At 41.7% G+C, this 144179-nt stretch overlaps 6 protein-coding genes across 7 annotated transcripts; all 6 read right to left on the reverse strand.

Moving 5' to 3' along the window:
- Window positions 1-28582: 28582 nt before the first annotated feature.
- On the reverse strand, window positions 28583-33718 carry LOC134601771 (interleukin-1 beta-like). Its single transcript, XM_063446272.1, has 7 exons — window positions 33619-33718; window positions 33468-33522; window positions 32784-32829; window positions 31723-31945; window positions 30873-31052; window positions 29921-30054; window positions 28583-29335 (listed from the first exon to the last, which is right to left on the reverse strand). Exons 1-7 carry the CDS (start codon window positions 33716-33718, stop codon window positions 29132-29134), a joined length of 942 nt encoding a protein of 313 aa, XP_063302342.1. The 3' UTR covers window positions 28583-29131.
- Window positions 33719-41121: 7403 nt separating this feature from the next.
- On the reverse strand, window positions 41122-43838 carry LOC134601772 (interleukin-1 beta-like). The gene is made up of 4 exons (XM_063446273.1): window positions 43691-43838; window positions 42816-42995; window positions 42028-42161; window positions 41122-41528 (listed from the first exon to the last, which is right to left on the reverse strand). The coding sequence occupies exons 1-4, from the start codon at window positions 43836-43838 to the stop codon at window positions 41325-41327; spliced, it is 666 nt and encodes a 221-aa protein (XP_063302343.1). The 3' UTR covers window positions 41122-41324.
- Window positions 43839-63327: 19489 nt separating this feature from the next.
- LOC134601773 (interleukin-1 beta-like) lies at window positions 63328-70491 on the reverse strand. Its single transcript, XM_063446274.1, has 8 exons — window positions 70479-70491; window positions 68442-68555; window positions 68291-68345; window positions 68085-68130; window positions 67264-67486; window positions 65856-66035; window positions 64047-64180; window positions 63328-63534 (listed from the first exon to the last, which is right to left on the reverse strand). Exons 1-8 carry the CDS (start codon window positions 70489-70491, stop codon window positions 63328-63330), a joined length of 972 nt encoding a protein of 323 aa, XP_063302344.1.
- A 5369-nt stretch (window positions 70492-75860) lies between these two features.
- LOC134601774 (interleukin-1 beta-like) lies at window positions 75861-90447 on the reverse strand. The gene is made up of 5 exons (XM_063446275.1): window positions 90362-90447; window positions 86794-87023; window positions 83823-83993; window positions 78792-78928; window positions 75861-76064 (listed from the first exon to the last, which is right to left on the reverse strand). The coding sequence occupies exons 1-5, from the start codon at window positions 90445-90447 to the stop codon at window positions 75861-75863; spliced, it is 828 nt and encodes a 275-aa protein (XP_063302345.1).
- Window positions 90448-91935: 1488 nt separating this feature from the next.
- On the reverse strand, window positions 91936-106673 carry LOC134601118 (interleukin-1 receptor antagonist protein-like). Of its 2 annotated transcripts, none has more exons than XM_063445552.1 (7): window positions 106628-106673; window positions 104056-104105; window positions 103866-103911; window positions 103143-103212; window positions 102448-102597; window positions 92924-93060; window positions 91936-92259 (listed from the first exon to the last, which is right to left on the reverse strand). In XM_063445552.1, exons 2-7 carry the CDS (start codon window positions 104082-104084, stop codon window positions 92056-92058), a joined length of 636 nt encoding a protein of 211 aa, XP_063301622.1. In that variant the 5' UTR covers window positions 104085-104105; window positions 106628-106673; the 3' UTR covers window positions 91936-92055. The 2 variants fall into 2 exon arrangements, with proteins under 2 accessions (XP_063301622.1, XP_063301621.1); XM_063445551.1 differs by lacking the exon at window positions 106628-106673 and adding an exon at window positions 106539-106603.
- Window positions 106674-116780: 10107 nt separating this feature from the next.
- Window positions 116781-121557, reverse strand: LOC134601776 (interleukin-1 beta-like). The gene is made up of 7 exons (XM_063446276.1): window positions 121543-121557; window positions 121392-121446; window positions 121157-121202; window positions 120616-120814; window positions 119283-119462; window positions 118666-118802; window positions 116781-116984 (listed from the first exon to the last, which is right to left on the reverse strand). The coding sequence occupies exons 2-7, from the start codon at window positions 121442-121444 to the stop codon at window positions 116781-116783; spliced, it is 819 nt and encodes a 272-aa protein (XP_063302346.1). The 5' UTR covers window positions 121445-121446; window positions 121543-121557.
- Window positions 121558-144179: the final 22622 nt, after the last annotated feature.

The following is a 144179-nucleotide window of genomic DNA, read 5'->3' on the forward strand; positions in this document are numbered from 1 at the left end:
TTCTAGGTTGGATAAAGTGGTATAGCTGATGGATGAGTAGTTTGGTTCGTTTTAGAGGTTTGTAGAGAAAGTATATAGTGATCATGATTTTTAGCGATATCCAATATTTTTAAGGTGGTCTCAAACAAACATAAAATGCTATATAAAATTTGTGGGAATATCGAATAGTCGTGTACAGTAAATCAGAGAGGGCTCAGAATATCGAACCATCGATCAGTAACCTGGATGAAGTAGGGGGTCTATCTGTTTTATTAAATACGCGGTAATATGCTTTTAATGGGGTAGGACGTTAGGAAAGGTGTGTGATTGGGATAAGTGGTTGTGGCTGTATTTACCTTATCCTGGGACCGACCTGGCTCCTAAGCTTGAGCCGCGCGTGGCTGGATCACTCCTGCCTCCACACGAGCCGCATGCGGCTTGATCTCCTCTTCTGACTTAGCCGCGTGCACTGACAGCAGTGATCGGTCACGTGGCCCGCCTGGCACTAGGAGCACGGCTCGAGTCACAAGCTCGCTCTTAAAGGGGCAGTGGGAGCCAAAAGTTGATTCAGGCTCCCATTGGCCCACGTCATTCCAGCACCCCCACACACGAACATTTTGGGGGCACAATAGCTTGCATTTAAAAAAAAAGTAAATCTTTTTTGACTGTAATATAATAGCAGTCAGTTTCCTTCACACGTGTGCTTTTCAGGGCCTGCCAGGGAACAGTGTCACACCAGTGCAACTCATATCTGGTGTAACAGTAGTGTACATTAAAAAAAAAAAAAAAAACTAGAAATTTGACTGTGAAATAATAGCAGTCAGTTTCCTTCACACGTGTTGTCACCTTTCGGGGACCCTTGTTGTTGTACGTGGCTGGGTGGAGGAAGAGACCTTCAATGACATCAGTGAGGACAAGGAACGGGACATGGCTAGCTTGGTATCCAACCTTGTGCAAATGGGGAGTTTGCGGTTGTGCAAATGGACTGTTTGCGGTTGTTTGCGGTGCGTTAAACGGGGAGTTTGGTCTGTCACTGTGAAGCGGGCGTAACCCTTACACTACCTGATCGATACAACATCATACCTGATGTTTTAAAGCACGTTATTCCAAACAATTTATGAATGTTAGGTGATTTATGCCCTTTATGGATTAAAACCAGACTCTGCATCGACTATGTAATTTTCCATGGATACCCCTCCGGCATGCCACAGTCCAGGTGTTAATCCCCTTGAAACAACTTTTCCATCACTATTGTGGCCAGAAAGAGTCCCTGTGGGTTTTAAAATTCGCCTGCCTATTGAAGTCTATGGCGGTTCGCCAGGTTCGCCCGTTCGCGAACATTTGCGGAAGTTCGCGTTCGCCATTCGCAAAGGGAAAATTTTATGTTCGCGACATCACTATTAAGCACTGTTTCTGGTTCTACAAATCACCATGTGAATCCACGGTCAAAGCTGGCAGCCATATAAATATGCAGCAAGTGATGCACTGCAGCCAGGCCCGGACTGGCCATCGGGCATACTGGGCCAATGCCTGGTGGGCCGCGATGGCCATGGGCTGAGACTGACAAGGGAGATCAAGAGATTTTCTATGCCGACCCATACAGAGCCCGTGCTGTTGGAGCACCGGCCCTGCTGTGAGTGCCTTCATGGGCCGGTGGGAAGATCAAAGATCTCCCTCACCGGCCCACAGGCACTTTACAGGACAGCCGGCACTGGAGGAGGGGAGAGCGCGGAGGACTCAGGAGCAATTAGCTCACAGCTCTGCCAGGTTCCTGTGGCAAGGTCGGCAGTAGTGTATCCTGGTTTTGTGCTGCTCTAGGCAGGACGAAACTCAGGCGGCCCCCTCCCCTCCCCTCCTCCCACCCAACCCTTCCCCCCGCCCCACCTTCTAAATACACACACACACACATTCACTGACAGATACGCATACACTAACATAAACAAACACTCACTAACAGACACTCACTAACAGACACACACATTAACAGACACACGCACTAACAGACACACACACACTCACACACTAACAGATGCACACACACTCACACACTAACAGACACACACACACACACACACATTACCAGACAAACACATTAACAGACACACACACACACACACACTAACAGACACACACACACACACACACTAACAGACACACACACTAACAGACACACACTCACACACACTAACACTCACACTCACACAGACTAACACTCACACTCACACACACACTAACACTCACACACACACTCACACACACTAACAGACACACACACTCACACACACTAACAGACACACACACACACTAACAGACACACACACACTCACTCACATTAACACTTTTTTACTTTACCCCCCCCTTACCTTTGGGAATGCTGGGGGGGTCATCTTTCTCCCAGGTGGTCCAGTGGCTGCTGGGCGGTTGCAGGGCGCTGGCGGGCGGCTGGCGAGGGAGCACTTCCTCTGCGCACTCTGCTCAGCTCCCTTGGCGCGCGAGGGAGCTGAGCAGACAGCTCAGAGGAAGTGCTCCCTCGCCAGCTGCCCTCCAGCGACCCCCGACCGCCCAGCAGCCCGCCGGCATGTCTGTTAGCCGCAAGGCTAACAAGACATTTGCCCTGGGTGTTTGGGGGCGTCTTTTTTTGCTGCCCCCTGGAAAATGGCGCCCAAGGCAAATGCCTTGTTTGCCTCGCGGCTAAAACGTCCCTGAAGGTCGGAGCATTAGCATGGCAACACTCCGATCTCGCGAGAGTGAACTCCAGGGCTGGCAGCAAAGTCCCATGCAAAGGTAAGAAGGAAGGGGGGATATAAGCTACATATTTTTTTTTAAATAAAAACATATATATTTATATTACTCTAATCTTCCCCCCACTGCAAACACACACATTCACTCTAACTGCACCCCCCACACACACTCTAACTACACCTCCCCACACACACTCTAACTGCAACCCCTCACAAACACACACTGCACCATAAACACACGCATTCACTCTAACTGCACCCCCCACACACACACTCTAATTGAACCTCCCCCACACACAGACTCTAACTGCAACCCCTCACAAACACACACACTGCACCCCAAACACACACACTCTAACTGCACCCCACACACACTCTAACTGCACCCCACACACACTCTAACTGCACCCTCACACACTCTAACTGCACCCCTCACACACTCTAACTGCACCCCTCACACACACACATTGCACCCCAAACACACATTCTAACTGCACCCCCCCACACACACACTGTAACTGCACCCAAACACACACTGCACCCCAAACACACACACACTCAAACTGCACCCCTCACACACACATACTTTACCCCAAACACACACTCTGCTCAGCAAACACACACACTCTAACTGCACCCCTCATACACACACTGCTCCCCAAACACACATACACACTAACTGCACCCCTCACACACACACACTGCACCCCTCACATACTCACTGACCCCAAACACACACACTCTAACTGCACCCTTCACACACACACACACACTACATTCCGTAACTACCACTCTTTACAACCCCTACACACATTAAATCACCTACACATACATATACTATAGCCCCGATGCACACACTCGCTACATCCCCTATACACACTATGCACCCTATACACTCTATTTTTTCACTCTCTACAGCACCTAGCCACACATATTACAACACAACTAAAACCAACCTATTTACACAAAACACCACACACACAATCGGCTCACTCTACACACACGCAATCCCACAAGCAGGCTCCAAACACATGAACAATACCCTTTCCTGTCCCTTTTGTCCTCTGGTATCCCACTTATGGAGACACCAGAGACAAGTCACAAACAAACACAACACAAGCATGTTAACAGATTACGTCCTGACGAAGCCGTCCGAGAACGGCGAAACGCGTAGACAGACACGTGATTACGTAAAGGAGGAGGCAGAGCCTAAACGCGAGCCGGGATCACGGAAGAAGTAATCAGTATACACTTACCTGCTGACCCGGACTTTGTCGATAAGAGCTCCATCCAACTCCCTCTATACAGGAGACATCACCCAGTGTGGGACAATCTTGATGTGAGTAAACATCACCACCGTTTCTAGTAAGCAGTAATTTGTTTGCACTGCTATTTAGTAGCATTTTATCTATCAGTTTTTTTTAACATTGTATACAATAAATTGTTACTTTTATATCAAGTACACATGTATATGAATCCATGCAGATCTGTACTATGATCTCTCTTTTTTTTATCTTTCTTTTTTCTACATACTTTATATGACTTTGAGCCCTATCCAGCAGAGTATAAGTATAACCTTTTTTGTTTACATATGGTGAAAGGAGCTTATCTACTTTATATCGCTCCACTTCTTAACATTATACTTCAATATTCTACATTTGGTGAAGGGAACACCTTTGGAAGTGTGATAGCTGTTTTGATAAATTACTCATAACTGTATGTTCAAATAGCTCTATTCTTCTTGCCCCTATAGAGCTTTAGCATATTTAGTGCTCCGGTAATAGTGATTCATTATGTTAATACATTTACTTGCACTGCTCAGAACAAATACAGGGCCTTTTTCACGTGCGAGAGCTCTTCACCAAGGCTAAACGCGCATGGTCTACCCCGGAAGAGCATTGAACCAACATGCTCACTTTGAGAGGGCGCATGCTTGTTATTGGTGATGACAAAACCCCCCTCTTTGGCCGCGCCCCCTTCTCAATGGGCCGCTGTTTTCAAAACTCCCCAGTCCTGCCCTGACTGCAGCCATATGGATGCACATGGTGTCAACCCGACACAAAGAGACGCACAGATAAACATCATCATGTACACAACTGCAATGCATTTGGCAGTAGGATTTGTCTTTAAATTCCAGCCTTGAAGATGTTAGCGTTCAGCTCTTGTAGACATTTGTTCCGCTAAGAGTGATGCCAGTTCTATGAATCCAGTTAGCCTGGTTTAGTCCAAAATATTCTTGATATAACTGATCTCTTCTTGCCCAGCTCCTTGCTTTGGATACTTCAAGGGTTATTCACTAAAGTTAGAAGTCAAAGTGAATTTTAAAACTAAGGTCAATATAGCCAAGTTATGCTTCCGGTTCGACTGATTTGGCCTAAAATTTTATATTCGCTTTGAATTCACTTCAGATTTTCACATATGTAAGTAATTATTTAAATTAAACAAAAGGGGGTGTGCCTGGGACAATGTCTTATTAACCATAGTTACCAGAAGATTACAGCTTAATGTACTGGTTCTTGTGTCTGTAGCATGTCCCTGCAGGTTTTTCAGTGGAAACTCTTCCTTCACAAATTGCTGCCTAGTTCCACCTTGTTACTGTGTAAATTTGGAATCCACACCAGATTCTTTTTTTATAATTTTTTTTACAGTTGTGCAATAGTACACATTCACCATTTCAATTCCATTACCAAACTTCCCTTAATATCTCAAGGAAGTTGGTCTGAAACATTGATAATATGCAAATGCAAATCTCCATAAAATAAATCTGCCAGAGGCTCAAGGAAGCAAGGTGATTGGTTATAGTTAGGACCCGGGGGTCTGCCTTGACGTTGGCAGGTGGGCTCATCCTCTCATGGCCATTGGAGGTAACTAAAAAACCTCCATTTGTTTAAAAATACATAGGGATTAAGTAGAGAGCGCAGGTAACTTGTTTTTCTTTGGTTTTTACTATATATTGGGGCTGATGTGTACTGTAGTCATTTGCAGCTGCCCAGTGATGGGAGTGAGCGCAGGACTTATCTTTCTGCATTTGTATCCATTTTTTGTATCACTCAGCCTTGTTACAATGCAGCCGCCCATCCCACGTGTTCCCTATTAATGGTTAATAATGTATAGGGGTGTATATAAAAAATACCCCTTTCTGTCTCAGTAGAGATTTTTGCCAGAGACTCAAGGAAGCAAGGTGAATGGTTAGTTAGGACCCGGGGGTCTGCCTTGACGTTGGCAGGTGGGCTCATCCTCTCATGGCCATTGGAGGTAACTAAAAAAAAGCTCAATTTGTTTAAAAATACATAGGGATTAAGGAGAGAGCGCAGGTAACTTGTTTTTCTTTGGTTTTTACTATATTACATAGATAGATGCCCTCAAAGGCATGTTGAGAGACAGTCTAACCAATTTAGGAATTATAGAATCTTTAGTTTGTATCTGAATCACCATATAAGCCACATGCCAACACTGGGAGATTGCAACATTGCACATAGTTATTTTATATACTATGTTTCAAAGGCTCGACTTGCTAATAAACATTTCCAATGTTGGAAGCCTCTGGCATAACTAGATATTCACACCAATTCTAGTATTAGATAGTATTTAATGCTTTTTATTCTTGGAAAGAATTCCTTTTCAATTACACTGTTGTATAAACAAAGAAGGACAATACCATAAAATATTTCATACAAATATATACATACAGCTACATAGAATTATGATGCGATTTAGGTAACCTACATTATATACTTTACCCAGATGGCATCAGAATATAACATAACATAACAAACATTTAACAATACTTGGAGGTAACAGGAAGTAGTAGCAATGGGCGGATTATCTAGGGCGATCTTTAAACTTAGATATCATATTGTCAGAATGATGAGTATACTTTCTATCCTTATTTAAGTATAGAGCTCCTCTTTCCATTTCAAACTAAATTTATTATATAGGAACCGTGTCCTATATATTTTACACATCTGGTATCAGGATGATTAACATTAAACAATATTTAAATACGACAAGAAAGAAGAGAAATAGTTAAATCAACTGAAACAGTCTTTGATTTTGGATATCCAATTATCAAAGTGATGAATATGTTTTCTGTCATTGTTAGAGTAAGCAACTCCTCTTTGCATTTCGAGCTGGTATAATAATTGGGTTATAAACTGTCTACTGTCAGGTGTATGAGTTTGTTTCCAGGTTCTTGATATTAATATCTTCGCCGCTATAAAAGAGTGGATAGTTAATATTAGCTGATCTTTTAGGAGTCTATCCTATCTAAGGTGAAGTAAGCCCGTATGTGGGTATTTTTTAACTTTAATATTAAAAAACTCTAAGAAGGAGTAAATTGAATCCCATAAGTTAGAATTTTTTGGGCAACTCCACCATACATGTAGCATATCCCCTTCATGCTTGTGGCATCTCCAACATAGAGAAGAATTAGATGTGGATATTTTAGCTAATCTCGTTGGTACTAAGTACCACCTGTGATAAACTTTAAAAAAGGTTTCTATTAAGTTTAGACAATGTATATGTTTTCTCAGTATTTTCATGGGTGTACACCAGTCCTTATCAGTCAATACTATGTTGAGATCTTTTCCCCATTGTTTTTTAGCCGTCGGGTAAATGTCTGAATAAACTTGTCTGATCAGATCTGTAGCCAAGGAGCATATCGATTTTGTTGTTTCTTTCTCAAAAATCTTATATACCAAGTTATTTAAACCGCTATCTCTTTTTAATAGAGATTCATTTATAAATCCTCTAGCTCTAAAATAGGAGAACATCTCTGTATCAGGAAGGTTTAAGTTAAATTTAAGATCCTTAAATAGCAGCAGCTTTTTATTTTGACATAAATCTCTCTTTCAGATCTCCATTTAGAGAGATTCATATCGGGGATAATCCTTTCAATAACTCTTATATTTGCTCCTTCAATTATCTTTGTTGATATCTTGAGTAATTTTTTTAATTCGTTGCCATTCTCCGATCAGATGAGATACGATCATAGAGTTGGCCTGCATTAAATGTGTATTATAATTAGTTCTATCATCCCAAATCATAAGCGAAAGATCTTTCTCTTTTATCCTTATTGATTCTATCTGATACCAGGGTTGTTTCCTTGAATCAGAGCTGTAAAACTTATGTATATGGGAGATTATGTTAGCGCTATATATATCTTTAATTAGTGGAAAGGCCATTCCTCACTGATTAGTTTTTTTTGTTAAAATTTGAGATTTTATTCTTGGTGTTTTCCCTTTCCAGATAAAATTAGAAAAAGAATGTTGGAGCATGTCCAACCATGGTTTTGGAACTTTCAGTGGGATCATATTGAACAAATAAGTCCATTTGGGAATAACATATGCTTTTACTGTGTTGACTCTTCCCCACCATGAAATTTCCAAAGGGCGCCATTCCCTTAAAATCTTATTAGTATGTTTAAGTAGTTTTAGAAAATTAATTTCTAATATATTCTGAGGGTTCGCCGTAACCATAATTCCCAAATATTGGAACTCTTTTTTAGTCCAATGAAAATTATATTTCTCTTGGAGAGAGGTTAAAATACGAAAATGTATGTTAATTGTTAGAGCTATTGTTTTATGGAGATTTATCTTATAATTGGACACATCCTCATAATTCTTAATCTCTTTCATTAAATTAAAGAGAGATATCTTCGGGTCTGTTGTTGAAATCAATACATCGTCTGCGTATAAGCATATCTTTGCTACTACGTCTTCAATTAACACGCCTCTTATTCCCTGATTTTCTCTGATAGATATAGCTAGCGGTTTGATTGAGAGAATGTACAACAGGGGTGATAATGGGCATCCCTGTCTCGTTCCGTTGTTGATATCGAACCATTCAGAGCATATATCATATCCTATTATTCTCGCAGATGGACCTTTGTATAGAGCCTTGATCGCAAGTGCAATCCATCCCTCGAGACCGAATGCACTCAGAACACCATTCATGTATCCCCATCCGACCCTGTCGAAAGCCTTCTCTGCATCAATCGACAGGGTCAGAAGGGGCGTGCCCGTTAAATGGGTATATTCAAATAAATCGATAATTCTGTGAGAATTATCGCTCGCGTGGCGACCTCTGACAAACCCTATTTGATCTATGTGTATTAATTCAGGAAGTATTAAATTGATTCTATTGGCTAGTATTGCAGCATATCATTTAATATCTATGTTTATTAACCCGTTAACGCCGTTACGGCGTTCCATGCCGTCTCCATTATAATGGGCTTTAAAGCCGTTGCGGCGGCATGGAACGCCGTAACGGCTTTGAGCCCCAGGAGGTAAGTTATACTTACCTCCGCCGCGATCCTCTTCTGGGGGGCTGCCTGACAGCCCAGGCAGCCCTCCCACGGCAAATGAGGCCCCCGGGGGCCATGTGATCGCTCTCAAAGAGCGATCACATGGCACCCTATAGCTGGCTATGGATCGGCCAGCAGGGGGACTGTCTAAAATATCAGACAGTCAACCTGCTGGTGGGAAAGTAAAAAATAATAAATTAAACATTTTTAAAAATAAATTGAAAATATTTTTATATATATATATATAATATGTATATATATTATATATATAATATATATACATATTATATATATGTAACGTCATACAAAGTGTATTTTAATACTAATATAAGTATATATATTAGCATTAAAATACACTTAGAATGATGTTACATATATATAATATGTATATATATTATATATATAATAGATGTACATATATATATTATATATATACGTATAATTAAAATAATAAATAAATAAAATAATAAAATAAATAAATAAAATATTGAAACAAAATTTAATATAAATTATATATTCATATGTAATTTCATTCTAACTGTATTTTGTTATTAATATATATATATTGGTAACAAAATACACTTAGAATGACATTCTATATATATCTATCTATATATAAAATACAAATAACCACAAATATATATATATAGATAAATACATATAATTACATAAAAGATTACATTAGTATACACGTAGAATTTAAATACATATATATGTATATATATTACAATTCTGCATGTATATTTAAGTAATCGTTTAACATAATTATGTGATTTGATTAATTAAAATTTGATTGACATGCCTGACAACACAGGGAGAAAGTGCAGAGAATTTAATTCGCAAGCACTATATTTGACCCTGTAATTCTCCACGACACCATAAAACCTGTACATAGGGGGTACTGTTTTACTCAGGAGACTTCGCTGAACTCAAATATTAGTGTTTCAAACTGGTAAATTGTATTACAACGATGATATTTTAAGTAAAAGTGACGTTTTTTGCATTTTTTACAAACGAACTGCACTTTCATGGACTATATTATTGTTGTAATATGTTTTACTGTTTTAAAACACTAATATTTGTGTTTAGTCAAGTCTCCCGAGAATAACAGTACCCCCCATGTACAGGTTTTATGGTGTTTTGGAAAGTTAGAGAGTCACATATAAGGCTTGCGTTTCATTTTTTTCACATTGAAATTTGCCAGATTGGTTATGTTGCCTTTGAGAGCGTATGGTAGCCCAGGAATGAGAATTACCCCCATGATGGCATACCATTTGCAAAAGTAGACAACCCGAGGTATTGCAAGTGGGGTATGTCCAGTCTTTCTTAGTAGCCACTTAGTCACAAACACTGGCCAAATATTCGTTTTTTGCTTTTTTCACACAAAAACAAATATGAACGCTAACTTTGGCCAGTGTTTGTGACTAAGTGGCTACTAAAAAAGACTAAACATACCCCACTTTCAATACCTTGGCTTGTCTACTTTTTCAAATGGTATGCCATTATGGGGGTAATTCTCATTCCTGGGCTACCACACCATCTCAAAGGTAACGTTACTAATCTGGCAAATTTCAATTTGAAAATGGAAAGTTCTATATTTGACCCTGTAACTTTCCAAAACAACATAAAACCTGTTAATGGGGGGTACTGTTGTACTCATGAGACATCGCTGATTACAAATATGTGCATTTTGTTGCAGTAAAAGCTAACAGTATTATGACATTTACAGCTAAAATGTGAGGTGGAACTACACATTTTTTAAAAATAAATACATTTCTCACAGTTTTTTTTATTTTATTCATAATAAATTATATTCCATATATGAATAGTTAACGGTAAATTAAAGCCCTGTTTCTCCTGAACAAAATGATATATAATAAGTGTGGGTGCATATAATATGAAAGAGGGGAACTACGGGTGAACAGACATATAGCGCAAATTCCAGTTTTTGGAACGTGCACTATTGACTCCGTCCTGAAGGGGTTAAAGAGATAGGCCTATAGTTTGTTATTTCTGTTGCTGCTTTATTAGGTTTCAAAATAGGTTTTATATAGGCTCTCAATAATTCCCGAGTTATTTTGCCAGAAGAGGCAGCCTCATTGAACATTGCAGTCATGTTGGGAACTATAGTTTCTTTGAATAATTTGAAAAATAAATTTGAGAATCCATCCGGGCCCGGAGCTTTTGATAATTGTAAATTATTTATGGCTTCTTCTACTTCTATCTGTGTTATTTTTTGGTTTAATTTTTCTTTTTGAATCAAAGTAATTTTAGGAATTTTTATTTTATTTAAATTTTCTATTGCTTGCTCTGTAGGTATATATTGCAGGTTATATAATTTGTCATAATATTTCCTAAATGAGTCACCTATATCTTCTGGGGACAGCAGAACTTTTCCATCATCGATAATTTTATAGATCTTATTTTCCATTTTGGTTTTTTTAAGTCGATCTGTCAGTAATTTGTTTATTTTGTTACTTCGATAATAAAATTTAGTTTTAAGTCGTTTCAAATTAAATTCTATTCTTTCAAGAATCTTTTGATTTATCATGTTTTTATATTTTTTTATCTGAATATATATATATATATTATGTATGTATGTATGTATATATATATATACAAAAATTGATGGGAGTTGCACTCCAGCTATCCAAACGTGTCTGCCCGGTGCTCGGCTACACAAATGTATACTGTATAGAAAAAAAGCCAGCACTCAAGGACTTTTGCAGTAAATAAAAAGTAAAAACCTTTTATTCCAAAATGTCTGTAGGTCGACGTTTCAGTCCACCGTTGTGGACTTTCATCAGGACACAAAATACACAGTTACAACATTCAGTTTAAATAGGAAATACTTAACTTACCTAACCTCCACCACCTGTGTGTTAGCGTGGTCTGCTCCCCTCTGCGCAAGTGTAACTATCGGTACTTCCCCTTCCGGTGTGTCTATGTTGACCCCATCACCAAGGCAACCTGTCAACTAATCGCTGAACGGCGATCTATGTTAACTAAATAACGTGGAGTGAAAAAATAAAACTCAAATACACAGTGAAATCAATAAAGTGGACCAAATAAACGTGCATTCACTAGGCACTCGCTGTGTGGAAGATTGCACCAGGGTACATCAGATCCCCAAACCGAAGCTCTGTACAGAGCACTTCCGGGTATGCGCAATGCCGTGCCCGTCACCATAGTAACAAAGATACAAATAAAACTTAACAGTCAGTGTGTGCTAATTATTCAATGGTCATATTAAAAATACATGACCATACTTAATATAGTCTGTGCTCCGTGTATACTAATATATAATTAGTGATATCTCATGTGAACGCAAGTCAATAGTTCAGTCATCAGATACTTTTAAAGAGACCCTACTTAATTTAGTGCCAAGTCACATGATCTAAATGTATACCTCAGTCGTCTATACTTCAGATTTGAAACCCGGTGCTACATGCAATGCTCGGGAACATCGATGGGCGCAGCAATGGCGCCAATGTATGCAAATGCATACACTGCGTGCAGAATTATTAGGCAAATGAGTATTTTGACCACATCATCCTCTTTATGCATGTGGTCTTACTCCAAGCTGTATAGGCTCGAAAGCCTACTACCAATTAAGCATATTAGGTGATGTGCATCTCTGTAATGAGAAGGGGTGTGGTCTAATGACATCAACACCCTATATCAGGTGTGCATAATTATTAGGCAACCTCCTTTCCTTTGGCAAAATGGGTAAAAAGAAGGACTTGACAGGCTCAGAAAAGTTAAAAATAGTGAGATATCTTGCAGAGGGATGCAGCACTCTTAAAATTGCAAAGCTTCTGAAGCGTGATCATCGAACAATCAAGCGTTTCATACAAAATAGTCAACAGGGTCGCAAGAGGCATGTGGAGAAACCAAGGCGCAAAATAACTGCCCATGAACTGAGAAAAGTCAAGCGTGCAGCTGCCAAGATGCCACTTGCCACCAGTTTGGCCATATTTCAGAGCTGCAACATCACTGGAGTGCCCGAAAGCACAAGGTGTGCAATACTCAGAGACATGGCCAAGGTAAGAAAGGCTGAAAGACGACCACCACTGAACAAGACACACAAGCTGAAACGTCAAGACTGGGCCAAGAAATATCTCAACACTGATTTTTCTAAGGTTTTATGGACTGATGAAATGAGAGTGAGTCTTGATGGGCCAGATGGATGGATTGGTAAAGGGCAGAGAGCTCCAGTCCGACTCAGACGCCAGCAATGTGGAGGTGGAGTACTGGTTTGGGCTGGTATCATCAAAGATGAGCTTGTGGGGCCTTTTCGGGTTGAGAATGGAGTCAAGCTCAACTCCCAGTTTCTGGAAGACACCTTCTTCAAGCAGTGGTACAGGAAGAAGTCTGCATCCTTCAAGAAAAACATGATTTTCATGCAGGACAATGCTCCATCACACGCGTCCAAGTACTCCACAGCGTGGCTGTCAAGAAAGGGTATAAAAGAAGAAAATCTAATGACATGGCCTCCTTGTTCACCTGATCTGAACCCCATTGAGAACCTGTGGTCCATCATCAAATGTGAGATTTACAAGGAGGGAAAACAGTACACCTCTCTGAACAGTGTCTGGGAGGCTGTGGTTGCTGCTGTACGCAATGTTGATGGTGAACAGATCAAAACACTGACAGAATCCATGGATGGCAGGCTTTTGAGTGTCCTTGCAAAGAAAGGTGGCTATATTGGTCACTGATTTGTTTTTGTTATGTTTTTGAATGTCAGAAATGTATATTTGTGAATGTTGAGATGTTATATTGGTTTCACTGGTAAAAATAAATAATTGAAATGGGTATATATTTGTTTTTTGTTAAGTTGCCTAATAATTATGCACAGTAATAGTCACCTGCACACACAGATATCCCCCTAAAATAGCTAAAACTAAAAACTACTTCCAAAAATATTCAGCTTTGATATTAATGAGTTTTTTGGGTTCATTGAGAACATGGTTGTTGTTCAATAATAAAATGAATCCTCAAAAATACAACTTGCCTAATAATTCTGCACTCCCTGTATATGCATATATTTGAAAAAGAGTATATTCTCCATCCATATAAAGAACAGATAGTACAGTACGTACGTTTCATTGACGATATCTTAATCCTCTGGAAGGGGTCTATTATGGAAGCTGAGCAGTTGGTGAAGGACATCAATGATTTGCCTTGTCCAATTAAAATCACGGCTAACATAAATGATAAAATTGTACAGTACTTGGATTTGGAGATTTTTATCGAGAAGGACAGGATTGAATATCAACTATACTCGAAGCCCACGGATAGAAACACCACACTCCATTTTTCAAGTGCGCATCCTGCACACAGCAAAAGATCACTACCATACACCCAGTTTCTCCGGGTTTTTCAGAATAATTCTCTGACCGAACGAGTCGAGAAACAAGTTGAAACTATGTATAATAAGTTTCTCATGAGGAGATACAATCGGTACACAATTGATACAGCGCTAAGTAAAGCACGTTTGGAAGTCGACAATACCACGGGTACACAGGCATCACCAAAAGAACCCAGATTGAATTTTCCAAGGAAATTCAATTCGGCCAGCACCAAGTTAGCTCAAGCTGTGAAGAGAAATTGGAATACCCTGACAGGAGATCCAACTTTACCTACAATCTTTACTCAAAAACCAATGCTTTGTTATAAGAGGGGGAGGAATTTGCGAGACTTGTTAGTCCGCACTGATCCGGAACAGAGTTATCTGCGTGATCAGAAGAAATTCCTTAACCCGGGATGCTTCCGTTGCCTAGCATGTGTCACGTGCGGGCACTTGATTCCCACAAAATCATTTATTCACCCACATTCCCAGAAGAAATACCTGATTCGACAACGCATCTCGTGTAAAACCGATCATGTTATTTACAAACTGTCATGCCCCTGTGGATTGAACTATGTGGGGAAAACGGACACACAACTTTGCGAAAGAATAAGTGGACACCGTTCGAGTATACGTACAGCAATCAGAGATGGCCATACCGATAAACCAGTGGCACGTCACTTCCTCGAACAGAAACATCCGTTGACAACACTCAAGTGTATCGCCATTGACCATATTCCAGCATCCAGGAGGGGAGGAAATCGATCCATAGCATTATTACGTAAAGAGGTCTTCTGGATTCGAGAACTCAATACATTGGCACCTTTGGGTCTCAATGAAAAACTATCTTATATATCCTTCCTTTGATTGGATAAGCTTCCTTTAGTTATTTTAACTTTAACTATTAATCTCTTTGCACCCTATTTGGTTATGGAAATTTTGCGATGAGGCCAGATTGATTATTACATAATTTTTCCAACTAGATCTCAAAAATTTTGTTTAGAGGTTGTTGGTTTCCTTACAATATAATCTATAATTGAAATGAAATTGGTAGAAATAATCTTAAACTAGGCTCTCGAGCTCCATACGGGAGTGCAGAGGTTAATTATTTTATATACCGAGTGTGTGTTACACTCTCAACTTAAGTCTTAGTTTTATTTCTTTATTAATAATTTTTTTATATATACACGTCATTCTGCAACCCTAGAATAGCGTATTGTTCCCATCCTACAGTGGTTTATATATGACACAGATCACATAGAGTTATTTCTAGTTCCAGCATTGTCACTTTAGAATAGACCACTAGTGTATTAACTATATTAGCACATGGCACTTTAAGTGGAGATTATTATTCACATTATTTGCACATTCTCACCACATTTTAAGTTTGTCTCTCTTTCCCACAAGGATGATACACTATATTAAATATTCATGTATGTTTATACTCAGTATAGACGACTGAGGTATACATTTAGATCATGTGACTTGGCACTAAATTAAGTAGGGTCTCTTTAAAAGTATCTGATGACTGAACTATTGACTTGCGTTCACATGAGATATCACTAATTATATATTAGTATACACGGAGCACAGACTATATTAAGTATGGTCATGTATTTTTAATATGACCATTGAATAATTAGCACACACTGACTGTTAAGTTTTATTTGTATCTTTGTTACTATGGTGACGGGCACGGCATTGCGCATACCCGGAAGTGCTCTGTACAGAGCTTCGGTTTGGGGATCTGATGTACCCTGGTGCAATCTTCCACACAGCGAGTGCCTAGTGAATGCACGTTTATTTGGTCCACTTTATTGATTTCACTGTGTATTTGAGTTTTATTTTTTCACTCCACGTTATTTAGTTAACATAGATCGCCGTTCAGCGATTAGTTGACAGGTTGCCTTGGTGATGGGGTCAACATAGACACACCGGAAGGGGAAGTACCGATAGTTACACTTGCGCAGAGGGGAGCAGACCACGCTAACACACAGGTGGTGGAGGTTAGGTAAGTTAAAGCGGCACTGTCATGCCGAATCCCGTTTTTTTTTTAACCCCCCTCCCGCCTCCACTACATCCAATTGCCCCCCTAGTCACCCCCAAATGCCCCTAAGCCCCCCAGATTACCTATTTTTAAATCTGTATCTTCTGCCCCGATCTTTATTCAGGGCGCCGCCATCTTTGAGTGGGTAGGTGAAGTCCCTATGGGACACGTCATCTACCCACACTACACAGACTGTGAGATTCCCGCACATGCCCAGTGAAACACCTGGACATGCGAACGGGAATTTCACCTATTCATTCATTCATCAGACAGACGAATGAATGAATAGAAAAAATCAGACGAACAAACTGACACTGAGTATCAGTGTTCGTTTGTTCGATCAGTTTATTACAAGGAGGGAGCTACCGACGTGCAGCTCCCTCCTTGTAATATGTAAAGACAGAAGCGGTGGGGAGCTGTGCTCCCCACCACTTCATAAGCCCCCCAGGTCCCCCCCTCACTCTATGGGGGTCAATATGATAATAATAGCACAAGGGAGATTAAAATCTCCCCAATGCCCCTACTCGCTATACCGCGAGTAGGGGCATGTCCACTAAACAGTGAGCAGCCTGTGGCTGCTCACTGTAAAAACATAAATGGTAATAAGGGGGGGGGGGACCTACTGTCCTCCCCCCTGGCCCCCACCCCTGCGCGGTGGGTGGGGGCACTAATAAAATAATAAGGGAGGGGGACCTACTGTCCTCCCCCCCGGCCCCCACCCCTGCGCGGTGGGTGGGGGCCCTAATAAAATAATAAGGGGGGGACCTACTGTCCTCCCCCCTGGCCCCCACCCCTGCGCGGTGGGTGGGGGCCCTAATAAAACAGTAAGGGGGGGGGACCTACTGTCCTCCCCCCTGGCCCCCACCCCTGAGCGGTGGTTGGGGGCCCTAAATGAACCCCCCCCCATCAAGGTGACTAGGGGTCCCAAGCCCCTAGTCACCCCCCCCCCACCCCAAAACATTCTAACCCCTACCTACCCCCCTCACCCTAAAAATAGTGAGGGGGGAATAAAATAACTAACCTGTAAAAAAAATAATTAAACTTACCATTTGACGTCTTCTTTTTTCTAAATTCTTCTTTCTTCAGCCCCCAAAAAGGCCAAATAAAAATCCATCATACCCGTCGCACTTTAAAAAAAAAAAAAAAAAAAACGAGCGCAAAAAAAAAAATTAATCCATGTTCACCCATGGAGGGCACGCCGCGTACTGAGCTCCGCAGGGCGGGTCAAGGCTTATATAGCCTTGCCCCGCCCTGCAATTAGGCTTAGAACACACTGATTGGTTGGTTTAAGCCAATCAGAGTGCTCTGTGTCATTTTACAAGCGTGGGAAAATTCCAAAGAACTTTCCCACGCTTGTAAAATGACACAGAGCACTGTGATAGGATGGTTTTCAAGCCATCCAATCACAGTGCTCTGTGTAATTTTACAAGCTTGGGAAAGTTCTTTGGAATTTTCCCACGCTTGTAAAATGACACAGAGCACTGTGATTGGATGGCTTGAAATCCATCCTATCACAGTGCTCTGTGTCATTTTACAAGCGTGGGAAAGTTCTTTGGAATTTTCCCACGCTTTAAAATGACACAGAGCACTGTGATTGGATGGCTTGAAATCCATCCCATCACAGTGCTCTGTGTCATTTTACAAGCGTGGGAAAGTTCTTTGGAATTTTCCCACGCTTGTAAAATGACACAGAGCACTGTGATTGGATGGCTTGAAAACCATCCAATCACAGTGATCTGTCATTTTACACAGCGTGGGAAAGTTCTTTTGAATTTTCCCACGCTGTGTAAAATGACACAGAGCACTCTGATTGGCTTAAACCAACCAATCAGTGTGTTCTAAGCCTAATTGCAGGGCGGGGCAAGTCTATATAAGCCTTGATCCGCCCTGCGGAGCTCAGTACGCGGCGTGCCCTCCATGGGTGAACATGGATTAATTTTTTTTTGCGCTCGTTTTTTTTTTGTTTTTTTTTTAAAGTGCGACGGGTATGATGGATTTTTATTTGGCTTTTTGGGGGGCTGAAGAAAGAAGAAGTTAGAAAAAAGAAGACGTCAAAAAGTTTAATTTTTTTTTTTACAGGTTAGTTATTTTATTCCCCCCTCACTATTTTTAGGGTGAGGGGGGTAGGTAGGGGATAGAATGTTTTGGGTGGGGGGGGTGACTAGGGGCTTGGGACCCCTAGTCACCTTGATGGGGGGGGGGGGTTCATTTAGGGCCCCCACCCACCGCTCAGGGGTGGGGGCCAGGGGGGGGAGGACAGTAGGTCCCCCCCCTTATTATTTTATTAAGGCCCCCACCCACAGCGCAGGGGTGGGGGCCAGGGGGGGAGGACAGTAGGCCCCCCCCCCTTATTATTTTATTAGGGCCCCCACCCACCGCGCAGGGGTGGGGGCCAGGGGGGGAGGACAGTAGGTCCCCCCCCCCTATTATTTTATTAGGGCCCCCACCCACCGCGCAGGGGTGGGGGCCAGGGGGGGAGGACAGTAGGTCCCCCCCCTTATTATTTTATTAGGGCCCCCACCCACAGCGCAGGGGTGGGGGCCAGGGGGGGAGGACAGTAGGTCCCCCCCCCCTATTATTTTATTAGGGCCCCCACCCACAGCGCAGGGGTGGGGGCCAGGGGGGGAGGACAGTAGGTCCCCCCCATTATTATTTTACTAGGGCCCCCACCCACCGCGCAGGGGTGGGGGCCAGGGGGGGAGGACAGTAGGTCCCCCCCCTTATTATTTTATTAGGGCCCCCACCCACCGCGCAGGGGTGGGGGCCAGGGGGGGAGGACAGTAGGTCCCCCCCCCTTATTATTTTATTAGGGCCCCCACCCACAGCGCAGGGGTGGGGGCCAGGGGGGGAGGACAGTAGGTCCCCCCCCTTATTATTTTATTAGGGCCCCCACGCACAGCGCAGGGGTGGGGGCCAGGGGGGAGGACAGTAGGTTCCCCCCCCCTTATTATTTTATTAGGGCCCCCACCCACAGCGCAGGGGTGGGGGCCAGGGGGGGAGGACAGTAGGTCCCCCCCTTATTATTTTATTAGGGCCCCCACCCACAGCGCAGGGGTGGGGGCCAGGGGGGGAGGACAGTAGGTCCCCCCCTTATTATTTTATTAGGGCCCCCACCCACCGCGCAGGGGTGGGGGCCAGGGGGGAGGACAGTAGGTCCCCCCCATCTTTAACCCCCGCGCGCGGGTGGGGTTGTTATTAGGCTGCTCACTGCTGACTAGACATGCCCCTACTCGCGGTAGATCAAGTAGGGGCATATTATTTACTAATACTAAGTAATCTTTACTTAGTATTAGTACATTTGGCTTCAAGACCAATTCAGGTCTTTCAGCCTTTTAGTAGATAGCTCCCTAATACCGTGGGAATTAGGGAGTTATCTACTAAGCGGCTGCAAGATGCAGCCACAGCAATGAATAGGATAGGAGTTTCATTCATTAGAATGAAATTCCGATACGAACAAAGTACCGAATTGCATCCTAACACCAATGGAGAAACTCTTCTCATTCTGTTAGGATGCAATTCGGCAGTTTTGCCGGCGTTCTGTCTAAGTGACAGGACTTTCGGCAATACTGACAGGAAGCATTGTGGGAACTGGGAGGAAAGCTAGGGATCATGGGAAAATTGCTCTGACCAGCGGAAATGAAGCACACTTTGCTCCTCCGCTGGTCAGAGCTGGTCAAGCGGAGGAATCCTCCATAAGACAGAGTCCCTACTTTGTCTTATGATTTTAAAGAAAACTAAAGAAGAATGGAAGAAAAGAAGAACAGATCCCGAGAGAGGGGGAGAAGAGGAAGAGATTGAGGAAAGGTAAGTTCGGCATGACAGTGCCGCTTTAAGTATTTCCTATTTAAACTGAATGTTGTAACTGTGTATTTTGTGTCCTGATGAAAGTCCACAACGGTGGACTGAAACGTCGACCTACAGACATTTCGGAATAAAAGGTTTTTACTTTTTATTTACTGCAAAAGTCCTTGAGTGCTGGCTTTTTTTCTATACAGTATATATATATATATATATATATATATATATATATGTACACATACTTGAGACTTGAGAAAACTCCCATAGAGGACTGAAACATCGACACATTTTCTGGTGTATGATTGCAAAATAAAGCTTCAAAATGTATCTACAAAGTCCTGTGAGTGCACCTTCCTTACCTATACCTATATTTTGGCACCCAGGTAAGGACAAGACTGGTAGAGTGCTGGATCTACGTGTATTTATATATGTATATATAAAAGTAAAAAACAAATGTATTTACTAGCGAGTTCACTACAACATTGCAGAGATAAAATGCTACTTTCTGTAACATTTTTGGAGAAACTTTTATAATTATTTAACAATTGGAAAAATATTTTAATATTATTTTTTTTGTTTTTACGTATTAATATTTGTTTTTATATATGATATTTTGTAGATGTTTTAATACTTAAAAACAAATGTTTTAGAAGTTTATCCAATATAATCATATGATTTGACAAGTTTATCTAAAAATATTAAATTGCGGTTTAAGTAAGATGCCCGTAAATACTCTTTTGGTTACATTTACTACTTTACTTACTTCCAAATGCAGCTGAGCTTCACCTTCTACAAGGGTGCATGATAGGTAGAGGTTTTTCCCCGCTAGACCCAAAGTTACTGCTTGTTGCTGTGAGCTCAAACTCTGAGTAGCGTAAAAAGACATGGTAATCTTCTCTGTAAAGAAAAGAAAAAAATGTTAATATAACAACCCATAATCAATTGCTTTTCAGAAATTATGATAATAATTAATAATAATAATAATAATAATAAACACTGCATTTAAAGAGGATCTGCATGATCACCAAACAGGTTATTCACTAAACTGAGAATTGGGCAATTTAAGTGATTTTTAATTTACACACAATAAAATCAATTATTTAAGTCAGCTGTGTTTCCAGTTCAGCTACTTTGGCCTTAAATATGAAATTCACTTTGGAATCCTGACAGTACTCACTTTTGACAACTGTCTGAGCATCACATGAGACATAATCAGCTACAGTACCAGATGCTGGCCTCTGGCCTATGGTCTCACAATGAAAGCAGTTTCTGTGTTATGGGATTTCTGTCTAAATGCAGGGTATTGAACAAGTTTTGCTTTTTTATTTCTTTTTAAAGTTTTTTTAGTTTTTTTATATTTATTTGCTATAATAAAAAGTCTGATAATCTTGTTGGTTCTGGCAGCCATCATTAATTTTATTGGAGTCATAAAAGTGGTGCATCCTCAGAGTTCTATATCCTAGAGCAGAGTTGGAAACCTTCTGCACTTCAGATGTTGTGGACTATATCTCCCATAATGCTCTTACAGCCATAATGTTGGCAGGGGAAATGTAATCCACAACATCCGGAGTGCTGAAGGTTGTCTACCCCTGCCCTAGAGAGTTACTTGGCATGTAAGGGAACACTACTTTATTTCAATGATGTGGTCTGGGTGCCATATGCCCCCTGTTTTAACCCTCCAGCTTAAACATTGCTGATCTGCCTTAGGAGCATGAATTCTAGCCTAGCAATCTCTGAAACATGTACCGCTGACTTACCTTCTCTCCGGGTGTTTAAACCCTGAAGCGAAACAGCTACAAGTTTGGCGTTCCCAGGGAATTGCTGCAAAGCCATGCTCTTATTGTGAGAATCTCTGATACTGTATTGACTTGTTTTAATGTACTTGTACTTGGGGAAGGAAGCGAAAGTGAATTCTGTGTTTTCAAATGGAATTTCTTCTAAAAATAAAAACATGCAATCTGTTAGAATTTAATTTTAGATTGAGGAACTTATTTTACTTCCAAAAAATCTACACCAGTCTTCTTTCTGACTGCGTATTCCTATTTTAAATAAAATTCCAGTGTTTTTGTCTATATGCTAACTGACATTAGGTCAGTGTATCAACTACATTATTAGTTGTCAAAATTCCCTGGGTGGGTTAATGTCACTTTGCCAACTTCCATCTGGCACTGAGCACTCAAATGATCATTACTAATGGGCATTCACTGCTGCCAATAATATTTCAGCTATTTATAACTAACCAATCTGCCACTAAAATAACAAAAACAATATTATATTGTATATGTTTATTTCTATTTACAAGCAAACAAGATCATATTATATAATTTACATTTTAACAGTCATAGTATTCAGTAATTGCTATTGATATGTAATACATCTTGTCTCCAGCTTGTGTAGCAGTTAAGTCATAGTATCTCCATCTGTTTGTAGAATACAGCACACGCTACACATGTGTAGTCGTGGTACCTGGAAAATAATTCTGGGGACTAGAAAATAAGCATTTGCCATGGAAACCAATTAAATATTCAATTTGATTGTTCCATTTCTGGCATTTTGTACAAAAATTGTTCTTCATTCATAACCCTCAGTGCTGATAAATTGAATGTAATAAACTCTTCTTAACCACTTTGCTGCTTAGCTTGCACAAAAATGTAATTTAGCAGATTGATTAAATCTGTGTCTTTGAATCCCGTGTTGCAAATTAACCCTTTTTTCAGCTTTTCAACAGCCACCACGAGTACCACGGTTTTCCTGAAAGAGTACCCAGAATCCACCTCTGTGGCCATCTCCAGATGTATTCCAGAACTGCACACACAGGACCTTCTGTGACAGGAGATGCAGTGGGAATTGTGAACCCCTTTCTGTGAAAAGACAATAGGCCACATTAACTATGTTTTAAAATAATATTCCAAATACAAGACAGTCAAACACCACATGGCAGATTTAGAGGATTAATCACTAAATAGTAAAAAACAAAACCAACAACTGAGAAACAGATTGGAAAGTTTAAACCAACATTACTGCAGTTTTACTAATTTTCCAACCTGACGATTTTAATGTCATCTACACAATGTTTAGGGAATACATGGACAGGGAGTGAAATACCTCACACTAATCATTGGGCATAAACATTATATCAATACAACATATAAATATATAAGAGTGTTTTACATTATTTAAATGTGGCAATGTAAGGTGACATCACTCTGGACCCAGCATTACTAAACATTGCGTGATGGAGCAGTGAGGAATGGAAATTACAGGAGCCACTAGACCTCAGGGAGAAGATCCCCACTGGACCCCAGGGAGAAGATGCACACCAGCTCTCCCAAATGTAGGGAGGATGGATGGGCCTAAAAAAACTAGATAATACCACAATGATTTCGTGAGTGTGTGTGCAAGAATGTGTAAATGTGTGAGTGTGTCTGTCAATTTGTCAGTGTCTGTCAGTGTGTTTCAAATCAGTGAGAGTGTGTGCCTGTCATTCAGAATATATGTTAGTGTGTCTGTCAGTGAGTGTGTCTGTCAGTGAGTGTGGGTTTGTGTCTCTCAATGAGTATGCTTCAAATCAGTGAAACTGTGTATTGGTCATTGAGAGTGTGTGTCAGTGAGTGTGTCTGTCAGTGAGTGTATTTCAAATCAGTGAGAGTGTGGTTTTGTTTTTGTCAGTGAGTGTGTCTGTCAGTGAGTGAGTGTGTCTGTGTGTGTGTCTGTCTGTCTGTCAATGAGTGTGTTTCAAATCAGTGAAATTGTGTATCGTTCATGAGAGTGTATGTCTGTATGTGTGTATATGGTGTTGCCATAGAAACATGCATGTCTGAACTGGACATTTGCAAAAGGGGAGGGGTTGTAAGCTAACCACGCCTACATGGTGACACAAAAAAAATAATTCTACATCCAGGTGTCTAGGATCTGGGAAGGCTCAATGTTTCCATTTTCCACTATTCGTTGGGGAGTAAAAATGTAGCTGTGGTGCTTGGGAATTCACCACTGGTGAGTATGCCATGGACTCGCTATACTTGCAATGGCAAGAAACTAGAAGGCCTATGATTTAAAATGGTAAGCGCTGTTTCTGGTTCTACCAACCCCCAAGTGTATCTATAGTCAAAGCTGATAGCCATATAAATATGCAGCATGGAATTGAAGAGTGATGCCAGTTCTTTGTATCCCTTCCCACTGGTTTAGTTTAAACTATTCTTTATATAGCTGATCTCTTCTTGCCCAGCTCCTTGCTTTGGATACTTCAAGAGTTATTCACTAAAGTTAGAAGTCAAAGTGAATTTCAAAATTAAGTTATGCTTCCAGTTAGGCTGCTTTGGCTTAAAATTTTATATTCACTTTGAATTCACTTAAAATTTTCACTTTTGTAAATAATCCTTTACATAATAATAATGAAAAGAAAAACTTTCTGTGTTCATCAAGCCATTTTTAACATGCATTGTAACAGGTATAGATCTAGTATTATGATTTGGGAAACACGTCACAAGTCACGAAAAGCTGTTTTGGAGGTATATACCTTTCAAGTAATCCACCAAGTGTAAGTCATTTCTCTGAATCTGAATTTTAGGCAAAATCTACCCTGAGAAGTATCACAATTAAGTATATAGCAGGGGTATGCAACCTTTGGCACTCGAGATGTTGTGGACTACTTCTCCCATAATGCTCTCATGGCCATAATGTTGGCAAAGCATCAGGGGAGATGTCCACAATATCTGTAATGTTGTAGGCTCCCTACCCATGGTGTAGAGTTACAGTCAAATCATCCCCTACCATGACCCTGTGAGACATCCTGCAGTAAATGTTGGTCCCAGTTGGGGTGTTACTAGATGCAAACATGTACATGACAGACCCGATAGTACATTTCACAAAACTTAAAGGTTATTTTAATTGACTTGTTGCAATACTACGGAAAACTTAATTTTTGTGGGCCATTCCATTCTTTTTGGTGACTTAAAATTAAATCTAAGTAGAATTGTAGGTTTTTTTTCACCCATATAATAATTCACTATTTGTTGTTGTTAGCCCTTGTATTTTATTGAACAAAACCTGAACCCAAATCATTTAGCCAATACCATTTTCTGTCTACATGAGCTGTGTAATAGGTGTCCTGGGGTCAAATGCAGTGCATTTCCCATGCATACATATGGGTTGTAGGAGATTGCTGAAGACATTATTATTATTAATGGAGGACGTTTACAATAAATGAGATATTTACACAGTGACACAGGAAAAATAGGTAGATGAGGGCCCTGCTCAAACGAGCTTGCAGTCTAGAGGAGGTGGGGTACAAATACACAACAGGGCAACAAGGATGACAGACACCAAACAAGGTGGAAAAGTAGCATAACTGGAGGAGAGAGTGGAGTGTGGCTCTTTAGGAGAGCAAGAGACAGATATGGATAGGTATAGATAAGTTACTCTGGGAGTCCATAAGCATTTCTGAACGGATGCGTTTTGAGGGACTTTTTAAACAGTTGAAGACTAGGGGAGAGTCTGATGGGGGCAGGCATGCTGTTCCAAAGGAAGGGAGCAACCTGAAGCGCGAGTTAGCAGTAAAGGTGCGAGCAGCGGACAGGAGAAGGTCACCAGAAGAGCAGAGAGATCGAGAAGGGGCATATCTATGAATCAGTGAAGAAATGTAAGTGTAACGTATTCCGCACATAAAAATGTGATTAATGGCATTTACTGTTCTGACAGGAAAAGTTGTGCCGAACAAAATTACTGTCCTGAAAGGAAAAGTTGTGCCGAGCAGCAATCAATCCAAAGGAGGGTTTGTGCTGAGCAGCAATCATGCAAATAGGAACCTGGTAACTGCCTTTAGGGTCAAAGGCCGGTTACAACAAATCTGATGCACAGGCGGGGTATTTAGGCCCAGTTCTCCTCTTGCTCAATGCCCTGTCGTGGTTTCCCTGGTGGTTGTCCGAGAGCGCGTTATTGATTCTGTTTTTTCTGGTTATTTGACTTCCCTGTTTTCTGGCATCCCTGGCCCCTGGCTTTTCCTTATCGTTGTGTCTCTTTCTGTGTCCCTTGACCTCGGCTATTCCTGACTAATCTTTGGTACGTTAGTACAGCCTTTCTAAGGTCCGGTATACGTTACCTATCAGTCCTCTGTGCTACACAATTCTATGTGCTGGATCATTCTGTAATCCTGACAGTAAGAGGGGCTAGAGTTGGTTAGAGCTTTATAGGTAAGGGTTTGTATTTTGAATTAACACCTATAGGATACAGGAAGCCAGTGTAAGGATCGACAGAGGGGCGAGGAATGGGAGGAGCGGTGGGTGAGAAAGATCACCATTCATTACTGATTCATTACTGATTGTAGCGGGGCAGTTCGGCTTCTGGGGAGACCAACTAGGAGAGAATTACAGTAATCTATGCGAGAGATTACGAGAGCATAAACAAGCTCCTCGGCAGAATCTTGCGTGAGAAAGGGGCGGAAGATGGCAATGTTTTTAAGGTGGAATCGACAGGTTTTAGCAACATTCTGGATATGAGGTGCAAAGGTGAGGCCAGGATCAAAGATAACACCAAGACAGCGAGCTTGCAAGGACAGACTAATGCAAGTACCATCAACTTGCAGGGAAAGCGAAGGAGGAGGATCAGCATTATGAGGGGAGAAAAAAAGAAGATTGAAGAGATTGCGTTTCAGAAAGCGATAGGACATCAAATCGGAGATTGAAGAAAGGCAAGCAGTGACACGTTGTAGGACCACGGGGGAGAGATCAGAGGTGTCGTCGGCATACAGATCTGGGTGTCATTGGCATACAGATGGTAGCAGAATCCAAAAGAGACGAGACAGGGCGAGAGGAGGAGGTGTCATTGTAAAAGGAGACACTGAATGAACATTGGGAGAGATAGGAGGAGAACCACGAGAGGACAGTGTCACAGAGACTGAGGGATTGAAGAGTGTGGAGAAGAAGGACATGATCAACAGTGTCAAAGGCGCCAGAGAGTTCAAGAAGAATTAGTTTGGAGTAGTGGCCTTTGGATTTAGGTCATTTGTAATTTTATTATGAGCAGTCTCAGTAGAGTGTAGGGGGTGAAAGCCAGATTAAAGAGGATCGAGGAGGGAGTTGGAATTCAGGAAGTGAGTCATACAAGTAAAGACAAGTCTTTCTAGAAGCTTTGAGGAAAAAGAAGAAGGGATATTGGATGATAGGTAGAATGGGAAGACGAGTCTAGGGATGGCTTTTTTAGGATGGGTACAATAGTAGCATGCTTAAGGGGAGCAGTGACAACACCAGATGAAAGAGTAGTTTAGGATGTGTGTTAAGACATCAGCAGGCATGCTGAAATCTCTGAAGGAGGAGAGGATGGCTGCAGAGGAGCAGTCCCAGCACTAGATAGGAGGCAAGTAATCTTTATTTCACTTAATTTTTTTGAAAATCAAAGTGCGTGGACAGAAGGAAAACAATTGTTATGTTCAGTACTATAGTTTCCCTTTAAGCTGACTGGTGGGGAGATCAGTAACTTGGTTAGGGTCTTCTGCAGTCCAGTCAGTCACCTAAGCTTGTTAGCAGAGCTGCAGGAACAGTTTTAGAGAGTGTATAACCCACTGCTGTCCTAGCTCCTCCAGTGTCTGTGTGTGAGGCTGGACTTAATGGGAAAGTGATCACTTCCCATCTGCCCGCTAACAGCCTCTCACACGGGGAATTACTTGTAGGAAGAGAATTAAAGTGTTGAGTGATGCACACTGTATACCAGTTATTGTAGCCCTAATATCATTCATAGAAGGCTGTTTGGACTACAAAATAAATAGGACAGTGACAAACATTTCAAATTCCTCATGTCACAAACACCCTTTTCAATAACACTAAACTATGATGCGGACGTTAGCTTCTTATTTGTCCAGCTTCATATTTGAAGACTGCAGATCGCTTTCTATTCTCAGAGCGTCATATTAAGATCGGCTTCTTGTTCATACAGCTTCTTTTTCCATCAAAGTAATTACTTACAAATCATTCAGTAAACTCCAGTTTGAGCCAAATGACATTGATCTTAAAATCTTGCACCAAACTAGGCACCCTAATGTCTATGCATTCTGAATAAGTAACCAAGCCTTTTCTTTATGAAAACCAAATTGTCTCACACACAAAGTAACACCTGACATATAAATCCGGCCCTGAAAGAACCATACACGGTACAATAAGTTGTTAATTCGGCATGGGAAGGGGGCAGTGTTATTCATTCAGGTGGCAGTATCCCAAAACACAGTTTTGCTCACCTTTAATAAACAAATATGCAGACATGATAAATAGGAATATTCATTTATTCCGCAGTGCAATACCATTCACATTCTTTAAAAAAAAATGCAAATGTCAAACAAAACATAGAAATTACAGAATTTGATGTTTGCATTTTAATTCAATTAAATAATTTTAAATATTATATACAATTAGCAGTGAATAAATATATACTGTATAAAACATACAATGACAAAATGTAAAATAAATTAATGCTCATTTTCAACTGAAACAAATAAGCAACCCCAATCGGTGCTACTTGTATGATCTCTCACAGAGAAACGTAAACTTTATAAAAGTTAAAACATAAAAACTAAATGCTGTTTGCATTTTTACAAGTGTCTGGTATGTATGTAGAGCTTCAATATTTTGATATGAACATTGTGCTATAATTGATTTATGTTACAAATATTTTTTCTTTTGTTTTGCATGTGAAAAGGTTGCAACCCATGCCCACATTGCATTGCAATCAATCCCAGAATGCATTACATACTGATTCTTTAGAACTATGCATGTGACTGGAATATGACAGCACAATGTGTGCATAAAGATTGTTTCTATACCAGACGCTTATAGTTATTTCTGCCTTGTACTCAGTACATACATGCAGGATACTGGGTTGGATAACAGATTATGCTATACATATATAGCAATATATAAGTATATATTCTAGGAAAGGACTAAGAATTCTCTGATATATCTTTGATCAGCTTCAGGCTTCATCTGGACCAATTCGTTTTCAGCTTGAGAAGTGCTGATATACCAGCCAGGGCAAGCCGCAGACTCAAAGGTAAATCTAGACCCAAAAGCAGACTTCTGAAAAATAAATCTTAACAAGTCCTCATTTTTCACTTCTTTAATGTCCTTGACCTCCTGAGTAAAAAATAAGAAAGGTTGGAATTATTAATATTGTGCAATACTGGCTTGTCACTAGATGGCTGAACAGCTGAGCTGCACTTGTCCTATATATGTGTAGCCTACAAAATAATATATATACACATTTTATCTCTGCAATGTCGTAGTAAACTTGCTAGTAAATATATTCGTTATTTCAATATATATACACACACACACACACACACACACACGAGTCCATACTTATGCTAGCTCTCAAGGTCTGTAAAAAAAATTAAATCTTCTTTATACATAAATCCAAAAAAACAACAGTTAACGTTTCAGTTCATCTATGTGAACTTTTCTCAGGATATGGATGAATAAAGAAGATTTAATTTTCTAATGTTTTTGGAAAGCTTTTACAATTATTCATATTTAGAAAAAAAAATTATATTATTAATATCCATGTTTTGATATATTATATATTTTTGATATTGTAATATTTTGAAAATAAAAATCATATTAGAAGTTTATCCAAAAATATTAAGTTGTGGCCTAGGTAAGATACCCGTCAATGCTGGGAAATGAAAATGCTCTTTTGGTTACATTTACCACTTTACTTACTTCCAAATGCAGCTGAGCTTCGCCTTCTACAAGGGTGCATGATAGGTAGAGGTTCTTCCCCGCTAGACCCAAAGTTACTGCTTGTTGGTGTGAGCTCAAACTCTGAGTAGCGTAAAAAGACATGGTAATCTTCTCTGTAAAGAAAAGAAAAAAAATGTTAATATAACAACCCATAATCATTTGCTGCAGAAATTTTGATAATAATAATGAATAAGGATTCGCTACAAATAATAAACACTGCATTTAAAGGGGATCTGCATGATCAACAAACTGGTTATTCACTAAACTGAGAATTGTCAGCAATGCCAAGTGAATTTTAAATCATACACAATGAAAACAATTCTCCAAGTCAGCTGTGTTTCCAGTTCAGCTACTTTGGCCTTAAATTTGAAATTCACTTTGGATTCCTGACAGTACTAACTTTACTGAATAACCCTGTGATAGTGATAGGTGAGCTTTGGCAACTGTCTGGGCATCATAGGAGACATAGTCTATATCGGCTACAGTACCAAATGTTGGCCCCTGGCCTATGGTCTGACACTGAAAGCAGTTTCTGGGTTATGGGATTTCTGACAAAATGCAGGGCATTAAACAAGTTTTGTTCTACGACCAGAAGGAAGAGACTCTGGTTCGGGAAGTTGGAGCTGCTACAGATATAAAAAGCAAGCGCCAGAAATCTCTCTTTTTCTTAATTTAAGTTTTGTTTTATGTTCAATTGCTATAATAGGTCAGACAATGACAATCTTGTTGGTTCTGGCAGCCATATTTAATTTTATTGGGGTCAGAAAAGTGGTGCATCCTCAAGAGTTCTATACCATAGAATGTGTATTGTCTTTTAAGAGTAATTTCTCACAGCCATCATTGGTTTGATTGACTGTTGATTTCCTAATGAATCATTATAAGCAGAGATTTATGCCTATCACTCTCTGACAACACTATAACGCTGACTTACCTTCTCTCTGGGTGTTTAAACCCTGAAGCGAAACAGCTACAAGTTTGGCGTTCCCAGGGAATTGCTGCAAAGCCATGCACTTATTGTGAGAATCTCTGATATTGCATTCACTTGCTTTAATGTACTTGTAATTGGGGAAGGAAGCGGAAGTGAATTCTGTCTTCTCATATGAAATTTCTTCTAAAAAAAAAAAAAAAGTCAATCTGTTAGAATTTAATTTGACATTGAGGGTCTTATTTTTTTACTTTCGAAAACTCTACAGAACTGGTTGCTGTGTGTTCCTACTTTAAATAAAATTCCAATGTTTTTGGTCAACATATTAAGCCATACTGACACTAAATCCATCTGGCACTGAGCACTCAGATGATCATTAACAAAAGACATTCACTGCTGCCAAAATTATTTCAGCTATTTAACTCTATAGTTTTATAATTAACCGATCTGCCACTAAATAAGAAATACAATATTATATTTTATATGTCTATTTCTATTTACAAGCAAACAAGATTATTTTATAACATACATTTGCATTTTAACAGTCTCGTAGTAATTGCTATTGATATGTAATACATCTTGTCTCCAACTTGTGTAGCAGTTAAGTCATAGTATCTCCATCTGTTTGTAGAATACAGCACACGCTACACATGTCTAGTTGTGGTACCTGGCTAATCATTCTGGGGATATATTTGTGACAAGAAGCATTTGCCAACCAATTAAATATTCCATCTGATTGCTCCACTTCTGGCATTTTGTTAAAAAAAAAAAAAAAAAAAAAAATGCTCTTCATTTATAACCCTCAGTGCTGATAAATTGAATGTAATAAACTCTTGTTAACCACTTTGCTCCTTACCTTGCACAAAAATGTCATTTATCAGATTTAGTAAATCTGTGTCTTTGAACCCCGTGTTGCAAATTAACCCTTTTTTCAGCTTTTCAACAGCCACCACGAGTACCACGGTTTTCCTGAAAGAATACCCAGAATCCACCTCTGTGGCCATCTCCAGATGTATTCCAGAACTGCACACACAGGACCTTCTGTGACAGGAGATGCAGTGGGAATTGTGAACCCCTTTCTGTGAAAAGACAATAGGCCACATTAACTATGTTTTAAAATAATATTCCAAATACAAGACAGTCAAACACCACATGGCAGATTTAGGGGTTTAATCACTAACCAGTAAAAAAAAAAACCTGAGAAACAGATTGGAAAGTTTAAACCAACATTACTGCAGTTTTACTATTTTTCCAACCTGGCGATTTTAGTGTCATCTACACAATGTTTAGGGAATACATGGACAGGGAGTGATATACCTCACACTAATCATTGGGTATAAACATGTATATTAATACTACATTTCTATCAATTTATAGGAGTTCTCTCTTTTCATCATCATGTCACGTTACACTTCCCCTTGTTCATAGGTGTGCGCAGGGGGTGTGCCAAGAGTGCCTAGGTAATGCAAGACTAACTGCCCTCTACCCCCTTTCTGGGTACATTTGTGTGGGTTGGGATTAGCATATTATGTTTTTCAATAAAACCTCTGTCTACACCTATTTTTTATTAGAACAAAAATGCACATTTTATAATTCTTCATAATTCTTTTAGTTAAATTTTTATTTTGTAAGCCAAGTTTAGATAGTAGTATTTCCTGGGTGGACACGTTATTGTAAGGAACATAAACCTGTGCAAATTTGTATTTTTGCTGGTTAATGTGAATATATTACTTTTTTAATATCAAAAGTTTTGTTCAATTTTTAAACGCAAGATCAAAAAAATTGATTATGAAAAAAAATATAGCCATACAAGAAGAAGAGGACTTGTTTAATCAAGTTTCCATAATTGGACTGTGTATTAATTATAATATGTTATGTTTTATATTTAAATTAAATATAAATTGTGGTGGAATTTACCTTGTATCCATTGGAAAGAACTCCATAAAAATCTCCCTCATATTCACTAAAAAAAAAATAAAGAAACACATGTGTTTAGTTTCTCTTTTCAGGGGCAAACTTAGAAATACTAAAAATACAATAATGGAAATGAAAATGCTAATGCAATGCAAATATAATCTACTATACATATACATATACATATACATATCCATATCCATATCCATATCCATATCTCCACGGTCCCAGCTCTTAAGTTCCCAGGTCTTGTGTTTGCCCCGGTGCGACCTCCAGCCACAATATAAATCTCAGCTCGTTACCGGTATAAAAGACACCTGGGAGCCAGAAATCTTGCTGATTGATAGGGGATCAAATACTTATTTCACTCCTTGACATGCAAATCAGTTTATAACTTATTTGACATGCGTTCTTGTTGTTTTTTTTTTTTTTATTCTGTCTCTCACTGTTAAAATACACCTACCATTAAAATTATAGACTGATCATTTCTTTGTCAGAAACATTCAAAATCAGCAGAGGATCAAATATTTTTTTCCCCTCACTGTATATATATATATATATATATATATATATATATATATATATATATATATACATACATATATAAATATACAATCTACAATACATATATAAATAGAAAAGCTCCTGAGAGTTAACATGTAATTCTGCTAAATTAAGCCACATTACCTGTTATTGTCCATTAGATAGGATTCCATGTCTGGTACTTGTGCCATTGTCATTTCTGTTTAGACATAAAATAAAGAAATCAATGATTTAGCTAAAAGAAGGATTTATCCATCTGATGTAGATATGAGACAGCAGGCAGGATGATAAATACCTGATATTGATCTGTCCTGAGACTGAGATCTTGTTGTTTCCCAGATAGATGATATTCTTTGGTATAATCTGCTTCGTCCTCTGTTGCTTTTATAAGACATTGCAGACACGCCCTCTGTATGATTGTGCAAGAAAGGTTTTACCACAGTTTCCTGCCATTGTCACTAGATATACATTGCAGGATGTGGGAAAGTATGTTTCACCATTTATAACATGACGTGCTTCGATTTTTTTCCAAATATAATATTTTGGATATTCCTTGGCAGTAATTTTGTAGTAAAACTTTACTTAGAATTTATTCAATTCAAGTGAACTCTTCACCATCATAACTAATTTTAGATAGTATTATTTAAATAAATTACAGTCTAAAAAACATGCTTAAATATTGACTATGTATCTGTAAGATGGTTAGGATTATTTGAAATTAAAGGAAACCTCCAATCACCATGACTGCAACAGAGCACTTTAGTGATTTTCATCAGTCGCAGAACTACCACGGTTGCAGGAGTCGCAACTGCGGCTCGTCACTCCAGGGGGCCCAGCCGCTCTGTCAACCCCTGTGACCATGGGCCACAGCCACACCGGCCTGGGGTCTGCAGTCGCCTGGAGCTTGGGAGGAGGGGAGTACACAGCACTCCCCTCCTGCCGGTCACTGTATGTAGCGTGGCCAAACAGGAGCGCAGTCTGACAGAACGTACTCACTGAGACAGCAATTCCTGGCAGACTGGGTACCCCATGCGACGAGCAGGTAAGGGGAGGGGGGGAGAGTCATGGAAGGGCTGGGGAGGAGGGGGGCATCGTGGAGGGGCTACAGAGGTGGGAGAGCATCATGGATGGGGATGCTGATTTTGCTCAAATTCACAATGGAGATCCTAAGTACTTGCACTTTATTGGGATACAAAAAGTGGAAGAAGTTTGGAGGGGGGGGGGGTGAGGGGGGAGAAACCATGTTGAAAAACTAAATAAACGTGAGATGCGATGGATCTTTGAAAGGGACACTTTGACCCCCTTCTGGTTTAAATATAGATGTTGAGGTTTGTGGTTATATATAACCTTTACTTGTACCACGTTTCATGTCCCTAATATCCCTTTTTTAATATAAGAAATTTTAATATAAGAAATTCTAATATACAAATTTTTTTAATATTTAATTGAAAAAAAAAACCTCTTTGGCCCCGCCCCCTTCTCAATGGGCCGCTGTTTTCAAAACTCCCCAGTCCTGCCCTGACTGCAGCCATATTGATGCATATGGTGTCAACCCGACACAAAGAGACGCACAGATAAACATCATCATGTACACAACTGCAATGCATTTGGCAGTAGGATTTGTCTTTAAATTCCAGCCTTGAAGATGTTAGCGTTCAGCTCTTGTAGACATTTGTTCCGCTAAGAGTGATGCCAGTTCTATGAATCCAGTTAGCCTGGTTTAGTCCAAAATATTCTTGATATAACTGATCTCTTCTTGCCCAGCTCCTTGCTTTGGATACTTCAAGGGTTATTCACTAAAGTTAGAAGTCAATGTGAATTTTAAAACTAAGGTCAATATAGCCAAGTTATGTTCCGGTTCGACTGCTTTGGCCTAAAATTTTATATTTGCTTTGAATTCACTTCAGATTTTCACATATGTAAGTAATTATTTAAATTAAACAAAATGGGGTGTGCCTGGGACAATGTCCTATTAACCATAGTTACCAGAAGATTACAGCTTAATGTACTGGTTCTTGTGTCTGTAGCATGTCCCTGCAGGTTTTTCAGTGGAAACTCTTCCTTCACAAATTGCTGCCTAGTTCCACCTTGTTACTGTGTAAATTTGGAATCCACACCAGATTCTTTTTTTATAATTTTTTTTTACAGTTGTGCAATAGTACATATTCACCATTTCAATTCCATTACCAAACTTTCCTTAATATCTCAAGGAAGTTGGTCTGAAACATTGAGTATATGCACATGCACATCTCCATAAAATAAATCTGCCAGAGGCTCAAGGAAGCAAGGTGAATGGTTAGAGTTAGGACCCACCTAGGGGGGGGGTGTGGGGGGGGGGGGTCTGCCTTGACGTTGGCAGGTGGGCTCATCCTCTCATGGCCATTGGAGGTAACAAAAAACTCAATTTGTTTAAAAATACATAGGGATTAAGGAGAGAGCGCAGGTAACTTGTTTTTCTTTGGTTTTTACTATATATTGGGGCTGATGTGTACTGTAGTCATTTGCAGCCGCCCAGTGATGGGAGTGAGCGCAGGACTTATCTTTCTGCATTTGTATCCATTTTTTGTATCACTCAGCCTTGTTACAATGCAGCTGCCCATCCCATGTGTTCCCTATTAAGGGTTAATAATGTATAGGGGTGTATATAAAAAATACCCCTTTCTGTCTCAGTAGAGATTTTTGCCAGAGGCTCAAGGAAGCAAGGTGAATGGTTAGAGTTAGGACCCGCCTAGGGGGGGGGCTGCCTTGACGTTGGCAGGTGGGCTTATCCTCTCATGGCCTTTGGAGGTAACTAAAAAACCTCCATTTGTTTAAAAATACATAGGGATTAAGGAGAGAGCGCAGCTAACTTGTTTTTCTTTGGTTTTTACTATATTACATAGATAGATGCCCTCAAAGGCATGTTGAGAGACACAGTCTAACCAACTTAGGAATTATAGTATCTTTATGTTTGTATCTGAATCACCATATAAGCCACATGCCAACACTGGGAGATTGCAACATTGCACATAGTTATTTTATATACTATGTTTCAAAGGCTCGACTTGCTAATAAACATTTCCAATGTCGGAAGCCTCTGGCATAACTAGATATTCACACCAATTCTAGTATTAGATATACTTACATATTCACCAAGTGAAATCGCTTGCAAACGATATCCTTTATGGAGAACTCTAAGACTACTTATTTAGATCACATTTGCCCTAATGATATTCAGTTACAATCAATATGTTACCAACGACACTCAGATAACAGCAGTAACCACCATTACCAAATTAAACTGCCCCCCTTTGGTTTGATTTTCGAAATCTCTATTTAGGCAACATTCCATTTGTACTTATAAGTATACCCATCTTGCATCTATCTAATAATGTACTTATTCAAACATATACCGGTATTTATTTAACAATATTGTGTGTAGGCGATATTCCCTGTTGAGCATTCCGAGGTCATTTATTTTATATAGGTTTACCCTAGTAATATCTAGATTTATTTATCGTATCTACAATGACACTCAGGAGATAGCGCTATCTATATTTAGCAATCCTAAAAGCCTTTTTTGTTTGTTTTAAAACCAGCATTTAGGTGAGATTTCACCTGTACTATTTACACACACTTTTCTAGGTGTAATTATTATTGTGTACACATTGTTTACAACTAGTTGGGGCACTAGTTTCCCTCGTTTGTCTCGTTCTGGCTCACATACACCTGACTGAAAGGAACACATCTTTTACATGAAGTTAATTAGGAATAGGAAGGAGTCAGTGTTATTCATTCAGGTGGAAGTATCCTAAATTTCTGCTCAGTTTTGCTTACCCTTTAATAAACAAATATGTAGACATCATAAAGATGGAGAAAACAGGTAGCAAGATCAGACTAGATCACCGTGCCTCGACGGGAGAGCATAAGTCTGGACTCGCTATCCTGTGTACCGCAAGGAGACTCCAGGGGTTTCCAGGGGCTTTACCCCTAAATAGGTCAAAACAAACAAAAGAAAGAGATGCTAGGGGGTCTCAATATAGAACAAAACCTGAGACCCCGAGCATCACCTGGATATAGAAATAGCCATATATAGAACGATAGTGGATAGCTCAATAACCCCCCAAAAAGAAAAGGGGGGGGGGGGGGCTAGGAATAAATAAAGTATATACAAAATACCAAATCCCTTCTCTACCACAATACTTGGTATAGGGAACAACTATATTGCTAAATGAGCTTGGAGGGATCCAGGATGTAGATAGTACAAAAAAAGTTTTATTAAGAATGGCTTCATCCAAGGTATACTTCCCCATAGTGTCCCTATAACCACACAACCCTCTGCTAGATGCAGGGTTGGAACCTTCAGAGTATCTACCAAAATAGCAGGCAGATGTGTATAGGTCCCAAACCTACCCACCTGTGGAGTCCTAATATAGATGCTGCAGATAGGGGCTAGAGATCCTGGGTAATATATATATATATATATATATATATATATATATATATATATATATAAAAATACAACAGTTCTCAGCACTCACGCTAAAGGTATAAAGTTGTGCCTTAAAAGGCCTGCCGGGTGCCAGACTTCCAGGGAGTTAAATTGTAGATAAATGAAGTAAAGCAAGCTGCACTCACGGACTTATGAATTCAAATGGTGTTTATTCTATCGAAGGTAGAAAAAAAGAAGATCGACGTTTCGGTCCACACAGGGACCTTCCTCAAGATCAAGTGATACAAACATTACATAGAAAACATCTCAAATATATAGGACATTACATTAATTAGAACAACTTACCCCAGGTGATGTGCTTACTCGCCGGCGTTCACCGCTGAACACCGCGCATGCGCGCACTGCCTTGTGACCCTACGTTAACCCCCGGTCCATGCGTAATAACGCAACGTGTACATCGCTGTCATAGCAACGTGTGTAGACGTTGCCATGGAACCGCTGTGGAAGCACAAATGAACAATAACAGTGCCTGATCGTGAAAAAACTAGAAGTGAGATGAGAAATGGATTAATTTACATTCAATTAACTCTTAAAAAATGAAAAATTGAAAGAATGAAGGAAATGTCAACAATTAGTTAAAGGCAGATATTAAATCCTAGGATCCATTAGGGTTGGTAAATAGCAAATTAGAGTCTATTAAGGTTTTTAATTTATGACGTGGGGAATGTGTCTTCTGGTGCTAACATAGCATATAGAAGTGTTGGATTATCTTAATCCTATCACACTTTAGCTTGGAGATTTACTCCTTTAACTTCAAATTCTGCCGTATTGAAAAAAGATTCCAATGCGCCTGAAAAACAAAAAGTCCCCTGATTTAGCTATATTACATTATTCTATGGTCCTAGGGCGCCTAATTAAACTACAATGGAACCCAAATTCCCTTTTTCCTACTTAGGGTAATATTTTGTGTGGTACTAAATTAGTATATATTGGTTTACATATTAGCCCCCAAAGTTATATTGAAATTATTGCCATGGAAAACCTGTGTTTCTATAGTTCCCATAGCATAAGGGTATCCATAAAGTTTAAAACTAATTAACATTTTCAAATATTATTACAAAAAAACTTATTTACATAATATACATTCCTGTTGCAAGCAATAAATCAAATAAATGAATGATACGATATAATTTCATTAAGGCCTCTTGGTGAGACAGTGTCCAGTCTGAAGATCCAAAACGTTTCCCTATTAAGGAGTAGCATCCCTCTGTCCCCACCCCTCCGGGGTTCAGGGATATGATCAATGGCCGTGAACTTTAATGAGGAGAGGGGGTGCTGAAGCTCCAAAAAATGTCTTGCGACTGGTTTATCGCTTTTTCCATCCCTGTAGGCTGTCCGAATATTGGAACGGTGTCCCCGTATACGGTCACATAGCTGTGTTTCGGTTTTGCCTATGTAAGATAGGCCACATGGGCATAGAATTTTATAAATCACGAACATCGTTTTGCATGTAATTGTGAATTTAATGAGGAACTCTTCATTAGTGTGTGGATGGTGGAAAGAGCGTGTGGGAACCATATGGCTGCAGGTAACGCAGCCCAAGCACCTTACGCTGCCTCGTTTCTGTATCTTCTCCATCTTCATATAGCTTTGTGTGGGGTCCGATTTTACCAGCATGTCTCGCAGGTTTCTATTACGTTTGTAACATATTAGTGGTTGTTGTTTAAAGATTCCAGGGAGTGTATTATCTTGTGCCAGCATATTCCAGTTCTTCTTAATGATGTTTGATAGACTCGGTGCCTTGCTGTTATAAGTCATTGGACATAGTATTCGACTTTGAGATATCGCCCCCTTTCTTGGAGTATGTTCTCTGGCTTGTTGTAGCGCTATTTCTAAGTCCATTTTTTTATATCCCCTGGATAGGAATTTGTTCTTCATTTCCGCTAATTGTTCTTCCCTTTTTGCACAGGTAGAATTATTGCGTATCGTTCTTAGAAATTGTGCTTTGGGTAATGATGCCTTTAAATGTTCCGGGTGAGCGCTCCGTGCATGGAGGAGTGTGTTGCGATCCGTTTGCTTGGTATATAGTGAAAATTGAAGTTCATTTCCATCTGACCATATTTGTAGATCAAGGAAATGTACCCTCTCAGTACTAATTTCTGATGTAAATCGAATGGGTGTATCCAATTTATTTAAATTATCCACCATCTGTTGCGCTTCCTGAGCTGTACCTGTCCAAATTATTAATAGGTCGTCGATAAATCTGAAAAAGTTCATGATTTTATCACCGTAGACTGGAAGTATGTAGGTCGTTTCAAAAATATACATATATACATTTGCGTACATGGGGGCCATTGGTTAACGTAGGGTCACAAGGCAGTGCGCGCATGCGCGGTGTTCAGCGGTGAACGCCGGCGAGTAAGCACATCACCTGGGGTAAGTTGTTCTAATTAATGTAATGTCCTATATATTTGAGATGTTTTCTATGTAATGTTTGTATCACTTGATCTTGAGGAAGGTCCCTGTGTGGACCGAAACGTCGTTCTTCTTTTTTTCTACCTTCGATGGAATAAACACCATTTGAATTCATAAGTCCGTGAGTGCAGCTTGCTTTACTTCATTTATATATATATATATATGTACACCAGGAGTCCTGATAATACAGGTAGGGAACTAGATAGAAAACAGGGAGAGAGAGGTATAAGTGAAATGAGGGGTCAGTTACAAATGTACTGACAATAACTTTATAAAGCCTCTCTCCCTGTAAAACTAACTAGACAGATAGAGTATAGGAAAGGGAAAATCAATAGTATAAAATTAGAGCATCTTCAAAGTGCTCCACACCCATAGTGTCAAGTGTCCATGTAAGGACAAAGAAATAGAAACACCGACGCGCATTTCGGTGCTTAAGTCTTAAAGATGATCATAAAGATGGATACTCATTTAATCCGTAGTACAATAACATTCACATTTATTAAAAAATTAAAATGTCAAATGTCACACACAAATTACAAAATGCCATTAAATCATTTCAAATATTATTTACAATCAGCAGTGTATAAATATATTCTGTATAAAACATACAAAGGCAAAAGGTAAAATAAATTAATGCTAATTTTCAACTGTAGGAAGAAAGCAATCCCAATCGGTGCTATTTGTATAATCTCTCACAGAGAAACCTAAACTTTATAAAAGTTAAACCATAAAAACTAAATGCCGTTTACTTTGTCTGGTATGTATGTAGATCATGTTAGTTTGGATATGGACATTGTGTGAAGATCTATTTTTGTTAAGAACTGATAAAGTATTTTTTTGCATTTGAGAAGTTTATAACCCACACCCACACTGCATTGCAGGCAATCCCAGAATGCATTACTGAACGGTTCTTTACAGCTATGCATGTGATTGGAACATGACAGCACAATGTGTGCTTAAAGTTTTGTTTCTATACCAGATGCTTATATTAAACAGCACAGTTATTTCTGCCTTGTACTCAGTACATACATGCAGGATACTGGGTTGGATAACAGATTATGCTATACATATATAGCAATATATAAGTATATATTCTAGGAAAGGACTAAGAATTCTCTGATATATTTTTGATCAGCTTCAGGCTTCATCTGGACCAATTCATTTTCAGCTTGAGAAGTGCTGATATACCAGCCAGGGCAAGACGCAGACTCAAAGGTAAATCTAGACCCAAATGCAGACTTCTTGAAAATAAATCTTAACAAATCCTCATTTTTCACTTCTTTAATGTTCTTGACCTCCTGAGTAAAAAAAAAATAAGAAAGGTTGGAATTATTAATATAGTGCAATACCGGCTTGTCACTAGATGGCTGAACAGCTGAGCTGCTGCATCATATTTGTAGTCTACAACGTAAATGAACAAAATAAATATATATATATATATATATATATATATTATATTAAAATAACAAATGTATTTACTAGTGAGTTGACTACAACATTGCAGAGATAAAATGCTACTGTATATAACATTTTTGGTGAAACGTTTACAATTATTTAATATTTAGAAAAATAATTTTATATATATATATATATATATATATATATATATATATATATATATATATATATATATATATATATATGATGTTTTAGAAATGTATCCAAGAATATCATGATATTATAAATTGTATCATTTTAAAAGCTTATTTAAAAATCTAAAATTGTGGCTTAATTAAGATGCCCGTCAATGCTGGCAAATGCAAATGCTCTTTTGGTTACATTTACTACTTTACTTACTTCCAAATGCAGCTGAGCTTCGCCTTCTACAAGGGTGCATGATAGGTAGAGGTTCTTCCCCGCTAGACCCAAAGTTACTGCTTGTAGGTGTGAGCTCAAACTCTGAGTAGCGTAAAAAGACATGGTAATCTTCTCTGTAAAGAAAAGAAAAAAAATGTTAATATAACAACCCATAATCAATTGCTGCAGAAATGATGATAATAATGAATAAGGATTCGCTACAAATAATAAACACTGCATTTAAAGGGGATCTGCATGATCAACAAACTGGTTATTCACTAAACTGAGAATTTTTAGACACTGGCCTATGGTCTGACACTGAAAGCAGTTTCTGTGTTATGGGATTTCTGACAAAATGCAGTTTGTTTGTTTTTTGTATTTATTTTTTATATATATTTAATTGCTTTAATAAAAAGTCTGATAATCTTGTTGGTTCTGGCAGCCATCATTAATTTTATTGGAGTCATAAAAGTGGTGCATCCTCAGAGTTCTATATCCTAGAGCAGAGTTGGAAACCTTCTGCACTTCAGATGTTGTGGACTATATCTCCCATAATGCTCTTACAGCCATAATGTTGGCAGGGGAAATGTAATCCACAACATCCGGAGTGCTGAAGGTTGTCTACCCCGGCCCTAGAGAGTTACTTGGCATGTAAGGGAACACTACTTTATTTCAATGATGTGGTCTGGGTGCCCCCTGTTTTAACCCTCCAGCTTAAACATTGCTGATCTGCCTTAGGAGCATGAATTCTAGCCTAGCAATCTCTGAAACATGTAACGCTGACTTACCTTCTCTCCGGGTGTTTAAACCCTGAAGCGAAACAGCTACAAGTTTGGCGTTCCCAGGGAATTGCTGCAAAGCCATGCTCTTATTATGAGAATCTCTGATATTGCATTCACTTGTTTTAATGCACTTGTACTTGGGGAAGGAAGCGAAAGTGAATTCTGTGTTTTCAAATGGAATTTCTTCTAAAAAAAAAACACATGCAGTCTGTTAGAATTTACTGTTAAATTGAGGAACTTATTTTACTTCCGATAAATCTACACCAGTCTTCTTTCTGACTGCGTATTCCTATTTTAAATAAAATTCCAGTGTTTTGGTGTACATATTAAGCTGTACTGACATCATGTCCATTGTATCAACTACATTATTAGTTGTCAAAATTCCCCCTGGGTGGGTTAATGTCACTTGATCATTACTAATGGGCATTCACTGCTGCCAATAATATTTCAGATATTTAACTCTACAGTTTTATAATTAACCAATCTGCCACTAAATAAGAAAAACAATATTATATTTTATATGTTTATTTCTATTTACAAGCAAACAAGATTATTTATAATATACATTTGCATTTCAACAGTCTCATAGTAATTGCTATTGATATGAAATACATCTTGTCTCCAACTTGTGTAGTCAATGCTTCTAGCTGGGAAGGTTTGGTTTCTCCATTTGTTTGTAGAATACATCACACACTACACATGTCTAGTCCTGGCAAATAATTCTGGGGACTAGAAAATAAGCATTTGCCATGGAAACCAATTAAATATTCCATTTGATTGTTCCATTTCTGACATTTTGTACAAAAATTGTTCTTCATTTATAACCCTCAGTGCTGATAAATTAAATGTAATAAACTCTTGTTAACCACTTTGCTGCTTACCTTGCACAAAAATGTAATTTAGCAGATTTAGTAAATCTGTGTCTTTGAACCCCATGTTCCAAATTAACCCTTTTTTCAGCTTTTCAACAGCCACCACGAGTACCACGGTTTTCCTGAAAGAGTACCCAGAATCCACCTCTGTGGCCATCTCCAGATGTATTCCTGAACTGCACACACAGGACCTTCTGTGACAGGAGATGCAGTGGGAATTGTGAACCCCTTTCTGTGAAAAGACAATAGGCCACATTAACTATGTTTTAAAATAATATTCCAAATACAAGACAGTCAAACACCACATGGCAGATTTAGAGGATTAATCACTAACCAGTAAAAAAAAAAACCTGAGAAACAGATTGGAAAGTTTAAACCAACATTACTGCAGTTTTACTATTTTTCCAACCTGGCGATTTTAATGTCATCTACACAATGTTTAGGGAATACATGGACAGGGAGTGATATACCTCACACTAATCATTGGGTATAAACATGTATATTAATACTACATTTCTATCAATTTATAGGAGTTCTCTCTTTTCATCATCATGTCACATTATTCTTAACCCTGTTCATAGGTGTGCCCAGGGGGTGTGCCAGGAGTTGCTAGGTACACAGTAATGCACGCCCAACTGCCCTTTGCCCCTGTCTGGTAACATTTGTGTGAGTTGGGATTAGCATATTATGTATTTGAATAAAACCACTAAATATGACTATTTTTTTTATTAGAGCAAAAATGTTAATCTTATAATTCTTTTAGTTAAATTTTTATTTTTTAAGCCAAGTTTAAATAGTAATTTTCTCTGTTGACACTCAATTGTAATGTAATTATGAACCTGTTACATAAACCTTTGCAAATTAGTCTTGCAGGCAAATCTATTGTATTTTACTTAAATGTCGTGTGAGAGCAGTTATGATAGTTAATTTGAATATATTGCCTTTTTAATAACAAAAGTGTTGTTCAATGTTTAAACACAAGATCCAAAAGATGTATTATAAAAAAATATTTCTATACGAGAAGAGGACTGGTTTAAGTTTCCATAAAGGGACTGTGTATTAATTGTAATAAAGAGCGTTTAATATTATTTAAATTAAATTGAAACTGTGGAGGAATTTACCTTGGATCCACAGGAAAAAACTCCATAGTGATTTTCCTCATATTCACTAAAATAAAGAAAAATGTGTTAAGTGTCTCCAATCAGTTACAAAGTTTGAAATACTAATGATACAATAATGATTACATTTTAAAATATATATAGATATATGTAAAAAAGAGACAAAATCTCCTTAGAGTGTACACGTAATTCTGCTAAATTAAGCCACGTTACCTGTTATTGTCCATTAGATAGGATTCCATGTCTGATACTTGTGCCATTGTCTTTTCTGTTTAGACATAAAATAAAGAAATCAATGATTTAGCTAAAGGAAGGATTTATCCATCTGATGTAGATATGAGACAGCAGGCAGGATGATAAATACCTGATATTGATCTGTCCTGAGATTGAGATCTTGTTGTTTCCCAGATAGATGATATTCTTTGGTATAATCTGCTTCGTCCTCTGTTGCTTTTATAAGACAATGCTAACACGCCCTCTGATTGTGCAAGAAAGGTTTTAACACAGCTTGCAGCAATTGTCACTAGCCATACATTGCCAAACATGGGAAACTATTTTTTTTCCTAAACAAATTTCCTCATTTACATTTTTTTTTCTTAATATGGCATTTCTGGATATTCCTTCAACTGTAGCATTATAGTAAAATGTTCCTATAATTTATTAAACTCAAGTGAACTATTCGCCATCATAACTAATTACAGACAGAATTATTTAAATAAATTGCCCAAAGTCTAAAAACCATGCTTGATTATTGACTAAGTTAGGATTATTTGAAATTAAAGGAAACCTCCCAGCACCATGACCGCTATAGAACACTTTAGTGGTTTTAGTGCCAGCTGTTCCCTGGTGCATTGTAAGTAGTCAAAACTATTTTAGAATGTTTTGACTTCCTACCTGGCACTGCTCGGCAATGCACATCCACTACTCATTGCAGCCAAGAACTGTTTAGGATCATGGGTGATCCTGGGCGGGTGTACAGTTTGCACCTGAGAAGATCTCTATTAATAATTTTTGAAGGCTCTATATTTGGCCAATTGGCATTTACATACGATTGGACAAGTAACATGGTGATTGTAAAGAAGCCTGAAAAGTTAAGAATATACAGAGATTCAAAATTCTTGAATCAGGCACTGAGTTGATCTCACTACATCATGCCTACTCTTGAGGATGTGTTGTACAAGCTTCCTAAGGCAAGTTTGTTCAAGCTTGTTGAAGCACAGAATGCCTTTTTTACAATGAAAGTTGGACAATGCAAGTATTTACATGACAACCTTCTGGTCTCCCTAGGGCAGGAAAAGATGCCTCAAATTGCCTTTTGGAGTGCCATTTGCACCAGAGGTGTATCAACGCAAGCATTATGAACTATTGCCTGGACTAAGAGGAATTGGTCCAATATTTGATGACATCCTTGTGGCTGGCTGTGGGGATACAGATCGGGAAACAGAACAAGATCATGATGGCCAACTGATGTAAGTGATGAATCGTTGTAGGCAGGTGAAGCTAAGGCTTGACTTGAAGAAACTGCAATTCAAGGTCAAAGAGATCCGCTTCCATGGACACATAGATCGTTGGAGGATTTGAAGGCTGACACTAAAAAAATAATAGCCATTCTCGATATGCCACAGCCACTGACTGTGAAATATTTCCAGCGCTTCATAGGATTTGTTAACCACCTAGCGAAATTCCTACCGCACCTCTCAGAGATTTGCACGCTATTGAGAAGGCTTCTAGACAAGGATGCGGTTTGGCATTGGCTTCCTAAGCATGACAATGCTGTGCAGGACATCAAACGTTTGGTCACAGATAAACCTGTCCTGAAGTACTAGGATGTTACAAGAGCTGTAACTATTCACAATAACGCAAGTAAAAGTGGGCTTGGTTGTTGTCTATTGTAACTTAGCAGTGGAGAGCCAATCTGTATGACAGAACTAGTCGCTGGAGACTGGGTACCTGTGTTCAGAGGGCTGCTCCTCGCTCCTATGTTATGGATGCGGAAGGCGCTCTCTGCAAAACAAATTATAACACAAGCCTACGAGCAACCTGCACCTGACCCTAAAGAAATGCTCAATGCCGCTGTTTTAAAGCACGTTATTCCAAACAATTTAGGAATGTTAGGTGATTTATGCCCTTTATGGATTAAAACCAGACTCTGCATCAACTATGTAATTTTCCATGGGAGTTTTGCCATGGATCCCCCTCCGGCATGCCACAGTCCAGGTGTTAGTCCCTTTGAAACAACTTTTCCATCACTATTGTGGCCAGAAAAAATCCCTGTGGGTTCTCAAAATTCGCCTGCCCATTGAAGTCTATGGCGGTTCGCCCGGTTCGCCCGTTCGCGAACATTTGCGGAAGTTCGCGTTCGCCGTTCGCGAACCGAAAATTTTATGTTCGCGACATCACTATGGAACTGGACTTCTCACCTGTAGGTTACAAGCAACTTCCAAATTGTGGAGTGGAGCACTGGCCCACCCTACTCTCCAGGTGCTCTACCCCAGGGCCCAAATATACACATATTTAAAGTGCAACATTCATTATAACATAATTCCCTGGGGCTAATTACACAAAGTAAGAACCTTGCAAAATCTGGGGAGGTATATAGGTTCCTTCCACCACAATTCCTTGCTTTCGGTCACACAGATCCTCCCCCCCAGCTCAGACCTATTGGGTCGAGCGACCATGGACATTAGCGAGTGCATCCGCGAAAGACCATCTGCATTTCCCTGTTTACTCCCAGCCCTATGCTCTATTGAGAAATTATAGGGTTGCAAGCTAAGGAACCAGCGGGTTACTCTACTATTTTTCTCCCTGTTTTGGCTCATCCAAGTAAGGGGTGCATGGTCTGTCACTAGTCTGAATTTTCGTCCCAAGAGATAGTATTTAAGTGTGTCTACTGCCCACTTTATAGCCAGACACTCCTTCTCAACAATGGAATAGTTTCTTTCTTGGGGATTAAGCTTCCTGCTTAAATATAATATGGGGTGCTCCTCACCCTGAATTTCTTGAGAGAGAGAGGCACCTAGTCCTACATCAGATGCATCTGTCTGTAAAATAAATTCTTTAGAAAAATTAGGTGTTACCAACACTGGTTGGGCACAAATGGCTTCTTTAAGCTTTCTGAATGCCTGTTCCGTCTCTGGGGACCATTTTACCACTACTGGAGCATTAGCTTTAGTAAGGTCAGTTAATGGGCTTCCAATTGTAGCAAAATTGGATATAAATCTCCTGTAATAGCCAATGAGGCCAAGAAATGTTCTCACCTGTTTCTTAGTCAGTGGTCTCGGCCAATTTCGTATGGCTTCAATTTTAGCAACTTGGGGTTTCACTAGTCCCCTACCAATAGAGTAGCCCAAATATTTTGCTTCCTCTAGGCCAATCGTACATTTATTAGGGTTAGCAGTTAAGCCAGCATTTTGTATTGAGTTAAGGACAGCCTGTACTTTTGGAAGGTGAGATTCCCAATCCTCACTGTGTACTACAACATCATCCAAGTATGCAGCTGCATAGCGCACATGCGGCTTTAGTATTCTGTCCATCATTCTTTGGAATGTGGCAGGGGCACCATGCAAGCCGAAAGGCAAAACTCTGTACTGAAATAGGCCATCAGGAGTAGAAAATGCTGTCTTTTCTTTTGCTCGCTCTGTGAGTGATACTTGCCAATAACCTTTGGTTAAATCTAGTGTAGTGAGGTACCGAGCTCTCCCAAGTCGTTCTACTAGCTCATCAACTCTAGGCATGGGGTATGCATCAAACTTAGAAATAGCATTCAGTTTGCGATAATCATTACAAAACCGTACTGTATTATCAGGCTTTGGTACCAGCACAATTGGACTGCTCCAGTCACTTTGTGACTCCTCAATGACTCCAAGATCTAACATTTTCTTAACCTCTGCTCTGATAGCTTCTCTGCGAGCCTCGGGTATTCTGTATGGTTTGAGATTGACCCTTTTTCCTGGTTCTGTCAAAATGTCATGTTTAATCACACTAGTCCTTCCTGGGACTGGGGAGAATACCTCTTTATTTAATCTTATAAACTCCTTAACTTCCCTTGTCTGGTGTATTGACAGGGTCTCTGAGATATTTACTTCGGGGTCTATATTACACTTATCAGGGAAGGTTGAAGCCTCTGTAGTAACCAGAACTTCCCTTTCTTTCCATGGTTTTAGCAAATTGACATGGTATATTTGCACTTCCTTTCTTCTACCTGGTTGCCTTACTTTATAATTTACCTCTCCTACTCTTTCAATAATCTCATAAGGCCCATGCCAAGTTGCCAGGAATTTGTTCTCTACTGTGGGAACCAGGACTAATACTCTGTCTCCTGGTTGAAATATTCGAATTCTAGCATCCTTATTATAGCTTTTCTGCTGATTTTGTTGAGCCTTTTGCATGTGTTCTCTGACTATTGGCATAATGGCTTCAATACGTTCCTGCATCTGAGTTATGTGTTCTATTACACTGCGATGTGGGTTTGCTTCTTGTTCCCAAGTTTCCTTTGCTATGTCAAGTAATCCCCCGGGGTGTCTGCCATATAATAATTCAAAAGGTGAGAAACCCGTGGAAGCTTGGGGTACTTCTCTAATGGCAAACATTAAATAGGGCAATAAAAAGTCCCAGTTTTTTCCATCTTTATCAGTTACTTTGCGCAGCATAGCCTTTAACGTTTTATTAAATCGCTCAACCAAACCATCGGTTTGTGGGTGATAAACAGAGGTTTTGAGGTGTCTAATGTGAAGGAGCTTGCAGAGTTCCTTTGTAACCTTGGACATGAATGGAGTGCCCTGATCTGATAGGATCTCCTTGGGAATCCCAACCCGGCTAAACATCATCATTAACTCTTTAGCAATGGACTTGCTGAGGTTGTGCGCATAGGTATTGCCTCAGGGTAACGGGTAGCATAGTCTAGTACTACTAATATATACTGATGCCCCCTACTGGATTTTACCAGAGGACCCACAAAATCCATAGCAATACGTTTAAAAGGCACTTCAATAACAGGCAAGGGTACTAAAGGGCTACGGTAAGCCGTAAAGGGCGCAGTAACCTGACATTCAGGGCATGACGAACAGTAGTTTTTGATAGCTGCGATTACTCCAGGACAGTAAAATCTCCTCAAAACACGCTCTCTTGTTTTGTCAACCCCTAGGTGACCCCCCAAAACATGGCTATGTGCAAGGTTTAACACAGTGCGCCAATAGGCTTGTGGTACTAACAGCTGCTTTGTAATAACGGACTCTTTTTTCTCAACTCTGTACAACAGATCATTATCCACTTCAAAATAAGGGTAAGTAAGAGAATTCCCTGGATTGACAGGGGATCCATTCCTTATAGAAATATTATTCCTGGCTACCAATAATGTTGGGTCAGACCACTGTGCACTTCTGAAGTTACCAGGCCTAACCTCTAAATCAACTAATTCTATATCTGGTTCAGAGCTTCTAGAAGGTCCCGCATTAGTTTGTTCTGGGTTTTCACCAACTAATGTTTTTATAGGGGAGTGCTGCATACTGTTAGGCTCATCATCATGATCTCTCTCATCTGCGAGAGTATCTGCAAAAGGAAATTCATCATTCTGTTCACCTGATGGGTTTTCAAAACATGCCCATAGGTCTAGAAAATGGGGAAAATCCCTTCCAATAATCATTTCATGTGCCAGTTTTGGTACCAGCCCCACTCTGCAGTTTACAGTACCACACTGGGTTTTAACAAGTATATCTGCAGTAGGGTAGTTATGTATATCCCCGTGCACACAAGCAATATCAACTTTTCCAGAGTTAACAATATGAGTATCCTGTAATAAGGATTGGTCTAGAAGGGTAACCATACTCCCTGAATCTAGCAATGCCTGTATATTTTTTTCCCTCCACATTCACGGTACACCCAGGGTGACTATTCAAATAACCATTTTTTTCACAGAACATACAACCTGTGAATAAAGTGCAATTCCTTCCCAATTATTACCAAAATTACACTCCATTGGTTCAACATTTTCAGGACAGTCTTTTGCAATATGTCCAAAGTTTCTGCATTTAAAGCATTTTATACCATAATTAGTACTTTTTGATTCATTTGTAGGCTCTTCCCACCTCCCAAAGTCTTTTTCTCTTTTAACAATGTCTCTTGGGTAATAAGACCCTGTTCTCTCATCAAAAGACCCCCTGTTCCCTGGAACAGTCTTACCAGATTTTCGGATTCTTGGGTCTCTCTTGGCCAGGAGGTTGAAGCAGTTCTCCCGCTGCTATATACCGTTCAACCAATTCAACCAATTGGTCTGCTGTTTGGGGATTGCTCTGGCTGACCCACCGACGAAGCCCAATAGGTAAGCCTCTTAGGAATCTTTCCATCACCAGTTGCTCCACAATGCGGCTGGGTGAGTTGATCTCTGGCTGCAACCATTTTCTGGCAAGGTGTATCAAGTCAAACATCTGTGAACGAATCGCTTTATCCAGGCTGTAAGTCCATGAATGAAATCTCTGGGCACGGACGGCTGTTGTCACCCCCAGGCGTGCCAGTATTTCTGCTTTTAGCTTCTTGTAGTCACTGGCTTCCGCTGGTTCCAGATCATAGTATGCTTTCTGGGATTCATCAGTAAGAAATGGTGCTAGCAGGCTTGCCCATTCCACTTCAGGCCAACCTTCTCGCTCAGCGGTTCGCTCAAATGCCAACAGGTAGGCCTCTACATCATCTGTGGATACCATCTTTTGCAAGTAGTGACTCACTCTGATCACCTTCGGACATTGTGGTGATTCTGTGGCATCCCTGGCCAGCCTTTGTGATAGACTCTGGATCTCCTGCTGTATGACACATGTGGCATGCTGCTGCTCCTCTCTGAGCAATTGATGAGCTGCTGCCTGTGTTGCTTCAACTTGCTTGAATAAAGCATCTGTATTTTCCTTTTGAGCCAGTACAAGCTGCTGCAGTATTGAAAGGCTCTCTTGCTGTATTGCATTAGTCTCTGCAGTCCTCCTGTTTGTCTCTTGCTGTACAGCAGTGGACTGGAGCAAAGCTTTCATGACATCCTCCATTTTCTCAGCAGTCTCTTTCTCCCTACTTACAGACTTTGCCGTGTGCTGCCCGCATCCTCCACCATATGTGACAAAAGTACTCCTTTCCCTTGGTACCTTGTCCTGGGATTGGGATGTTACACACAGTCTTTTCAGGCTTTAGAGACACTTCACACGCTGGATGAGGTAAAAGGACTTGCTCTTTTATTGAGGTTCCAAAATAAATGCACAGTAAGGTATAAAGGTAACAAAAATATATCAAACAAAAGCCTTGATCTTCTGAGCACTAACTAAACAAAATAATCAGCTAACTGGGTTGGATGGCTTATCCATTTCCCAACATAAACATAAATATAAACAACCTTACTGCTTCAGGGTTTTCAGCTCTCTGTTTCCACTCACAGAAACCAAACACAATCTCCCTCCTTCCTTGGCAGGGGAGTACTTAATAGCACCGGTAATTGGCAATCCTTTTCAGGTGAGTTAGATTAGGATTCAAACTCTGGAACTGGACTTCTCACCTGTAGGTTACAAGCAACTTCCAAATTGTGGAGTGGAGCACTGGCCCACCCTACTCTCCAGGTGCTCCACCCCAGGGCCCAAATATACACATATTTAAAGTGCAACATTCATTATAACATAACATAATTCCCTGGGGCTAATTACACAAAGTAAGAACCTTGCAAAATCTGGGGAGGTATATAGGTTCCTTCCAGCACAATTCCTTGCTTTCGGTCACAATATATATATATATATATATATATATATATATACGCATGCACGCACACACACACTGACATACACACATATATATATATATATATATACATATATATACGCGTGCACACACATACTGACACACATACTCAGACACACACACACGGATACACACACACACATACACTCAGACACTCACACACTCGCAGACACACATAAACACTCACAGGCACACTCACACACACTCACACACACACACACACACATACTCAGACACACTGACACACACACACATACACTCACAGACACACACACATACACTCACAGACAGGGCTGCCATCAGAAATTTTGGGGCCCCTGACAAAGCACAAGGTCTGGGCCCCCCCCCCCTCCCAGGCCCGCCCACGCCCTACCTAGTCCGCTGACAATGATGCAGGACTGAATGTCGGGTGTATGGTGAAAGTAAATTAGAATGTGTGTAATGGTTGTAGTGTTTGTGTGTATTAGATACTGTTTGTGCAGTAAATGCAGAGTAAATGCAGAGTGTGTGTTTGTGTAGCGGATGCAGTGTGTATAGTGAACGCAGAGTGTGTTTGAGTAGTGGATGTAGTGTGTGTACAGTGATGTAGTGTGTGTCTGTGTAGTGGATGTAGTGTTTGTATGTACTATATGAAATGTGTTTAGTGGATGCAGTGTCTGTAGTGGATGTAGTGTGTGTAGTAGACGCAGTGTCTGTGTATAGTGAATGCAGAGTGTTTCAATTTATGGTGGATGTAGTGTGTGTACTGTGAATACAGGATGTTTGTGTAGTGGATGCTGTGTGTACAGTTAATGCAGAGTGTATGTTAGTGTAGTGAATGCAGAGTGTGTATCAGTATAGTGAATCCAGAGTGTGTGCATAGTTTAGTGAATGCAGAGTGTGTGTTAGTGTGTAATGAATGCAGAGTGTGTGTTAGTGTGTAATGAATGCAGAAAGTGTGTTAGTGTGTAGTGAATGCAGAGTGTGTCAGTGTAATGAATGTAGTGTGTGTGTGTTAGTGCAGTGAATGCAGAGAGTGTGTTAGTGTGTGTAGCGGATGCAGAGTGTGTGTGTTAGTGTAGTGAATGCAGAGTGTTAATGTGTAGTGAATGCAGAGAGTGTTTGAGTAGTGGATGTAGTGTGTGTACAGTGATGTAGTGTGTGTTTGTGTAGTGGATGTAGTGTTTGTATGTACTAGATAAAATGTGTTTAGTGGATGCAGTGTCTGTAGTGGATGTAGTGTGTGTATTAGACACAGTGTCTGTGTATAGTGAATGCAGAGTGTTTCAATTTGTGTTGGATGTAGTGTGTGTACTGTGAATAAAGGATGTTTGTGTAGTGGATGCTGTGTGTACAGTTAATGCAGAGTGTGTGTCAGTATAGTGAATCCAGAGTGTGTGCATAGTTTAGTGAATGCAGAGTGTGTGTTAGTGTGTAATAAATGCAGAGTGTGTGTTAGGGTGTAGTGAATGCAGAGTGTGTCAGTGTAATGAATGTAGTGTGTGTAAATTTGTAGTGAATGCAGAGTGTGTGTTAATGTGTAGCGGATGCAGAGTGTGTGTTAGTGTAGTGAATGCAGAGTGTTAATGTGTAGTGAATGCAGAGAGTGTGTTAGTGTGTAGCGAATGCAGAGTGTGTGTTAGTGTAGTGAATGCAGAGTGTGTGTCAGTATAGTGGATGCAGTGCGTGTGTAGTGTATGCAGAGTGCATGTTGTATTAGTGAATGCATGTTGTACAACTGGGCAGACTAGATGGGCCGAATGGTTCTTATCTGCCGTCACATTCTATGTTTCTATGTTTCTATTAGTGTATTAGTGTATGCAGTGTGTGTTGTATTCGTGTATGCAGTGTGTGTTGTGTCAGTGTTTGCAGAGTGTGTTGTGTCAGTGTATGCAGAGTGTGTTGTGTCAGTGTATGCAGAGTGTGTTGTGTTAGTGTATGCAGAGTGTGTGTTGTGTCAGTGTATGCAGTGTGTGTGTGTTGTGTCAGTGTATGCAGTGTGTGTGTGCAGGGCCGTCTTTAATAACGACTGGACCCTGGGCAAGCGTTTGCTTGGGCCCCCTGTGCCCTGCCGCCGTCGCCCCTCACTCCCTGGTATGCAATCACGGCATCCATCCCAATGCAGTGGCGGCACTAAAATAGAATGAATTTTATTGGGACACCCAATTGCAAGATTGGACTAAAGGTAGAACCCCATCTGTCGTGCAACTCCAACAATGCTTTGACAGCTGGGGCTCTACCAATTTCCCATGCTTGCAGGGTTGTATTTAGCACTGTTTTGTGTGTTTGAATGTAAGCATGTGTTTGTATAAAGTATGTTTGTGTGAATGTGTTTGTATGTGGTACTGGAGTTTGAATGCAAGTGTGCATTTATGTGTAGTGTTTGTTTTTGAATGTAGGAGTGTGCTTGTATGTAGTGTTGAAGTTTGAATGGAGGGGTATATTTGTATATAAAGTTGCGGCTCAGATGCACAGGTAAATACTCTGACACACAAGCAGATACACAGATACATACACTGACTACATACAGATAAGCAGGCACATACACTGACAGACATACTGACACACAGGTACATATATTGACACACACAGACACATACACTGGTAGACGTACTGACACACACACAGGCTCATATACAGACATACTGACACACAGGCTCATATACAGACATACTGACACACAGGCACATATACAGACATACTGACACACACACCGATCAACATACTGACAGAAATACTGACACCCACACACAGGCACATACACTGACCAAGATACTGACACACACACACACACACACACTCTGACAGACACACTGACACCCATATACACTGAGAAATACTGACACACATCCAGGCACATATACTGACACACACAGACTGATATACTGACAGACACACAGACACATACAGAGACTGACACATGCATGGACATGCACTGACAGACATACTGACACACACACATAGACATACTGACACACACACAGACCTACTGACACACACAGATATATTGACACACAGACACACAGACAAACAGACATACTGACACACAGACAAACAGACATATACAGACACACAGACAGATATATTGACACACAGACAAACAGACATACTGACACACCGACAAACAGACATATACAGACACACAGACAGATATATTGACACACAGACAAACAGACATACTGACACACACACAGACATACTGACACACACACAGACATACTGACACACACACAGACATACTGACACACATGTAAAATGTACATTTTTAAACCCACCCTCCAGTTTCCTACCTTTTGCTGGAGGGTGGATTCCCTGGGGTCCAGTGTGGTGCCTGAGGATGATGGGAGTGAGGATCCCCCATCCTCACTGCAGCCTCGTCCTCTCTCCCTCGCGACTCCTCCTGACACCTTCCATGCAGCTCCTCTCTTTATGGGAGGAAGTGACTTGCGGCTGTCACTTCCTCCCAGCCGGCTGCCAGAAAGCAAGGGGCCCGGTCGCGGTGTTAAAGGGAAAGAGCGCCCGACCGGGCCCCCGCTGATACAAGCCCTCCGGGTGGCCCTAAGTGCATGGGCCACCCGGTGTGACTCAGAGGACGGGGGAAAAATTTTTACATCATTATTTTTTTTTTTTTATTACAAGTTTCTCCCCCCTCCCTGCTTACCTTTGTCCAGGGAGGGGGGAGATTCCATCCCTGGTGGTCCGGTGGGGGGCCCCGCTCCCTGTTACCGCAGAGGGGGCCCAGGCAGCACACAGCTTCTCCTCTCTTCTCTCTTCCAATAATTCTCGCGAGACCCGCGGAGCGTTGCCATGGCAACCGGGTCTCGCGAGAGTTATTACAAGAGAGAAGAGAGAAGAGGCTGTGTGCTGCCTGGGCTCTCTCTGTGGTAACAGGGAGCCGGGGGCCCGCGGCTGCACACATAGATAGCGATATTCGCTATCTATGTGTGCAGAGAGGGAAAGTGGGGCCCAGGACTGCCAGAGCAGTCCGGGCCCCCCAGGGCCGCCGGGCCCGTGACAACCGTTATGGTTGTCACCCCCTGATGGCGGCCCTGCTCACAGACACACAGACACAAACACACACACATATACACTCACAATTTTTTTTTTATAATTACAAAATATCCACCCAGCCCTACCTGAGAGCTGGCGTGGACCTGTCCCTGGGATCCAGTGGGGCGGGCACCTGTCGCCATATCAGATGCAGTGAGGGAGCTGTGTCCTCTCTGCTCCCTCTCGCTGCGCGGGCTGTCTACTGATGCAGGGAGCCGAAATATGACGTCATAGTCCGGCTCCTGGCATCAGCAAACGGCGTGCGCCGAGAGGGAGCAGAGAGAACACAGCTCCCTCGCCGCGTCTGATATGGAGACAGGCGCCCGCCAGGGTAGGGCCCATCAGGCCACCTATTGGGCCCCCCGCATGACAGGGGGAACAGCCACCCCCTGAGTGCCTGCAGGAACAGCGGGAACGGCGTTTGTAGTTCCACTCACAGGCTCTTCTGTGTGGCGCTTTCATCCCCAGCCTCTGTGGTCTTTCTCACCCCCAGGCACATCTGTGTGTCTTTCTCCCCCCTCGTGTCCTTCTGTGTGTCTTTCTCCCCACTCAGGATACCAGGGGTACCAAAGTGCAGTAACATGTTTGCTGTCTCCATAGATCCCTTGCAGTAGATGAGTTCAGTCATCCGCAGTTAAGGTTAGATGGCAGGACTAGTATGATGGTTGCAGGCTCTCCTCTGTGGCTGACTGCTGCAAATAGCACTGGCGGAACATACTCCGCCACTTACTGCCAGTGTGGAAAGCGTTGCGACTCTTTCTCTAGCTTCTCTCATTTACCTTTCAGTCTGTGCATTCAGGGCACAATTCTAAATTTGGGAATATTTAAAAGTTGCACAGCTGAAGGCAACATAAAATTGCATTAGGTTTGTCATTAAAAGCAAAAAATTCAAGAAACCACTGTGGTACTCCGCAGATGTGGCCAAAGCAGTAATAAACAAAACGTTAGCATTTAGTAATTATAAAAAAAAAAAAAAACAGAGCGAGGAAGACACTAATCTATAAGATTAGGCAAAAAAAAGGCTAAGCAAGTTATAAGAGCTTCCAAATCACACATAGAAGAGAAAATAGCACAGTCAGTAAAAAAGGGGACAAAACATTTTTTAGATACATAAATGAGAAAAGGAAAGTAAAACAAGGATTAGTTAGATTTAAAACAAAGGAAGGAAGGTATGTAGAAGAGGATAAAGGTCTAGCTGACTGCCTCGATGAATATTTTTGTTCGGTATTTACAGATGAAAATGAAGGAAAGGGGCCTCAGTTAGGAAAAAGGACAAATTAGTCATTTGTTACATGTGAGTTTACAGAGGAAGAGGTTCTATTTCAACTGTCAAAAGTAGACAAATAAGTCAATGGGACCTGATGGAATACACCTAAAGTTATTAAAAGAGCTTAGTGGTGTACTAGCAAAACCATTAAAGGACCACTATAGGCACCCAGACCACTTCAGCTTAATGAAGTGGTCTGGTGCCAGGTCCAACTAGGTTTAACCCTTTTTTCTACAAACATAGCAGTTTATATTAGGGTTAATCCAGCCTCTAGTGGCTGTCTCATTGACAGCCCCTAGAGGCGCTTGCGTGCTTCTCACTGTGAAAATCACAGTGAGAAAACACCAGCGTCCATAGGAAAGCATTGTAAATGCTTTCCTATGAGACTGGCTGAATGCGCGCGCAGCTCTTGCTGCGCATGCAAATTCAGCCGAGGAGGCGGAGAGGAGGAGGAGAATCCCCCACCCGGCGCTGGAGAAAGAGGTAAGTTTAACCCCTTCCACCCCCTAGAGCCCGGTGGGAGAGGGACCCTGAGAGCGGGGGCACCCTCACGGCACTATAGTGCCAGGAAAATGAGTATGTTTTCCTGGCACTATAGTGGTCCTTTAACAGATTTATTTAATCAATCATGGTTAACAGGAGAGGTCCCAGAAGATTGGAAGTTAGTGAATTTTGTGTCCATTCACAAGAAAGGTATTAGAGAGGAGTCGGGCAACTATAGGCCAGTAAGCCTTACTTCAGTAGTGGGTAAAGTAATGGAAACCATGTTAAAGGATAGGATTGTTGAACATCTAAAAACACATGGATTTCGGGGGGCGGGGCCTGACAGCCAAGATTGCCGGACGCACAATCTCAGAGCTCCAGCAAAACTAAACACAAATCAGCGACAACCGACCGGTCCGTTAACGCTGGCGGCTCCAGGTAACCAGAATCCGTCTCACGAAACCTAGAGGAACAGAATGATACCTGACTGGCACCAAAGTGAGGCGAAATGGCCCGGGCAGACCATGCGGCCGACCATGCGGCCTGTCTTGGAACGGAACCTACGGCCCGAGGGAGACGGCCGATCCCTCGGCAAGGAACCGACACAAACACCCAGATACAGCAGAGCCCTGCTGCCCCCCCCTCTGGACCGGCGGGGGATATCCCGGTCCTCGATGGGGGCGAACACCCCCGCAATCAAGCATGACTATGCAAGGGCACCCAAAGCAAGTCGGGCCTGCCTGGACCCAAACAAGATGGCGGCTCACTCACAGCCGACCCTCACACGTGTGCGCATTAAGCCTCCTACGGATACATGGATGTTCCATGACCAGATGCGCGCCGGCCTCTGGGCCAAGCACTATACCGAGGTACGGACATACAGAAGGGAGATGAGGAAGGTGGAAGCTTGGATCCGCCCAGCAACCCGGCGGCTCCTAAGCGGGAATGCCCCTCGCGCCTCCAAGATGGATCCCGGGAGACGACGATGCCGGAGAGCAGCAGCACCAGATACCCGTGGCGCCAACGGGCACGTCCCCACGCCTCACGGAGCAACATGCCGACTCACCAGCACCCCAGCAACCCTCACCCAACGAGGCGCAACAAAGCACCTGCAAACTTACGGTGTCGGCCGTAAAGAAGACCAGGGGGCAGCGAGACTTGATGCCGGTGGGAGGCATAGTTGGAGAGCCCCTCCGTGGCACGCAAGCGGGAGAACACTGGCTCAGGAGGCTCACACACAGCGACCACAGCCCAGCAGAACAGGCGTCGGCTGACTGACCATACAGCCTGCCAAGATCCGATGGCCCAAAAGAGGTGCAGGATAAACGGACAGCACGTAATGTACACCAGTCCTCTGGCAGAGAAATTAAAACTAACTGTTCCCTAAGAGTCTTTACAGAGCAACCAGTACCCAGTGGCCACGAAGCAGAATTAACCCTAACTACAGTTAACTACCTTTGTATGAACGTTCACAGCTTCATAATGAGCCCATTCACTGGTTTACCTATATGTTCATCTCAATGTTTTATTGCTAGCAATGTGCAATCTAGATAATGAGTACATGTCAATATGCATAGCTGTCATATACACTCTACTCATGTAACTTGTTTTACCCTATGATTTTTATTGTTTCTCATAATATAAAAAGTGCCAACTATTCTTGAGCGCCACGACGCCTGCAAGCTGTTCAAATTTATCGAGCTTGTTTGAGTCCCAGCAATAACCTAAGCATAACTTGACTGTCCCCTTGTGTAACACACTGCTCTGACTTCGCAACCACTATGTCATTCTGTGTAACTCATAACTTTGCTAAAGCTGTTGGGGCACGGCGAGTAGTGCTGTTATATGACCGTTCTCAGATATGAACAAAGCTTGTATATATGCTCTTTAGTTAGCTTTTTAGTTCACTTACCATATAATTCCTTTTTGTTTTTCTTTAAGTCACTTATCTATCTGTTCCCTGACAGGCTCACAGCCCATTAGTCTACTTGTGCAAAGGGCCTTGATTAGATAAATGATACACATAAGTCGAGTAAGCATATGTAGGCTGCCTACTGATACACACAGCTCAGTAAATGAGGAAGTGGGAAGTGAATGATAGGCTCTGTTAAGCTATAGTCCTTGCAATTTAATATTACTTCCAGTACGCAACTGCCTGAAAAAACACAATGTCTTAGGCTTGATAACCTACACGCCACAGTTCATGCTGGCTCTAGCTGTTGATTATTGTATGTGAATACTACTACTTGTTTAACCCCTTAAGGACCAAACTTCTGGAATAAAAGGGAATCATGACGTGTCAGACATGTCATGTGTCCTTAAGGGGTTAAACATAAAAAAAAGAAGTGCATGTATACTCGTCTACCCCATTGTTACATATGTCTCAAAAACGCATGAGGATTGCCGTTGGGGTACCTCATATGTGTCTGTTCACTTGATATGCACTGCAAAAATAAAGAATTTAAAAAAAACAAAAAAAAAACAAAACACATGGATTTCAAGATCAGAGACAACATGGGTTTACTTCAGGGAGATCATGTCAAACTAATCTTACTGAATTTTTTGATTGGGTAACTAATATAATAGATCAGGGTGGTGCAGTAGACATTGCTTACCTAGATTTCAGTAAGGCTTTTGACACTGTTGCACATATAAGGCTTATCAATATATTTAAGTTTGGATTCCAATATTGTTGAATGGGTTAGGCAGTGGCTGAGTTACAGGCAACAGAGGGTTGTAGTCAATGGAGTATATTCGAAGCTTGGGCTTGTCAGCAGTGGGGTACCTCAGGGATCTGTACTTGGACCCATTCTCTTTAATATTTTTATTTGTGACATTGCACAATGTCTTGATGGTAATATTAAGATATGTAACAGGGTTGATGTTCCAGGAGGGATAAGCCAAATGGCAAATGATTTAGGTAAACTAGAAAAATAGTCAGAGTTGTGGCAACTGACATTTAATGTGAATAGGTGCAATATAATGCATCTTGGATGTAAAAACCCAAGGGCAGAGTACAGAATATTTGATAGAGTCCTACCCTCAACATCTGAGGAAAGGGATTTAGGGGTGATTATTTCTGATGACTTAAAGGTAGGAAGACAATGTAACAGAGCAGCAGGAAATGCTAGCAGAATGCTTGGTTGTATAGGGTAAGGTTTTAGCAGTAGAAAGAGGGAAGTGCTCATGCCATTGTACAGAACACTGGTGAGACCTCACTTGGTGTATTATACGCAGTACTGGAGACCGTATCTTCAGAAGGATATTGATACTTTAGAGGGAGTTCAGAGAAGGGCTACTAAACTGGTTCATGGATTGCAGGATAAAACTTACCAGGAAAGGATAAAGGATCTTAACATGTATAGCTTGGAGGAAAGACGAGACAGGGGGGATATGATAGAAACATTTAAATACATAAAGGGAATCAACACAGTAAAGGAGGAGACCATATTTAAAAGAAGAAAACTACCACAACCAGAGGACATAGTCTTAAACTAGAGGGGCAAAGGTTTAAAAATAATATCAGGAAGTATTACTTTACTGAGAGGGTAGTGGATGCATGGAATAGTCTTCCAGCTGAAGTGGTAGAGGTTAACACCGTAAAGGAGTTTAAGCATGCGTGGGATAGGCATAAGGCTATCCTAACTATAAGATAAGGCCAGGGACTAGTGAAAGTATTTTAAAAATTAGGCAGACTAGATGGGCCGAATGGTTCTTCTCAGCCGTCACATTCTATGTTTCTATGTTTCTATTCATAGCAGGCTGTCTGGACTACAAAATAAATGGGACAGTGAGTACTTTGCAAATAAACCTCAAATTCCGCATGCCTTAAACACCCTTTTCAATAACACTAAACTATGATGCTGACGTTAGCTTCTTATTTGGCCAGCTTCATATTTGAAGGCTGCCGATCTCTTTCTATTCTCAAGGCTTCATATTAAGATTGGCTTCTTGTTCATCCAGCTTCTTTTACATAAAAGTAATTACTTACAAATCATTCAGTAAACTTCCAAATTGGGCAATATAGTTTGAGCCAAATTACATTGATTTTATAATCTGCACCAAACCTGGCAAATCCATGCATTGTAAAGTCTGAATAAGTAACCAAGCTTTTACTTTTTGAAAACCAAACTGGCTCACACACACACACAAAGTAACACCTGACATATAACAACCATACATGGTAGAAGAAGTTGTTAATTTGGCATGGGAAGGAGGCAGTGTTATTCATTCAGGTGGCAGTATCCCAAATTGTTTATTGCTCACTCTTTAATAAACAAATATACAGACTGTGACATTAGAAATATGAATACTCTTTTATTCTCTATGGCAATACTATTCACATTCCTTAAAAATGTAAATGCCAAATAAAACATAGATATTACAGAATTTGATGTTTGTATTGTAATGCAATTAAATAATTTTAATTATTATATACAATTAGCGGTGAATAAAAATATACTATATAAAACATACAATGGCAAAAGGTAAAATAAATGAATGCTCGTTTTAAACTGTAGGAGGTAAGCAACGCCAATCGGTGCTACTTGTATAATCTCCCACAGAGAAACATAAACTTTATAAAAGTTAAAACATAAAAACTAAATGCTGTTTGCTTTTTTACACGTGTCTGGTATGTATGTAGAGCTTCAATATTTTGAATATGGACATTCTGCTATAATCTATTCTTGTTAAGAACTGACACTGTATTTTTTTTTTGCTTGTGTGACGGTTACAACCCACATGAACAATGCATTGCAACAATCCCAGAATGCATTATACACAACTAGAGCTATGCATTTCATTGGAATATCACCAGCACAATATGTATGTAAAGTTTTGTTTCTATGCCAGAGCCTTATATTAAACAGCACAATTTTTTCTGCCGTGTACTCAGTACATACATGCAGGATACTGGGTTGGATAACAAATGATGCTATTCATATATAGCAATATATAAATACATAAATATATATATACACATTCTAGGACTAAGGACTAAGGACAAAGAATTCTCTAATATATCTTTGATCAACTTCAGCCTTTATCTGGACCAATTCGTTTTCAGCTTGAGAAGTGCTGATATACCAGCCAGGGCAAGCCGCAGACTCAAAGGTGAATCTAGACCCAAATGCAGACTTCTGGAAAATAAATCTTAACAAATCCTCATTTTTCACTTCTTTAATGTTCTTGACCTCCTGAGTAAAAAATAAGAAAGGTTGGAATTATTATTGTGCAATACCGGCTTGTCACTAGAGCTGAAATGTAAAAATGTATTTAATATTTAAAAAAATATTTTAATATTTTTCTATTTTTAATATATTGATATATATTTTTTCTGTATTTCCCCGAAAATAAGACCGGGTCTTATATTTCCCTCCCCCTCCCCCCCCTTGAAAAACGCAGTTTCCCAGAACATAGATAAGCTTACTTGCGAATGGAATCCTGCGTTCGGGGAAAATTGCCTGAACAAAGATTAGAGAACGACTAGGGCTTATTTTCAGGGTAGGGCTTATTTTCGGCGAAAAACAGTATATATGATATATTTTTGATATGTTAATACTTTGAAAAAAAAATATTTTAGTTTATCCAAAAATATTACATTATTTGAAACACTTATCCAAAAATATTCAATTACAGTCTAATTAAGATGACAATCGATGCTGGGAAAGGAAAATGCTCTTTTGGTTGCATTTACTACTTTACTTACTTCCAAATGCAGCTGAGCTTCGCCTTCTACAAGGGTGCATGATAGGTAGAGGTTCTTCCCCGCTAGACCCAAAGTTACTGCTTGTTGGTGTGAGCTCAAACTCTGTGTAGCGTAAAAAGACATGGTAATCTTCTCTGTAAAGAAAAGAAAAAAAAATGTTAATATAACAACCCATAATCAATTGCTGCAGAAATTGTAATTTTAATTTACACACAATGAAAACAATACTTCTAGTTCAGCTACTCTGGTCTAAATTTTAAATTCAGTTTGGATTCCTGACAGCACTCACTTAAGTCAATAATTCAGTGGTAGTGATGGCCCCTGCAGTGTGATTGAGCAGTGAGACTGCAGGGACATGATCTATACACAAAAACGGCTTCATTAAGCTAAATGTGGCCTTGATGCCTATACTGTCCCTTTGGCCCTCCAGATGTTCTGCACTACATTTCCCATAATGCCCTTACAGTCATTATGCTGGCCAGGGCCACCATCAGGGCATGACAACCATAATGGCTGTCATGGGCCCAGCAGGACACTCTGTCTTCCTTTCCAGATTCTCTCTGTCTAACTTTCCTGAGCCCTGCAGCTGTCAGAGGGTTGCCACGGGTTACCATGGCAACACTCCGCACAGCACGCAAGTCGGTGTGCTGCTGGGCTCCCCTCTGCAGTGTGCAGCAGCTGGCTCCCTCCACCATGCCACCGGACCACTAGGTAACACTTTGCACTCACTACAAACACACTACATTCACTATACACACTCTGCACTCATTACAAACACACTACATTCACTATACACACTCTGCACTCATTACAAACACACTCCATTCACTATACACACTCTGCACTCATTACAAACACACTCCATTCACTATACACACTCTGCACTCATTACAAACACACTCCATTTACTATACACACTCTGCACTCATTACAAACACACTCCATTTACTATACACACTCTGCACTCATAACAAACACACTCCATTTACTATACACACTCTGCACTCATTACAAACACACTCCATTCACTATACACATTTTGCATTCACCACAATCAGACTACATTCACTATACACACTCTGCCCTCACAACACACACACTACATTCACTATACACACTCTGCATTCACTACAAACACACTACATTCACTATACACACTCTGCATTCACTATAAACACTACATCCACTACAAAGCACACACTCTGCAGCCATTATACAAACACACACTCTGCATTCACTATACACATAGTACATCCACTACACAAACACACAGTCTGCATTCACTATACACACCTACATTCACTACACACACACTCTGCATCTAATTCATACAAACATTACATACATTACACAAACAGTACATTCTGCATCCACTATACACACTGCATCCATGACACACATACTGCATCCACTACAAACATTCTACATCCACTATACACACACCACATTCAGTACACACACACACACACTTTATCCTTGTGGGCGGACTCGCGGGCAGGCCCTGTGGGTGGACTGGTGGTCGGGCCCCCGGGGGCCCAGACCTTGAGCTGTGTCAATTGATGGCAGCCCTGATGCTGGCAAAGCATCAAGGGAGTTGTAGTCAACAACATCTGGAAGGAACACTCTAGGCACCCAAAACACTTCATCTTAGTCTGGAGGAAAGGCAATGTTTTCTTTGCAGGGTTACCCTGCCCATGGAGGTTGTAATACTGGCTGCTACTAGAAACATTTCCAGTAAATAGTAATTCATCTCTTGTCCTAGAAGCATGCATTTTAGCCTATGACTCTGACACTGTAACACTGACTTACCTTCTCTCTGGGTGTTTAAACCTTGAAGCAAAACAGCTACAAGTTTGGCGTTCCCAGGGAATTGCTGCAAAGCCATGCTCTTATTGTGAGAATCTCTGATACTGTATTGACTTGTTTTAATGCACTTGTACTTGGGGAAGGAAGCGAAAGTGAATTCTGTGTTTTCAAATGGAATTTCTTCTAAAAAAAAAAAAAAAACACAAAACATGCAGTCTGTTAGAATTTACTGTTAAATTGAGGAACTTATTTTACTTCCGATGAATCAACACCAGTCTTCTGTCTTGCTGTGTATTACTATTTTAAATAAAATTCCAGTTTTTTGGTCTTCATACTAAGCAGTACTGACATTAGATTCATTGTGTCAACTACATGGTTGCTAAAATCCCCATGGTCGATTAATGGAACACTATAGTGTCAGGAATTCAAAACTATTTCTAACATTAAAGTGTCCATCTGCCTCCGCGGTCCCCCGGTCCCCTCTCCTGGAAATGAAAGTGTTTTAAAATCCTTTTATTCGATTACCTAATTCCTCCACCCATGACGTCACACCGATCTTGGCACCTAATGCGCATGCGTGGCGAGAACTGAATCTATATATCAGATTTAGGACAACCACCGGTGTTGTGTGGCAGCTGCAAGCGCTGTCTACTACAGGCTTTCTTAAAGGATCACTGTAGTGTTAGGAATACAAACACATATTATTTATTTATTTATTTATTACTGCTATTTATAAAGCGCCAACAGATTCCGCAGCGCTGTACAATTAGTTATTCCTAACACTTTGGTGCTGGAGAGGCTGTTTAGGTGCAGGCTTTCCTCAGCGTGCAGTGAAAAGGTGTTTAACTTATAACTAACCAATCTGCCACTAAATAAAAAATTCCCTGGGTGGGTTAATGTCACTTTGCCAGCTTCCATCTGGCACTGAGCACTCAAATGATCATTACTAATGGGCATTCATTGCTGCCAATAATACTTCAGCTATTTAACTCTATAGTTTTATAACTAACCAACCTGCCACTAAATAAGAAAAACAATATTATATTTTATATGTTTATTTCTATTTACAAGCAAACGAGATTATTTATAATATACATTTGCATTTTAACAGTCTCGTAGTAATTGCTATTGATATGTAATACATCTTGTCTCCAACTTGTGTAGCAGTTAAGTCATAGTATCTCCATCTGTTTGTAGAATACAGCACACGCTACACATGTCTAGTTGTGGTACCTGGCTAATCATTCTGGGGATATATTTGTGACAAGAAGCATTTGCCAACCAATTAAATATTCCATCTGATTGCTCCACGTCTGGCATTTTGTTAAAAAAAAAAAATGCTCTTCATTTATAACCCTCAGTGCTGATAAATTGAATGTAATAAACTCTTCTTAACCACTTTGCTGCTTACCTTGCACAAAAATGTCATTTATCAGATTTAGTAAATCTGTGTCTTTGAACCCCATGTTGCAAATTAACCCTTTTTTCAGCTTTTCAACAGCCACCACGAGTACCACGGTTTTCCTGAAAGAATACCCAGAATCCACCTCTGTGGCCATCTCCAGATGTATTCCAGAACTGCACACACAGGACCTTCTGTGACAGGAGATGCAGTGGGAATTGTGAACCCCTTTCTGTGAAAAGACAATAGGCCACATTAACTATGTTTTAAAATAATATTCCAAATACAAGACAGTCAAACACCACATGGCAGATCTAGGGGTTTAATCACTAAATAGTAAAACAAAAAAACAACAACTGAGAAACAGATTGGAAAGTTTAAACCAACATTACTGCAGTTTTACTATTTTTCCAACCTGACGATTTTAGTGTCATCACATGGACTATTGAGCATAAATATTATATCAATACTACATTTCTATCAATTTATAGGAGTTCCCTCTTTTTCATCACCATTGCACATTATACTTCACTATGTTGCATAAAGGTTTGCAAATTAGTCATTGTTAAAAGTTTGTTAATTAGTCAGATGTACTTAAATCTCATGTGAAACCAGTTATGATTGTTAATTTGAATATATTACTTTTTTAATTATAAATATTCTGTTCAGTGGTTAAGCCCAAGATCCAAGAAATTGATGATAAACAAATATTTCTATACGAAAATAAGAGGACTCTGTTTAATCACGCCTCTATAAAGGGACTGTGTATTAATTGTAATAAAGAGCATTTAATATTATTTAAATTAAATTGACACTGTGGTGGCATTTACCTTGGATCCACAGGAAAAAACTCCATAGTGATTTTCCTCATATTCACTAAAATAAAGAAAAAATGTGTTTAGTTTCTCCAATCAGATACAAAGTTGGAAATACTAAAAATACAATAATGATTAAAAACAAGTTTATACATAATACAATTAAATGTAAATTAAAAAAATAAAATAAATATATATATATATATTATATGCCACGTTACCTTGTATTGTCCTTTGGATTGAATTCCATGCCTGATACTTGTGCCATTGTCATTTCTGTTTAGACATAAAATAAAGAAATCAATGATTTAGCTAAAGGAAGAATTTATCCATCTGATGTAGATATGAGACAGCAGGCAGGATGATAAATACCTGATATTGATCTGTCCTGAGATTGAGATCTTGTTGTTTCCCAGATAGATGATATTATTTGGTATAATCTGCTTTGTCCTCTGTTGCTTTTATAAGACAATGCTAACACGCCCTCTGATTGTGCAAGAAAGGTTTTAACACAGCTTGCTGCAATTGTCACTAGCCATCAATCGTGGGAAACTTTTTTGGGGGGTTAATATTTTCAGATTTTTATTTACAGTTTCTTTACGACTTTAATTATAGACAGGAAATGGAAAGAGGAATCTCTGCAACATAAATTGCATAAAGGTGGTGGATGCAATGGAAGGTTGGGGTAGGACTTCCTGTTTCTGCTTTTATTCAGATTGTTAAAGCCCTGTTAAGCATATTACAGAATTTTACAATTCGGTAATATTCTCTCAATTCAAAGGTGGTTTATAACAAATGGTCCAACACAAATAAAATGTAAAAAAATCATGGAGCAGATTTAACAGTAAAGATTGTGGTCTGGTGGAGGGAAGGACTTGTTTCCATATTTTTTATCTTCTGTGTTACAATTTGATTAGGCAGTTCAGGTTTTGTGCAGTGTGTACTGATTCTGTTTGATTGTTTGTTTCTTTTTCTATCTGAAAGCCTGCACAATTTGGACGTTTTAGTCAAATCAGCAACTTCATCAACAAAAAAAGGTTTTAGAGACAGACCCAAAGTCCTCACTCCTATCAAATACATCCAAATTTATGGTAGACGTCAGGTGAAGGTACACCCATGATGGCCCAGCTGAACACTTTGTTTGCCAGACACAGAGGTCAGTAGACCAGTTTCCTAAAATGGCTTTGAACCAAATACATTTTACATCCAGTATTCCACAAATCAGAAGACAACCCACACTTACTGGAATTTATAATTGGTGCGCGAAGAGCTTTGAGAAAAAAAAGGTGGATTAAAAAATAACTATTGGAAGGTCACTATAGGTAGTTGGGTGAGTGTTAACAGTAATAATATGAAGATGAGCCAGGGTTCTCCTACTTGTCACAACTTCCATCTGTAGATTGTAAGCCCACTGGCTCTCTGTGATCTGTCTTTTTGTTTTATACTAGAAAAACAGGATAATGGGCAGCACTCCACGATACAAGTGGTAACTGTATTTATTAAAGAGTAAGTCACCTCAGCAGTGCAACATATCGCTCGTGTGAGCCATAATCATGATTCTAATGACCTACACTCCTTCCTCCAGTACCTGGGCTGTGAGATGGATTGGTTAAGCTACCCATATAAACAGGGCCGGTGCAAGGATTTATGCCGCCCTAGGCAAAGATCCATTTTGCCGCCCCCTCATGTCACTCACTCATTGACAGACACATACTCACTCACTGACGCACACACACTCACTCACTGACACACACAGAAACTCACTGACAGGCATACTCTCACTGACAGACACACTCACTTACTGACAGACACACACAGATACTTATTGACAGACATACACTCACTGACAGACATACACTCACTCAGTGACAGACAAAAGCACACTCACACACTTACTGACAGACATACACTCACTCATTGACAGACACACAAGCACACACTCACTGACAGACACATACACACAGACACTCACTGACAGACAGACACACACTCACTGACAGACATACACTCACTCACTGACAGACACATACTCACTCACTGACAGACATACACTGACAGACACACACACACTGACAGTGACAGACAGACACTCACTGACAGACATTCACTGACAGACACACACAGACACTCACTGACATACATACATTCACTCACTGACAGACATACACTGACAGACATACACTCACACACAGAAACTCACTGACAGACACACACACACACATTCGAAGGAAACCAAATGGGAGGAAGAAACCACATTGCTGATTGGCTATTAGGCATAGTGGGCGGGTTCTAAGTACCCGTTTCCCGTGCTATTTGATGCATTTAACTGTGTACGAAGCTTGTTTGTTGTTATTGCACCTGAGGAAGACGAGTGAGTTCATCGAAACTCGTTGTGCTTTTAGTACTTACCTGAGAACGGCATTTTCACAACTTTCATGTAAGATTTTATATATACTTTGTAATAAATTAGAAAATTTGCTTTTTAATTGGTGTGCCTTCTCTGTACCTCTTATTTTGAGGAGCAAGCTGCATACAACTAGAATATACTCCAGATTCCTTTACAAGTGTTACTTCCTGAGCCAGTTTTTCTGTAAACAGGCTCTCACAGATGTGAGTTGAACCATACAGATACCTTTCAAATACTTATATCACTTTACAGTGTTACGGTATGAGTTTGTTCCCTTTTACCCATTCATAGGTTTTGTGCCATTGATCTCTTCAAACATCTGGGCTCATTACCATCTGACCCTGCTGATATTTAGGGTATATATTGGTGCCATTTTTATATTGGTTATATATATCCTTACTGTGTATGCACTGCATCTCACTTGGGGTATTACTTATTTTGCACTGCACACCACTTTGTTGTTAGAGTCAATTACGACCTTCCTGGTCTGTCATGAATTTTCCTGCGCAAGCCTGTAGGTATTTCGCTGCTTAAACTACAGCCACGGCTTTTTCTTATTTATTGGAGCCCCTTTTCTGCTCTCTCAGTGTAGACTTTTAATACAAACACCAGGACACTGGAACACTAGAACACCATGTACACATGGAGCTCAAACGGTTGCGATGCCGATCGGATCTCCCAAGCAGCATCAAAAGGTTCGTTCTTGCGTCGCCTTAACCGGACCCGCCCATCTCCTGTGCGTGTCACGTCATCACGCCCTACCACCCTCCCCCCACATGAAATGGATTCTAAAGGAACACAAAGGAAAGGGGAAGAGGGGGAGAGAAAAAGATTCTAAAGGAACACTCTAGTCCCCAAAGCAACTTTAGCTTAATAAGGCAGTTTTAGTGTATAGTTCTTACCCCGGAAGTTTCACTGCTCAATTTTCTGCTATTTAGTAGTTAAACTACTTTTGATTTTCTTTATGCAGCCATAGCCACACCTTCCCTGGTTGTGACTGACACAGCCTGCATGGTTTCATTTTCAAAATGGTTTCATTTTTAAAGCAGATGTACTTTTTTTTTTTTGAAAGTTTTTATCTCCTGATCTGTAAATTAAACTTTAATTACGTACAGGAGGCTCCTGCAGGGTCTAGCAAGCTATTACCGAGCAGGAGATAAGAAATTCTAAATTAAACAGAATTTGCAATAAAGGAAGTGCAAACATAAGATAAAACATGAAAAAATTAGGTGCTTTGCTAAATACTATAGAGAGGCAGCAAATCTTATAAGTATTCCCCAACCTTGTGACTACTGTAGTATTCTGTACCCGCAGTCACATGTATTAATGAATAATCTGGCTGTTAGTATTTGATTGGTAAAATAGTAAAGTAAAGACATTTAATAGTTCTACAGTTTAAACTTTGTATTTAGCACATACATGCAAAATGGTTGTGTTAAATAACCTATTATATAAAATATTTCAAGGATCAATTAAGAAGCCTCTGATATGAATTTGATCGGCTTCAGGCTTCATACAGACTGGTTTGTTTTTATGTTGTGAGTATTACAGGGAGGGAGGGGGAAGAATATTACAGGGAGGCAGGGGGAAGAATATTACAGGGAGGGAGGGAGAAGAAGAGAAGATTACAGGGAATGAGGGGGGAGTGGAGAAGATTGGAGGGGGGGGAGAAGAAGAGAAGATTACAGGGAGGGGGAGAAGAAGAGAATATTAGGGGGGAGAAGAAGAGATTACAGGGAGGGAAGGGGGGAGAAGAAAAGAAAATTACAGGGGGGGAGGGAGAAGAAGAGAAGATTACAGGGGGGAGAAGAAGAGATTACAGGGGGGGAAAGAAGTGGAGAACACAGGGAGGGGGGAATAAGAGGAGAACACGGGGGAGAAGAAGAGGAGAACACGGGGGGAGATGAGAACACAGGGAGGGGGGGTTGAGGAGAACGTGGGGGAGGGAGAGACCACTAAAGGAGGGAGGGGGTGGTGGAGAGACCACTAGGGGAGGGGGGTGAGGAGAGACCGCTAAGGGAGGGGGGGTGAGAGAGGGGGGGGGCGGCAAATCTTTCTTTTGCCTAGGGCGGCAAAAATCCTTGCACCAGCCATGGGCCTCCCAGACTAACCTCTACCTCACATACCTGTTTCTTGCTCTCTCCTAAAAGGCAGCCCACCTTATTTGATTGCAAATTCCTGTCCTATTGTGTTTTACACCCCACCTCCTATAGAATGTAAAAAAACAAAAAGAAGAGTCTGCGCTAAATAACAGAAAAAAACTGCAACCCTAATTAGGGAATCCCACAAAACCCTAATAAAACAGACTGGAAATAAAAAGAGGGGGGGAAGGGCTGCGCTAGAGAGTAATAATACAGTATAAACCAGACCAAATGGTCACAATCCGATGGTAACGGTAAGCGTAAGTCTCTAGAAACAAGTGTAGAAAAATATATATAAAAGAGTCTTTGTAGATGATAAAAATACAGTGTAAAAATAAAAATAAAAATAAAAATAAATATAAAAAGTCTCACTGATATAACTTGGTGGGATATCTATACAGTCCTCAGGAGTTGATCCGTCCGGGTAGTAGGATAATCCGTATATGTGGAGACAAAATAGGAAACACGACAAACTGCCTATGGTGAAGTATTGCGGCTCCAAGGATAAGGTGAAGAGTAAAAAATAGGATAATACACTCACATTTGCAGGAGCTTTGGACCAGCTCTAGACTTTTGGGCGTTGCAGCGGTATGATCCCCGCTACCAGGATAAACTGGAGGAATCGTCCGTCAGTCCAACCTTGGTACTCCGAAATGTATGGGAAACAACAATAGTGCTCTCAGTAGGAAAAGTATGTAGAAATACAATAAATAAAATATACTTACAAGTATAGAGCAGGAAATACTGCTCTATTTATACAGCGCTGGTGGAATAATCCCCATGTAATGTAATATATTACCATTTTGATAAAGCCTGTTTAGGTGAAACGCGTCAATGGTTTTACATTGTGTATTTTAATAATAAAAGTGATTTTGGTTACCTTTTTTATAGGACCAACTCCTACTTTATTTTATCTTATATACAATTTTATTATTCCTGGCATTTTTATTATTAATTTTTATTTTTTTTTTTTTATTAATTTTTTTTTTTTTTTTTTATATTTCCTATTTTTATTTTTATTTTTTATTCTATTATTTTTTATCACTCGTATCCTGAGCCAAAGAAATCCTAGGTGGGGATTATTCCACCAGCGCTGTATAAATAGAGGAGTATTTCCTGCTCTATACTTGTAAGTATATTTTATTTATTGTATTTCTACATACTTTTCCTACTGAGAGCACTATTGTTGTTTCCCATACATTTCGGAGTACCAAGGTTGGACTGACGGACGATTCCTCCAGTTTATCCTGGTAGCGGGGATCATACCGCTGCAACGCCCAAAAGTCTAGAGCTGGTCCAAAGCTCCTGCAAATGTGAGTGTATTATCCTATTTTTTACTCTTCACCTTATCCTTGGAGCCGCAATACTTCACCATAGGCAGTTTGTCGTGTTTCCTATTTTGTCTCCACATATACGGATTATCCTACTACCCGGACGGATCAACTCCTGAGGACTGTATAGATATCCCACCAAGTTATATCAGTGAGACTTTTTATATTTATTTTTATTTTTATTTTTATTTTTACACTGTATTTTTATCATCTACAAAGACTCTTTTATATATATTTTTCTACACTTGTTTCTAGAGACTTACGCTTACCGTTACCATCGGATTGTGACCATTTGGTCTGGTTTATACTGTATTATTACTCTCTAGCGCAGCCCTTCCCCCCCTCTTTTTATTTCCTATAGAATGTAAGCTTGTTTGAGCAGGGTCCTCTCCAACCTATCGTTCCTGTAAGTTTTTTGTAATTGTCCTATTTATAGTTAAATTCCCCCCTCTCATAATATTGTAAAGCGCCAAGGAATCTGTTGGCGCTATATAAATGGCAATAATAATAATAACTGATGGTGAGTATGTGTGACAGGTTGCGAGTTAAAGGGATTCTCCAGTGCCAGGAAAACATATCTGTTTTCCTGGCACTGCAGAATCCTGCAATGCCCCTCTCCCTCCCACCACCCCATCCCAAGTTGCTGAAGGGGTAACTCCACCTACTCTCCTCCCCCGCCGACGTCAGCCGGCGGGGGAGACCTAATGCGCATGCGCGGCAATGGCCGCGCATTAGTCAACCCCATAGGAAAGCATTATACAATGCTTGCCTATGGGGATTTTGGAGACGCTGGAGGTCCTCACATAGTTCTTTGAACACGGAAGTCCCTCTAGTGGCTGTCTAGTAAACAGCCACTAGAGGATGACTTAACCCTGCAAGGTAATTATTGCAGTTTATGAAAACTGCAATAATTACACTTGCAGGGTTAAGGGTAGTAGGAGTTGGCACCCAGACCACTCCAATGGTCTGGGTGCCTGGAGTATCCCTTTAATGTATGACTGGTGATTAGACATATACAAATCATACACCTAGAGCCAATGACACCTAATTATCCCATGTCACATTAATACCACAAGTCACATACATGGACCTACAATGTTATGTATCCATCCTAGAAATGCAGTACTGTTACAATTCTGCAGACTCACTTTCCAGGCGAGATGCAGCATAAGTGCCTGGCTTGGTAGAGCTGTGACTGCATCAATGTTATAGTTCCCCAGTGAGGGTGGTCTTGATGATGCAGAGCATCTTTTTGATAGTGGTTATATGGGTTGTGTTTAGATCACTGAGTCATGCAACTGAGTCCTTGGTGGCCGAACAGTGTGATGGGAAGTTGCGGAAGCCCACATAGTTGTGGAAGCCCAAGAAGACTGTTTTTGCAGATGCCTTTGTCTGTTCACAGCACCTTTCAGAAACCCTTACTAGTGTTTAGCTGCAACAAGATATGGCAGCGGTCCCATCTTGAAGTCTACCAGCTTTCCCTTGAGCTGCACTATGAAATACCAAAGTGCAGGGCCCTTTGTACACCAACCTATTCTTGCCCTTGCAAACAAGCCTGGGTGCTATCTGCAGGTTGAGTGTCTTTATGAATCTACTTATTCCATTACATTTATGGTTTGTGTAGACCTAAAAAAACAAATACAAACTAAAAAAAAGATTTAAGTTCCTATTGTTTATTATGCATTTAAATACAGTTTACAAAAGAATGAGCGGTAGTGTTTATGGTACAGAGAGTGTCCTTTCAATCATTGATAACTATTTCAATTTACACATTGTGAGGAAAATAACCAATATGGTATGTATATCAAGTATTGGGTCCTATATCAGGCTTCACATTTAACAGCATAGTTATTCCTGCCTTATGTATACATGCAGAATGATGTATGTACGTATACACACAATATATATACATTTAAGGAAGGACTAAGAATTCTCTGATATATCTTTGATCAACTTCAGGCTTCACTGCGACCAAACTGTTTTCAGCTTGAGAAGTGCTGATATACCAGCCGGGATAAGCTGCAGACTCAAAGCTGGATGTTGAAACATTTTCAGACTTCAAGAAAATAAATCGTGCCAATTCTTCATCTTTTACTCCTCTAATGTTGTTGATGCTCTGAGAAAATTACAGGGAGATAATAATGGTAGAATTTAAGCAAAGTGTCAAATAATTAGATTGGGGTTAGATTGGGTGAATACATTCATGAATAATATTGCAGAATTTAGGCATCACATAACTCTGTTAAATGTCTGTCAACAAAGTATGACGATTTTAGTCAATTGTGTTATGCAAGCCAGCCAGCTATAGACACCTGCTCTGGGTCAGACACCTATAGACATCTGTTCTGGGTCAGATACCTATAGACACCTGTTCTGGCTAAGACACCTAATGTCCCCCACTAGACATGTGCAATTTGTTTTGTTTCGAATGTACATTCGGATGAATTTGGCGCAATTCGGACGCTTATAAATGTCCGAAGTCCTGAAGTTCAGTAGTTTGGAAGTGCCAAAACAAACCGAATTACACTGGTCCGAATTGCCAAAGTGCTTCGGATTTCTGAAAAGTGGCAAAACAAAAGAGAGGGAGGGAAAATTATGTGAATGATGACAGGAATCTTGACCAATAAGCTAATTTCTGGCACTGGGAGCCCTATAGATGTGTAAGTGGTTGTGGTGGCAATCCTGGCAATTGGAACCCTATAGATGTGTAAGTGGTTGTGGTGGCAGTCCGGGTACTGGGAGCCCAATAGATCTGTAAGTGGTTGTGGTGGCAACCCAGACATGGGATTTTACACAGCATGGGAAAATTCCAAATAACTTTCCCACGCTGTGTAAAATGACTCAGAGCATTCTGATTGGTTGGGTTCCAAGCCAACCAATCAGAGTGCTGTGACAGGTAAATGTAGAGACTTATACCACCAAGGAAAGGATAACCACCAAAAGCAGATCACCTTAAGAGTGGAGCATAAAGTAAATCAATTTAAACACCTACCCTATATAGGGGGTTGGTAGGTCTTTTCTTTATCTTAAATCGTTTGTTATATCCAATTCAAATCAATGTATATATAAGAAAGACACATAAAAGGAGTACAATAGTGTAAATCCCTATGGTCTATTTGTGTTTTTACGTAATTATATGACAAAAAGTAACAAAGGAGAGCCAACTAGTGTACTATGTTTCTGTCACATGTGAGTGGACATTTCATATAATTATGTAAAAACAAAAATACAGCATACGGTTTTACACTATTGTACTCTTTTTATGTGTCTTTCTTATATATACATTGATTTGAATTGGATTTAACAAACAAGTTAAGATAAAGAAAAGACCTACCAACCCCTATATATGGCAGGTGTTTAAGTTGATTTGCTTTACGCTCCACTCTTAAGGTGATCTGCTTTTGGTGGTTATCCTTTCCTTGGTTGTATATTTATAAGGTGGGTGAGGGGGATCCCCATTAGAGTGTAGAAGCAGTACAACATTCATATTTAATTTACATTTAAGCACCTATATGACACAGTTCTCCCTGTATTTTTCTAAATGTAGAGACTTACCTGTCAGTCTCTTCATTTACCTGTCAAAGCACTCCGATTGGTTGTCTTGGAGTCAACCAATCAGAGTACTCTAAGTCAAATTGCAGGGAGTGGGAAGGCTTCATAAGCCTATCCACGCCCTGTGGAGCTCATTCTGCGCGGTGCCCTTGCTGGGTGAAGAAGAATTATTTTTTAGCGTCTGGATTTTTTTTTTGCGTTTTTTTTGCGTTTCTGTTTCGACTTTTATTTTTATTTATTTTTTAACAGTTCTGCAGTTGTGACGGGTATTTTAACAGTTGGAACAGGATTTTTATTTGGCCTTTTTGGGAAAAGAAGGAAAGAAGACAACTAATGGTAAGTATGAAACTTTATTTTACAGGGTAAGTTTATTGCCCCCCCTCACTATTATTAGGGTGAGAGGGGTAGGTAGGGTATTTTTATTGGGGGGGGGGTGGGGGAGTGACTAGGGGATTGGATTATTATTTGTGGTCCCCATCCACCACTCATGGGTGGGGACCTGGGGGGGACATTAGGACCCCCGATTATTTATTTATTTATTTAGGGTCCCCACCCGCTGCTCATTGGTGGGGACCTGGGGGGGACATTAGGTCCGCCCCATTATTTATTTATTTATGGTCCACACCCTCCGCTCATAGGTGGGGACCTGGGGGGGGGGACATTAGGTCCCCCCCATTATTTATTTTAGGGTCCCACCCACTGCTCATGGGTGGGAACCAGGGGGGCATAAGGTCCCTCCCTTTAATTAATTAGGGTCTCTACTCGCGGCTCATGGGTGGGGATCTGGGGGGGGGAATTAGGACCCCCCTTATTTATTTTATTAAGGTTCCCACCTGCCCCTTGTTTATATTAATAGCCTCCACCGGGTCACGGGTGGCGGCGTGGGGCACTATGACCCTTCCATTTTATTTATTTGGGTACCTCACCATGGGGGAACAGCGGGGACATCTGAGAAGATTTATATATAGTGACCCCCGTAGGTTTTAAGGTGTTGGGGGGAGTAGGAATTAATATTATTACAAGGAGGGAGCTAATAGCGCTGCTGACTGCTCCCTCCTTGTTTTTTGTTTTTTTGCGCATGCGCAATGTTATTTCTCTGTGCTGTGGGGGTTAATTCCTTTGCAGCACAGAGTCTATTAAATGAATGAAACAAAATGAAAAGGTAACACATTCAGCATTTGCCCTTTTGTTTAGTTTATAATTCATATATCGGGCTTTCGTTTACGTTTTACCTGAATTTTCGGACAAAATCGTATTCGTATGAAAACGAATGCATATGTTTATTACTCACTTCTAAATGTAGTTGAGGTTCACTATCTTCGAGGCTGCATGACAAGTAGAGGTTCTTTCCCCCTAGTCCTAAAGCAACAGGCCGCTTTTCGCTGATATCCAAATTCCGAGCAATGTAGAAAGACATGCTTATCTTTTCTAAGAATATAAAAGTATAATAATGTTAAAAGAACACAGTACAGGTAGTGTTTTCCCACTAAATGCAGAATTTGATCAAACAGTCTCATTTGCAACCCTGTCAATAAAAAGCTGCTTTAAGATGTCAATATGAACCAATAGTGTTAGCTAGTATCAGCTATTAATTACTAACTGGTTTCCAACCTTGTCAATTTTTGTTTTTACTGAATGTCAATGATGTCTACTTGTGAAGATACAGACCAGAAGACATTGATGGTATATACAATGTATCGTACTGGGATTTTGTGCTATGCAGAATACTTATCTATGGAACATTGGGGTGAATTATGGGCAACAACATTCTGGGAAAAGAAAAATGTAAAAGCAATGTAACTTAAAAGTGAAAGCCAACTAGAGGCAGGATAACATCTCAAAATATGTTCAGATGAGTGCTGTTGCAGATAGCCATTTAGCAATAGATTGTCATCATGCAGAGAAAAATGGATGGATTTCATCCATGTCCCAGTTCGGCGTGCCGGGGGTATGTTTGAACATTGGGAGGAGCTGTTGTTGATGTTGTGGGCCATGAAAATCCTAGAGCAGCGATGAAAGCATTGGTCCCTGACATATCCAAGACCTGCAGATGTTTGCCTCCATGACTGGTACTCAACTTGTGCCTCAGACCCCAACGGTTGTTCTATAGAGATGTCCCGAACGGTTCGCTGGCGAATAGTTCCTGGCGAACATAGCTTGTTCGCGCTCGCCACAGACGGCGAACATATGCGATGTTCGGTTCACCCCCTATTCGTCATCATTGAGTAAACTTTGACCCTGTACCTCACAGTCAGCAGACACATTCCAGCCAATCAGCAGCAGACCCTCCCTCCCAGACCCTCCCACCTCCTGGACAGCATCCGTTTTAGATTCATTCGGAAACTGCATTCTTTTTTATCTTTTTTTTTTTTAAGACAGAAGTGTGTTATATTTGAGCATGCTAGGCTGAACGTGCGTATATCATGGCTAGTTGCACTGAGGGTATGAGTATATAGCAGTACATTGTTGTGAAAGATGGCTGTTATGTTTAGGGTGTAGCTTGCACATTATCAACTGTGTATTTATATCAGCAGCTCCACCACTAGTTATAAATCAAGTGTGAGTCGCCCCATGAGATGAGACTAGTGAATAACATAATACATGAACGGTTAAGGTAAAGGCATGTAAGGAACTACGACAATAAACTCTTTAGGAGGTGAAATAATGACATGTTTAAACGCTTGCTACTTTACGATTAGTTAATGTGCAGAGAGCAGTTCATGTGATCAAAGGCATGGTGTGGAGGATCGGCTATAGTGGGACATGCTTGGCAGGCTGCTGTTTACTGCTCATGCTCATCCGATCCCTTCTGGGTGCCAGGTGCAGACCCTGGGAGTCCCTGATACCTGGAACAACAAAGGCAAGTCTCTGGCTGAGTGCCGGGTTCGCGGCTTGAGGTGGTGGAAGCTTGTTTTGTCGGGTGGTCGGTCTGTCCCGGTGGTGCTTCACATCCGGTGCGGGATTGTGGTGGCTTAAGGTGGAGGCGAGTGCTTGACATAGGGCAGGCTCTGCATTTCTGTTTGTGCCTCCGGTCCCGTCTTCGACGCCTTTTGCGTTGGAGGATTTTAATGGGGACTGCTTCGCTTAGCTGTGGTGGAGCTTGTTGGGGCTGTGGTGGAGCTTGTTGGGGCTTCCTGCTTGTTATTTGCTTCCAAAATTGATTAAAGAGTCTGTCCAGCTTAGACTCAATATCCTGCCATGCTTTGCTGGTACCAGGAGGACACTCGGCTGCTGCCATATTGGGAGAGTCGCATATGAGTATGTCAGCCTGGGCGGCTGTGCTCTGTGCATCCATTAGCTCCAGACAGCCTCTCAGGGGTGGACCGGGATAACCCCCACCGGTCCGAGGGGGGGGGGGTAATGGAGCTCCTGCCGGGAAGTAGCTGCTCCTGGGCATCCCATAGGGAAATCGATAGCTAGGCTAGTGTATTCAGTGTCCACTACAGTCCTGAAGGACCCGTCTGATCTCTGATGTAAGGACAGCACCCCAAAAAGCCCTTTTTAGGGCTAGAACATCAGTCTGCTTTTTTTTTTTCCTGTGTAATCTAGTTGCAGTTGCCTGCCTGCCAGCGTGTGTGTCAGGCTCACAGCGTATACTGTGCCCACTTGCCCAGTGCCACCACTCATATCTGGTGTCACAATAGCTTGCATTTAAAAAAAAAAAAAAAAAATCTTTTGACTGTAATATAATAGCAGTCAGTTTCCTTCACACATGTGCATTTCAGGGCCTGCCAGGGCACAGTGTCACACCAGTGCAACTCATATGTGGTGTAACAGTAGTGTACATTTAAAAACAAAAATACAGGGGGCTTGTTGTCACCTTTCGGGGACCCTTGATGTTGTACGTGGCTGGGTGGAGGAAGAGACCTTCAATGACATCAGTGAGGACAAGGAACGGGACATGGCTAGCTTGGTATTCAACCTTGTGCAAATGGGGAGTTTGCGGTTGTGCAAATGGACTGTTTGCGGTTGTTTGCGGTGCGTTAAACGGGGAGTTTGGTCTGTCACTGTGAAGCGGGCGTAACCCTTACACTACCTGATCGATACAACATCATACCTGATGTTTTAAAGCACGTTATTCCAAACAATTTAGGAATGTTAGGTGATTTCTGCCCTTTATGGATTAAAACCAGACTCTGCGTCAACTATGTAATTTTCCATGGGGGTTTTGCCATGGATCCCCCTCCGGCATGCCACAGTCCAGGTGTTAGTCCCCTTGAAACAACTTTTCCATCACTATTGTGGCCAGAAAGAGTCCCTGTGGGTTTTAAAATTCGCCTGCCTATTGAAGTCTATGGCGGTTCGCCCGGTTTGCCCGTTTGCGAACATTTGCGGAAGTTCGCGTACGCCATTCGCGAACGGAAAATTTTATGTTCGCGTCATCTCTATTGTTCTATGTAATAGCTAACATGGACTTTTCATATAGGATGTATAGGAAGATTGTGATTAACTTCTTTGCACCATGCAAGAGGCGGGAGTAAAATTGTTATGTTTAGTGGCAATGGTTAAAAAGTAGCACCAAGGTTGGAAACCAACCAGAAACCAGTTACTAAGTAGTGGTAAGTGGCTCCAGTAGAAAATTATTGGAGTCCTTAGCTGCTGCTTCGTGATTGGCCTCATAGCTGCCATCAGAAATTTTGGAGCTCCTTACACAGCACAAAGCCTTTCGCCCCCCTCATCCCCCTTGAGTTCACCAACAGGGCCCAACCCTGAGCCCACCCACAAGGATAAGTAAAATTAATGCCATTTGTATTGGGTGCAGTGTGTATGTATAAAGTGGATGCAGAGTGCGTGTATTTTTTATAGTGGATGCAGAGAGAGTGTGTGAGTAAAGTAAATATAGTGTGTGTGTGTGTGTCGTAAATGCAGTGTGTGTTTGTGTAATGGAAGCAGTGTGCGTATGTGCATAGTTGATACAGTGTGTATAGTGGATGTAGTATGGATAGTGGATGCAGTGTTGCTGTAGCAGACGCAGTGTTTGTGTACTGGATGCAGTGTCAGTGTTTGTGAAGTGAATGCAATGTGTGTGTTTCAGCAGTGGATGTAGTGTGTGTTTGTGTAATGTATGCAGTGTGTGTGAGTAGTGGATGCAGTTTGTGTAGTGGATGTAGTGTGTGTTTGTGTAGTGGATGTAGTGTGTGTGTTTGTATAGTGGATGCAGTGTGTAATTTTAAGTAGTGGATGCATTTTGTGTGTTTCAGTAATGGATGCAGTGTATGTGTAGTTTTTGTGCGTTTGTGTAAGGGATGCAGTGTTTGTGTAGTGTTTGTGCAGTGTGCTTGTGTAGTGGATGCAGTGTTTGTGTAATAATAATAACAATAATAACAAATATAACAAATATTTAACCAGGAAAGGTACATTCAGATGACTCTGGTTTTCAAGTACGTCTTTGGGATGTTACCTTTGCCCAACATCCAGGGGTTGTTACTATTACCCAATTTAATGGTACTCAATATGTAGTGCGTGCAGAGTCTGTGAATGTGTAGTGAATGCAGTGCTTGTGTGTGTTAGTTTGTGATGTTGCATAACGACTGTGGGTGTGTGTGCAGTTTTTTAAAATGGATAATAAAGTTTTCCCCCCCCTTCCTGGCCACAGTTAAGAGGCAGGAAGGGGAGAATAAACTTTATACTAGTCTCCATGGTCATCAGGTGGAATAGCATGCTTATAGAGGGAACATGGTCCAGTAGTCTCATCTTCCACCTCCAGCAGGCAATCCTCTCCTTCTCTCATGAGCGTTGTGTCACGTGGAGCATTGCCAAGGTAACCAACAGGAACACTCAGACAGCTGCGGCTCGTGAGAGGAAACTGCCAGAGGTGGAACTTGGAGTCTCCTGTGCCCCCTCTTCACCATGCTACACAGCAGGAGTCTGCAGGGGTGCATATATATATATATGTATATCGGTCTCGCTATATAAATATGCACATTGAGGGTATAGGGCCTGATCCCGGTACAGCTATGTCGGCTATACTCCCCTGATGGCAGCACTTACTGGCTTTAAATAGTGGCAGCTATTACTAACTCTCAGTCACTACTGGTAAAAATTTGCAGTTGTTAAAGAGCTGCTACTAACAGTAGCTTCAGGCATGTTAGTCAGTAATAGTTGGTCCATTAAAAAGTAGCAAGAACATTGGAAACAAGCCAGAAATTTCAATTGAAAATTTAGACTTCATATAGCCGCACTGTGACTATACCAGATTGGAGAATCTTTCCAGATCAGCTATTTTGGCTACATTATTCAGCTTAGATTTAACATACTGTGAATATCTGTCCCTTAGAACAGCAGAACATTTAGGCCAAGTAACTTAGTAATACTGACTTACCTTCTCTCTGGATGTTTACTCCGTTTAGGTAAATGGCCACAAGCTGGGCACCCTCTGGGTTCTGATGCAAAGTCATGCACTTATTCTGATGATCTCTCATAGTGCATTCTTTCGTACCAAGCAATTTATACTTTGGTGCAACAAATGCTTTTGTGGAAGTCGAAATTTCTTCTAAAATAAAAAAAGTTATTTTTATGCTTATGTACTTAACAAATGTTGTTTTATTTATAATTTGACAGAGTATGACACTTTTGGGATCCTTTCTACAGTAAAGGATATTGAATAAGAGTCAAAGGGACTCTCTAAGCACCATAACCACCTATGCTCATTGAATAGGTTATGGAGCACGCAGGTCCTCTATCACCATGTACCCCTGCAGCTATAAACATGTCCCTACATTGGATTGTCAGTGTATGCCTTTTATTAGCTTATTCAGCAGTTCCACACAACAGATTTACTGAGTGGAATTGTGTCTGGGTTTGAACATGTTTGTATGGGATCAGATTTATGAGACTCTCCTGATTTGTGGTGCCCATTTATTGTATGAGAAATTATGTTTATTGCTGCTGCTTGCCTGCATCAGTGGCAACTTTGGATATCTTTTCTTACTTTCATTTATAGTTTACAATGTTTCATCTATACATAGTTATATTTCTAATGCACTAACATTTGGGGTAACCTCCATACCAGAGTATGTCATTTAAATTTTAGATTTCTGTGAATATTTATTTTGCTTAAACATCACATTTCAAACTAAAATTATGGATTAAGTGTATGAGTTTATTCTCAGGTGAACTTCAAGTGGATTTAAATGCAGACTTTAGCTTGAGTGCAGTCCCTATATCTGTGGTATATAATGAGAGGCACAGACTGATTCAACCTGTTTGTGGTTCCACCCGGTGTCTTTTTGCATGTAATACCCTTACACCTTGGAAAATATTCACTATACTGGGTAGGTATAGTACATTTTGCTATTCCGTCATCCATTCTTTTCCTTCTTGAGCAAAGAAACAGACATAACAAAAAACATGAAACCAAAAGATAAGGTCTAAAATAGACCTTAATAAAAGAGTATATAACACAGCTAAAGGTAAACTCTCAACTGAAAAGGAAGGGACTCCACTAAAATGTCCCTATAAGTGCAGTAAAGAAAAATATTAGATAATATAGATAATCAAATATGGATTCAGGAGATGTATATACCTTTAAATTTTAAAACTGTTTGGATGCAATGCTAAAAAGACATAATGTTGCTTATAAGCAATTTTAAAACATATTAGTGCATATTAGTATGATAAGTCCAATGTTTAAAACGTCTCTATATAGATACAATAGTATCACTCAAATAAAAGTTCACAATAGTCCGTGATTATGTTAGCTATTTCAGCTATTTCCAGTTATAATCAAACTGGGATTTTTAGGCTGGATTAGCTGAATTTATATAGTACAGTATTATATTAGTTCGCAGGTTCTGCAGTATATTCAATAATGATAATAATGTACCCTATATATAAATTAATATAGTTACTGACAGATCATGGTACCATAACTATATTAATTTATATATAGGGTACATTATTATCATTATTGAATATACTGCAGAATCCGCAAACTAATATAATACTGTACTATATAAATTCAGCTAATCCAGCACAAAAATCCCAGTTTGATTATAACTGGAAATAGCTGAAATAGCTAACATAATCACGGACCAAAATAAAGCATTGAAGATTTTATTTTTCAACCGTGAGTGCAGCTATACTTTTTCACATTTTATATATATATAGTATATTATCTATATTGATTTGTTCAATCCCTTCAATGCATATGCAGTACAATGCTTAAAGGGACACTATAGTCACCAGAACAACTACAGCTTAATTTAGTGGTTCTGTTGTTTATATCCTCTCCCTGCAGGCTTTTCAATGTAAACTCTGCATTCCAGAGAAAAAGCAGTGTTTACATTGGTGCCTAGTACCACCTCTAGTAGCAGTCACTCAGATGGCTGCTAGAGGTGCTTCTACGTCTCCACATCTGCAAAGAGGCACTGAACATTCCCCCATAGATATTCATTAATTCAATGCATCTCTATGAGGAGATGCTGATTGATTCAGTTCAGCGTATTTCCGATGGTAAAGCAATGGATTGGCTGAGATCATCAAGGTTGATGATCTCAGCCATGGAAGTTGAGCCAGCCACTGCAAGGCGTGACATGGGAGAAAAGGACATACCAGGACTATATTGTCCAGAATATATGTTTGTATTCCTGACACTATAGTGTTAATTTAATCATTTTACCATGCCTCCCAACTGTGCCCATTTAGGCAAAACGGTCATGTTTTTTCAGCTCTGTCCTGTTGAGACAACCATCTGTCCCACTTTTCACGGGCTTTAATGCATCAGTTCAATGAGTTTTAACAAGCTTCTCATCGGAAGACCGCAGTGTCTGAACTTCAAGTCCAGAGCTGATGGGAGGAGTCTTGCACAGTCTGCTATGCTTTACAGACACTGCCTAGGGAGATAAGCTACATTTGGAGTGAGGAGCAGCTACAAATAAATCCCCCAGTTTGAGACCAAATCAACATACTCCACACCCTTTTGTTAATTTTGTAGGAGTATAGAACTAGAATACAAGAATACACTTACATAATGTAGTTTAGTAATGTGCTATGAGATAGCAGGCCAAAATCCTCCCTATACTATTGACCTGGAGGACAATTGCCCCCCTGCCGGTCCTCCTCTGGGGGAGGGGAAGGGAGGGGGAGAGGATTCCCAATTCTAGGACACTCCTAAAAGTGGAGTAGGCATCACCTTGAAACCAATGCAGTGTTTGATTCATTTACGTATTTACTATCACTTGAACTACTATATATTGTATACATAACTCTAACTATTGTATTTTGTGTATCATGCAAACATAACGCTGTACCCTAAATAATTAATAAACCCCCGTAAACCCTATATATCTTACCTTGGACAAAAATATCACTCAACAGGTTTTGTACATCTGTGACTTGGAATCTCCTGGGGCAGTAGCTTATTCCTTTTCTCAATTTTTGAACAGCCACCACATGCAGCACGGTTTTCCCAAAAGAGTATCCAGAAATCACTTTTCTGGTGATCTCCATCTGTATTCTAGAACTGCAACCAAAACAACAGATGTGGCGGGAGAAGGCGCAGTTTGTGGGAATAGTGACTTTTCTGTGGAAAGACAGTGCATTAAGAGGTAGTTTTAGATTGAAATAACCCATGCAGATTTATGCAAATATTCTATTCACCAGCATTCATCCACATAGGGATTGTGGGAAATCAAATAGTGAAAGGTAAATAAAAATAGCCAACTTAGGAAACTCTGCCATGTTGAATAATGTTTATGCAATCCAGCTGCCTCATAACGATTTAATAATTTATTCATTATAACTACCATCTTCGTTGCTGGATATAAACCTAAGCACCAGTAAAATAAATATATATATATATAAAATGTATATTTTTACAATTTCACGTATTTAGACCAGACAGTATATATTGCATAAAGCAAATTACACTCTGTATAAGATTAATCACTCAGAATTTGTGCTGATGTTTTTTTCTGCAGGGAAAAAAATAAACTTGCTGTAGAGATTGTACAACAGACATGATGATAAATGCCTGATACAGACCTGGTTCCTGAGACTGAGCTCTTGTTGCTTCTCACAGGCAGATTCTTTAGCTTTAACACCTCTTCCCTTGCTGGTTTTAAAGACTATTTGAGACACCCCCTGTAGCTTGCTTTACAATAAAAAAAAAAACAACAAAAAAACAAAAAAACTTTACTTTGTGGTTTTATTGTTGTTGAGGAGGAGAAGATCAGAATGAGTATACAAAGTCTGATTGAAACTTGAACCTTTTTTGCCCCATGTGTTAAGGGACATATTTTATACACACACACATATATATATATATATATATATATATATAAACAAACAAAACAAAAACACACACTCTCTCGCGCTTAAGTGGAACATTTTTTAAATTAACATTGATTCAAATTCCAGGAATAGTCAGTCATATTCTCTTAAAATATATATATACTGCTAGAAAAATATAATCCTAAAGGTTATCTGAAATGCTAGAATTTACTATATTTATAATATATTTACTATTATCGTATAACTTTTAAAAAGATTATATCTATATTTTATATTGAGGATGTGGATATTAACAGATAGATTTTTTTTCTCCACATAGGGATGGTTCTTATTATAAATAATGTGAAAGTACAGATTTGATCCAATTTATTTTAAGGAAGTTTACTCCAATAATACCAATGAATTTTTTAAAGGAATACATTAAATATACACACACAAAAACTATCAAAATCAGTATATAAATTGTCAGAAGTAATCTAAACTTGATTTCTTTATTAATACGAGATAAGGGGATTTTTTTTTAAATAGGAATTATATCTATACTTGAGCTTACTGTATATTCTCTCATCTTTCCTGATCCAAGTATTTAATACAATTGCTTGCAATAATTCTCTAAGAAAAAGTTTTCAGATTGCTTAACAAAAAAAGTGTCAATTTATTTGAATCTGTTGCACTCTGCATCCTTTTTTTGCTATGTTAATTTGCTTATTCAACCAGATAGCCCTATTATCCATGTCACTATTGTGTGCATCGGAATTTTGACTCCTGAAAATTCCTAGATCAGGAGAGAGCTGGGATTTTTTGGCCTGGGGCTAGTGCAAACAAATCTCAGTGTGATTGTTCTGATTATGTGAAGCATGAAAGCAGTCCATATGACCACACAGTATGAAGGGACAGTCACAGATAGCTTTGCATGCTCAACCCCTTAAAGGGACATGCATTTTGAATGAGACCGTTGCCTCTTTCTGCAGGTATTAAATGCAGGTAAATAAGATTTGTTTTTTTTTATATTTACCGGTTGCTTCTTCTGGCTTGCTCTTTCCATGCCCAGATATCCAGTCATCGGACAGGTGTCCTGTCCATAGGAATCATGGGAATTGAAATTGGACATGAGCACCTTGCTTGCGCCTGCGCAAAAGAAGCACAGGGCAGTGTCACTGATGAGATCATAGCATACACACCGGCAGTGAATGCCTTCTAATTGCTGCATCTGAATTCAACCACCCTTGTAGTCACTGTTAATATCAAGATGCGAGGAAAAGTAAATCTTTCTGTTCTGTGATTGTTTGGCATTCATCGGCACTCACTGCTGCATATGGTGGAAGCGGTGTGAGAACAACTACAGACCAAATAAAATAAAAATGAATAATTAACCTACCCCTGATCAAGAACAATGGATTCTCAATGGAAAAACGGAATTGGGGCACAAATGCAACATGCATTTCTAAATAGTGGACCTTCTATAAAGACCAAAACCTATACAAAATACAGATTAGGAAATAGCGCGCACACACACACACGAAAACACAGTTTTTAAATTTTACAAGCCAACTTAAACTCACTTTTCTTAGCAAACAAATATGGGGATTCAGATACACCATATGGCCATGTTGTGTTAAGCCCACCACTATGTCACAGTACCCCAATATTGGTGGGTGCTACACTAATTTGAACACAGGAAATTAACATGTATCCTGCCATAAATACTGCTTAAATTGCTTCCAGAGACGTTTCTCAAATTTATGCTTACTTGTGGTCAGCTTGTTTACTATATTTGTATAGTTGCTCTGCAGACATTGATCTCACCTGATAGACCCCAGGCTATGGTCTAGGTTACCTTCCATGTAAATTTGGCACAGCTTGATGTTGTGTATCCTAAAACAAAGCCTTTATTTATATTATAATGTGATCACTTTACAGCTGTGCGGTTATGGAGTGGAGGGTTTGGCTGTGATAGTGGGCTAGCTCCGGTTGATTGATCAGAGTACAATAAAACTGAAGAAAGTATCATGTGTATGGTAAGCTGATTCTATTTGTTATGTAAAGCTGAGCGACATAGTTTGGATTCATTTTCTGTGAGTCTTAGAAGTAAGGTTTGGAAAAAGGTGAATGTATGATGAAGGAGAGTATTGATGTCAGAGTTCTAGGCTGGTGGGAATTTCCTGTTTTTTTTTTTTTTTAGCACAATTCTTACTGTGAAGGAGATCTACTTACAGTACAGGAGCTTTCATACAGAGCACTGGGCATTTTCCAGTGTAGCTTTAATATCCAGTGTGCTATAGAAAGGTTGCAAGGTATTTTGAAGCTGGTTGGTTAGAATAATATCTCTTACATGTACTGAAGACACTAGATTTGATAGAGTGAAATATCTAAGGAGAGCATGTCTGTGTGGTATGTTTGAAGGGGAAAGGATGAGCACAATTGAGGGGATGTGTGAGGTAGTGAAAACAGTTTAAAGGGATGAAGTTGTATTCCTAACTCCATAGAGGCCTCTGGTCTTCCCCCTCCTCCCTAAAGGCACCATAACCACTGTAATGTGCCCTGGCACACGCCTATTGTAAGTAGTCAAACAGTTTCTTATTACCTGGGATCTAGTGGGCATCGCTCTAAACCTTCACTACATCTGACAGAGCCAGAAGTTCGTAAGCAGGACTTAAGCCCTGCTTCAGGTAATCACTCTCAGCCAATGAGCCAAATCCTGTACTGCCGAACATTGTTCACACTTAGAGCCTCTGTCAAATGTAGTGGAGGCAGGGGAGAAGTCAAGGTGTTTTGTAAACTGTTTGACTATTTACAAAGAGAAATGGGGGGTGGGGGGGTGGGGATAACCTAGTGCACTCCTACCACCATAACCACACCAGCTCTATGTAGTTATGGTCCATGGATTGTTCCTTTAAGATAAACCATTTCACTATTTTTGGATAAGAAATGAGAGTGAAAGGCAATTTCTAGAGTATTTAATTAAAGACCTTTACAAAGCAGGAGTGGAGGGAATTAGGGAACACCTTGCAGTAATAGGCATAGGCATTTTCTTTCCTATTCAGAAGGATTTAAAAGCAATAAAAAGGTCCTCAATAGTAACAAGTCTTCTAATAAGGAAGTTTCGTCTGGAGAAAGGGTAAGTTTGAAGAGGTAATCCTGAGGGACTTAAAGTGAACCTATCATGACAGATATAGGTTTGCAGCTCTCTAGCCATCTAGCTTGACTCATGTTATACAATTCGGTGTTTCTTCCCTTAAATGAACACTATAGTCACCTAAATTACTTTAGCTAAATAAAGCAGTTTTGGTGTATAGATCATTCCCCTGCAATTTCACTGCTCAATTCACTGTCATTTAGGAGTTAAATCACTCTGTTTCTGTTTATGCAGCCCTAGCCACACCTCCCCTGGCTATGATTGACAGAGCCTGCATGAAAAAAAAAAAAACTGGTTTAACTTTCAAACAGATGTAATTTACCTTAAATAATTGTATCTCAGTCTCTAAATTGAACTTTAATCACATACAGGAGGCTCTTGCAGGGTCTAGCAAGCTATTAACATAGCAGGGGATAAGAAAATATTAATTAAACAGAACTTGCAATAAAGAAAGCCTAAATAGGGCTCTCTTTACAGGAAGTGTTTATGGAAGGCTGTGCAAGTCACATGCAGGGAGGTGTGACTAGGGTTCATAAACAAAGGGATTTAACTCCTAAATGGCAGAGGATTGAGCAGTGAGGCTGCAGGGGCATGTTCTATACACCAAAACTGCTTCATTAAGCTAAAGCTGTTCAGGTGACTATAGTGTCCCTTTAATACTATTAAAGGCTCATATTTTAATTTAGTTACATTTCCACTGACCTGTGCTGAGAGCATCAATCAGGTTTTCAGTGGGTGCTACTGTTGCTGTAAGACACACTTCTCCAGCATACTTCTTTTTAGGAAGCACATACTCTTTGCTCAATCTCATAAGAGGTTAAAAATCCCCAAACACTTTGTTGGCTTTGTGCAAATAAAAATGCATCTTTTTTTTTGTTTTAACCTAAATTCCTTTATTTCTCACCCTCCTGTAGATTTACCATGGAGAGGTTTTTATGAGATGCAATCTGTGATCCAATAATGAACTGTACACAATTATAAACTGCATTGCTTCGTTTAAAACTCATTTAATGTAATTTACAACATTTCCTAAAAAACATGACCAGCACAGTATGTACATCAGGAATGGTGTCCTATAACAGACCTCATATTTAACAGCATGGTTATTTCTGCCTTGTAACCAATACATACCTGTATACTGGCTTTGTTGGGTGACAGATCATAACATACATACAGTATATACATTTTATGAAATTACTAAGAAATCTCTGACATATTTTTGATCAGCTTCAGGCTTCATTAAGATGGTTTCATTCACTTTTCGTGAGGTGCTGATATACCAGCCACGGCACAAAGCAGGCTCAAATTTGAATGTTGGACCATTTTCACACTTCAGGAAGAGGAATCGTAGCAATTCTTCATCATTTAATCCACTAAGGGTATTGACTTTCTGAGAGAGAAAATGTATTGGAAATATTTAAACAAAGTGTTACATAATATGAGCTATGTGTGTGTTTTCAAACTGACATAATTTGGCACACTTTTTCAAAGTGGATAAAGAGAGATAGAGACAGAGAGAGAGAGACAGACAGACAGACAGACAGACAGAGACAGACAGAGACAGACAGAGACAGACAGAGACAGACAGAGACAGACAGAGACAGACAGAGACAGACAGAGAGACAGAGAGACAGAGAGAGACAGAGAGACAGAGAGACAGAGAGACAGAGAGACAGAGAGACAGAGAGACAGAGAGAGAGAGAGAGAGACACAGACAGACACAGACAGACACAGACAGACACAGACAGACACAGACAGACACAGACAGACAGACAGACAGACAGACACAGACAGACAGACACAGACAGACAGACAGAGAGAGAGAGACACAGACAGACAGACAGAGAGAGAGAGAGAGAGAGAGACACAGACAGACAGACACAGACAGACACAGACACACAGACAGACAGAGAGAGATACACACACACACACAAAACACTTCATTGACAGTTTTCTATTGGTTGTATAAGCCATTAGAATAGCTGAACTGCAGCCAGAGCACCAGACTAAAACTGATCATTGAAATGGCAATTCTATTTTAAGTTGCTACTTACTTCCAAGTTCACCTGAGGTTCACCTTGTTCAAGGCTGCAGGACAGGTAGAGATTCTTCCCTGCTAGACCTAAGGCAACATGACGCTTACTGAGGTCATCCAGATTCCGTGTAGCGTAGAAGGACATGCTTATTTTCTCTGAGGGAAGGGGAGATATAATTCATTAAACCAATATTTTGTAACCAAATCGCAGGAACCTTTAGTGATGTTGGCCTGTACAGGTTATAGGACTGGAAGGACCACATTTAGCAATGGTTTTACTTTTTTTTTTTTTCGAATAGCAATACCTGAACTTTATTTGCGATTTTAACTGTAAGATCAAAGAAGAAAAATTATTAACAAATATTGGACCATTTTGAAAAACGTTGCACTCTTAAACACTATACTACAGGAAGCAATGGTTTTACTTTTAAGAATACCATCACAAGCCAATCCGGAGACCAGTCTGTACATATTTCATTGAGATACTGTCAGGGTACCTGTTGTCTCTACCTCAGAGGAGGTGAGATACTTAGACGTTCATCCTCTCAGAGGGGTTGACTCACTCGTTCCTCGCAGTTCTCTCGGCCGTTTACACGCCGGCCGCGAGGGACCCGCTTCCTTTTATGACGCGGCGCTCAGTAGCCGACGTCATGACGACAATCCGTTCCGACCTGTCAATCAAGTCCCGACCACGAATCAGGACTCGTCGGGGGCGTGATTACCTATCTAGAACCAGGGTATAAAGTAGGGCTTTATGCATTTGCTCATTGCCCTGTCATGGTTCTAGCTTGTCTAGTCACTCAGTGCTCTTGTTATCTATTTGTCTCTTTGGTTTTGACCCGGCTTGTTTGTTCTACCCTGCTTACCTCTATTACCCTTTGACTCGGCTTGTCTCTCGCTTATCTGCTCTCTCGTTCCCTCGACCTCGGCTTGTCTCTAGACCATTCTTTGCTTACTCCTTCCGTTAGTCCGGCCATTCTAAGGTCCGGTATACGTATCTACCTCCTGTTTGTACTTTGCGTGTTGGATCCCTGTCCCGATCCTGACATACCATTTTCCAAGTAGAGTGGGAACATAAATCAGTGAGCAGGTCACATGACCTATAGTCACAACATTTTACTGCCATGACAAACAGTGGCATTTATTGGAAGGTTTTATGCCGCCACAGTTCATTGAACAGAAATGCGCATTATGTTATAACTGGCTGGCTGGATAGACTTAGGCTGTCTAGTGAGTCTTCCACCTTTTGGCACATATAAAAAATGGCTTGATGAAAATTGGAGAGAGTCTGCACCCATGGCTTCCTTGTGCCATAACCACATAAACTATGATTCTTCAAGTTTCCCTTTCATTTGCATCCATGACGAACTGCATATTTGTACCCTCCCCATCTCATCATTTCTTGAACTGATTAAAATGCTTACAGATGCCAGCTGCTGAAGGATAGTGATGTTGCGAACATAACATTTTTGGTTCGCGAACGGCTAATGCGAACTTCCGCTAATGTTCGCGAACCGGCGAACCGCCATAGACTTCAATGGGCAGACACCTGACATATTGACACCTTGACATATGGATTGACACCTGTCCTCAGAGACCCTGATACACACTGACACAGAGCAGAATAGGGACTGATCCCCCTACATAGGGTCACTTGGCAAATATGGATTGACACCTGTCCTCAGGGACCCTGATACACACTCACACAGAGCAGAATAGGGACTGATCCCCCTACATAGGGTCACTTGGCAAATATGGATTGACACCTGTCCTCAGGGATCCTGATACACACTGACACAGAGCAGAATAAGGACTGTTCCTCCTACATAGGGTCACTTGGCAGATATGGATTGACACCTGTCCTCAGAGACCCTGATACACACTGACACAGAGCAGAATAGGGAATATTCACTAAATGCCAAACATTGTTATACAGGGGAATATTCAGTAAATAAGGATAAGGGGGGGGGAGGTGGAAAACCTACTGTACCCCCCCCCCCCAGCCCCCACCCCTGCGCGGTGGGTGGGGGCCATAAATCCCAATGTGGGGGACCTACTGTCCTCCCGCCCCCACCCGTGAGCGGTGGGTGGGGGGCCATAAAAATAATGAGGGGGGGGGGACCTACTGTATGATGTTGTATCGATCAGGTAGTGTAAGGTTACGCCCGCTTCACAGTGACAGACCAAACTCCCCGTTTAACGCACCGCAAACAGTCCATTTGCACAACCGCAAACTCCCCATTTGCACAAGGTTGGATACCAAGCTAGCCATGTCCCGTTCCTTGTCCTCACTGATGTCATTGAAGGTCTCTTCCTCTACCCAGCCACATAAAACACCAAGGGTCCCCGAAAGTTGACAACAAGCCCCCCTGGGACGCCTGCTGTGTTTAGTCTTCCACCTCCTTAACCCCTTAAGGACACATGACGTGTGTGACACGTCATGATTCCCTTTTATTCCAGAAGTTTGGTCCTTAAGGGGTTAAAGCCACCTTCCTCCTCTGACTCCTCTTCTTCAGACTCCTCTCTCTGCGTTATTATAAAGGTGTGTTAAGTAGTACTATTCTTATCAGTTTAATCCTGGTTACGAGTAGAGGACTATTTCCTTGTTTTGCCAAACCCCTTCAAAGATGGGAAAAGTGGTATGAGTGGAAGAAATTAGGAAATGTGGTCAGGTGGTGGTGCCAGCCCCATCGAGAGCTTGTACCCAGGTATGCTAATAAACTGAAAAAAGAAAAAAATCTCCCAAGAAGGAGATCTAAAACTGGCATAGGAAAAGGTTAGACAACTATAATAAAGTGATACCTACAAATCCTAGTGAGCATAGGTGTATAATAGAGGGATAAAGGGAAAGCAGAGTAATGCTTCCTAATACCGTGGTTAGTACCCTTTGTTAAAGTAAATTGAGGAATGGACAAAAGTCTTTATTGTATCATTTAGAAATAACAAAGGGATACTATACTCATTCCCCTATAGTGGCTAATTGTGTAATAATGGTAATACAATTACCCATTATATAATGTTGCCAGGGGCAAGGAAATTCCCTCTAAATAGATGGGTATAGGCAGAGAGTATGGAGACCGGAGTGATAAAGTGTCAATAAGGTGATATAAAGTTAAATGTATCACAGACACACAGCCATACTTTCTCTTAGCTAGTTTCCAGAAATGCTGGATAGGTAGAAGGGCTATAAAGACTCAGAGAAGTCTAAGAAGAATCCTCTAAACTAGCCCTAATCTCTTTAAACACCTTCAAGGGTGTTCTAAGCTAAAGCTCAATCTAAAACGTTTAGATGACTGCCTGATTTCCCATCACAGATGCTGGCTAGGAATAACACTGTGCAAGAAAAAAAAAAGTGGGTCTAAGTGCATTAAAGTGTCCCTAGTGAAGTGAAAAAGAGAATAACGAGTATGGTGGACATGTCCTGCCATACGCCAGTTTTGGGACATGGTTGGCGAGGTGGCAGCCCGAACCATGTCCAGGGTCCCACCTTGGACACCGGAGGTCTGTCTACTATTTATGGGCCACAAAACCCTCTCACGAATAGACCGCAAGCTCCTCTTCCACATTCTTGTCGCTGCCAGCACACTGATAGCCAGGAGGTGGAAAACCGAGACTGTTCCCTCAAGGGCGGAACTCATACGACAAATCGCGGTTAACTGGGTTTATGAACGCATGGCCCACACACAAATCAGAGCAGACTCAGACACACTAAAAGCGGGTGACATATGGACACAACGCTGGACCCCAGGCAGTGATGCGGGTGAACCCCCAGCCACCACCACCCCACGAACCACCTAGGCTAAGTTCATGCCCTCCAGATGAGGGGGATCAATTCTCATGCAGCAGAACTCGCCCGAGCCCCAAGCTGGTTACAACATGCAGGACAATATGCACACACCCCAAGCTCCGAGAACCACTACACGAGAACACTGAAGTGACCCAAGAGGTCATGAACGCTAAGACCAAGCATGACAGCCATTGACCCAGCACCCGACCCACACACGAACACCATGGACTAAAGTTCCAAAAGCTACAAAGCAGGTGACATGGAACCGTGCGACCAACAGACTTGAGATAGTCATGGGGATAAAGAAAAGACACAGGCTCCCCCCCCCCACCTGGAACCATGGAAGTTGCATTAGTCCGCCACCCCACTAGTTAGCCCCCTTCCCCCCCAGTTCGAGTTGACCACCTCAACCCCCCCCCCCCACACATCCCCCCCCCAGGGGGGCAAGGCAACATCCCAAGACAGCAAGCAAGAAGAAGGCCCGACGTGGGCACAGCAGATCACACCTCAACACCTGCCACTACCACCACACCGCGCAGTGTCACCCCCCCACTCCCTCTCATAGGGTGGACACACCCTGGATTCAAGCACTCATGAAGGTAACATCGGGGAAAGCTGAGACAAGGGAGGAGGAGAGGCAGGAACCGGTTTGACTGGACTAGAACACACCAGACTAGAACGACACAGGTCAGATAGCACACATAGACAGCGAAACCCTAGTAGTTTGCGCAAGGCAGGGAACGTATATGTATCTAACCAAGACCCCCCTAGACGGGGTGCCGAGCACTAGGGGATTGTCATAGTCGATGTAAGACAAACACAATGCGATGTAAAATGATGTTGCCAAATATTGCTTTAACCCCCCCTTCCCCCTATCCCTTCTTTTTTCTGTACCCCACAACCGTACGATAAACAATAAAAATTGTCAAATTGAAAAAAAAAAAAAAAAAAAAAAAAAAAAAAATGAATAACGAGCTGGCGCCCTATCAGGGGACATGTATATGGCATCGATTTTAGGAACCGGGAGATGGAAAAAGATGCTTGGTCGGTCCTCCTACTTCAAATTTGGGGCACTGCGCGTGCAATCTAATGTGCCACCAGATAGGAATAGTACTACTTAACAAACCACTCCTATCAGTTTAATCCCTGTTATGTGCCTTTTTTTTGGTTTGGTTTTTGAAGCCACAGTGCAGCACCAGAGGGCCGAAAAATTAGGCATGTACACATGCCTGAAAAATTAGGTATTGTTGCAGCCGCTGCTGTAGCAGCGGCCATAAAAATTGATGTTTGTTTCCCAGGCAGAAAGTGCCCTAAAACATTGCGGCTTGAACCCTAGTTGGTGGCGGATAAGTCACGCAAGTCAACCGGCATTCAGAGCTAAAATACAGCAGTGTGTGGACCATTTTTAGCCCAAGGCAGCTCATCTCATCAGGCCTTTTTTAGTCGAATGTATCGCCCACTGTCAGTCCCTTCGGGATCCATCCGTCATTCATCTTAATAAAGGTGAGGTAATCTAGACTTTTTTGACCTTGGCGACTTCTCTTCTCAGTGACAATACCTCCTGCTGCACTGAAGGTCCTTTCTGACAGGACACTTGAAGCGGGGCAGGCCAGAAGTTCGATCGCATTTGGGATAGTTCAGGCCACAGGTCAAGCCTGCACACCCAGTAGTCAAGGGGTTCATCGCTCCTCAGAGTGTCGATATCTGCAGTTAAGGCAAGGTAGTCTGCTACCTGTCGGTCGAGTTGTTCTCGGAGGGTGGATCCCGAAGGGCTGTGGCGATGCGTAGGACTTAAAAAGCTCCGCATGTCCTCCATCAACAACACGTCTTTAACCCCTTAAGGACACATGACATGTGTGACATGTCATGATTCCCTTTTATTCCAGAAGTTTGGTCCTTAAGGGGTTAAAGCGTCCTGTCCTTGCCGGCGTGGTCGTGGGAGGAGGAGGATTACTTTCACCTCTTCCCCTGTTAGATTCCCGTTGTGCTGTGACATCACCCTTATACGCTGTGTAAGGCATACTTTTTAATTGATTTTGGAACTGCTGCATCCTTTCCGACTTGCCGTAATTCGGTAACATTTCCGCCACTTTCTGCTTATACCGGGGGTCTAGTAGCGTGGACACCCAGTACAGGTCGTTCTCCTTCAGCCTTTTTATACGAGGGTCCCTCAACAGGCACGACAGCATGAAAGACCCCATTTGCACAAGGTTGGATGCCGAGCTACTCATTTCCCGTTCCTCCTGTTCTTCCCCCCAGCCACGTACAACACCACGGGTACCAGATAGGTGACAACGATCACCCTGGGATGCCTGTTGTGGTTGGTCTTCCTCCTCCTCCTCCTCAAAGCCACATTGCTCCTCTGACTCCTCTTCCTCACAATCCTCTTCCAGCATTGCCGCAGGTCCAGCAAGCGATGCTGATAAGGCCGTTTCTGGTGGTGATGGTGACCACAACTCTTCCTCTTCACGCTCATCTATGGCCTGATCCAGCACTCTTCGCAGGGCACGCTCCAGGAAGAAAACAAATGGTATGATGTCGCTGATGGTGCCTTCGGTGCGACTGACTAGGTTTGTCACCTCCTCAAAAGGACGCATGAGCCTACAGGCATTGTGCATGAGCGTCCAGTAACGTGGCAAAAAAAATCCCAGCTCCCCAGAGGCTGTCCTAGCACCCCGGTCATACAAATATTCATTAACGTCTTTTTCTTGTTGGAGCAGGTGGTCGAACATTAGAAGTGTTGAATTCCAACGTGTCGGGCTGTCGCAAATCAAGCGCCTCACTGGCATGTTGTTTTGCTGCTGGATATCGGAAAAGTGCGCAATGGCCGTGTAGGAACGCCTGAAATGGCCACACACCTCCCTGGCCTGCTTCAGGACGTCCTGTAAGCCTGTGTACTTATGCACAAAGCGTTGTACGATCAGATTACACACATGTGCCATGTACGGCACATGTGTCAACTTGCTCAACTTCAATGCCGCCAACAAATTTGTTCCGTTGTCACAAACCACTTTGCCGATATCCAGTTGCTGCGGAGTCAGCCACTTTTCCACCTGTGCACAGGACAGGAATGCTTGTCCGGTGTGACTCTCTGCTTTCAAGCAAGTCAAACCCAAGACGGCGTGACACTGCCGTATCCGGGATGTGGAATAGTACCTGGGGAGCTAGGGGGGTGCCGTTGATGTGGAGCAAGATGCAGCAGCAGAAGAGGACTCAGCCCAGGAGGTTATGGAAGAGGATGGAGTAGGAGGAGTAGAGAAGGTGGCAGCAGGCCTGCCTGCAAGTCGTGGCGGTGTCACCAACTCCTCTGCAGAACCACGCATTCCATGCTTGGCAGCAGTCAGCAGGTTTACCCAATGCGCAGTGTAGGTGATATACCTGCCCTGACCATGCTTTGCAGACCAGGTATCAGTGGTCAGATGGACCCTTGCCCCAACACTGTGTGCCAGACATGCCATTACTTCCTTTTGCACAATCGAGTACAGGTTGGGGATTGCCTTTTGTGCAAAGAAATTTCGGCCGGGTACCTTCCACTGCGGTGTCCCAATAGCTACAAATTTTTTTTTGAACGCCTCAGACTCCACCAGCTTGTATGGTAAAAGCTGGCGGGCTAATAGTTCAGACAAGCCAGCTGTCAGACGCAGGGCAAGGGGGTGACTTTCTGACATTGGCTTCTTACGCTCAAACATGTCCTTGACAGACACCTGACTGTGGGCAGATGAGCAGGAACTGCTCAAGGCGAGAGACGGAGTGGCGGATGGTTGAGAGGGGGCAAGGAGGACAGCAGTGGTTGATGTGGCTGAAGATGCTGGACCAGGAGGAGGATGGCGGCTTTGAGTGTGTGTGCTGCTTGTACTCATGTGTTGATCCCATAGGCGTTTGTGATGTGCGATCATGTGCCTTCGCAAAGCAGTTGTACCTAGGTGGGTGTTGGACTTCCCACGACTCAGTTTCTTTTGGCACAGGTTGCAAATGGCAACGCTGTTGTCAGAGGCAGAGACACAAAAAAAATGCCACACTGCTGAGCTCTGCAATGACGGCATTCTTGTGGTGGACACAGCATGCGTTGATTGGCGTGCTGTCGGGCTGACCCCGGGTGCCGATGCATGCTGTCTGACTGTGCCACTAGCTCCTTGCGACGACCTCCCCCTGCTTCCAACTCGTCTCCTCCTCCTCCTCTCTGTCTCCCCATCTGAACTTTCCCCCTGTTCTTCTTCTCTTCTAGCGGGCACCCACGTGACATCGTCATCATCAACCGCTTCACTTGTATCTGACAACTCAGCAAAGGAAGCAACAGCGGGTACAACATCATCATCATCACACCGTACGTCCATGTGTGTAATGCTGCCTGCCTGAGACATATCCCTGTTATCTACATCCTCTGGCAATAATGGTTGCGCATCACTAATTTCTTCAAACGGATGTGTAAATAACTCCTCTGACATACCAAGTGAAGCGGCTGTGGTGCTAGTGTTGGTGGTGGCGGCAGGCGGGTGAGTGGTATCTTGAGAGGTGCCCGAAGCTAAGCTGGAGGAGGATGGTGCGTCAAGGTTCCGAGCGGAAGCTGTAGAAGATTGGGTGTCCTGTGTTAGCCAGTCAACTATGTCCTCAGAACTTTTCAAGTTCAGGGTACGTGGCCTCTGAAAACTGGGCATTATTCTAGGGCAAAAGGGAATCACAGCACCACGACCACGACGGCCCCTGCGGGGTGGCCTGCCTCTGCCTGTCATTTTTTTTATTTTTTTATTTAGTGGCACTATGCGTGCAAGCTACTGTGAGACCAGATACGAGTGGCACTGTGCAGTGGCAGAGGTTGGCAGAGTACACGCTGTAGTCCTGACACACCCGCTTGAAGACAACTAACTGCTATTCAATTTATAACAGTGAAAAAAGTTTTTTGGTTTATAAATGCAATCTATTGCGACACCAGATATGAGTGGCACTGTGCACTGGCAGAGTAGACGCTGTAGGCCTGACACACAGACGCTTGCAGACAACTAACTGCTATTCAATCTATTACAGTGAAAAACATTTTTTGTTTTTAAATGCAAGCTATTGTGACACCAGATATGAGTGGTGGCACTGGGCAAGTGGGCACAGTATCCACTGTGAGCCTCACACAGAAGCTGGCAGGCAGGCAACTGCAATTAGATTACACAGGAAAAAAAAGCAGACTGATGTTCTAGCCTTAAAAAGGGCTTTTTGGGGTGCTGTCCTTACAGCAGAGATCAGATGAGTCCTTCAGGACTGTAGTGGACACTGAATACACTAGCCTAGCTATCCATTTCCCTATCAAATCAGCAGCAGCTACACTTTCCCTCCTCTCACTAAGAATGCAGCTTCAGAATGAATCTAAAATGGATGCTGTACAGGAGGTGGGAGGGTCTGGAAGGGAGGGTCTGCTGCTGACTGGCTGGAATGTGTCTGCTGACCGTGAGGCACAGGGTCAAAGTTTACTCAATGATGACGAATAGGGGGCGGATCGAACCGCGCATATGTTCGCCCGCTGTGGCGAACGCGAACACGCTATGTTCGCCAGGAACTATTCGCCAGCGAACCGTTCGGTACATCACTACTGAAGGATGGATCTATAAAAAAATATTTTGTCCTTTGGAAAATTAAACCATTTTGTCCTGAATCCTGGATATACCATGTTTTTGACTTGGGCACAACATTTTGACTGAAATACCACCAAAAAGAAGTGGATCATTGCCAGGTTTTAACACCTTTAGCTTTATCTAAATTGGTAGACTTACCTTCTCTCTCGGCATTTAAGCCTTGGATGTAAGCTGCCACAAGTTTGACATTCCCAGGGAGTTGCTGCAATACCAAACACTTCTGGTCGATATCCCTAATATTGCATAAACTCGTACTGAGCAACTTGTACTTGGAAGCTAGTAATGAATCTAAAAACACATGGGGAAAAAGAATATATAGATTGTAAGTCATACAGTTTTACTTGCTTTTAACTTATGAATAAGTAAATGCCTTCCAAAATTAATTTTTAAATTTTAATTCTATGACTCATAATGAGTACTTGGCTAGAAATGCAAATTAAGTGCCAAATATATCTATCGGAACTGGGATAAACCAAATCTCCAGCATTTTAACAGATTAAGGTCCTAAAATGTGTAATTAATCTGGAATTCCTTGTTTTTCAATAATCTGATGTCCTTGTGCATTGTAGCCAAGTGCACAGAGTATAGTTTTGTATGTAGACTAATAATACAAAAAGTTCTAAAGAGCTGGACAGTTGTGAAGAAAACCCAATTCAACTGCTTCAAAATCTAGCATATTGCACCTGAATAGTTCTATATACATAAATCTAAATGTACGATTTGCTCCTCAGGCAAGTCCTTCCTTTCTTATAACGATACATCATACTTATTACCAACGCAGTTTGCTTAATAATGACGGTTGACTAAACCCTCTTCAACCCAATGCCTCTTACCATGCACGGAAATGTCATCCACCATGGCTTTTCTATCTGGATCTATAAATTGGAAATCCTGAATATCTATCTGTGGAAAGAGAATACATTGGGCACGTCTTAAATATCATTGCGTAGCATACTTTCCCAATACCAGGACAACCAAATGGCACATGGTTGATTTGAAGTAAAATATACAATGCCAACGTTTGCACAGTTCTTAGATTTACCATAATTTACACACTTTAAATGCAGGATTGAAGGGTTTACTTCGCTTACTAAATAGCAATTTTCCCTTGCACGTCAATGGATGAATTGCTACTCAGAAAGTAGAGTAACTCCTTACTCTACTAACACGGTTGTTCACTAAAGTGAGAGTTCAAAGTGAGTTTTAAGTACAAGGTAAAAGTAGCCGAACTAGAAAAATTCTCTAAGTCCAGTTTGGCTACTCTGGCCTGAAATGTGAAACTCACTTTGAATTCTCACTGAATAACCCTGTAAAATAATCAGTACATGAATGCAAAGTAGCCATGATTGGAAACTGTATTCAAATTTCTTTTGAAATTCTGCTTTGGACAAGAATTTGTAAATCAGTAGTCCATACACCACTGTTAACTGCTTTGATGTTAAACCCTATAGCTGAGACATACCATTTCTGGGTAACAGAAGTATTGCTATTATTTAGACATATATTAAAACCGTCTTGACAATCTAGGTTTTAATTCTTGCAGCATTTACATTTACCCCAGTTTCGCAGGAACAATCTTCAGAAGAATTTCCCTCATATTGCCTAAAATGCAAAAGAAAAATGACCAATATAGAATAACTTATTTGTACTACTCGTATCTATAAATTATATCTAAACAACAACATAATAAAAACCAACTGATGTACAGTGAACTTTCATAAAAAAAGAAAAGTGGCCTATTGTTACCTATAACTTTCAATCAGACAAGACTCCATCCTGGTTCTTGGTTGAGATGTCTGTTTAGACCAAAAAAAAAAAAAAATTAAAAACATAAGTTAATGGATATACAGATACAACACTGTTTTATCCATCTATCATATAGAGATTGTACAACAGGTAGGATGATAAATACCCAATCGAGTCCGGTTCCTGAGCTCGGTATTTCCCCAGAGAGATTCTAGGTTTTAGCTTATTTGCCTCTGCTTCTGTTGGTTTTATAGGTAAGCTGATACATCCCCCGTGACTAATGGTACAATAGGAGTATTTTACATTCTATATAGACCATTGGTTCCATTTAAAATAGCGTGGGAACTTGGAAGACAACAATATCGTATTCAGATCACTGCTTTTGCTCCATATCCTTCATTTAACCTAGATTTTTTAAATGAAATATCTGAAGGTTCTTTAAATTTAGGTATATAGTTTTAGCAACTGACCTTTAAAAATCAATAAAAACAAGATTAAACTATTTAATATAAAAAAATACAAAATCCACGCAATGGCTTGTATGGTGCAAGTGAATTTTGGTTAGTTTATATATAAATTTTTTGCATTATTTATCAATATTATATTAAAAAGTAAACGTGAAATATATTATATATATATATATATATATATATATATATATATATATATATATATATATATATATACACACACACACACACAACAAAAAGGAGGATAGCTGCATGGCTTGAATAAAGTTATAGAGGAATATCTCAGAAGAACTTTTGTGCTGACTGCATAGACTGGTAAAATAGCCCCGAGAGCAGTTTATGAAAAGAAACGTACAAAGGACTTGGATAATTCTGATGAATATTAAATCTAATGGTACAATAGCTTTTCATTAGTTGTGAACAGGCACCTAGTTCAGTTTCAGTAGTTGGCGAAACTCCTTATAGAAAACGTATCGGAGAGCCTAGAATGTCAGGAATTGGTTGGAGTGACATTATGATAATATTGCATTCAGAAGAGTGAACAGTGTCTACAGCATCTTGCAAATGTCACTCCTAGATTTAAAATTAGGGGTGCTTAGAATTAGCGTGGGTTTTGGATTGGGGACATTCATGGTTAGTGTTATGGGAAACTTGCACCTCTATTCTTTAAAAATTGCTGGGTGACAGCCTATGGGACACAGCTATAGCCTGTGCCATAACAATGATTGTAATATCACATCATTCTATGTAGTTAGAAAATCAGGGAAATATTGCCCAGCATTCAGAAAACAAACATTTTAAAAAGATAACACCTTATGATATTATACCATTCTGTAAGCAAGATCACATGTAAGAGACAAGTAGATACAAGGCCAGGGACTAATGAAAGTATTTAGAAAATTGGGCAGACTAGATGGGCCGAATGGTTCTTATCTGCCGTCACATTCTATGTTTCTATGATCAGGGCATTAGCCATGATAGCCTCAGTTTTTCCCAGCTGGCTTCCCACTTGTACTAATTCTGGGCTTAGTGAATAAGTAGAAGAAAAAAAAAAACCATCTGACAAGGACTAACAGACAAACTTAAAAATGAACACTATAGTGTTAGGAATACAAACCTGAATTCCTAGTGCTATAGTGTCCTAGGCAATCCTTTAGCTAAATTTTTCCCCAGCACCTAGACTGTCAGTGCGCCGCTGCAACATCATCGTGGTGTTGCCTCCATAATCGACATCCCGTCCAATGTTCCTCAGAGCAGCATGGGGAATAAGGTGAATTTGCATGCGCATCCTTTCAAAACACTTCTCATAGAAAAGCATTGAATCCAATGCTCTCCTACTAGCGGCATTTGGTCACATGACAGTTTCACACCTTTGTTGCTGCGGCTCTAATGTCAGTAAGACAGCTACTAGAGGTGTGTTTAATCCTGCAATGTAGACTGTGCAGTTTCTACTAATACCGCAATGTTTTATGTTGCGGTGTTAAAACTACAGGGCTACTGCACTCAGACCATTCCATTGAGATAGAGTGTTCTGGGTGCCTTGAATGGTGTTTTAACATTACCATAAACCGTAACCTTAGAGTGATAGGTTTTGTAATAATTACCTAAATAAAATCACATTAATAAAAGCATGATGGGAGTAGGAGTTCTATTGTTTAAGTTAATTGCCTGCACTAGAAGATCATATTTGTATGTGAGACTCGTGTGAATTCATTTTCCCTATTAGAATCCTCTCACAAATTGGTTTCACTATACTTGCAAGTTAGTCTCATGTAAAATATTTAAACGTTCTAGTTACTACATTGTAATACTGGTTGCTGTGCATTAACTACTAGAATGCTTAAGAGAAATATTCACAGGGTTTTAGCAAACACGTTGAAACAATTCCTAATTATAAATACATTTGCGGTCATATTACGGTGTTCTGAATGGGAGAAGGACACACTATTAACCTGTTTGCATACCAATTAAAAAGAAATACATTTGTAGTTTTGGAACCCTAAAGGAGTTTACCTGTTGTATAATATCAACTCCCATCATCCTCATGGTAGCTAGCTGAACATCAAGTGAGTCATCATAGCAACACACAGCTAGAAACATACCTTCAGTCAAAGCTGTATATTAATAGTTAAATATACACAAAAGGGGCTATGGTCTGATCTGAAAACTCACCAACACAGCTTGGTTGTTTGAGGCAGACTCACAAAAGTGAACTCAGGTGTATTTCATTTCATTTTGAAGGGATTAACCCAGGAAATAGTTTCATTTTTTAACCATGTGAGTCTCGATATATTGACAAGAATGGTTTTATTTTTGCCCTACAACATTTCTATTTTTTCTTGCTAAGTGAGGAGATATGTACTTATGTAGGATATAAAAAGAAAGCCAGACAATAAAAATGTGAAAACTGCACTTCAAGGTAACGGCCCAATTGTCATGAAGGGGTTAAGTCACAATATTCCAACACTGCATTGTAACTGTCTGTGCTTCAATGTTTGTGTAAGTAGTTTCAAATGAGATTTTTTTTTTCAGCTTCTGTCCATCTGTTTAATTAATGATATATTTTTATTACTACTAAGGATACACTCACATATCAGACCTGCTTGCTTTGACAGGTCGGAGATCAGGTGTATGGAGGCGTGGCCAGCATGTTAGCATGATGAACACACAATCAGTGTCACAGACAACACCCCCGCTTCACCCCCATTAGACAAGCGTGCGCATGCAAAAGTTGTGTAATACATGGCAGCAGAGTGGTGGAACTAATATAGAGAGGGCGGTCCTGAAGCAAGAATTTTTTGGGTCCCCCTCAGGTACAAAAGGGGCAAAAAAAAGGTAGGTTCTTAACTGTGATGCAACTCCAGCAATGCTTTGCCAGCTGGGCATTGAATGCATGGGTGTATTTGGTCAGTAATGTTGTACGTCTTGGAGTTCTGGCATGGCATACAAACACTGTTTGCAAATACAACCCTGCAAGGATAGCCAAATGGTAGATCCCCAGCTGGCATAGCACTGTGGGAGTTGAACAACAGATGGGGATCTACCTTTTTGCCTTTTCAGGTTTGGATGGGACAATAGGTCGAACCACCATTATTATTATTTAGGGCACTCTAATGCCACAGTGGGGGCTGGGGTTGGCACAATAGTTCCAACCCTTATTATTATTATTTATGACTCCCACTATCGCCAATAGGAGGGTGCTGGGGAGACAATAGCCCCAACTATTATTTAGGGTCCCCACCTGCTGTCAATAGCTGGTGGCTGTGGGGAAACAATAGGTTTCCCCCCAATATTAGAGTATATCACCACCACACCACCAGTGATTGTCATGTCTGCTCTCTGTGGCCAGAGGCAAGAAGCAGGGAAGAGGAAATAAAATTGATAATAATTTGTAGTATATAAATAAATAAGAAAAAATATATATATTGCTCCCACCTCAACGCCCCTTACAAAACAGCACCTATCCCAGCCCACAAATTCACACACACGCAGCACCCTTACACACACACACACACACACACTAGATCCCCTATAGACACATATACTATGTCTCATATGCACACATTAAATCAACTACACACATACTATGGTCCTTAAACACACACTCTCTACAGCAGCGAATCTCAACCCGTGGTACATGTACCCAGGGGTACAATTGATTGCCCCTGGGGGTGTGCGAAAAAACCCCGGTAATGGCTGAGGCACGGGCTGGAGAACGCACGGTCCATCGGGTGGCCCATGCACTCAGGGTCACCGGAAGGACATGTGCAGAATAGTGATTAGCCTAGTTTGCTCCTCCATGCTTCACCCTCCCCCCTCATGCTTCACTTTCTTTATCTCTGTCTTACTATATGGTCTCCTACCTGTTAGTACTTTGCTTAATGTTTATAGGCTACTTAGTTTTTTGGCTCATATCTATTAACATTAGAATATAAGAGGATTTATAGTTTTAAACAGGTATGGACAGTATTGAGTGATTTCAATCTTAGAGTCAAGCTCGATTTGCTCGACAAATTGTTCCTGTGGCTATAAAATCACACATATTATGTTTAAATTTCAACTTGTATCTTACGAATATCATTTTATTGAATAGTTAATAAAGGTTATATTTGAAACATAATTAGGCTGGATTCCTTCGAGTCAAAGAAGTGAGAGCGGGCGCACACTTCCTCTCAGCTGTAATACACAAAGCTGCGCGGGAGGGGGCCAAAAAGGGGGCAGGGCTGACCGGGAGAGGAGATAGCCCTCAACTCCCAACAGTCCCAGGCAGCAGGAGCCACCCTAAAGCTATGTGTATGTGTGTTTTGGGTGTCAGTATTTACGTGTTTGCATCTGTGTATTTGTATATGTGTGTGTGTCAGTGTATCTGTATATTTGTGTGCGTATCTGTATGTCTGTTAATCTGTGTGTGTATTTGTAGGTCTTTGTATATGTGTGTGCATCTGTGGTTGTGTCAATGTGTTCATCTGTATGTCTGTATCTGTGTGTCAATGTGTCTCTGTATCTCTGTGTCTCAGTGTGCATATTTGTATGTCTGTGTATCTGTGTGTGTTTTAGTGTATCTGTATGTCTGTATATCTGTGTTTGTGTGTATCTGTGTCTCAGTGTGCATATTTGTATGTCTGTGTATCTGTGTGTGTTTTAGTGTATCTGTATGTCTGTATATCTGTGTTTGTGTGTATCTGTGTATCAGTGTGCATATCTGTATGTCTGTGTATCTGTGTGGGTCAGTCTGTGTATCTGTATGTCTGTGTCTGTGTGAGCATTTGTATGTCTGTGTATCTGTGTGTGTGTGTGTGTGTGTGTGTGTGTTAGTGTGCGCATCTGTATGTCTGTGTATCTGTCTGTGCATCTTTATGTCTGTGCATCTGTGTGTCAGTGTGCATATCTGTATGGCTGTGTATATGTGTGTGCATTTGTATGTTTGTGTATCTGTGTGTGTGTCAGTGTGTGCATCTGTATGTCTGTGTATCTGTGTGTGTGTACTTATGTATCTGCATATTTGGCAGTTTTTTGTATCTGTGTGTCTGTGTATCTGTCCATAGATCCCATTGGGGCCGTGGCTCCAGGCGGCACTTTGACAGGGGAGGAATTTTGCCACCCCTGTCAAAGTGTGGGTAAAGCCCAGTCTTCAACTATCAGCTAGTCCACCGTAGAGAGGGCTGGGAGGCCAGTCAACTTAAAAAAAAAAAAAAAAATGTAAAAAAATCGCATGTGTCTGGAGAGAGAGTATGATCTGGGGCTGGCCATGTCCTCAGGGTTATGACATGTTTCCCACTGCAGTTTCGACACTCTGAGATTACTAACTGTGCATGCTGGAACATCAGTGGGAACTTTACTTACAGCAATTTGTGGCAGGGCTGCTACTGTGGGCTGGCCCCGGGAGCGACAGAATTCCTCTTTGTGTTTGGCTATGTGTGCTGTAACGGCCACATAGCCATCACAGGCAGCATGACATGCAGGAGTCGGACTGAGCCAGCAATGTTGTAGACAAGAGGAGCGGAGTTGCATGGAGTCAATTCACACCCCACTTCAGCTAGGATCCACCGCATTGCGGATACAGAAAATGTAAATGTGCACTGATCTAAATATGTTACTGGAATGTTTTTATCTAATCATGATATATTTCATTTTGGTTTTAATTATCATAATACAACATAATGGATGTGGGCGTGTTTTGGTGGCCTGGTTTTGGGGGACCCAGGCAGCAAAACGTTTTGGGCTGGCCCTGGTATCTGTGTGTGTCATTGTATCTGTATGCATTTGAATGTGTGTGTCATTGTATCTGTTTGCGTGTGAGTATGTGTATCTGTGTGTGTCTGTATGTCTGTGTATGTGTCAGTGTGTGTTTCTGTATGTCTGTTCATTTGTGTGTCTGTATATGTATATATGTGCATTTGTGTGTGTGTCAGTATGTGTGTCTGTTTATATGCATGTGTGTCCATATGTGTGTCTGTGTATCTTTATGTGTGTGTTAGTGATTGTATCTATGTGTCTATGTATTTTCATGTGTGTCAGTGTGTGTGTCTGTATCTGTCTGTGTATCTGCATGTGTGGCAGTGTTTGCATATGTGTGTCTGTACATATGTATGTGTCTAAATGTGTATATCTGTATGTGAAACTGCGTGTCTGTATGTATGGCATGTTTGTATCTGTGTATCTGCATGTGTGGCAGTGTGTTTATCAGTGTGTCTGTTCAACTGCATGTATATCAGTGTTGCCATCCGTGTATCTGCATATGTGGCAGTGTTTGTACCTGTGTGTCTGTACATTTGTATATGTGTTAGTGTGTTTATTAGTATGTCCTTGCAACTATATGTATGGTAGTGTGTATATCTGTGTATCTGCATGTATGTCAGTGTGTGTATCAGTGTGTCTGGGCAACTGTATGTTTGTCAATGTGTGTATCTGTATGTATGCCAGTATGTGTATCAGTGTGTCTGTGCAACTGTATGTGTGCCAGTGTTTGCATCTGTTTGTCTGTGTATCTGCATGTGTGGCAGTGTTTGTGTCTGAGACTAATCCCAGAAGTACCCCACTTGACCCCAGCAATAAGGTTCCACTCTAGTACTCCCTATCAAGGTAAGGAAATGGAGGCTGGAAAGTTATAAAATACCATTTTTTTCCTTGTATAAGACGCCCCCATGTATAAGACAATCCCTATTTTTTGAACCCAAAATTAGGAAATCAATATTTTAAACATCAAATAGAACGACTTTGATATTTTAGAGGTGACCTCTAAGGAGAATAACACACTTCTGATTCTCATGCCTACCCTGTGCTAAGGTACTCTGTAAAGTTAATGGCTCTATAGGGCATGCAGGTGGTGTGAGGGCATACTGGGACATCACAGTAGTATTCCCTATGCTCCCTGATCCCCATTTCCTCCCCCATAAATATAAATCAGAAAGCAAGACCTACCTTTTATGGTGTGACATGGTTCCGTTGGTGGTAGGTGCTGATGTCTGCTGCAGCTCCCAAGCATATAGGGACCTCAATGCGGCAGGCACCATCTTAACTTACGCCCTGCGCACAAGTGTTTTTTTTAACCTCTGCAGTGACATTCCGTGTATAAGATGACCCCCAATTTAAGACTGAAAAAATTTAGAAAAAAACATAGTCTTATACATGGAAAAGTCCGGTAATATATATTATTTTATTATTTATTAAAATAAAAATTAAGTGTATGAGTGTAAGGATGTTATTATGAGTGTGTGTGTGTGTGTGTGTGTGTGTGTATGTATGAATGTGTGTATGAATCAGTGCTATATGCATGTGTCTCTGTGTATGTATGTTAATGTGTGTATTAACAGCTCTGGTGGACATTCCTGCAGTCAGCATGACAATTGCACGCTCCCTCAAAACTTGCGACATCTGTGTCATTGTGCTGTGTGATAAAACTGCACATTATAGAGTGGCCTTTTATTGTGGCCAGCCTAAGGCACACCTGTGCAATAATCATGCTGTCTAATCAGCATCTTGATATGCCACACCTGTGAGGTGGATGGATTATCTCAGCAAAGGAGAAGTGCTCACTAACACAGATTTAGACAGATTTGTGAACAATATTTGAGAGAAATAGGCCTTTTGTGTACATAGAAAAAGTCTTAGATCTTTGAGTTCAGCTCATGAAAAATGGGGCAAAAACAAAAGTGTTGCATTTATAATTTTGTTCAGTGTATATTCAAATGTTATATAAAAATATATATATTACTACTTTAAACCATGTATCAAATCATAATTTGCAATTTTAATTTAATAAGATATGAGCCGCCAGACATACTAACAAAGAGACAGACAAACGAAAATAACTTCAGACAGAAGACAAAACGAAACAGACTAATTATTTATAAGATACCAAGAGAGAGAGGGGAGTAACTTTTATCCAAACTTTCAGAGTTAGCTGGTATTTTAAGACTAAATTTTTCAAGTTTATTATTACTTATCCTGTCCAGGGGTGTAAACTACAGAAAAGGAAATTATGTCTATTTGTATATACAGGAATATACAAATAATTGTATTTTAATCAATTCTGATTATACTTAAACATTTCCTTTCGCTTCACCAGAGTTTTACTAAGTATCTTCATGGTTGAATGAGTGAGGTTGAACTTTTATTTAGCAAATCCTAACATGTATCCCATAGAGGTGTTTTCCTACTAACATTTTGTATACTGAGCAAGCATTTTTTCAATTTCGTTCTGGAATTTAAGTTGATTTTTAAAGGACCACTCTAGGCACCCAGACCACTTCAGCTTAATGAAGTGGTCTGGGTGCCAGGTCCTTCTAGGGTTAACTAATTGTTTTATAAACATAGCAGTTTCAGAGAAACTGCTATGTTTATCAATTAGTTAAGCCTTCCCCCTAATCCTCTAGTGGCTGTCTCACTGACAGCCGCTAGAGGCGCTTGCGTGATTCTCACTGTGAAAATCACAGTGAGAGCACGCAAGCGTCCATAGGAAAGCATTATGAATGCTTTCCTATGTGACCGGCTGAATGCGCGCGCAGCTCTTGCCGCGCGTGCGCATTCAGCCGTCGGGGAGGAACGGAGGCGGAGAGGAGGAGGAGAGCTCCCCGCCCAGCGCTGGAAAAAGGTAAGTTTTTACCCCTTTCCCCTTTCCAGAGCCGGGCGGGAGGGAGTCCCTGAGGGTGGGGGCACCCTCAGGGCACTCTAGTGCCAGGAAAACGAGTATGTTTTCCTGGCACTAGAGTGGTCCTTTAACTTGTGACCAAGGACTAATATTTCTATTTTTCCAATGTCTAGATATGACAATTTTAGTAACTAGAAATAAGTGGGTTATAATTAGTTTGTTCGCAGGGGGTTTAGGGGGGCAGTTTAAGTGAAGTAAAGCAACTTCTGGAGAGATCTTTGGTTCAAAGTTTAAGCTTGTTAGAATAAATTGATATATTTTTTCCCCATAATTTTTTATTTTTATACAGTCCCACAAAACATGAAGATATGTGCCTATAGTACAGTATAGTCCAATATAGTTTAGCAGTTAGGATTCCTGGTTTTCACCCAGGTCGACCTGGGTTTGACTCCCAGTATAAGAATAGTCCTTAGCTTTTCTTCTTTACCCTCCTTTCTCTTACAGAAGATCATCTATGCTGGAGATGTAGGTCATCTATACAGGGCCGGCGCTACCTGTTAGGCGGACTAGGCAGCCGCCTAGGGCGCCCCTTGGGAAGGAGCGCCACCAGAAGCGCCGGCCCCCCTCATGCTGCAGCTGCCCGAGCGCTCTGTAGAGAGCCTCAGGCGGCTGCAGCTTTGCCCGGGCTGGTGCGTCCATGATGGCACACCGCCCGGGCGCAGCATGGGGAGAGGGGCTGACAGGAGGTAAGCGCTCAGCGCTCCCTCCTGTCACTCCCTCACTGTAGCGTGGCCGAGCCCTGTATGGTCCGCGGGTACAGGGAGCATCTGTCTCCTATACCCGGCCGGACTAAAAGGAAGTGCACACTGAGTGTGCACTTCCTTTTAGTCCGGCCGGGTACAGGAAACAAAAGCTCCCTGTACCTGCGGACCATACAGGGCTCGGCCAAGCTACAACAGAGGTAGGGGAGAGGGGAGAAGAAATTGACAGGGGGGGAGAAGAAATTGACACGTGGGGGGGAGAAGAAATTGACAGGGGGGAGAAGACATTGACAGGGGGGGAGAAGAAATTGACAGGGGGGGAGAAGAAATTGACAGGGGGGAGAAGAAATTGACAGGGGTGGAGAAGAAATTGACAGGGAGATGGGGGAGAAGAAATTGACAGGGAGGTGGGGGAGAAGAAATTGACGGGGGGAGAAGAAATTGACAGGGAGGTGGGGGAGAAGAAATTGACAGGGGGAGAATAATTTGTCAGGGAGGGGGGGAGAAGAAATTGACAGGGGGGGAGAAGAAATTGTCAGGGGGGGGAGAAGAAATTGTCAGGGAGGGGGGAGAAGAAATTGTCAGGGAGGGGGAGAAGAAATTGTCAGGGAGGGGGGTAGAAAGAAATTGAAGGGGGGGAGAAATTGACAGGGGGTGAGAGTGATAGGGGAGAGGGAGGGGGAATGAGAGTGGGGAGGGGGAGGGGAGAAGAGAGTGACACGGGAGTGGGGGAAGAGAGTGACAAGGGAGGGGGACAAGAGAGGGACAAGGGGAGGAGAAGAGAGTGACAAGGGAGGGGGGAGAAGAGAGTGACAAGGGAGGGAGAGGGGGAGAAGAGAGTGACAAGGGAGGGGGGAGAGATTGACATCCATCACACACAATCACACACAATGCACCCCTTACACACAAAGACAATGCAGCCCTTGCACACAGAAAAACACACAATGCATTACACACACAGACACACACACACAAGCAATGCAACCCTTACACACAATGCATCCCTTACACACACAGAAACACACAATGCATTCCTTACACACACTCAATGCACCCCTTACACACACTCAATTCACCCCTTACAGACGCACACACTGCATCCCGTACATACACAGAAACACACCTTGCAGTCCTTACACATACAAACACAGATTCACACAATGCATTCCTTACACACATATCAGGACATCAGGACATCCCCTACACGCTCCACCCCCTGTGAACAAACACATTGGTGGAACATGAAGGTGGACCCTGGGACCCAGACCTTGAGCTGTGTAAAGGGCCCCAACAAAATGGAGCTGCTTCCCGTTCTCCAGAGAGCCTGTTCTACACCAGACCAGACTGCAGCTAGAGCCCATCATCATCCTCATCTGGTTGTAAGTAGGCAATCTAGTATATTATTTGTGGCACTAATCTCTAATTTACCTCACATTAAAGAAACACTATAGTCCCCAGAACCACTGCAGCTTAATGTAGTGGTTCGGGTGTCTATAGCCTGCCCCTGCAGGCCTTTTAATGTAAACACGGCGGCACTGCAGTACTGGCGTTAGTTAACATGGCAGATCATATGGGTGGGGCATTGTGATGTCACATGGGGGGGCGGCAAACTTTACTTTTGCCTAGGGCGGCAAAAATCCTTGCACCGGCTCTGCATCTATAGGTACATACATGTTTGTGTTCCTGACCTAATAGTGTTCCTTTAGTAAAGATTGTTAAAAAAAACACAAAAAATCCTTTTAATTTCATCCATTTAATAAATAAATACATTTTAAAAATGTTTTAAAAAATATATAAAATATAAATACTTATTATATATAAATCAATTGACACGTACAAAACACTTTCAGCTCATAAATAAAATTATTTAAATAAATGTTTAAAACTATATACTTGGTTTGCATGTTTATGTTATATAAATAGACCACAACAGAGATTGTACAAACAACCAACAAATATAAAATATAAATATTAAATACACAAACATAGTAGAAAAATTATATATTGACATAAACATATTAATTCTGCTAGTTATTTATGATTGGTTTATCTCCCACTTTATAAAAGTGAACAGACTAACTAGGACAGGAAAAGTAAAAGCTGTCTTGATAGCTGTATTCAACATCCAAACATGACACGTTTTAAAAATCATTTTGATCTACACATTGTGCTGACATGATTACATTACGTATTTTGTTTTCACTTTCAGTGCTATATATATTCCTGTATAATGTACATCTGCAACATCATTTGTGACCCAATATTGCTTTGCACAGAGTTGTCAAAGGGAGAGCTTCAATAAAGATAGCTCTTATAAAATAATCCAAGCATCACAACCACTTCAGCCTGCTGTTATGGTTATGATACTAGAAGTACTCTGGCCTGGTTCCCTGGTAATGGGGCAAACTGTTTAGCAATGGTTTGCCCCCTTCCCTGGGTCTCTGTCGGGCTACAATATTCCATGGTGGTCCAGTGACGTGCAAGGAAGCAGCACAAATTGCTGTTCATTGGCTTAGAGTGTCAGCTGACCACTGTCAGCCAATTACTGACATTCTGTGCAATGACGTTCCAGTTCTGGGCTGGTTGGTGACACCCTAATGAGGCTGTCTCTGGCAGCTATTGAGTTAATCTCTGTTTGTGCAGTTTTTCAAAGTGGAACACTGCGCATACAGACTCCAGGCACCATAACCGCTTTAAATCACTGAAGTGCCCTTTAAGTACTTTTTTTTTCTATATGTTTCCTAGGAATATGACCAGCACAATGTGTGTTTCAGATATGGTTCCCTGTACCAATCCTTAAATTTAACAGCATTCTGCCTTGTACTCAGTACATACATGCAGGATACTGGGTTGGAACAGATTATGCTACACATATATAGCAATATATACATATATAGATATATTCTAGGAAAGGACTAAGAATTCTCTGATATATCTTTGATCAGCTTCAGGCTTCATCTGGACCAATTCATTTTCAGCTTGAGAAGTGCTGATATACCAGCCGGGGCAAGCCGCAGACTCGAAGGTGCATGTTGCATCATTTTCAGACTTCAGGAAGATGAAACGTTGTAATTCATCTTGTTTTACTTCTTTAATGTCACTGACCTTCTGCAAGAAAGACATACAGAGTTTAGCAGAAATATTGAAATTAAGAGTTACATAATGAGCTAAGCAGCACAGTTTGCATCACAGTGTCTGTTCACAATCCTGGATCAATATACCTGTGTGTATCTGTGTCTGCAAGTAAGTGTATGTGTGTGACTGGCTGCAGAACGTTTAGGATATCTCTACAGCATACCCTATGTACACAAGATGAGTCTCCACTTTGAAGCCCCGATAATTGTACGAAGTAAAATACTACTACTATAGATGAAAATATAAACAATGTGTAACATTATTAAAAAAAAAATTTAAAAAAAAATTACAAAAAAAATCACCTTGTGGTAAATGTTAACTGACAATATTTTACTGTATGCAACTTGTTAGTCCACCTATTGTACAGTGCTACAGAATTTGTTGGCGCTTTATTAATAATGACAACTAACTGGAGAAATCCTAGAGAATTCAAATTTTAGGAAAAAAATGCAGATTCTTTTAGTATCTTGTGCTGTTAAACACTAGTCTGCCATATTATTTACAGATATTAGAGAGCACCGTTGAGACCTCACTTGGAGTATTGTACGCAGTACTGGAGACCGTATCTGCAGAAGGATATTGATACCTTAGAGAGAGTTCAGAGAAGGGCTACTAAGCTGATTCATGGATTGCAGGATAAAACTTACCAGGAAAGGATAAAGGGACTTAACATGTATAGCTTGGAGGAAAGACGAGACGGGGGATATGATAGAAACATTTAAATACATAAAGGGAATCAACACAGTAAAGAAGGAGACTATATTTAAATATATATTTACCTCAACAAGAAGACATAGTCTTAAATTAGAGGAGCAAGGGTTTAAAAATGATATATGGAAATATTACTTTACTGAGAGGGTAGTGGATGCATGGAATAGCCTTCCAGCTGAAGTGGTAGAGGTTAACACAGTGAAGGAGATTAAGCAAGCGTGGGATAGGAATAAGGCTATCCTCGCTATAAGATATGGCCGGGGACTAATGAAAGCAAATTGGGCAGACTAGATGGGTCGTATGGTTCTTGTCTGCTGTCACATTCTATGTTTCTATGTTTTGAGCAATTAAAGATCTTTGTACATAGTGGAACACTATTGTAGTGCTATGTAATATTGTTGTCTGCAATGTATTAAGCAATTTCAGTAACGACACCCTGAAAAATTATAAAAATAAAATAGAAATCAACAACTTAGTTATTATCTGTTTAAACCTCACCATTCACTGGTACACTGACGATTCTTGATAAGTCTTGGAGTCATGAAATCTAAACTAGAGTGAGAGCAGAAATTATCTGCCCCATTCATGTACGCTAATCCACTGTGGTGTTTATACAGATAACATGTTGTAGGTTTGTTGTATTGGGTTTTTTTTTCTTGTTGTTTTTTTCTGTTTTGTATTTAATAAAGTACCCAAAATAAAACTTGTATTTTGTTTATTTTTCACAATTTGTCCTGGTAATACTTTATGCACCACTAGCCCCCACAACATTCACAAGGGTGGAAACAACTGTCCCTCGTGATTTCTGCTCTCTCTAAGAAGTAGGAATAGACAATCTGACATTTCAGTTGTTGTGGTGCAGATTTTCCCATAATGCTCAGCATCAAGTATCACTGCAAGAAAATGAATCAGCAATGATAATTTGGGTAACTGTACTACTTACTTCTAAATACAGCTTTGGTTCACCTTCTACAGAGCTGCATGACAGGTATAAATTGCGCCCCACGAGTCCTAGCGTAACAGGTCGCTTATTGATTCCACTCACACTTTGTTTAACGTAAACATTCATAATTATCTTCTCTGAAATTGAAAAAAACGTCAATAGGTTAGTAGAATGGACAAAAATCAATAATGACTAGAGAAATATTTATTCATACACATAAGAATCTTTTATAGGTGCAACACATTAATCTAGGTTTTCTCTGTGATTATTAGAAACAGTTTTTTTCAAATGGATTGTGTTTGAAAACCAGCCTATAATCTCAACAAGCTGTAATTACTGTGGTAATCATGAGGTTTTTATTTTTAATAATAGTAAGGTTGTTATAGAGTTCCATTTAATATTGCATTGCCATGAAAAGCAAAGACCGTAGACTAGTATTTGATAATCAACTAGGCTGTAGGTGAAGATTAACCTGTTTAAAGCATTTTCTTTTATCCCAGTGACTTCTAGAAGTCTCCAAGGCCCCATTTAAACTATATTCCCTTGACATACTCTAAGAGTCTCTGGATCAGCAAACATTGGCATAAGAACGTAACAAGACAGTAATGCTGACTTACCTTCTCTCTCGCTGTTTAACTCTTGTAGGTAAATGGCCACAAGCCTGGCCTTCCCAGAAGATTGCAGCAATGCCATGGACTTATTATAAGAATCTCTAATGCAGCATTCTTTTGATATTGCATATTTGTACTGGTCATTGGATGCAAAGGTGCTGCTTGAGGTCTCAAAAGGAATATCCTCTAAAAGAGAAAAAAATATATCAGACCAGAATTCTATAATGAGAATCTTGTTTTGCTTATATTAATTGAAACTATGGTTCTGTTTTATAATTTGATCAAGTGTGGAAAGCTATCTAGAATGCCTAAAAATGTAAATGCTGCATTCTCTAACTTAGAAGGTTAAGTAAGGTTAATCGGTGATTGCCTCGCCAGTTCTCTACATTCCTGGTTTAAATCGCCATCACAGAAATCGTGTATTGCATGCCTTTTAAACATGAAACCTATGGAAAGTGTGATCATTTGTGAAATTCAATTTTCAGTGATAAGGTTTCTATCATCGATTTTACAAGTAGGTGGCTACCTACAGAAGAACAGAGAAAATTATGTATTGCTTGCTCTTCAATAGGAATAAAAAAAAAAAACAAGCTTTCCTTATAATAAAATGCAAAAGTTATGCAAAAAAGGAAGGGAGGAAGGCAAAGGAAGAGGAAAGAAGGAAGGAATAACAGGGAGGAATGAAGGAAGTAAAAGGAAGATAGGAAGAAGAATGAGTGATGAAAGGAAGGAAAAGGTAAAAGGAAAAAAACAGGAAGGAAGGAGAAAGAATGATGATGGAAAAGGTAGGAAGGAAAAAGAAAGAAGGAAGTTGACTGAATAAGGGGAGGCAGGAAAAGGTAGGAAAGAAGGAAAAGGAAGAAAGGAAGGTGAATGAATGAGGGAAGGCAGGAAACATTAGAAAGGGAGGAAAAGGAAGGAAGGAAGGAGAATGGATGAAAGAAGGAAAAGGTATGAAGGAAGGAAGGATCTAAAATGACTAGGAGGAACCTGGCAATGTGGTTCCACCTCTGCCCTCATACCACTAGCAATATTGTGAGTTTTAAAAATGAGTCTCTTTGACTGTACTTGTTCTAAACAGATTGTCAGTTAGTATGGCCCCATATAACTACTGGGAGCACTAGTGTATAGGTAAGTAGTAGGTAATGCAAACATCGTACATTATGAAGACAGCCCATGACATAGGATTTGCTAAAATGGGAAATATCATAATTAATGTTTAAATCTGCGATAATTTTACCTATTTGATTATAATCAGTCCATCATGTTAAATCTTATGGGGTAATAATGATTCTTCCAAAAGTTTGTTTAATATATCCCAATCAACCCCTTATCTTACCTTGCACAAAAATGGTGTTAAACAGGTTGAGTAAATCTGTGTCTTTAAAGTCTCGGTGGCAGTTTATCCTTTTTCTTAGTTTATCGATAGCCACCACTAGAACTACGGCTTTCCTAAATGAGAACACAGAATCTTTTTCTGGGGTGTACCCAGAGCAACTGCTGGGTCCAGAGAAGCAGTGGGAATCATGAAAGCTTTTCTGTAGAAAGACAATGCGTAACGTTAAGTATATTTTTTTGTATTTTTATAAATGTGCATTTCTGCAGATATAAACTGATCACTCCATTTTTAATCTTCAGGGCGTAATTAATATATTGAAAACATTTTTTTACAATTTTTTTTTTTTTTGGACAAAACTTTAGAATTTAGTAATCTATTATCCAAAATTTACCGTTGACTCATTAAGCCTTACATTTAAGCCTCTCCTCATTAGAGCATAATAAACTTTACTTTTGGTACATAAGAAAGCCATATACAGTGCATTAAATCTAGTAAGGCAGTCCATACTATTTAATCATACATAATTGGTGGTGGCATTTACCTTAGTGTCGCAGTAAACATTGTCATAAAAACTTTCTTCGTAGTCACTAAGATTCAAAAGGAAAAATGTGGTTAGATTTTTTTTTTGTAATCAAAAGAACATGTCTTTAATTTATGAAGCTTGTAGGTCTTTATAATAAAATGGGATTAGAATTAACCTGACATACAGCAAATATTGCACATAAGAGGAAAATATGGGTTAGTGCAGCTAATTCTGCTAAATTAAGCCACGTTACCTGTTATTGTCCATTAGATCGGATTCCATGTCTGGTACTTGTGCCATTGTCATTTCTGTTTAGACATAAAATAAAGAAATCAATGATTTAGCTAAATGACGGATTTATCCATCTGATGTAGATATGAGACAGCAGGCAGGATGATAAATACCTGATATTGATCTGTCCTGAGGCTAAGCTAGCCCTTGTTATTCTTTAGTTTAGTCTGTTTCGTCCTCTGTGCTCCTTTTGCATTTATAAGACAGTGCAGACACGCCCTCTGTATGATACTGTGGGATTTAACCAGAAATCTCATTGCAGTTTTTTGCCAGTTCCCTGTATTCAGTCCCCCACTGGGGAAAAACATTGTATGTAAATCAGATTCTCCTTATGACGCACTTGTTTCTTTTTTAATTATTTTATTTATAATATTTATGGTTAAGGTTTACATTGAGTATAGTGACAGGATTAGTTTAATCCTTGATCCGATTCTAACTTTAAAAACTGTAATATCCAATAACTCTAAACATAATTCTAACCCTACATTTAGCTGTAAATGCCTGTGACCCAGATTTTAAGGGTGCAATACGGCATTCTATCGTATTCCTTGTGTGTAGTATAACATTGTACCTGCATATATATAAATATATATGACCTTTATTCATCTTGTTTTTTCTGATCTCAAATTGAGGACTAAATCCGATTAGATGAGAAAAGCGTATTTCTTGTAATTTAATATGCACCTCAATTACATGAGCTAAGCTTATCTTATCAAATAGAATCTAGCACTGAATGCCTGTAGCATGCTTTGTTTGCAATGTGATGTAGAAACTGAATCAGACCTGAGATTTTTATACAGGCAGAATCCGAATCATAAAGAACGCGTTAAAACTGCTTTGAAATTCCAAAGCAGAGAACAGATAACATCAGGGCAGGATTTTCCTCAAAGTACCCCCTTCCCCTTCACATAAACCTACATAAAAAAACCAAGAAGTATGTGACTGAATGGGTGAATGTGAGTAGTGTGGAGTAGTTGATTAAATGACGAAACTAGAAACCACCAGGCCTTGGTGTGAAAATTGCCCCCCCTCCCCTATGTGTCTCATTCCACCCCAACCCCTCCGTATGTCTCATTCCCTCTCCAGACCCTCTGTGTGTCTCATTCCCTCCACAGCTCCTCTGTGTGTATCATTTCCTCCCCCAGCCCGTCCGTGTGTCTCATTTCCTCCCGAGCCCGACCGTGTGTCTCATTTCCTACCCCCTAGCCCCTCTGTGTGTCTCATTCCCCTAGCTCCCCATGTGTCTTTCTACCCTAGCCTCCCATCCCCTCCATTTGTATCTGCCCCCTAGTCTCCCCAACCCTTCATGTGTCTCTCTTTCCTAGCCAACCCCAAGTCCCTCCATGTGTCTCTCTCCCCTAGTCTCCCCAACCCCTCCACGTGTCTCTCCCCCCTAGACCACCCCAAGTCCCTCAATGTGTCTCTCTCCCTTAGCCCTCCAGCCCCTACATGTGTCTCTCTCCCTTAGACCCAACCTCCATTGGACTCTCTCTCACTGTGCTGCGCTCTCCTCTGCCTCCTGGGCAACACCATGGAAGTGTATATACCAGCTTAAATGTTTATGCAAAAAAAAGTGAAAGTGACAGTACTTCTTTAGCTGTCTAAGGACCAATTATATGGCTTGCATGCAATAATATAACTCTTGTTCTCTCAAGGAACTGAATCTCTAACAGTTATTAGGCAGCATTGCAGCATATGCTGGATCTATATAAGTTGTAATAGTATTAATAATAATTACATATTATTATTCGAGAAACATAATAGTACTCCTTGTAATTTTATCTCCTTTTCTTTGTTTTCCATTATGCATTTTTAAGCCATTGCATTGTTGACTGCAGTAGTTTAATTACCACAAATGCTGAGATCTATTTACTTTGGAAGATCGTTTGTGATGACCTAAAGTACTCCTGAAACTACTCAAAGGTTAACTTGAATCATTGGCTACTCCATCTTCAGCGTGAGTTTTCGACAGTTTGAGTTCAGGGTCTGTTTTTGGTGAATGAGTAATATCCTGTTCAATGTTACACATTGCATAGCCTTCTAAATGTGACTCAGCTGTGTATTTGTGGACACAAAGAGTTAAACACTGGCTGTGATGAAATTTTATGGAGGGAATAGCAATTACTATTAACTTTTTTTATTTATTTATTTTAAAAATATGTACACCATATAGAATCATGTGCAAGGGTTTGTTCTTGTTTCTTTTTGTTAGTTTTTTTTATAAATATTTCTTTATTAAGTGGGATGAAGCTAATACATAGTCAAGTTCGCACAGGATACAGTACACCAAGCATGTCAAACTCGCATCCCAACGGCCACATGCGACCCACAAAGAATATCTTTGTGGCCCGGCGAGCTGCGAGTTTGACATGTTAAGACAGAGTAGGCACCTGCTCTCCCCACATTGCAGGTGCCTACTCTGCAAAAATGTACCTGGCTGGGGAGGAGAGGTCGCTGGCGGCAGCGAGGGAGCTCATTCTTCCTGCTCCTCACTGCTCCCTCGCGCGCCCTCTGTAGTGATGCCGGGTGCCGGAATATGATGTAATTCACTCCCTGTAACAACCTCGGCTGCTGGGGAGGAAGGATGACATACTCCACTCCCTGTGACACACTCTGCCACTGGGGAGAGAGACTGACCTTCTCCTCTCCCAATAATACACTCTGTCGCTGGGGAGGAAGGACTACACATGCCGCTCCCTGTAACACACACTGCCGCTGGGGAGTAAGACTGGTCGTCTCCACTCCCTGTAACTCACCCTACAGCTGGGGACAGAGGACGATACTCTCCTCTCCCTGTGATGCACACTGCCGCCTGGGAATGAGACTGGTTGTCTCCGTTCCCTGGACCTCACACTGCCGCTGGGGAGGAAGGACGGAACACTTCTCCCCCCGAGCTGCATTCTGTGGCTGGGGCGTGGATATCCCCCACCGTGTCCTCTCACTTGCCAGTTCTGCCATGCGCTGCAGGTACTCGGTCACTAGGTTCCTCAAGAACTGTACGTATTTCTCAGCTGAGTTGGATCAGAAGAAAGCCAGCCGCACCTTAAACTCTCTGTCAAACTCTGCCTTACTGTAGCTGGGCGCCATGCTTGTTTCAAGATGTGCAGGAGTTCTAGGGGTATTCTGGATGTTCCCCCAAGACTAGGAAGCCATCCCATTGCTGCCACCAATGTAATGGAGCTCCCTGTACCCCTGGCTGGGTACCTCCACCAAGGACCGCTTCCTAGCTGCAGTGGCGTTGCTAGGGGGGGGGGCAGAGGGGGTCATGGCCCCACCTACATCATTCTGTGCCCCCCCTAGGCCCCCCCCCCAAATGCCAGCAACTTGCTGGCCATGTGTTTAAATTCTATTCCCTCAGACTGTAACAGTGTGTGACAGCCCAGGGGAGGGAATGCAGGGCAGAACAGCTGGAACAGTGCTGGGTGTTTTCAGCACCCAGCAGCTTCCCCGGCACAGGCCCCACCCCCAAACGAAGCCCACCTCCCATACATAAGCCCCACCACTGCCTTTAAGCAGCAGCCCATGCTGCTGCTGGAAAGGGTGGAAGATGGCTGTCTGAACCCCAGCAACAGCCTCCAGTGACAGGTAGGCTTAATGTGCTTGTGTGTGTGTCTGTCTGTCTGTCTGTCTGCTAGTGAGGAAGCATGTGTGTGTATGGACTCAGCAGTCTGTATGGGTGTATGGATTCAGCAGTGTGTGTGTGTGTGTATGGACTCAGCAGTCTGTGTGTATGGATTCAGCAATCTGTATGTGTGTATGGATTCAGCAGTCTGTGTCTGTGTATGGATTCAGCAGTCTGTGTGTGTGTATGGACTCAGCAGTCTGTGTGTGTATGGACTCAGCAGTCTGTGTGTGTGTATGGACTCAGCAGTCTGTGTATGTGTATGGACTCAGCAGTCTGTGTGTGTGTGTATGGACTCAGCAGTCTGTATGTGTGCATGAACTCAGCAGTCTGTATGTGTGTATGGACTCAGCAGTCTGTATGTGTGTATGGACTCAGCAGTCTGTATGTGTGTATGAACTCAGCAGTCTGTATGTGTGTATGGACTAAGCAGTGTGTATGGACTCTGCAGTCTGTGTGTATGGATTCAGCAGTGTGTGTGTATGGACTCAGCAGTCTGTATGTGTGTATGGACTCAGCAGTCTGTATGTGTGTATGGATTCAGCAGTCTGTATGTGTGTATGGACTCAGCAGTGTGTGTGTATGGATTCAGCAGTCTGTATGGACTCAGCAGTGTGTGTGTATGGATTCAGCAGTCTGTATGTGTGTATGGACTCAGCATTGTGTGTGTATGGATTCAGCAGTCTGTATGTGTGTATGGACTCGGCAGTGTGTGTGTATGGATTCAGCAGTCTGTATGTGTGTATGGATTCAGCAGTCTGTATGTGTGTATGGACTCAGCAGTCTGTATGTGTGTATGGACTCAGCAGTCTGTATGTGTGTATGGACTCTGCAGTCTGTATGTGTGTATGGACTTAGCAGTCTGTATATGTGTATGGACTCAGCAGTCTGTATGTGTGTATGGACTCAGCAGTGTGTATGGACTCAGCAGCGTGTGTGTGTATGGACTCAGCAGTCTGTATGTGTGTATGGACTAAGCAGTGTGTATGGACTCCGCAGTCTGTGTGTATGGACTCAGCAGTGTGTGTGTATGGACTCAGCAGTCTGTATGTGTGTATGGACTCAGCAGTGTGTGTGTATGGATTCAGCAGTCTGTATGTATGTATGGACTCAGCAGTCTGTATGTGTGTATGGATTCAGCAGTTTGTATGTGTGTATGGACTCAGCAGTGTGTGTGTATTGATTCAGCAGTGTGTGTGTATGGACTCAGCAGTGTGTATGTGTGTATGGATTCAGCAGTCTGTATGTGTGTATGGACTCTGCAGTCTGTATGTGTGTATGGACTCAGCAGTCTGTATGTGTGTACTCCTCGCACACATCATGGGGGCAAAAACAAAAGTGTTGCGTTTATAATTTTGTTCAGTGTATATATGTAAAAGGCCATAGGCCTGAATTTGTGGGAGGAGCTTTCCCTATATAAACTCTACCCCCTACTTACCTTTGCCAGGCCCTGATTCGGGCGACATTGCCATGACAACAGCACTTCCTATTCTGTATTGCCCACCAATATTTCAGCAATCAGCCTCTCCGATCCGGCCTGCAATTTCTCCGACCTGGCCTGCAGGGTCTCCATATTTCTGACCCGGCTCTCGTTTCACAGATACCGTCCACGAAATGCAGCGCACTTATGTATGTACACGTGGGAACCCGTTTGTGGCGTTCCCACGTTCGGGCCTACCAACTGCGGGAATGGGCTCCCTTTGCATTTTCAATCACGAGGGCCATTCGTTTGTTTTAACTTTCGTAACTTCCGGTACTTATTTACTTTAGCATGTTTCGTAGTGCCATATAGCATGCTCATTAGTTTTTCTGTACGTTCGTCTGTTTTAAATTCTTACGTTCACTGGCTTTGCCCATTCGTACGAGTTTAAATTATTGCATCCATTCCGTTAAAAATTTTGCCTCCCTAGCCACTTTCACTCAGCAGTTCTTGATTAGCCTGTTTTCATAATTTTCACAGTTTGCATGTGTCTTGTACCATAAGCTTTGGTATAAACTTTCACTGTTCATTCAGAATACACTGTAGTCCTTCCCATTCGTGAAAGCTTTTCTGTTCGGTTCCTTGTGACACGTTTTTTAGTAGTTATGTGGTGAGCTTAAATACTTACCTTTCGTGGTTTTCCACTCACTACCTCCTTCTGGAGCCTTTCACTGTTCGGCTCAGTTTAGGTACTTTGCATATGTATGTGTGTATATATATCGCACGTTCTTTGTATTTTCTCTAGATTACAGTGTCATAGTCAATATTACACTTGTAAAAAAAAAATAAAAAAATTTAAAAGACAAATTTATGTCTAGTTTCCCCTATGCGGTGCTCACTTTGCTCTCCTGTTACATAACATGTTTCAGGCACTATATCAATAATTTACTTTCCTATTGGGAAAAACCAAGATCAATGGTGTTCTTCCTGCAAACTTCGTCTCATGTATTTGTCTCCTTACACTCATTTTAGGGGGGCGGAGCTTGGCATCCAGACTGAGCGGTTGTGCTGTACTTCAGCTCCCGCTCTAATCGACACTTTCGGGGGGTAATTCCCCAAAAAACTGGCACAATCGCCCACTGGAGCGATGAGGGGGACACCCGGGGGAATCACCCGACACCAAAACGAAGCCTGTAATCCCCCAGGGACCCGACAACATACCCTGAGGCCTGACGGAGATCGAGCAGCAGGAAGACGGCCGCTCCCTGCGCTGACTGACCTGGACACGGATTCCTCAGGGTCACCATCTCCTACTCCCCCCCTCTGGACCAATGGGGGTCATCTCGGTCCACAACAAGTGACAAGAGGGGCAGTCACATGCGGATCATACAGCTTGCTATACATCAACACAAGGGCAGCAGAGCACGTGGAGCACCCAAAATGGCGGCGGCAGACACGCCATGCAAGCTACACAGCGCGCCCGCAGCAGAGACTCACAATGTAGTTATGCAACGTCTCGAGGCTGCCTTCACCCGCTTCTGGCGCAACCTGTGTGAGCGGCTGCACACACACCCCAGCAAACCCTGCCGGGATCGAGTGAGCCGCGACATCCCCATGGGGAAAAGAGCAAGGCTCCACAATACAAGCGGGCGGGGAGCAGGAGAGGAGTCGAGAGCGGAGAGAAGGGGCGCTCTGCACCGGGCGGGTCTACAGCCTTCAAGCCATTGACCCGACAACGGCCGCGCAGGCAGGGAATACACCGCCGCAGGCGGCGACGTCGCAACAGGAACACCGGTTATCCCCTGCCTCAAAGAGACCTGGCCTCGAAGCAGAGGGCCCGAGCCGGTGGACTCACTAAGCTGGATATGCCTACCTACCACGCTGATTGCCCACCTGGGGTGGGGGCCCCCAAGAGTATTGCTTCCCTGCATCAGCCGCACACACGGAGCAACTTACCCTACCAACTACCATCACCACCGCTGACAGGGATCGGCTGATCATGAGGCTGGACTTACAATTCGACCTTGGTGTTACTTGCCTTTACCTGCACGACCACGGATAGCTTACCACATTGCTTGCCATAACGTTTACATGCCAGTCTAGTTAATAAGATACACTAGTTGATGCCCATGCCTGTATAATAGGAGAACTTGAAAGTCCCTATGTGAAAACGCTTAGTCGTTATCTTAGGAAAAAAACTCCTAGTTCTCGACGGCTTAAAAGTTAAAAGCTAACTTAACCTTTTGCTGACTATTACTTTATGTTCCTAGTACTAATTGCTTAACCCAACATGTAACTTGGGACACGCAGGCTGAGATATATAATCACTTTGCTTATATATGTTGACACTCTATTTTAAACAAAGCCTATCTATTTTTTTGAAACTGCCTGTGTTAAACGTTGCCTAACATACAACATATAGAATAGATTATCTTCCTTAACACGAGTGGTTGCATACAGCCGTTATGGCAGGGCAAGCCTGGATGTTATTCTTATTCATATAAAGCTGACACTAATGTAGTTAACCTAAAACTGTTAAGCATTGACTGCGCCCACTTGTTTTACTCTTATTTTAATCTGAAACTACAATCGTTAAATTAAGCTGGTTAATATTAAAAAAAAAAAAAATGTGCGAATCCTCACGCCACTACCTAATGTATGTTACACTTGCAGTACGCTGTTGTGGCGCATGTTTATACCTTGTACATACCTGCACAACAAAAAAAAAGAATTCAATTTAAAAAAAAAAATCATATATTTAGGCTTCAATCTGCCTTTTACGTTCCACGTTGTGCTCTTTTAGGGGCTTGTCTTTGCATCAGACCCACGTGTTAGGCAGGGCCGTCTTTAACAAGGGGCAAAAGGGGCAGCTGCCCCGAGACCAATTACTCCTGGGGGGCCCAAAGCAGCTTCCTGGGGGGCCTCCTTCCTGCAACCAGGACCTGACAGCCCACTGGGATCCTGAGAAATTTTCCGGTGGGCTGCAACAGGTGATGTAATCAGGGGCCCCTGGCCCCTGGTCCTTTAAGTGTGCTCCATACCTGGCCCTGTCTTCCTGCTTGCTGGGCGGAAGTGATGTCAGACCACTTCCCCAAAAGTAACAGAGTGCCGCTGGGGTGGAGGAGGCACAAATGTAGGAAGAAAAGGAGGAGGAGAGGGACTGAGATAGCAGGTTCCTCAGACTACCATCAACCTCAGCCATCCAGCTCCAACTGGACCCCAGGGAAGCTACCCTTCTGTAAAGGTAAGGAGAAAGGAGGGTGGCTAAACTATGTAAACTGATAGTACCTGGGTCTGGGTCAGTGTGTGTATCTGGCTGTATTTTTGTCAGTGTGTTTGTGTGTGTCTGTATCTGGCTGTGTATGTATCTGACTATGAGTGTGTACCTGGCTATGTTTTTGTTAGTGTGTGTATCTGGCTGTGTGTCTATCTGGCTGTGTGTGTCAGTGTATGTACCAGACTGTATGTGTGTATCTGGCTGTGTGCGTGTCAGTGTGTGTATCTGGCTGTTTGTGTATATCTGGCTGTGTATTTGTCAGTGTGTATATCAGGCTGTGTTTTTGTCAGTGTGTGTATCAGGCTGTGTTTGTGTCATTGTGTGTATCTGACTGTGTGTGTGTATCTGGCTGTGTTTGTGTCAGTGCATGTGTACCTGTGTGTCAGTGTGTATGTGTATCTGTGTGTATGTAAACCTGTGTATGTATATGTGTACGTGTGTGTGTGTGTGTGTGTATATGTGTGTCAGTGTGTGTATCTATGCATACGGCAATGCATACATCCCATCATTACAGTGCCAATACTGCACACAAAAACACTACTACATTCCAACGCTAACATTGCACTCAAATACACCACTGCATGTGTATCTGTGTTCCTGTGTCTGCATGTATCTCAGTGTTTGTGTAAGTGTGTGGGGTAATGCATACATACCAGCATTACTACGCCAACACTGCAAACAAATACACCCCTGCATGTGTACCTCTGTGTATGTGTATGTGTACCTGTCTGTGTATATCTCTGTATGTGGGTGTGCCAGTGTTTTTATATCTGTGTGTATCAAAGTGTGTGTATCTGAGTGTGTGTGTATGTATGTGACCGTATCTGTGTGTATCCTAGGGTATGCGCTAGTGTGTGTAAACGCCAGTGTGTTTGTGTCAGTATGTGCATGTGTCTAGGTGTGTTCAGGTATCAGTGTGTTTGTGTGTATCTGCGTGCTAATGTGTATGTATGTCTGTGAATGTATAGAATGCATGTGCTTACATCCCAGCGATCAAACAAAACATGCAAACACAAACATTACATGCAAAACCACCCCTGAATTCATACTCAAAAGTATATAAAAATACACCTCTTCAATCAAACACCAATACTACACCCTACATGCACACACATACTCTATACAAAAACATGCTCACATTCAAATGCACAAACACTGCTCTCAAAGACAGCCCTGCTAGAATGTCCAAATTGTAGATCCCCAGCTGGCATTGCATTGTGGGAATTCTTTTCTCCACTCTTGCCCTAGAGCGGAGGCCCAAAAACTTTCTTGCACCAGAGCCCTCTCTACATTCGTTCTACCACTGTTGGGGTGGAGGGCATGATTACATGCCCTGAGGGTGCAAGTGTGGGGGGGAGGCAGGATCCAGGGGGCCCAAGCAAATGCTTTCCCAGGGTCCATTTAATGTTAAAGACGGCCCTGGTGTTAGGTCCTCAATACATTATGGCATGTAGTGAATTCTCTTGTTCTATCTGTTTTCCAGCTTTCACTATTACTCCATTAGGCAAATTTAGGATTCTGAAGTCATATTCCTACACCTATCAGGTATTTTATTAAATTTCTCCTTATTGCTCGTCTCTCCTTATTACTTACTTATGTTCCCGCAAGGCCTATTCCCCCACCTTTCGTGGAGGTATCGCCACACGGCCCCTATGTTTAGATAAATCTATCCAATTTCCCCTTCTTCAGGGATTTTTAGGGGTCACATGTCACGGCCATACGCTTTTAACGCTTTATGGTCACCGAGAGGCCAACACCCCGCCACAACGATTCGTGGCCACTATCCCCCCACAGGCCAAATCATAGGTGGAGCCTATCATTGCAACTTGGCAACTAGCAGGGATTCACCCGTCACGGGGTAGTAAAGTTCTTCGCCACTGGCACTAGCTAGTGAGCCAGTTCTATATACGGGAAACCACCTTTGGCCTTCCAAGTAATTTTATTGACTAATTTCTTTAAAGGATGTCGCAAGAATCAATCCAAGGAGACGACCTGTCTCTCCAGGGCACTCCTACAAGGCCCAGTATGCCTGTTAGACCAAGCTCACCTATAGACTCTATCAATCCCGCTAAACCCGGGTCACTGAGATCCTGGACCATACCTAAGCTAGCTGCAGAACTACAATGTAGAGGCATCCCTTTCCTGGCCACAGCTAGGAAAGCGGAACTTTGCAAATTGCTAGCAGCCCAGGTCAGCGAACCAAGGCCCAGCACAAGTTCTCAGAAGCCCCAGGGAGGCAGTTATGGTCAAGTACAAGACCCTTTGTCATCTATCCTTTCTACACTCTAGTCACTTAATGAGAGGATGACCAAGATAAAAGCCATCATCCCTACTACCAGCAGTGCATCTGACGTTCTAGCCTCCACACCTACACCGGCAAACACCCAGGGTAGTGCCTTTACTATTGCACCCACACCCCCCACTTCATGAGTTATTGCCCCTGCACACTCCATTCCCACTGCCATTAAGAAAGACATTCTGGATGGCAAGGATGTCAGCCTAGTCTTTGTCCTTATTGCTTCGCAGGACGTCCTGGAAAATAGACTCTTTAATTACGGAGACATTTCTGTGGTCCTCAAAACCAGGCATCCTCATCTCAATAAAAAAACTTTCCATCCCTAAATTCGTTCTCAACTTTGGGTTATACAGAAATGTAATTTGCTCTGTATTCTCCCAGAGGCGGGAAGAGTTCAACCTCTATTTACACAAGGTGGTGGATCTGGGGCACAAATATGGGGGTTTCGCCTTCTACGACTATCAAAGGTCGGTGTCATCTAAAGCAGCAGCAGCTCTAGCCCAGTTCAACACCCGTATTCATTGGAGTCAGTTGGACACAGAGCTGTTCTGCAGGCATTTTGCCGGTCTGAGACCCCCATCTTATGCGGTGTGCTCCTCCAACTTGTCCCTGCGAAGCAGATCCCTCCACTACCCACTCCATCAGTCAGGACAGGGGCCAAAGAGATAAGCTAGGCAGACCAGTCGTATTCCTGGGCAAGGCGAAAGTGTGCAACAATTTCAACGCAGGAACTTGCAGCTACAACGGTTGCAGGTTGCTGCACATTTGCTCCATCTGCTTTAGGGCACATACAAAAGCCAGTTAAAGAGAAAATTGATGAAGCAATATATAAAGTAGCTGGACAGAAATATTTGGGGTTAACCCATAGAACAAAATAACATACAGACAAAAACAACGCTGTCCAGTGACCAGAATGTGATTAGAAATTAAAAAAATAAACTTTTATTAGATTCAAAATTTTAAAAAAAGCTAGAGAGATGCCTAGCTCTGGATGAATACATATATAGGGCACTAAATAGACCCAATCAGAGATAAAAGGGAAAACAGGGAGGGTATAAAAAAGAAAAAAGAATAATAGAAAAATCTTAAATATTGTCTCTAGTATAGGTGAGTCTGTTAAATAAGAGCAAAAAATGGCAATACCTAATTCCCAATGTGCTACAATGTACTGTGCTGTTTCAGTAAAAGGCGAAACAAAGTCTCCATGATAGAGACATCGATCTTTTAAACAAGTGTCTAATTAGCCAGAGGGAGAAAAGAAAAAGAGAGATTGCCAGTATAAATGCCTATGTCTTAGTTACAGACTGAGACAATGAAAATTCCAAGGTGTGGGCTAAGTCTGATAGTAACCTCTGCAAAAAAGTGTCGCGGCGGCCATCTTTGTTACTGCCAGTTTTGCCGCGCTTCTGCTAGCGCGGCCAATCGGCTGGTTTGGGGGCGGGAATTACATTTGTTGCCTGGCAAAACTCTCCCTGTGTTCCCCAGGAACTTATTCCTGAGGGAACACTCGGTGAGCTTACTGTTTTGTATGAGTTTTGTCTGGTGCAAAATTTTTTCTATCCTGGTTTGCCCCACATTAGTGCCTGGTGCCTATTATAAACTAGTGCTCTTACACCACTGTCATTTGGGTTATTATTATTAGCCTTGTGGGTGTAATTAAAGGGGTACCTCTTCACTGTGCCTGTAAAAACATTTCTATTACCATCCCAACATGCAGTCTGGCAACAGTGCTTATGGTGCCGCTGCAGATAGGGCCACCATGCCCACCCCCCCAATGCAAGGCCCCAAGATGCCCATAGCACTGGACACAGCACAGGAGCATATGGACTCAGAGGAATTACATTCCCTGATAGACGCGGCCATGACTAAGTCGGTGACTCAAGCCATTTTTACCGCCATGGGTTCCATGTCGGATAGTTTATCCCATTCCATAACCACGGCGATGAGAGCCACGCAACTGCCAATTAACCCCGTGGCTAACCCCCCTGAGAATAAGCCGGCGGCCCCTAGTGGGCGTAAGGCCGCTAAAAAATCTCGTCATTTGGACGAGTCAGCCTCCAAAACCTCAAAGACGGACAGGGTACGTCCTGTCACAGAACCTGTGGTCGGACCACAACCAAGAGCCCCCCACCGGGCAAAATCGGTGAGGAAATGGAAGAGGGCTAAAGCCCTACTGGAATCCTCCGACTCTGAATCGGAGCTAGAGGAGGCAATGAGCGAGTCCGAAGAGGAGGACTCTGAGGAATTTAGTGAAGACACTAATGAGATTCAATGGCGGGACTATAGCTCCGGCGCAGGCACGGACATAGACCGTAAGAACGGAGCTGACGACTTCGCCTTAGTAGACCCTCAGGGCGAACCTTTGTTTGACCCTGATACCCTACATCACCCGAGGTCCTCAGAATGGTACCCCCTGGACCACGTGGCTAAATACATAGCAGCCCGCATCAGAAAGCCACTGGATAAAGTGGCACGAAACAAGCTACGGGCAGAATGCCCTCGCCCCACGGTCCCGGATATGGCATGCGCCACCCCGGAAGTGGACCCAAAAATCGTCCAATTTCTGGGCAAGTCAGGCTGGAAGGCCAAGAGAGGCCTAGACTTTGCCTGGCGGAACTGCCAGGACAAGGTATTGGACATCCTTGGACCACTCGCGAGGATGTTCGATATGGTTGAGATCGCGTTGGCAGGAGGTGCACCGCTGGACCTGGAAGCCCTCAGGCGGTGGATCCAGCGCGCCGTGTGTCTCCTGGGCAACGCGAATACGACGGAAAGACGAAAGGCAATTTTAATAAAAATTGAGCCTAAATTAGTTAATCTGGCCATCTCAGAACCTGGTCCCCAGGCGAAAGCCTTGCTGTTCGGGGATAATTTCGTAAAGGAACTAGGCACCTATGTGGGCACCTTCACGGCACTAGATAAGGCTCAGGCCAGTATGAAGCGGGTGTTCCATCAGAGGGTTTTTGGCGGGGCCGGCAGATATCGGGGCCGTCTGCCCGGCCGCTCGCCCCGGGGATCATTCCGGGGCTCTCGTGGCTCCGTGCAACCTAGGTTCACACCCCCGGAACCCAAATACCTCTCACCATTCTTCCTAGTGCGGGGCAGACCGTGGCAGACCCGAGGACCCAGGGGTTCTTCATATGGCCGACGACCTTATGGTAAGTGCCCTACCTCCTCATATGTCTACATTAACTATGGTGGGGGGCAGACTGAGCAATTTTGTCAAAGCATGGCACATGATCACTGCAGATGCCTGGGTGCTTCACACGGCCCGGGGTTATTCTATAGACTTCGTACAATACCCGGTCCAATGGCCGAATGGTGTTCCCTATGCGGGACCGAGAGTTGATAACACAGGAAGTCCAGGCCTTAGCCGCCAAAGGGGCAATCTATACTGTTCCCCCTGGCACACCGGGTTTCTTAAGCAACTTATTTTTAGTACCCATAAAAGGCGGGGGCGTTCGCCCAGTCATAAACTTGAGACCTCTAAACATGTTTGTCACGTACCACCACTTCAAGATGGAGGGTATACACTCACTACGGGACCTCCTCCTCACAGGGGACTGGATGGTCAAACTCGATTTGAAGGACGCATACCTCACGGTCCCTATGGCCGACGATGGCCATCACTTCCTGCAATTCCGCTGGGAAGGGACCATGTGGCGATTCCGATGCCTGCCGTTCGGTCTCTCGTCGGCCCCCTGGTGCTTCACAAAGCTCCTGAAACCAGTGGTCGCCCTCCTACGCAGCAGGGGCGTACGACTCATAATATACCTGGACGATATCCTCATCATGGCCCAAGACCCGTCTCTACTGCAAATACATTTTTCCTGGACGAGAAATCTATTGGAAAATCTGGGTTTTCTGATCAACTGGGAGAAGTCGATCATCGAACCCTCACAAACTATAGAGTTTCTGGGATTCACCATAGATGCGGTGAACTGAACGCTCCTACTCCCACCGACCAAGGTCAAGGCCATCAAAAAGGAACTCAAACGGACGCTCACACGCCCTGTCCTTACCTTGAGACAATTGGCCAGGGTTGTAGGCCTTCTCTCGGCATCGATTCAGGCCATTTTTCCCGGACCACTACACTACAGAGCGCTTCAACGATTAAAGGCAAAATACCTTCGTTTGGGGCACTCATACTCAGACTCTGTTCCTCTCGACTGGACCGCCAAAGACGAAATCAGGTGGTGGCTACAACACATGGAAGCCTGGAATGGCCGCGCGATCTTCGGAACAGCGCCGGACCTCGTAGTGGAATCCGATGCAAGCTTGAGCGGTTGGGGCGCGCGCTGCAGACCTTTCTCCACCGGAGGAAGATGGTCCAAGGAGGAACAGGGACTTCATATCAATTGCCTCGAACTGTTGGCAGGTTCGTTTGCTTTACGGAGTCTCTTGAATGTGTTGACCAACTGTTCCATCCTGTTACGCATGGACAATGTCTCAGCGGTTCGATATATCAATCACCTCGGGGGCACGAGGTCAGCAATGCTTGCGGAATTGGCAAATGATTTCTGGCGGTTCTGCCTGGACCGCAACATTTCAGTGCAAGCGGAACACATCCCGGGGATGAGCAATGTAGTAGCGGATTGGAACTCCAGACATCTACGGGATGCCAGCGACTGGCGGCTGAACCCGACCATCTTCAGACACGTACAATCTCTGTGGGGACCGCTGGACATCGACCTGTTCGCATCACGGCTGAACACACAATTACCAAGGTTTTTCAGTTGGAGACCGGATCCAGAGGCTCTAGCGACGGACGCTTTCCGACAACAGTGGCCGAACACCAGACATTATGCGTTTCCCCCATTCTCTCTCATCGCACGGACCTTGCTACACCTCAGATGACAACGGACATCCCTAATCCTCGTGTCCCCCTTTTGGACGTCTCAACCCTGGTTCCCTACACTTTTGGAACTGTCCATAGACCTACCGAGATTACTGCCGGTGAACGACAACACCCTCCTGGACCCGGATGGCAATCCACACCCGCTCATAATGCAGGGACATCTCAAGCTTTTGGCATGGCTCCTTTCAGGGACTCAACGGCATCCCAAATGTTCCACAAACGACTCTGGACCTCCTGGCAGGAGCGTGGGCCCCGGGTACAAGAAAAGCATACTTGCATGCCTGGAACGCATGGTATGGTTGGTGCGTGGAACAACACTTGGATCCCATATCTGCAACTGTGAGTCACGTCCTGGCTTTCCTTACTTCATTATTCGACCACGGTTTGGCATACCGTACAATTAATCTATATAGATCAGCTATCTCGGCAGGCCACGTAGGTTGGAATGGAATTCAAACAGGGAAACATCCGATGGTGTGCCGACTCCTACGAGGCATTAAATTTGCACGACCACCACGACCCCGATATTCGGAGGTATGGGATGTGAACCTCGTTCTTCGACTTTTTGAAGGTTGGCCGAGGAACGAAGACTTGTCGATCAAACAACTCACCGCAAAATTGGTCACGCTGCTTTGCCTCATCTCCTGTAAGCATTTATCTCCAGGTAACTCTGTCTCCTGCCCGGCGTGCCTGACAATGGCATCATAGTCCTCAACCCCCCAGCTGTGGTCGATCTGCTCATGTGGAGGCACTTCCTCGCAGAGTGGAATGGTGTCTCCATGTTCATTCCCCCGCTGACAGACCACTCCCCCGTAATTTGGACTGATGCGGCAGCACACACGGGGTTTGCCGCTATTTTTGGTAACCACTGGTTCAGGGATGTTTGGCCCCGAGAGGCACTTACCTTACTGGCCTTCAAGGAAACCTCAGCCCTTTTGTAGATTTACCCCATCGTAGCAGCAGCGCATACTTGGGGTCACCTGTGGGCCGGTAAAGCCGTTAAGTGTGTTTCAGATAATTTGGCGGCTTGCGAGATTATCAATACATGACTCTCCTCCTCTTTGACCATTATGCCGTTGGTACGAAAATGTACTAAGCTCGCCGCCAAACTACAATTTTTCTTGGTGTGCGAACACATTCCGGGCACTCATAATGCTGACACTTCGGTCTAATTTTCAGGCATTTCATATGGTGCACTCCTTCGCCGATATCTACCATCCAGAATCCCGTAATTTCCGGAACTAATCATGGACTAACAGGATTATTGGACCACGGACGAACACTCTCATGGAACGCACTGTCAGCTAACACATAGATTGCATATAATAGGGCTTTGATAATATTCCGCAAATTTGGTGGGGAATTTCACATACCAGATAATTTCTCTATTGAGACCATGGTGGCTTTTGCCTCTTTTTGCCACCTACACCTTAAGTTAGCACATAAACCCATCAAGTTATACCTCACTGGAATACAACACCACTTCCTCACCACCTGTCCCAATCACCCACCTTTCCTTTTCTCATACCCTATCAAAACTATTCTTAAAGGTATTAAAAAGACAGATCAACTTCTTACTACCCATAGACAGACCCATATTCAGGAACTTATCTGACCGTGTGGACACTAAGCCCTTTAATTGTTCAGGCTATCTCTGTCCTCAAAGTAGCTATTTACATAGCCTTCTACGGCTTCCTCAGACCCAGAGAGTTTTATTGAGGTCCGTCAATCCGATGTCAGCACAAGTTTAAAACTATGTGACCTGGTCAAACATAACGACTGTCAGGGTACCTGTGGTCTCTACCTCCGAAAGAGGTAGAGACTTAGCTGTTCCTCCATCCAGACGGTCTGATGGCTCCCTTCCCCGCGGTCTATCCGGTCATGCTAGGCCGGCCGCGAGGGAGTGACTGCCTTTTACAGCATCTAGGCAGGAAGTAGTCATCAGGACACTCCCCCGGAACAACCTGTCAGTCAATGGCTGCAGGACCAATCAGGACGCCTTGGAGGCGTGGTTACTGCTCTGAACAGGGTATTTAACAGAGCTTCTTTCATTAGCTCATTGCCCTGTCGTGGTTCTAGCTTGTTCTAGTCACTCAGTGCTTGTGTATTCTATTATCCCTTTTGGTTTTGACCCGGCTTGTTTACCTTACTCTGCTTATCTCTGTTACCCTTGATTCGGCTTGTCTCTCGCTTACCTGTCTTCTGTTACCCTCGACCTCGGCTTGTCTTTGACCATTCTATACTGTACTACTTACGTTAGTCCGGCCATTCTAAGGTCCGGTATACGTATCTGGCTACTGTTTGTACTCTGCGTGTTGGATCCCTGTCCCGATCCTGACATTACGACAGGGCCAATGGATCCTGCAAGTACAAACAGTCAGCTGGCTGCTCCTGATCCTAGGTTTGAAGCCATGGATCACAGAATGGATCAGATGGCGCTTGCGCTACAGGCTCTATTAGCTTGTGCCAATAACCCACCAGAGGAGATACGTAATACCCCTGTTTCTCCTGTCTGTTCAGGTCTAGAGGTAGCCACAGTGGGTGCTTCTTCTCGCATTACCCCCCCAGTACGCTATGGTGGGGCTCCTGAGAAGTGTCGTGGTTTTTTAAACCAAATTAGTATCCACTTTGAATTGCAACCTCGCTCTTATCCTACAGATAGGGCAAAAGTAGGATTTATTATCACCCTACTCATTGAGAAAGATCTGAGATGGGCCAACCCACTATGGGAGAACGATAACCCATTAGTTTATAACTATAACGCATTTGTAGCTGCTTTTAGAAGAACATTTGACCCTCCAGGTAGAAAGGTTAATGCAGCCAGATTGCTGTTGCGCCTGAGACAGGAGAACCGAACACTGGTGGATTATGCACTAGAGTTCAGGTCTCTGGCGGCAGAAATCAAGTGGAATGAGCAGGCGTATATGGATGTATTTTTGAATGGCCTATCTGATGTAATCCTTGATGAGGTTGCTACCAGAGAACTCCCTGAGAATTTAGAGGATTTAATTTCGTTCATCTCTCGTATAGATGAACGTCTAAGAGAGAGACAGAACACTCGAGAGAGGAACCAGAGACCTTCTTTTAGGTTAGCTCCTGCTTTTCCAAGTCCTGACTCCACGATATCTTTGCTTACTGAACCTATGCAGATAGGGTATACCCGCCTCTCTGAGGAGGAAAGACAGCACAGGAGAAGAGAGGGTTTGTTATCTTTCGTGAGACCGTACCCATTGATTTAAATGTTGGTATCCTACACGTGGAGAATTTATCTCTTCTGCTCATTTCGTCTCCTTCCGTTCCCATAGTTCTGGGGTACCCATGGTTGAAAAAACATAACCCTATTATCGATTGGGAGTTAGGAGAGATACTCTCGTGGGGCCAGGGCTGCCAGGATCGGTGTTTGTGCAAGGTTTCTCCATTAGCTAATATTAACATACCGGAGAATCCTACTCAGTCCACAGAAAGACAAATACCAGACCTTTACCTAGACTTAAGGGCAGTGTTTGACAAGAAGAATGCCGATTCTTTGCCTCCACACAGGTCATTTGACTGTAAGATTAAGCTTCTACCCGGCACTATGCCTCCGAGGGGCCATGTATATCCTTTGTCTGTTCAGGAAAACTCGGTTCTAGAGGAGTATATTCGGGAGAATTTAGAAAAGGGATTCATCAGGAGGTCTTCTTCTCCGGCCGGGGCTGGGTTCTTTTTCATTAAGAAGAAGGATGGCACGCTGAGACCTTGTATCGATTACCGAGGCTTGAATAAAATAACTGTCAGAAATGCCTATCCTATCCCACTGATTACCGAGTTATTTGATCGTCTTAAGGGCTCCAAAATCTTCACCAAGTTAGATCTCAGAGGGGCTTACAATTTGGTGAGAATCCAGCAAGGTCACGAGTGGATGACGGCATTCAATACCCGGTATGGCCATTACGAATACACTGTTATGCCATTTGGACTATGCAATGCTCCTGCAGTATTTCAAGATTTGATTAATGAGGTACTTAGGGAGTTTCAGCATGATTGTGTTATTGTTTACCTGGACGACATACTAATACACTCTAAGGAGATTGAGACTCACCATAGACAGGTCAGAAAGGTATTACACAAGCTGCTGCAACATGGTCTATATTGCAAATTGGAAAAGTGCAGTTTTGATCAGTCTCAGGTAGACTTTCTTGGATACGTGATTTCTGGGGAGGGTTTTAAAATGGATCCTGTAAAACTCCAATCTATTTTAGACTGGCCCTTGCCCAAAGGACTCAAGGCTATCCAAAGGTTTATTGGTTTTTCCAACTACTATAGGCGCTTCATTAAAGGATACTCCTCTATCATTGCGCCTATTACCAATATGACCAAACAAGGGGCTGATACTAAGTTCTGGTCTAAGGAAGCGCTTGGTGCTTTCAAGACTCTCAAGGAACTTTTTGCCTCGGCTCCCATTCTAGTCCATCCTGATACGACTCTGCCTTTCTTGCTCGAGGTCGATGCCTCTGAGACAGCAGTTGGGGCTGTTCTGTCTCAAAGGTTAGGGGTGGATAAACCGTTACACCCTTGTGGTTTTTTCTCTAAGAAATTTTCTGGGCCTGAGAGCAGATATGACATCGGGGAAAGGGAACTGTTAGCAGTCATTAAAGCCTTAAAGGAGTGGAGACATTTGTTGGAGGGGACCCTACACCCTATTACGATTTTGACGGACCACAAAAACTTGTCCTATATTGGGGAGGCTAAGCGCTTATCCTCTAGACAAGCTCGTTGGTCCTTATTCCTGACTCACTTCAATTATGTACTGACTTACAGACCTGGTTCTAAAAACTCTAAAGCCGATGCATTATCTCGCCAATATGAACCTTCTACTGTACCTGAACCAGTTCTTTCTTCTATAGTTCCGAAATGCAATATCATTGCTAATACGAATCTCAGGATTCATTCTCCATTACTGGCCGAGATCATTAAGTTGCAACATCTAGCACCTAAACAGACTCCTGCGGGCCGTCATTTCGTTCCTCCTGCTCTTCAACTGGAACTTTTACAGTGTTTACATAATAGCAAGATGGCGGGACATCCTGGTATTCGCAAAACTTACGCGTTGATCTCTAAGGACTTCTGGTGGCCTGCTTTACGGAGGGATATTGAGGAGTTCATCGCTGCATGTGAAGTTTGTACTAAAACCAAACAACCCCATACGCTTCCATGTGGATTCCTGCACCCCTTGGAGGTTCCAGAAAAACCATGGTCCTGTTTGGCCATGGACTTTATTGTCGATCTACCTATCTCTAAAAGACAGACTGTTATCCTCACCGTGGTTGACAGGTTTACCAAGATGGCACACTTCATTCCCCTGCCTAAACTCCCGTCTTCTCCCGAATTGGCAGAGATATTCGCTAAGGAGATTTTTCGCCTACATGGGATACCCTCTCAAATTGTATCGGACAGAGGCTCCCAATTTGTTTCCCGCTTTTGGAGGTCCTTCTGCTCTCAACTTGGTATTAAATTAAACTTTTCTTCTGCCTATCATCCTCAGTCTAACGGAGCTGCTGAACGTACCAACCAGAAAATTGAACAATATTTACGATGCTTTGTTTCTGAACACCAGGATGATTGGGTCGGTTTGATTCCTTGGGCGGAGTTTGCACACAACAATCTCGTTTGCGATTCTACTCATTCAAGCCCCTTCTTCATGAATTATGGTTTTCATCCGTCTATTCTTCCTTCGGATTCCCCTTCCCAGGGGGTGCCGTCGGTTGATGTTCATGTTGCCAATTTGAGGAAGTTGTGGGATCAAACTCGACAAATCCTTGTGCACAACTCTATGTTGGTCAAGAAACACGCTGATAAACGTAGAAGGGCGGCTCCGGTCTTTGTTCCAGGTGATAGGGTATGGCTGAGCACGAGGAACATCCGTTTAAAAGTGCCCTCCATGAAGTTCGCTCCTCGTTATATTGGACCCTACAGGGTGCTGACCCGTATCAATCCAGTTGCGTATCGTTTAGCTCTTCCTAATACCTTACGCATCCCGAACTCGTTTCACGTTTCATTGCTGAAACCACTCATATGTAACAGATTTTCCTCCAAAATAGCCCCTCCTCGCCCCGTTCAGGTGGAGGGTCAGGAGGAGTATGAGGTTAACTCTATTATTGATTCTCGAATCTCCCGGGGGAGAGTACAATATCTGGTTGATTGGAAGGGATATGGTCCTGAGGAGAGGAGTTGGGTACCTCAGGAGGATGTTCATGCTCCCCGTCTCCGCAGGGCGTATCACTCTTGCTTCCCATCTCGTCCCGGTTCATTCCGCCCGGTGGGCGTATCTGAGAGGGGGGGTACTGTCAGGGTACCTGTGGTCTCTACCTTAGCTGTTCCTCCATCCAGACGGTCTGATGGCTCCCTTCCCCGCGGTCTATCCGGTCATGCTAGGCCGGCCGCGAGGGAGTGACTGCCTTTTACAGCATCTAGGCAGGAAGTAGTCATCAGGACACTCCCCCGGAACAACCTGTCAGTCAATGGCTGCAGGACCAATCAGGACGCCTTGGAGGCGTGGTTACTGCTCTGCACAGGGTATTTAACAGAGCTTCTTTCATTAGCTCATTGCCCTGTCGTGGTTCTAGCTTGTTCTAGTCACTCAGTGCTTGTGTATTCTATTATCCCTTTTGGTTTTGACCCGGCTTGTTTACCTTACTTTGCTTATCTCTGTTACCCTTGATTCGGCTTGTCTCTCGCTTACCTGTCTTCTGTTACCCTCGACCTCGGCTTGTCTTTGACCATTCTATACTGTACTACTTACGTTAGTCCGGCCATTCTAAGGTCCGGTATACGTATCTGGCTACTGTTTGTACTCTGCGTGTTGGATCCCTGTCCCGATCCTGACAACGACCACTACATCCAATCACTACGTGTGTCTAACACCAACCAAACTAACCATCCTACCACAATCCCTCTCTTTCCAACAGACAACCTCTGGTGCCCTGTGAAGATACTCGATTCATTTCTATACACACGCCTCAGTCACCCAGCTAACTCTCCCTTACAACTGCTTCACGGTCACCCACTTACCACTTCTAAGTTACTGTGACAGACCCATCTGTCTTTAAAATACTTTTATTCCTTCTTGTTTCATCTGTTTGTTCGTCTAATTTACTGTCCGTACAGCCCTTTTGTTTATTTACCCTTTTCCTGAATAATCTGCTGAACAGCCGGCCACCTAGCATGGAAGTGTGCTGCTGGTTAACCTCTTGGCCTCATTAGAACATTGTGGTTAACCGCAGACACTTCCTAATTGT

Source organism: Pelobates fuscus, chromosome 3 (genome assembly GCF_036172605.1).
Source record: "Pelobates fuscus isolate aPelFus1 chromosome 3, aPelFus1.pri, whole genome shotgun sequence".
Classification (NCBI taxonomy): domain Eukaryota; kingdom Metazoa; phylum Chordata; class Amphibia; order Anura; family Pelobatidae; genus Pelobates; species Pelobates fuscus.

What these genes read in the sequence shown, in the direction of transcription:
- LOC134601771 (XM_063446272.1), bottom strand. Translation starts at nt 33,718, where the DNA reads ATGTCTTATAAAAGCAACAGAGGACGAAGCAGATTATACCAAAGAATA. An exon ending in TTCTTTCCAATGGATACAAG is followed by an intron (nt 31,946 to 32,783) that starts GTAAATTCCACC and finishes GTCTTTTCACAG; the next exon opens with AAAGGGGTTCACAATTCCCA. An exon ending in AAATGACATTTTTGTGCAAG is followed by an intron (nt 31,053 to 31,722) that starts GTAAGGAGCAAA and finishes TTTTTTTTTTAG; the next exon opens with AAGAAATTTCATATGAGAAG.
- LOC134601772 (XM_063446273.1), bottom strand. Translation starts at nt 43,838, where the DNA reads ATGGCCACAGAGGTGGATTCTGGGTACTCTTTCAGGAAAACCGTGGTA. An exon ending in TTTAAACACCCGGAGAGAAG is followed by an intron (nt 42,162 to 42,815) that starts GTAAGTCAGCGT and finishes TTTTCTTTACAG; the next exon opens with AGAAGATTACCATGTCTTTT. An exon ending in AAGCTCAGCTGCATTTGGAA is followed by an intron (nt 41,529 to 42,027) that starts GTAAGTAAAGTA and finishes TTTTTTACTCAG; the next exon opens with GAGGTCAAGAACATTAAAGA.
- LOC134601773 (XM_063446274.1), bottom strand. An exon ending in TCAGGACAGATCAATATCAG is followed by an intron (nt 68,346 to 68,441) that starts GTATTTATCATC and finishes ATGTCTAAACAG; the next exon opens with AAATGACAATGGCACAAGTA. An exon ending in TTTAAACACCCAGAGAGAAG is followed by an intron (nt 64,181 to 65,855) that starts GTAAGTCAGTGT and finishes TTTTCTTTACAG; the next exon opens with AGAAGATTACCATGTCTTTT.
- LOC134601774 (XM_063446275.1), bottom strand. Translation starts at nt 90,447, where the DNA reads ATGTTCGGCAGTACAGGATTTGGCTCATTGGCTGAGAGTGATTACCTG. An exon ending in GCTTACGAACTTCTGGCTCT is followed by an intron (nt 87,024 to 90,361) that starts GTCAGATGTAGT and finishes GTCTTTCCACAG; the next exon opens with AAAAGTCACTATTCCCACAA. An exon ending in AACCTCAACTACATTTAGAA is followed by an intron (nt 76,065 to 78,791) that starts GTGAGTAATAAA and finishes TAATTTTCTCAG; the next exon opens with AGCATCAACAACATTAGAGG.
- LOC134601118 (XM_063445551.1), bottom strand. Translation starts at nt 106,571, where the DNA reads ATGAGGATGATGGGAGTTGATATTATACAACAG. An exon ending in ATTGTTCCTGCGAAACTGGG is followed by an intron (nt 103,213 to 103,865) that starts GTAAATGTAAAT and finishes CTCTTTCCACAG; the next exon opens with ATAGATATTCAGGATTTCCA. An exon ending in CTTAAATGCCGAGAGAGAAG is followed by an intron (nt 93,061 to 102,447) that starts GTAAGTCTACCA and finishes CCCTTCCCTCAG; the next exon opens with AGAAAATAAGCATGTCCTTC.
- LOC134601776 (XM_063446276.1), bottom strand. Translation starts at nt 121,444, where the DNA reads ATGACAATGGCACAAGTACCAGACATGGAATCCGATCTAATGGACAAT. An exon ending in GATCTAATGGACAATAACAG is followed by an intron (nt 121,203 to 121,391) that starts GTAACGTGGCTT and finishes TTTGAATCTTAG; the next exon opens with TGACTACGAAGAAAGTTTTT. An exon ending in GTTAAACAGCGAGAGAGAAG is followed by an intron (nt 118,803 to 119,282) that starts GTAAGTCAGCAT and finishes TTTCAATTTCAG; the next exon opens with AGAAGATAATTATGAATGTT.